General features: G+C 45.4%; 1 protein-coding gene across 6 annotated transcripts; it reads right to left on the reverse strand.

Moving 5' to 3' along the window:
* Positions 1-244: 244 nt before the first annotated feature.
* LOC144687227 (uncharacterized) lies at positions 245-84,660 on the reverse strand. Of its 6 annotated transcripts, none has more exons than XM_078553037.1 (8): positions 84,500-84,660; positions 77,615-77,700; positions 48,771-48,865; positions 42,203-42,283; positions 26,994-27,197; positions 16,073-16,188; positions 12,337-12,458; positions 245-377 (listed from the first exon to the last, which is right to left on the reverse strand). In XM_078553037.1, exons 1-8 carry the CDS (start codon positions 84,553-84,555, stop codon positions 295-297), a joined length of 843 nt encoding a protein of 280 aa, XP_078409163.1. In that variant the 5' UTR covers positions 84,556-84,660; the 3' UTR covers positions 245-294. The 6 variants fall into 6 exon arrangements, with proteins under 6 accessions (XP_078409163.1, XP_078409160.1, XP_078409161.1 ...); XM_078553034.1 differs by lacking the exon at positions 245-377 and adding an exon at positions 4,297-5,609; XM_078553035.1 differs by lacking the exons at positions 245-377; positions 42,203-42,283 and adding an exon at positions 4,297-5,609.
* Between the last annotated feature and the right edge of the window lie 59,519 nt (positions 84,661-144,179).

Below are 144,179 nucleotides of genomic sequence, written 5' to 3' on the forward strand. Positions count from 1 at the left end.
TCTTTGGCCTTACCTGGGCTTCCTCCCCCACAATGATCCTCTCAACATACTTTTTCAAAGTTGAGCCCACGTTTGCGTAGCTGTTGGGATCTAGCAACCTCTCAGGCTCTGCAGTAGCCGATTGCTTCAGCTTAAACTAACTAATGCAGCTGGGCTAAGCTGAAGAAAGGGGACTTTCAAACAGCCCAGCTGTCGTTTCCAAGTTCGACAACTTCTCAATGAACCAGACAGGAACAAGCAAAAATGCTGCAAATGGTCCCTTTATTACCTCCTTGTCAAAGTGTACACTACAATTTAGGATGATCCACGGCATGCGTCCAGACCCTGACTAATGGAAATCACGCCAGCGTCTTCCAGGGTGCATTCCTTGGATTTCCCTGTAAACCAACAATTCAAAAGGCACAATTCAGAATTTTGTACAGATGGTGTCAATTTATTTGATTAACTGAAAATAATTTGTTTGCCACTTTTTTCCAAATGATTCAGATAACATTTGAGTGCAGATGGAAGTAATCGGAACATTAGCCTTTCATAAATTTCACCCTAACATTTCTTGGGAGGGCAGTGAAAGTGCAGAGACATTGTATTGGTTCCAAAAGAGTAATTAGGCACATCCCAGGACCCAAGGCACATTACGCAGCAACTACAGTTTGTCCAAGGGACTTCAAAAAAAGTTCAAAGCCCTTTGAGAAATGTTGATGTGAAATGCATTAAATAATTATGTGTATTATATTTTGCTTGTAGTTGACCAAGTTATTGTAAAGTATTTTAATTTGCGCATGTAAAGGACAGAACTGCAGACTAACAAATTATGAAAAGAGTCCTACAACACTTACTGAATTTACTACCCCTTCCCCATCCCAACATCACCGTCCTACAGAAGTTGCAAATATGATATGGGGAATCATTCTAAATATCTCTAAAAGTCACTTAAAAATGCATTATGCACAGACAGGAGAGTCTCACTCCCAAGCCAAAAATCTTCATTGGTGAATTCATTATTATAATGACTGGTAATTTTAACTCAGCATCATTTTGTAAATGCTCTCTCCTACCTTACCCATGAATACACATTGCACTTTTACTGAGCAGAGCAAGTTTTTGAAAATGCCACTCTTCGTTTGTCTATTAGGAGGGGTGCAAGAGTGGGATAGCCTCACTTATAAATCTTGGAGCAAAGACAAGCACAGCAGACAAGAGCAAATTTCACCATCCATCTTTATTCTTATCTTTCTCTGAAAAGAGAGTGTACAAACATTTGATGCATTCAAACGCCATTCTGTCACGTGCTACTTTAACATGGTTGCTTTAAACAGATTCATTTCAGGGTCTCTATATTTCTGATTTTCTATATTTCTCTCCTTTTTTCTGTTCTTAGTGCTTTTTATTGGACTTTTTCGCTTAATTTCCTTTTTGCCCAGCTCTCTTGAAGGCACGGCCTCACCCAAGGTTACTGTACCACACAAGCTGACAGCCAATCCTGTCCAGTGGGGAGGGAAGGTAGATCAATTCAATTTAGAAATGCACTCCATTCAATTTGTATTACTGTTAGAAACAGATATTAATTAAGAGCTCTACGTCAGGAGGAGTAAGCAGGTTGTTCAGGAAACTTTGGACTTCTCCTGCATTGACTAAAGTCATTGTGAAAATGGTACAGAAGTTGTTCTGTATCAGCCAGATGACATGTCCCACCTTCAGAATGACTTCAGGAAGCTCAAGTCCACACAGTTCAGAACAGAGAATTGTAGAGGTGTAAAGAAAAAGCCGAATATTAGAAATCTGAAATTAAAAATGGAAAATATTGGAAATACACTGTAGACTGAAACACCTGCAAATGGATGTGACAGGTTGAAGTTTTGGGTCAGAAGTGACAAAGGAAAGTTTATCACGATCTATGTACATCCATGTAGTAAGGGTATAACATGTACAGGGGTTAGCAGCTAGCTGTGCCAAAACTCTTCTACCGGTATACTAACTTGCACAGAGACCAGTACAGGCCTGTTGAGCTAATTGGCCTTCTTTGCTGTAAAAGCTTTGTAAAGTCCCATTCACCTATCGCCCCTGTGCTCACTGACCCACATTGACTCCTGGTCTGGCAACAAACTCAAATTTCAAGTAGCCATCCTTGCTTTCAAATACCTCAATGGTTTCACCCCTCTCTATCGCTCTAAACCCCTCCAAGGTTGCTGAACTCCTCCATTTTTGGCCTCTTGTATATCTCGGACTGCTCCAACAATGGTGGCCATGCCTTCAGCTTCCTAGGGCCTCAGCTGTCGAATTCCCTCCCTAAACTTCCCTGCCTCAGTTTCTTGCTTTAAGACACTCCTTAAAACCCACCTCTTTGACCACATTTGGTCATCTGTCCTAACACATTTCCTTTTGCAGTTGTGTCAAATTTATATTTGGTAACACCCCTGTTTAGTATCTAGGGACGTTTTACAATGTTAAATGCAAGTTGTTATTGTTGTAAAGGAAAGAAGGCAGATTATTTTTTATTCATTCATGGGATGTAGGTATTGCTGGCTGGGCCAGCATTTATTGCCCATCCCTAATTGCCCTTGAGAACTAAGTGGCTTGCTAGGCTATTTAAGAGGGCATTTAAGAGTCAACCACATTGCTGTGGTCTGGAGTCACAGGTAGGCCAGACCAGGTAAGGATGGCAGATTTCCTTCCCTAAAGGACATTAGTGAACCAGATGGGTTTGTTATGACAATTGGCAATGGTTTCATGGTCATCATTTTAATTCCAGATTTTTTACTGAATTCAAATTTCACCATCTGCCGTGGTGGGATTTGAATGCGGGCCCCCAGAGAATTGCCCTGGGTATCTGGGGTACCAGTCCAGTGACAATACCACTATACCATCACCTCTGAGTAGTCACAGAGTCGGAGGAAATGATTAAGTGGATGCCCCAGCAATCTGTACTGGAACCTTCAGCGTACATTGTACCTTCATGGTCTGAAATTACAGTTTCAATCCAAACTAGTTAAATTAATAAATGATACCCAGCTAGGAAGACCATGGGTTCCAAAGAGGCAGCTGTGATCTTGTGAAAGGTTTGCTGGAGTTTTCACCTGGGCTGTTTGGTGGTAAACAAAGGTACAAGGTAAACATTGAGAGCAAGCTTATTCCATGGGTGAAACCAGACATGTCAAGGGGGAAATTGGAAGAAATAGCAGGTGCAAGTTGACTGGCCACGTACCATGTAAGGAACATGATGATGGGTTACATTGCCAGATCAATGAATCCAAAACCACATATCTCACAGTGACCCTGTCAGCTCTTGGGGCACCATGTACAGTGCTGGATGCTGAAACGTGAAAGAGCCCATTCGGACCTTGAGTCTGTTCAATGGAAAGCAAAAAGGTTGAATCCTGCTGTCCAAGGGAATAGTTATGGTAATTAACTTAAGCTATGAGGAATATACTAAAAATTAGAGCCAGGCCCTACAGGAATTTAGGAAATGCTTCTACACACAAAAGATGATAGAAGTTTGGAACCCCCTTCAGCAAACGACAGTTAATGCTGGATCAATTGTTAATTTTAATTCTGAGATTGATAAATTTTGTTAGGCTAAGGGATATGGGTGAATATATGGTGTTAAGCTATTCAATGATCTCATTGAATGGCAGCACAGGCTTGAGGAGCTAAATAGCCTACTCCTGCTCTTAAGTTCCTAGAGCTCTTCAGCTTTGAAATAAATTGCTTCAGAAGGGCAGCGTTTTATAAATGAATATGAAGTATTTAACAGGATAAAGGGGAGTAAATTAATAACAATGCTGCCAGATAAGCCTGGCAAACAGGACAAGACGGGGTGGAGTTCATGGTTGTGAAGGTCAAACTTGGGCCAGGGTGTGTCTTTATACAGAGGGAGACCAACAACTAGAACTGGGTTTCAGGAGGTACAGATGTGGCCAGAACACAGGACTCATTTAAGGAGTAACTAAATACCATACAGCAAGATGGTAGATTTGGTGCTTTAGATTAAATCAAATGGACTAAAAGCCCTCTTCATTCAACTCTCTACAAGTGTAAGAATGCTTATTGCTTCGACAAAGAGCCAGCCAATGTTTTTACTCATTTTGCAAGCAGAGGTTTTAACAGTTAATGGGTTGTTGAACCCATCAGCTGTCTCTGTACACTTGCCCTTTACCTGCTATTCTCCCCACTTTGTTCCGGTCAGTTCGGTAGAAGGGTCCTACCTTTCTCAACTTTCATTAAGGATCACCGAGCAAGACACCATCCTATATTTTTTTCTTTACAAGCTCTATAATGTATTTCCAAGGAATTGTCCACTTTTATTTCAGGATTCCCAAAGTTTACTGCATTGAGAACAACGACCCAAACAGCATTATAAGCCAGTCACACGATAAACTTACTCAATTATATACAGTAAGTGTGAATATTTGACCTCAAAACATAGCTAGTGCAGTTTAATAGGCAATAGAATTCTGCAGTCAGACAATACAAATATTTAGATACTGTAGTTAACGTACAACTTTTGGTACTTTAATAAAAAATTCAAATGTTACAAATACTCCAATGTACATGAGAAATATGCATACATCACATATACATGAAATTGTACATTCACATAACATGGTACATCCACATTAATGGTACATATACATAAATGGCACATATATATAAAATGGGTGTTTGTGTGGTTGCATGAGGAGAACATTTAATCACTAGGCATGAACCATGAACGGCGGATTATAATCATGTTTACTACCTTGAAACACAGTTCGATCCTGTGTAATTTTTTTACAATAGGCTTAGGTCAATGCAATAATGTCTTTCTTTTTTTGCGAAGTTTGTGCTTCCCAAAGTGGGAGAGGCTAGTGTTGGCGAATTGAATATTTTGCTATTTCAAGCAGCCACTGCCAGGATACAGTGCTCCCAGGTTTGCTGTAGGTAGCACTATTGGTTGGATAGCAAAGCTCCCTCTGATCTACCTCAACCTTTTGCCTTTTGCTCCACCCAGTGCACCAGTGGGGGTGGTTCCATCTTCTTGCAATGTGATCCTTGTTGCCCTTTTGAGCACGACTTCCAGACTTAATTGCGATTGGGTATTAATCAGGGACAATTCTGTGTCTTGGACCAACCAGGAACTGGGTTGGGACCTGCTGGAATTGCTTTCGCAAAGGACTTTTACAACCAGCAGAGGTGAGGGGTCGTTCCGTCAGTCTAGACTGGAGTCAGATCATAGAGGTGACTGACATGCTGCTAACTAACTGCACAAAGTCGTCCAGGCCTCAATTTCTTACCATTTCAAACATGCAATGACTGCAGTAGCAATTAAGTCCACAAATATCCAGATGCAAAGCAATGTTTCAAATAGACAGAATGGGACGTAGCTGAATCACACTGACAGTGTGTTATGGTGAAGTACACTAACCAACACTTCTTTCCCTCCTCTGGTTTACTAGTTAAAATCGGGTTGATCCCAGCTAACACTTCACTGAGAGGTCTGACCATGTGCAAAATTCCCTTGCCTGAAGTTGTGTATTCACATTTTCTGAAATCAAGGCCTTGCAGGGGCTCCCACAACATGGCTTGCAAATTTGTCTCTCTCTCTGGCAATTCAGGAGTCCACGCTTTCAAAACTGAAACAGAACGAAACAAGAATCAGGACAAGAGATATAAGTTACGAATGCACACACATAAATGGGCACCGCACACAATTATCATTGATCTCTCATCCATAATACAACAAACCATTAAACATTCCAGCTAAGAAAACATTTACCCTTCCATTGTGCTCCAGCTCCAGGAGGTCTGATTCTCTGAAACAGCCATTCTTTTAAACAAAAATCTCAGCTCACCCATGCCCTTAAGCCGATGAATCATCAGACATTACTGAGTACAACTGTAATCTTGGAACTGACTTCGCTATTCGAATTTTAATAAAATTTCTTTTGATAAACAAATGATACATAAGTTTATAAAATCATCTTCTGGTCCGTCTGTCTTTTTTTTTGTGTTTCCTATTCCCACACTTCATATTTTCTCAACCTTACTTTGTGTTTAAAGATTAAATGTTCTTATTATCCTGTCTTCCTGCATCTCTTCAGCCTGGCAACACTGGACTGTAATCTGCCTGGTAGATGCGATCACACTTCTCCCGTTATATTTGGACTTGAACCTAGTTCAACAACTTGCCATGTATTCGAGCAGAGAGGCTTCCTGAACTGAGTTATCTTGTTGGAAGAATCAAATGTAAGCATCTGAATTTGAAATATTTAGATTGTTGAGAAGAGGGTATTTTTTTTATTTCCCAGATCACAGGCTTGCTTGTTGCCTGTTGAATTATTATTGGAATCACTGAAGGCTGGTGAAGGAGATGTGCCATTCCATAAGAATTCAGGGGTAGCCATTGAAAGTTACAGCCTAACTATGTTGCTATAAGGCATTCGAACACTGCACAGCCAATAAGCCAGCATCCACCATGGAAGCAAATTTCTCCACCATGGTCCTACTTTTGGTGGGTGTTTGCTTAATTATAAAGTCTATTCCAAAATGACAACTTATGAGAATCATCAATATAATTGGGTTGTTACTGTCCTAAATGTCCAAAAAGACTCCAAAGTAGGTTGACCATCAGATGTATATGAAAAAATATTGCTCAATAAAAAAAGTCACAATGCAAATGATTAATATAGTGTAAGACGAAATCCTAATAGGCAGCAATGTCCAACCTCATGCAGCATGAACTCAGCACTTGCTCTGATCAGTGAATGCCAATTTGTTTCATCCAACATGTGTTCTGTAATCTCATCGGATATTGTACACAGTGTACGATATATATTCTGATAATATATGTATGCAAGATATTGGAAAGGTATGTAAATGTGATCAGTCCATGGATAATAGCTTTTGCATAACTTCAACCATCATCTACTGAAGCTCAAAATTCTTTCAAAGTCTTGCTTAAGGTGGAGTCCTCCAGTTTATGCATTGCCCAGTCTCGGCAGAGTAAACTTCTTGTCCTCAGATCTCTATAGATATTCTTTCACATCCATATAAGGAGAAAGAACCTGCCCGACACCAGAAAGTGATGGGCCAAGGTCCATGAAGATCAAAGTGATGCTACAAGGCACGCCTTGTACGCGGGTGATCCTGATGTATGCAAGTGTTCTTCTACATTGAGAGATCCTAGGGATCAATCATAGGACTGATAATAAGATAAATATGTCACAGATTGCATGTGTTCTGTTACTTAATTGCATTCCCCTCCGCCAACCTCTCTACTGTAGTTCCAAGTGTATATTAGGGAAGGCTTAACCTCATATGTGGGAAGAGTTGGGAAGATTGTGCAAAGTGGATCCAGCCATTGTCATGGGGAGATACAGTTTTGATGCATAGTGGGACTCATTAGTTGCAGAATTTTGCCTTGCTGTCAATGTAATGCGCAGGGCCCTTGAGACGTCACCCCAGTTTATCTTCAACAAGACAGCATGCTGCCATTCAAACTTCCATAGACTCAGTGAAGACCATGTTGATAGCAGTATCAGGGCATCATCCATGAGCATTAATGTAGAGGCCCATTCCATCCCAAGTTTGACTCTCTAGAAGGGACGTCCCCTCTGAATTCTTTTCAAAAGCTTTCACACAGGGGATGTGTGAAATCTGTAAAGAAAAATTGTCATCGCAGTTCAACTTTCATGATTTATTAACCTCACAGTTAATAATTAAAGTGACATATTTGCAGTATCGTTGATGCATGGGTTCACATATCTTGTAGTTATAGTTAAATGTGATGGCATTCGAGTATTTCTTGAGGATATGCATATATGTTTTGAGGTTAAAAACCATCTCCCTGGTGGCTGGAGCAAGTTTATCCTATTGGTAACTGAGCCATATATACCAGAAGGGTGCCGGGCTCTATTCCCAGCTTGTCAGCTGATTGGGCTAGAGACATGTTAGGGGTAGTGTTGCATTCACGGTAGTTGACTTCAATTGCCCAGGCTGAGGGGGGGAAACATCAAAGAGTTCCAGGGAACCATCCAGCGAACCTTGATAGAAGTGTGTGGGTGTCGGAAAAGAACAGGATCAGATTTAGTTTTGATTCTCCTCCTTCCATGGAGGAACACTTGCCAGATTCACATCCACAGCTCTCACATGAGGAATGATTGCTTCAGTGAAATATTGGTGGGCATCTGGTGCTTGTGGGAGCCAATTTCAGCCAGCAGTGAATGGAGATGTTTCATGAGACAATAAAAAAAAAGTGATACATATTGCAGACATTAGCTTAGGCAATTATTTTTATTTACTTACCAATAATCATTATTTGTAGTTTCCAGTAGACATGGACTTGATGGGCTGAATGGCATTCTTCTGTACCGTAATAACTCTTAGCAGTCCATGAATCTTCTATGGATCAATAAGTGTCGAGTTCTTCCTCACTGTTCTAAGCTATTTGTGTCAGTGTAACCGAGCAGAAAAAAGGCAGAGATCCGTTACACCAGATTTCGGCTTGTTTAGCACGACATCCACTGTTAAGATTGGGTTTTGTACCAGCTATGGAAGAGCCCGCCAGTTTACAATTAATTGCATTAATGGCGTATTTGAATATCTGTACAATTTTGTGCCATTAACATCAGTATAGTTTCCTGTTGTCCGCCCACTCATGTATAATAGGTGTCCGTGGCTAAAAAGGTTTGCGGCTTCCCTAAGAAAGAACCGGGTATTAAGAGTTGTAGCAGCATTTTGAGGCTCTTCCTGAACTTACTATCTTGGGTATTTCTTTTTAAGTTCTTTCTTCATTCTATCCTGTTGGTCCTGAAGCTTTCTGTCATGTGTGTTGGCCACTTGTTATTGGCATGCCCACAACATTAGGACAATGAGTTTCCCCTGTAGGTATCCCCTTTCACTTAGGTTGTTTTGGAAGAGGAGCACGGGAAATGCCAGGAAGCTCCGACTGCGCTCAGTGGATGGTATCTTCCCACCCGCATTTACAGGCAGAGGTACTTATCTAGCAACAATTGTGCAGAATCGGCAGACCATTGACAGATGCAGAGTTGTACTATCTACTGTAGAATTGCCTGAGCTGATGTACACCTGCATGGCTGACACTGTCAATGGCAGTAACCACCACAAATCCTCTACTGCTATCCTTCTCTAGGCATGTGGCAGGCCGCAGGGTGCGCTCTAGAGTAGCATTATTCTATGGCTAGAATTTTCGGCTCCCACCCCCGCTCGCCGATGCGTAAAATGATGCGGGGTGATGTCAGGCGTGCGGTCCTGACGTCACCGCGCGTCATTTAGCTTTTCAGTTCGGCAGGCGCGCAGCCAAGTCGGCTGCTCACCTGCCGAACTGTCAAAGGCCTGTTAAGGCCATTTAAAAACTAATTAAACTAATAAATGGAGCTGTCCATCCAACCTTAAGGTTGGTGGGGGGCGGGGGGGGTGGCGGGGGCAGGCGAAGAGCCCAGGCGGCCTTCGCATTTTTCATGGAACCTCATCCACAGGCGGGATGAGGTTTCATGAAGTGTTTATAAATTGAATTTAAAAAATTTTTAAAATTCATTGGCATGTCCCAGCTCAGTGACACTGTCACATGAGGGGACATGTCTTAAAATTTTTTTTTCCCTTTATTTAAATTTTTAAAACTTAAACTAATCTCCCCGAGGCAGCTCGCCGGCCCCCACCGGCCCCCTCACCAACCCCCCTCCGACAGGGGGAACATTCTCTCCTATATTATCTCTGCTTTGCCAACCATCAAACAGGGCTGGCTGTTCCATCATTTGTCCACTGATTCAGAATCTCACCTACACATTTACTGCACCAACCTGTTTTGTCAGGCAATTGTGTACTCAAACATCTTCTGCAAGTGTCAAAATGTACATTACAAACACTATCAGCTTTCAGAAAACCCATCAACGCTTTCCTTCCGATTTTTTTTTCCTATTCTTTCATGGGGTGTGGGCGCCGCTGGCAAAACCAGCATTTGTTGCCCATCCTATTTGCCCTTGAACTGAGTGGCTTGCCATGTCACTACAGAGGGCAGTTAAGATTCAACCACATTGCTGTGGGTCTGGAGTCATGTGTAGGCCAGACCTGGTAAGGAGGGCAGATTTCCTTCCCAAAAGGACATTGATGAACCAGATGGATTTTTACAATTGATTATAGTTTCATGATCACCATGACTGAGACTAGCTTAATATTCCAGTAATATTCCAATAACTGATTTCTTCTCCGCCGATGCTGCCAGACCTGCTGAGTTTTTCCAGGTAATTCTGTTTTTGTAATATTCCAGATTTATTGATTGAATTTAAATTCCACCAGCTGCCCTGGTGGGAATTGACCCCATACCCCGCCCCTGCCCCAGAGCATTAGCCTGGGCCTTTGGATTACTAGTCCAGTGGCACTGCCACTACGCTATCGTTTGCAGCTATCCTCTTTTAAATTTATGCCATCAACCAATTACGGGGCTGCTTACAAAAAATTTCCTCCACCCCAAACCTTCTGATGTACTCTCAACGTGAGGCCCCAATGTAGATCATCCATACAATGCAAACTGAACTTGCAAAATCAAGTGGAGTTAGTGTTCTAACAGAATTATTACACTAGTGATCAGATAGATGTTAATGCAATTGCTGTCCAACTAATGTCCAATTGCAGATATAATTGGAATATCTAACCTGTTGGGCCAAAAAAATAAGCAGCCACCCTGTTCAATTTTGATTCAATTGCCTCACTTTTGTTAAACCACCCCAAGTCTATATTGGTTTGAATCCCTCTTTAGTGCATTACTGCCTTCATAACTCATGAAACAATATTTTACTATTTTGCCCTCAAGATGCTTGGGGTCTATAATATGTCCCTATTGTTAATCCCAACCCAAACTAGCTTGTAAAATTGAGCCTGACAATGTAACTTAAGCACTAATTCAGTGTTTATGCCCTCTAAGTGTGTGTGGGTTTGAGGGTTGATATTACTGTATTGTGGCCCTACCTCCGACTCTCAGTCCCCTTGAGCACTAGAAGTGAAGGATTGCTAAAGTTATCACTTGTGTCTTCCTCTGGAGAAGAAAATTATTTCCTATATGGAGTGAGTTGCTTCATTTCACTTATTTGTCCAGAGAGGATTAATGCTTGAGAATGTGACTGCACATGTGCACTGTATAGTGACTTATTTTCATTTAAAATCTATTTCTCATCCACCTGAAGTCATTTGCTCTTGTGATTTTCTCCTAAATTACAGCACCATCAACATTCATTAACAATATTAGTTTGCATTACGGTCTTACTGCTCAGAACTCAAAAGGGAATGGGATTGCTACCTGAAAAGAGAGAATGTGCAAGTTACGGAGATAAGGCAGGGGAGCGGGGCCAGGTGGAATGCTCATTCAGAGAGCCAGTGGTGACTCAATGGGCTGAATGGCCTCCTTCTGCACTGTAAAGATACTGAGATACGGTGAATGAAAATGGGAAAATTATCACTCATTCATTCGTGACTCATGGAGTCCGAACATTATCATGGGCCAAAATTTTTCGGTCAGCGTCTGGGCACGTGCTCGACATGGTCGAGCATAAAATGACACGCGATGACGTCGGGCGAGCGTCCCGACATCATGTGCACCCGCGCAATATTTTGGTTGGCGGACATGCTCGGGAGTCGGCAGCGTGCCGGCCGATAATTAAACGGCCTATTAAGGCCCTTATTCAATTAATTGAGTACAATTTTTCGCTGCCCGTCCAACTGTTTGGTTGGCGGGTGGACAAAAAGGACAAGCGGCCTTTGCATTTTTGACGAAACCTCATCCACGGGCGGGATGAGGTTTCGACCAGTGATTTTTAAAAAAAACTTTTTGCCCTCCTTTTATTTAACATGTCCCTGCTCATGTGACAGAGTCACATGGGGGGGTGGTGGGGGTGTGGGGGGTCATGTTTTCATTATTTTTTATTTCTTTATTTTGAGTGCCGAAAATCTTCAGCTCCCTGAGCCAGCTCTGTGCCTCGGGGAGCTTTTACTGCGCACACCCCCCACCCCGCGCATACGCGAACTTCAGCGCTCGCGCTCCTCCCGCCCCCCCCCACCGCCCCCACCCCGCTGAGCGCTGCGGTGTGCGTTTTACGCTGGCTGACGGTGAATTGCCAGCCAGCGTGAAATCACGGGCGGCCGTTGCCCTCCTGACCGTTCCCGGGTCCGCCCACAGGGCCCACCAGGCGAGGGCAAAATTCTGCCCATGGCACTAAATCATTGGTGAGACCCTGAGTGTTGTTGGCGCTGAATATGAAAATAATATCATTCCCATCTAATGCTGTGAATTTGCAATATTTTCCACTCTAATACTTTAAGATAATTTTTGGGGTTTTTTTTTGCCATTACTTGGTTTGATTGGTAGCGCTTTGGGACTCAGTGGGTAGGTTGGCTTCACAGCTTTCTTGAAATTCTTCTTTTTCAACAAATTGGAAGTTGACTCTTCCTTTGAAACCTTAATCGTCAGAGCTCTGAAATTTAAAAAGAAATTGATCATAGAGGCTGACAGCTCTCTAACTAAAGGAGCATCGCTGATGTCATCCAATTCAGAGAGACTGACATTTTGAAAGGCTTCTGTGTTATGGCGGCAATTCTGAGGTACCAGCTCATGTCAAAGGATAACTTTAAAACAGCCTTATTTTGAAAAGCAACACTCTTATTGCATTCAGTAAATGTATCAAAACATCAAAATACAATGTGACCTCAACTGTTTGCACTTGTATTATGAGCTTCTTCCATTATCTACTCCCCCATTATAGATTGACTCCCTAACCTAATCTCCCATTATCAATTTATCCCATTATCTGTTCGATATAACAGGAGTTTTGGATGCACTTCATTTCCTTTTCTGCCAGCCCCACCTTATTTTTATCTATAACCAGCAGTTTTTAGTTAACCTACGTGGTGATTCATGAGATAACATCATTCATGATCCTGAGAACTGTTCTGTGTAACCCTGCTGCCTTTTTATGTTACAGACCCGTTGGCGGGAAAGGCAACTTGGGCACTGAGTTTAAAGTTAGCTTTTGGTCCGATTTCTAATGGATGTTTTTAAAATCAGTTCAAAGGAACACCTTCGGTCTGTCCGCAAGCATGACCCAGACCTTCCTGTCGCTTGCCATTTCAACACTCCACCCTGCTCTCATGCCCACATGTCCGTCTTTGGCCTGCTGCATTGTTCCAGTGAAGCTCAACGCAAACTGGAGGAACAGCACCTCATCTTCTGACTAGGCACTTTACAGCCTTCCGGACTGAATATTGAGTTCAACAATTTTAGATCATAAACTCTCTCCTCCATCTCCACCCCCTTTCCGATCCCCCTTTTTTCCAATAATTTATATAGATTTTTCTTTTCCCACCTATTTCCATTACTTTTAAATGTATTTCCATCCATTGTTTTATCTCTACCTTTTAACCTATTTCGATCCCTTCTCCCCACCCCACCCCCACTAGGGCTATCTGTACCTTGCTCGTCCTGCTTTCTACCCTTAATTAGCACATTCCTTAGATAATATCACCACTTTCAACACCTCTTTGACCTTTTGTCTATGACATCTTTTGGCTATCTCCACCTATCACTGGCCCTCTATCCAGCTCTACCTGTCCCAGTCCCTCTTAAACCAACTTATATTTCACCTCTTTTCTATTTTTCCTTAGTTCTGTTGAAGAGTCATACGGACTCAAAGCGTTGACTGTGTTCCTCTCCGCAGATGCTGTCAGACCTGCTGAGTTTTTCCAGGTATTTTTATTTTTGTTTTTAAAATTAATGTCCAGCTAGTTATAAAATCCTAATTCTTAGAGCATTATCATTGATTTACTTAAGGCAAGGCAATTGTGGACTGGTGGGTTGCTATTTGTGTTGCTACGAAGCTGAAACTGTGGATATTGGATTCAATCCAGGTAAAACTTGGACAGGGTAATTCTCAAAGTAGAAACCACAATTCCTTTGTCTGAAGCTTCCCTGGTTTTAACAGTTTGCTTTCTACCTAAATGAGCTCTCAGAGCCCCAACCTGCCTTAATTTAACCACAGGAAAAAAGCCATTAGGGCCACCAAACCTTATTATTTATTTAAAAGCAAAACACTGCGGATGCTGGAAATCCAAAACAGAAACAAAAATACCTGGAAAAACTCAGCAGGTCTGGCAGCATCTGCGGAGAGGAGCACAGTTAACGTTTCGAGTCCGAATGACCCTTCAACAGAACTAAGTAAAAATAGAAGAGAGGTGAAATATAAACTGGTTTAAAGGGGGGTGGGACAGGTAGAGCTGGATAGAGGGCCAGTGATAGGTGGAGATAACCAAAAGATGTCACAGACAAAAGGACAAAAAGAGGTGTTGAAGGTGGTGATATTATCTAAGGAATGTGCTAATTAAGGGTAGAAAGCAGGACAAGCAAGGTACAGATAGCCCTAGCGGGGATGGGGTGGGGTGAAGGAATCAAAAAAGGCTAAAAGGTAGAGATAAAACAATGGATGGAAATACATTTAAAAATAATGGAAGTAGGTGGGAAAAGAAAAATCTATAAAATTATTGGAAAAAAATTATTATTTTTTTAATTATATATATTTTTAAATATATTTTTCTTTTCCCACCAATATCTATTATTATTTTAAAAATTTATTTCCATTCATTGTTTTATACCCACCTTTTAGCCTCTTTCGATCCCCTCCCCCCACCCCACCCCCACAAGGGCCACTGTCACTTGCTCATCCTGCTTTCTACCCTTAATGTCACCATTAGCACATCCTCTAGCTAATATCACCACCGTCAACACCCCTTTGACCTTTTGTTTATGACATCTTTGGCAATCTCTCCCTTGCCTCCACCTATCCAGCCCCCCTTAAACAGCTTATATTTCACCACATTTCTATTTCTCGTTAGTTCTGATGAAGAGTCATACGGACTTGAAACATTAACTCTGTCTTTCTCGCCACAGAGACGCTGTCAGACCTGCTGAGTTTTCCCAGCAATTTTTGTTTTGGTCTCAGATTTCCAGCATCTGCAGTATTTTGCTTTTATAAAAGTAAGGATGTTATGCTTCAGTTATACAGGGCATTGGTGAGACCACATCGTGAATACTGTGTGCAGTTTTGGTCTCCTTATTTAAGGATGTAAACGCATTGGAGGCAGTTCAGAGGAGGTTTACTAGATTAATACCTGGAATAAGCGGGTTGTCTTATGAGGAAAGATTAGACAGACTGAGCTTATTTCCACTGGAGTATGGAAGAGTGAGGGGTGACTGATTGAAGTATATAAGATCCTGAACAGCATTGACAAGGTGGACGTGGAAAGGTTGCTTCCTCTGGTGAGTGAGTCCAGGACTAGGGAGCACTGTTTTAAAATTAAGGGCCGCCCTTTTAGGACAGAGGCGAGGGGAAATATCTTTTCTCAGAGGGTTGTGCGACTTTAGAGCTCTCTGCCTCAGAAGGCGGTGGAAGTGGGGTCTTTGGATATTTTTAAGGTGGCGGTAGATACATTTTTGTTAGGCAAGGGATCAAAGGTTATCGGGAGGATAGGTGGGAATGTGGAATTCGAAACATAAACAGATTAGCTGTGATCTTAATGAACGGTGGAGCCAATCGAGGGGCCAGATGGCCTACTTCTGCTCCTATCTCTTTTGTTTGTATGTATGTTCAAATGTAGCTTTAGATATTTTTCTTCTGTAAGTGTTTTTATATAATTCATCTTGAATGGTTTGTTTGATTTGGCTGCAAGGGGCACTTACATTGTTCTTCACAGGGGATGAATAGTCTCAGTGTTGCAGGCAAGGGTACAAGGTGATAAGAGGCTATTCTCAGTGGAGACAGTTTGTTCCTTCAGGTTTATCACAAGATGAGGATTGATGTGTACTAGGAAGGCTATTCAGCCTTTCTTCATGAGACAAGCTTTAGATGGGGAGAATTTTTAAAAAGGTGACGTGTTGCTTTATTTTAAAGTAAGTTTACAATGCAAAATGATATTTTCTTCCTTTTTCTCCAGACCTGAGAATTCACCTGGTTATTCACTTACAGAGGAACAGTCAGACTTGGAAATGTCCTGGCTTCAACTCTCACTATGTTGATTGCACAATAATGCATGTACTAACTTTTCATGAGAGGGTCCCTGCTCTTCCTGCTTCAAGCTTGTTGAACTTCCAGCTGATTGCTGTCGGGGATGTTTCAGGGGAGGTAAGGTTCTTTGTTTCCTCCCAGGACATTTTAGCTGTGGTGACAAAGAAAGTTCTGTTTCAATAACTGGTGCACAATTACACCTTGTACTGCATAAAATAAGTTGAATCATGTACAGAACTAAAGTGGCACCGCCACGAGTCTCAACCTTTCTCACAGGAGCTAAAACCAGGGGAGTTATGTTGAATGTGTGGGGTGTGTTTTCATCTAAGTCGCTACTGTTAGTGAAAAACACATGCTGTGGAGCTGATGAGGGGAAATCAGGATCTTCAATGCTAAAGTTAGCAAAAGGATGAAAATATACTTAAGACATTTTCAGCCTTAAGAAGCAACAAAATTATTATAGGGTAAATAATTTTGCATTTATCCTGTGTCTTTCACAACCTCAGGACACCCAAAAGTGCCTTACAGCCAATGAAGTGCTCTTGAAGTACAGTCATGGTTGCAATGTAGGAAACACAGCAGCCAATTTGCACATGACAAACTCCCACAATGTGATAATGGTGGATTATTTGTTTAGTGATGTTGGCTGAGGGATAATTATTGACCGGAACACTGGGGAGAACCCCTCTGCTCTCCTTTGAAGTAGTGCCATGGAATCATTAACGTTCACCTGAGAGGGCAGATGGGGCCCTCGGTTTAACGTCTCATCCAAAATTTAGCATCTCTGTCAGTGCAACACCCCTTCGCTAATGCACTGAGATTAACAGTCTGGATTACGTGCTCAGCCCTCTGGAGTGGGGCTTGACCTTACAACCTTCTGACTCAGAGGTGAGTGTGCTACCAAACTGGACCACAGCTGCTATCTAGCAAGAGTGGGTCCCTCTTGGCAGAGCTCATGCTAAACTGGATCATAGGCTTTCCTAACTACAGGAAGAAACATTGGACACATTTTACTATTCTGTGGCTCTGTGTTTAATCTATGCTAAAATCCCACCAGAAGCTGAGGGTCAGCCACTCAAAGTTTGTGTGGTGACACAGCAGTTACCAGTTTCAGACTGATAGTGGACGTTCAGTTCCCAGCCAGGCATTTGGCTTCACAGTGGCATCTTAACAGTGAGTGAGTGATGTGGGTCAAAACAAACCAAACCTGGCCTTTTCAAGTAAGTGAAAGCATGTTAATGGCTGAACTCCAGTATGGGAGCACTCAGCACATCACTCAACTGCAAGGTGATATGGGCTTTGCAAACTTAAGCAGAGAAACTTAGTCGCAAAGAACTTATATGCCCAGGAACCTTTGATTTTGTGAGACTGGCAAACTCAGGACTGCGAGTTCATCAGTAGCATATGCATGTCAATGCCTGCAGTAAGAAAGGCTGGCCAAATTGAAGGAGGAAAGGCTTTTAATACATTTCCTGTGAATGGAAGATGTGTGTACTGGAGTATTCTTGGTAAGTAGGATGGGCTGGCAGCTCTTAAAAGGCAGCTATTTGCCACCTTGCGTGTGCCTGATACAATACATAGATAAAGTTGCCTTGCCTTTAGCGGCCCAAGCTACTGGCTGGTCAACTTGCAAGCCACAGGATGCATTATCTCCCTTGGAGCTCCAAATTTAATGGGCAGCTTAGGGCCAAAGATGTGGAAAATCTCAGTTTAGGCAGGCTCCAGCTTCGGCCTCAACTCTCCCTGTGAGTGGCCTTGTTTACGACAGAGAGGGGCTCCAACTTCCACCACCATCACACCCACACCCTCCACCCTCAACACCTCATAAAAGTCCACGGGAAACGTCCACATTAGTCTGGGGCTGGTCTCTTCCAGATCCTGGAGGAGTTTGTCTACTCCCCAGCTCCTTGGCTGGGCCTTGCACTAGTGGATCCCGGTGGACCTCCTGGAGTGCAGCTGGAGAACTGAGAGGCTGGCTGTTGCACTGCTGGTCACTGACATCGGGGCTTTTGTTTAGTTGTGGTGGGGTGAAGTAGGGGTGGGGGAGGATGAGAAGGGAATCTTCCTAGTGAAGAACTAAACTTGCCTCCTCTGTCTAGGTTTTCCACTAGGGCCTCTCACATAGTCTCTGGTCCAAATGCAAGGGACTGGTGGATCCACCCAATGAAAATTACTTCTGGATACTGTGCATTTCTTAGCTTATGATAATACAAATTACTGTAAGTGCAATGGAAATGGATAAAAACACATTTTAAAAATGTCCACAGACATTCATTTACACCGTGGGAGTTCTTCACAAAGCGTGTCATCTCAAGGACCAAGCAATTGTAACATTGGCTTGGAACAGCTATAGAGGATAAAAACTGCTAACAAAGCTTAAAGATGTAACAGAAAATGAATATAGAATATATAGAATAAACCTCAGGACTTACATTCCATGAATTTATCCTAACTGATGTTATCTATATATTACACAAAATAAAACAACAATCTCAAACGTGGAGATAAACAACTGAAATACAGTACAGAATGAAAAGCCATATTTAGATAGTGTGAATGATTATCAAAGGCCTCCTTGAACTAAAACCCCTCAGGCAAATATTTTTTTTCTTCTTGAGCAACCAAGGTGAAAGAACAAGGCACAAAATGGCAGCACAGATGAAAGCTAATGAAACCGAGACTCGTGGAATAGGCTTAAGGACAGGAAACAGTCAGTCATGGTAAATGATTGTTTTTTCAGATGGGAGGATACAGAACCTGGAGGCATGACAGATAATGAGGGCGATACCAATCGATTGCAACATGTAGTAATCTGACGTGAATAAACAGCATGTGCTTCATTCTGAAATGGTCTCCTCGTCTACATAATCTTGATTACCAACTCACTTATCAGTGCAACTGTGTTTGCTGAACAAAGCGACCCAATGGAAGGCACGTAACAACTGGCGACGAGGCAAAATGCAATCCAGTTGATGACACCAAGGAAACCCGCAGAAATTAAATAGAAGTAAATCAGCCGTACCTTGCAGGTGATTGTAAGTACAGCCTTCATCATAGTCGTCAGAGCTATCTCCTTCCAGCATGCCACAGCTTGGCCTGTTTGATCAGACCACCGATGACTAGTCACAGTACATTAAACGCCTTGCATTCTCCTTTTTGGCCAACGACATATCGGGGGAGGAGAAGAGGTGGGCAATCCTCTTACCGACATGTGGCAGTAAAACATGCAGCCTAATTCGTAGTCTAACGGCACCCAACACCTCAGCTTCCTAGGGCTTTAATGAGTTGTGAAAAGCCGCTTTCAGCCGAAACCCTCGGTAACAACGCAGCGATTTAAATTTAATTCGCGGTGTCGCGCCCCTGGAGAGACAGTCGCTTGCTATGCAGCAGCCGTGAAACAACTGACAGAGCACCATGAGACCGGGACGTCGATTAATGACATGTTAAGAGACCGATTAGTATGTGCGATTAATGAAGGTGCCATTCAAAAAAAGGTTGTCGTTAGAAATGAATTTAGACCTCAGCAAGGTGCTGGAGTTGGCGTTCACAATGAAGAGCGCAGTCAGGGATTCAGAAGTAATCAAAGGAGCACAAAATGGTACCGTCCTTCATGTTGGGAGGGAGGCACCGGTTAGAAAAGGTGCAAAAGCACAGGACTCCATGGAAAGGCGGGAAACAGCCAACTTTAACAGACCAGCAAAAGGCAATGGTTTAACAGACAAAACTTACAATAATAATGACAGAAATGGAACCAGGCAGCCTGCAAACGAGCGACAATTTAAAAGAATTGAATGTTTCTTCTGCCATCGAGATAGACACATTATGCGACATTGTAAAGACAGACTCAGACACAACTTTAAGCAAAAATGTAGAAATCATGGAATCAACATAACAGAGGAACCAGAAGAAACAGAGTCAGATATTTACTCGTAATACAACTTAAAAATGGGTAAAACAGAGCCAATCTACGTGACAGTGAAAGTCAACGAGAAACCCATCCAAATGGAGGTGGATACAGGGGCATCCATGAGTTATGGGGGAAACATACATTCAAATATCTAAATGGAGGAGACCACCCATTAAATCTGGAAAATACAGACACTAAATTAAAGACGTATACCGGTGAAGACATATGAGTAAGAGGTATAAGCAAGGGTCCAGTGCAGTATGGAAATCAGTCTATTGATCTACCCCTAACAGAGATAGCAGACAGAGGACCGAGTCTCCTCGGAAGAAACGGTTTAAGAGAGATTAATCTTGAGAGACTACTGAGATCTCAATTGGAAGCAGGAAATGTTACTGTTTGGAAAAAGGAATATGTAAAGGCTCAACAAAAGGAACTCGTAGAGGTAATGCTTCAGGACAGAGTTCGAGTTGAAGTCAGTAACCTCCAAAAAGAAAAAGAAAACCTGCTGAAGGACTTTTATATAATGCAAGATTCCCTCAGATCCCAATTTGTACCACTAAAAAGGTATGAGGAAGAACAGGAAGAATCCAGCATTTCTCTGGATGGGATGAAGAATAAATTAGCCAAGAAAACACAACAATGCTTAATTCTCCAGGAAACAACTAACAAGTATAAGTGAAGAATCAGCTACGTGGAAGCCAAGAAGCTTTAAAAATAGAAACCCCTGAGTTTTCAAAGGAGCTGACAGATGAGGAAATGCTGGAAGACTCAAACCACTGAGTTCACTCAAACTGAGATCATACCTGAGCCTAATCTGGCCAATAGGGAAATTGAAAAGAAAGCTGAGAATAAAGTCAGCGCTGTCAAGGAGAAAACCCATCAAAAGAAGACACATAGGAAGATAAAACAGAATTACTAACAAGGCCCTGGAATTTTTTTTTACAAAACAGATCATACCGTTTTGAATTTAGCCTTGCCCAACATCCTGATCTTGAGAATCTTCCAGAGAGTTGACCTTCATATTGTTGAACTTGGAGGGGAGGGGCAGTAGGAGTGCATGTGATTGGGCCCGAAAGAGGGTGCAAACATTCCCATTGGAGTCTACAACACATGTGGAAGGAGCTCCCCTTGGTTTGGAAGTACCTGTAGGATTTGCTGAGCCTGAGAGGGTCAAAGAAACAAACTTACAGGCTCTCACTGGAGATCCTAGTGGACAGGTGACTCCTGAGAGGGAGGCCTCAGATAAACCATCTGAAGTCGTAGAACTACGGCGTTCAACACGTTTGAAGAAGCCTCCAGAGAGACTGAATTTGTAAATACTATATTTATGTAAATAGTTAATATATTCTAAAGATTGAAATTTGTATCTTCAAGTAAAGGGGGAGGGATGTGATAATCTGAGCTGCAATACACCTTTAAGAGAATGTGAGCAAATTGACCATGTGATTGTATTACCCAATTGCTGTGTAGCGCAGGCCACATTGTTAATCAGTATTGTTTAGAATAGATTTTGGTTTGAGAAGCACATGTGTTAGTGCTCCATTATTTATGTGAATAAACAGCATGTGCTTCATTTTACAATGGTCTTCTCATCTACATCATCTTGATTACCAACTCACTCATCAATAGATTGGCATGCAACCGTGTTCGCTGTGCAAAGTGACCCGATGGAAGGAACATAACACAACAGGACAGAGATAGGCTGGTAGAATGGGCAGACAAAGTGGCAGATGGAATTTAATACAGAGAAGTGTGAGGTAATGCATTTTGGTAGAAGGGATGGGATGACAATATAGACTTAATGACATAGTTCTAAAGAATGTGCAGGGATGGAAGCACCTGATGGTTCATGTGCATAGATCTTTGAAGGTGGCAGACATAATGAGAAAGTTGTTCTGGACCTTTAAAAAGCTCTGGTTAGGCCACAACCAGAGAACTGTGTCCATTTCTGGTCACCACACTGTAGGAAGGATGTGAGGGTCTGTTAGAAGGTGCAGAGAAGATTTACCAGAATAGTTCCAAGGATGAGAAGTTTTAGCCACAAGGGTAGGCTCGAAAAGCCATAGCTGTTTTCCTTGGAGCAAAGGAGATTGAGGGGAGATTTGAACAAGGTGTACAACATTATGACAGGTTTATATAAGGTAGGCAAAGAAAAGTTGTTCCAATTATTGTAGCTGATGTTATAAGAACTAGGGAGCACAGATTTAACGCTTTGGGCAAGAGATACAGGGGAAGATGTGAGGAAGAGCTTTTTTTACACAGTAAGTGGTATTAACCTGGAACTCACTGCCTATGAGGATGGCAGAGGTGGGAACAATCAATGATTTCAAAAAGAAAATGGATGGGTACTTGAGGGAAATAAGCATACGAGGCTTGTGATCCCTTTCGCCCCAAGAGCTATATCTGACTCCTTCTTGAAAACATACAATGTTTTGGCCTCAACTACTTTCTGTGGTAGCGAATTCCACAGGCTCACCACTCTCTGGGTGAAGAAATTTCTCCTCATCTCAGTCCTAAATGGTCTACCCCATATCCTCAGACTGTGACCCCTAGTTCTGGACTCCCCCACCATTGGGAACATCCTTCCTGCATCTACCCTGTCTAGTCCTGTTAGAATTGTATAGGTTTCTATGAGATCCCCCCTCATTCTCCTGAACTCCAGCGAATATAATCCTAACCGACTCAATCTCTCCTCACATGTCAGACCCGCCAACCCAGGAATCAGTCTGGTAAACCTTCGCTGCACTCCCTCTATAGCAAGAACATCCTTCCTCAGATAAGGAGACCAGTACTGCACACAATATTCCAGGTGTGGTCTCACCAAGGCGCTGTATAATTGCAGCAAGACATCCCTGCTCCTGTACTCGAATCCTCTCGCTATGAAGGCCAACATACCATTTGCCTTCTTTACCACCTGCATGCTTACCTTCAGCGACTGGTGTACGAGGGCACCCAGGTCTCATTGCACATTCCCCTCTCTCAATTTATAGCCATTCAGATAATAATCTGCCTTCCTATTTTTGCTACCAAAGTGAATAACCTCAGGTTTATCCACATTATACTGTATCTGCCATGCATTTGCCCACTCATTCAGCTTGTCCAAATCACACTGAAGCACCTCTGCATCCTCCTCACAGCTCAACCCTCCCACCCAGTTTTGTGTCATCTGCAAATTTGGAGATATTACATTTGGTTCCCTCATCTAAATCATTCATATGTATTGTGAATAGCTGGGGTCCCAGCACCGATCCCTGCGGTACCCCACTAGTCACTGCCTGCCATTCAGAAAAAGACATGTCTATTCCTACTCTTTGTTTCCTGTCTGACAACCAGCTTTCTATCCACCTCAATACACTACCCGCAATCCCATGTGCTTTAATTTTACACGCTAATCTCTTATGTAGGACTTTGTCAAAACCTTTCTGAAAGTCCAATTAAACCATATCCACTGGCTCCCCCTCATCAACTCTACTAATTACATCCTTGAAAAATTCCAGGAGATTTTTCAAGCGTGATTTCCCATACATAAATCCATGCTGACTTTGTCCGATTCTGCCACTGTTTTCCAAGTGCTCATCTATTAAATCTTTTATAATGGACTCTAGAATTTTCCCCTCTACCGACATCAGGCTGACTGGTCTATAATTCCCTGTTTTCGCTCTACTCCCTTTTTAAATAGTGGGGTTACATTAGCTACCCTCCAATCTGTAGGAACTGTTCCAGAGTCTATATAATCTCGGAAGATGACCAGCAATGCATCCACTATTTCTAGGGCCACTTCCTTAAGTACTCTGGGATGTAGATTATCAGGCCCTGGGGATTTATTGGCCTTCAATCCCATCCATTTCGCCAACACCATTTCCCTACTAATTCTGATTTCTTTCAGTTCCTCCCTCTCACTAAACCCTGTGTTCCCCAACATTTCTGGTATGTTATTAGTGTCCTCCTTTGTGAAGACAGAACCAACATATGTATTTAGTTGGTCAGCCATTTCTTTGTTCCCCATTATAAATTCCCCTGTTTCTGACTATAAGGGATCTACATTTGTCTTCACCAATCTTTTTCTCTTCACATACCTATAGAAACTTTTACAGTCAATTTTTATGTTCCCCGCAAGCTTACTCTTGTACTCTATTTCCCCCTTCTTAATCAATCCTTTGGTGCTCCTTTGCTGAATTCCAAAATGCTCGCAATCCTCAGGTCTGTTGTTTTTTCTGCCCAATTTGTATGCCTCTTCCTTGGATCTAATACTATCTCTAATTTCCCTTGTAAGCCATGGTTTGGCCACCTTTCCTATTTTACTTTTGCGCCAGACAGGAATAAACAATTGTTGCAGTTCACCCATGCGCTCTTTGAACATTTGCCGTTGCCTATCCACCGTCATCCCTTTGAGTAACGTTTCCCAATCCATCATAGCCAACACGTGCCTCATACCATCGTATTTTCCTTTATTAAGATTCAGGACCCTAGTCTTAGAATCAACTATGTCACTCTCCATCTTGATGAAGAATTCTATCATATTATGGTCGCTCATCCCCAATTATTCCTTTCTCATTACACAATACCCAGTCTAGGATGGCCTGTTCTCTAGTTGGTTCCTCAACGTAGTGGTCCAGAAAACCATCCCGTATACACTCCAGGAATTCCTCCTCTACGGTATTGTTACTAATTTGATTTGCCCAATCTATATGCAGATTAAAGTCACCCATAATTACAAATGTTCCTTTATTGCATGCATCTCTAATTTCCTGTTTAATGCCATTCCCATCTTCACCACTACAGTTTGGGGGTCTATATACAACCCCCACTAACGTTTTTTACCCCTTAGTGTTTCTCAGCTCTACCCATACAGATTCCACATCGTCGGAGTCAATATCTTTCCTCACTATTGCGTTAATTTCCTCTTTAACCAACAATGCAACTCCACCGCCTTTTCCTTTTTGTCTGTCCTTCCTAAATACTGAATACCCTTGGATGTTCAGTTCCATTCCTGGTCACCCTGCAGCCATGTCTCCATAATCCCGACTATATCATACCTGTTTACATCTATTTGCGCGGTTAATTGATCCACTTTATTGCGAATGCTCCTTGCGTTAAGGCCCAAAGCCTTAAGGCTTGTCTTTTTATCATTACTGATCCCGTTCCCACTATTTTTCACTGAGGCCCTGTTTGATTCTTGCCCTTGATTTCTCTGCCTATCATTTTCTTATTCTTCCCCTTTCTGTCTTCTGTTCTTGTCCTTGATTCCCCCATCCTCTGACTCCTTGCATAGGTTCCCATCCCCCTGCCATTTTAGTTCAAACCCTCCCCAACCACTCTAGCAAATATTTCCCCTAGGACATCAGTCCCGGTCCTGCCAGGTGTAACCTGTCCAGTTTATACTGGTCCCACCTCCCTCAGAACTGGTCCCAATGTCCCAGGAATCTGAAACCCTCCCCCTCACACCATCTCTTCAGCCACGTATTCATCCGATGTATCCTGCTATTTCTACTCTGACTAGCACGTGGCACTGGTAGTAATCCTGAGATCACTACCTTTGAGGTCCTACTTTTCAACTTACTTCCTAACTCCCTATATTCTGCTTTTAGGACCTCATCCCTTTTCTTACCTATGTCGTTTGTACCAATGTGTACCACGACCACTGGCTATTCACCCTCCCCCTTCAGAATGTCCTGTAGCTGCTCTGAGATACCAGGGAGGCAACATACCATCCTGGAGTCTCATTTGCAGCCACAGAAATGTCTATCTATTCCCCTTACAATTGAATCCCCTATAACTACTGCATTCCCACACTTTTTACTCCTCCCCTGTGCAGCAGAACAAACGTGGTGCAATGAATTTGGCTGTTGCTGCTTTCCCCTGAGAGGCCATTCCCCCCAACCGTATCCAAAGTGGTATATCTGTTTTGCAGGGGAATAGCCACAGGAGATTCCTGCACTGCCTGCCTAGTCCTCTTGCTCTGCCTGGTGATCACCCATTCCCTTCCTGCCTGTGGACTCTTAGCCTGCGGTGTGATCACCTCTCTCTACGTGCTACCCACGATGGTCTCCGCCTCGTGGATACTCCACAGTGTCCCCAGCCGCCGCTCCAGCTCCGAAACCCGGGCTGGAGACACTTTCCACACACATGCTGGCCCCGGGCACTGGAAATGTTCCCGGCTTCCCACATAGAGCAGGAGGAGCACACCACAGCTTTGAGCTCTCCTGCCATGACTTACCCCTGTAATTTAAATTAAACCTTTTGGAAGATACTTAACATCAAATAATATCTATTACTCTGGGGCCCTTCTTCCCTGCTCCTCGATGTTACAGAATATAGCCTTTACAAATGATGAGTCACAAAATAAGACCTTAAAAACTATAAGCGATAAAAGTAGTAAATACTTACTCATGGTACTCAAAGGATCACCTCGTTCCCTCTTCACCGAACTCCCTCAGTCACCAAACTCCAACTTAAGCACTCTACTGCAGCCCAAAGCAGCACTCCAGTGCAGACAAAGTCAGCACTGTGAGATGACCTGTTTTTACACTCTCTGAATTTCACCTCTGAAAACCTGTTTAAGCCAGTTATCTAATTAACTAGTTGTAGCAGCAAGCAGAGCCAGTATAAACCCTGTTTTAAAACTGGCCTAAAACTCACCTTCTTCCAATCCAAACAGCAACTTATAATTAATTACTACATTAAAGAAAGACTAGACTTTAGACAGAAATTAACCCTTAAATTCCCTCAGTCACCAAATTCCAACTTAAGCACTCTACTGCAGCCCAAAGCAGCACTCCAGTGCAGACCCCATGGGCTGCTCCTGTATCTGAAGAGTCGCGAATAGTGCTGAACATCGTGCAATCATCAGCGAACGTCCCCACTTCTGAACTTATGAGGAAAGGAAGGATAAGATAAGGAAGGAAGGATAGGTAAGAATGCAGATTACAAATCATTTGAAATGAGCCTTAAATAAACAGAAACAAGATAATCAGTAAAAATTTCAGTAACTTTCTGATGAACTATAGTATTTCCTTTGTATAAAATTCCTCAAATTTCAGAGGGGGTACCTTGGATGGAGTGTTGCTTAGGAAGCGCATTGGGGTGTCTTTTCCATCCAGGTCATTGAGATCAGGAATTGGATTGTTGGCAATGATAGCAGAAGCTCTGTCCTGGTTGGACTCAGAGGCCCGGTTCATTAGACCCAGGCTGTTCCTCATGTGGCTGACACATTTCTGAAACTGGGCTTGGTGCAGCTTCTGAAAATCTTGCTCCTGTCGAAAACGAAAAGAAGGAATGCGGTTATTATTCGTGATCAGCCTCTGGGATTTGTGCACACAGAGCTGGCACTGATGTAAGTTAGTAAGAAAGTAGGAATAGGTAGAGGTCATTCAGCCTCTCGAGCCCATTCTGCCATTCAGGTAAATCCTGGCTGGTCCGAATCTCAACTCCACTTGGCTGTCTCTCTTCCATATGCGTAATTAACAAAATTCTATCAGTATCAGGGCTGAAGTTTTCAATTTCAAAAGCCTCAACAGCTTTTTGGTGGATAAATTTGTGTAAAGAAGTGCCTCCTGACTTAACCCTTGGCCGAGCTCTAATTTTGAGGTTATGACCAATTATTCTGAACTCTCCAACCAAAGGAAAGTTTCTCTTTACTAACCAATCAAATACTTTAATAACTTTAAATACTTCAATTAGATCACTGTTTAAATTTCTCGACTCGAGGGGTTTCCAGTCTAGGGAGCCTGTTGCCATAACTTCACCCCTTTTGCCCTGGTACCATTCTGGTGAATCAGCACTGCATCCCCTGAGCAGTAGGCTCAGTCAGCTGGGCTAGACGGGGAGGCGCTGCAACAAACAATCGGTATTTTAGACTAAGATCAAAGGACTCCTGTCTGATCAGCTCCATCCAGTGACCACCCCTGGTTGGATAGTGGGTGACTGAACAACAATGACTTCAGCTGCTGAATGACGTGTTGACACTCCAGCCTGAAGTGGGATCACTTGTCTGAGGCACATGTGGCCAATGGCTGGCTCACCCACTGCTTGTGTGCAAGTGCTACACACAAATCGAGTACAACCATATCCCACGCAGGAGAGAAGAGAGAAAAATAATACTCCTCGGGATTTGGCATTCTCTTTGAGATGTTTATTTTAGTTTTGCTGCCGATTCTTAGAATCATAGAATGATACAGTGCAGGAGGAGGCCATTTGACCCATCATGCATGTGCTGGCTCTTTGGTAGAGCTCGCCAAGTAGTCCCACTTCCTTGTTCTTTCCCTATTGCGTTGCAAAGCTATCTATCCCTTTCCAGTATTTATCCAATTCTCTTTTGAATCTGTTTCAACCAGCATCTCAGGTAGTGTTTGGAAGCATGCTTAGAAAGTAGGTTATTTTTGTGCCCAAAGTAATTGTGAACAATTCTGGGATGAGTGAGCGCATTCAACTCATGATTGAAAATCTCATTGTATCTGCATAACAAAGTGCAGCTAACAAGGTGCATGGTTCTCCTGCTGTCAACTGCATTGTCAACGGTATTATAAACCCATCAATTCATAACAACAAAAAACTACTGCGGATGCTGGAAATCCAAAACAAAAACAAAATTACCTGGAAAAACTCAGCAGGTCTGGCAGCATCGGCGGAGAAGAAAAGAGTTGACGTTTCGAGTCCTCACGACAGTTCTGCCGAAGGGTCATGAGGACTCGAAACGTCAACTCTTTTCTTCTCCGCCGATGCTGCCAGACCTGCTGAGTTTTTCCAGGTAATTTTGTTTTTGTTTTCCATTAATTTATAACTCTGTTATCAAACTGAACTGCCTGTTCAAACAAGGAGCAGGGCTTGCTGCCAGGATTAGCTTTGTTCAGAAGCTAGGTCTCAGCAGAGCCCAACATTCACAGAGACAGGCAACTGATGACAAATGTAAAAAAGAGGTTGCTCCATAGTTTCCAGACAGCTCACTTCTGCTCCCTGTGCATTCCATGCATGTAGGGTCTCGTAAAATGGTAATTCTGAATCTAGCTGTACTTTTCGCATAAAATATAGCAAAGTATCTCTTCTGCACATGTGCAGGATGTATGGCTATGCAGAATAGGTGGATGTCAATGTGGGGCAGAGCTGGAAACGCTGCTTTAGGAGATACTGGGGGCTAGTCCCTGAAAACATTGGCATTCCCACTCAATGTAATGCAGGCAGCACACCAACTTCATGGTGCCTGCTCTTTTGAATGATTGCTGCACGTGGCCAGTGCTAACTGCTCTGTTCATTGGCTGCGTACATCAGCAGGGAGTCCAAAGTTGCAGCTTCCTAGTGCCACTTAAAGTTAGTCTACACTGCTTAAAGCGGAGGTGCTTTATGGCTGGAGCAGGTATTGGCAATCATAAAGGGATTGAATCTGACCTTGGAAACAATGGCACAACATGGCAGAGAACCTACTCCAAGTTTTCTAGATGCTGCACTGGGGGCTTTGGTGGAGGAGGTGAAAGGTAGGAGAGATGTGCTATATCTACAGGAGGCCTGGAGGCCTCTGGACACACGTTCAAAAGGAAGTGAGAGCAGAAAGCTATGGGTCAATGACAGGAGTCAAGCCCCAAGGACCTGGATGCAGTGCCACAAGTAGTTCAATGACGTCATGCAGGTTAAGATCAGTGAGTGCATCTTCATATCCCACCAAGGGCACCATGAGCCTCACACACTGCTCAGTGCACCACACACCTATTACTCACCTACCAACAATCTCTCTCAACCAGGGCTCATATGCTTCACCTCACCCTTACAAAATTACACAAGGGGGAGATGGTGGCGTAGTGGTAATGTCACTGGCCATTCAAGAGGTCAGGCTAATTCTTTGGGGACGTGGATTTAAATCCCACCAATTTAAATTTACTTTATAAAGCTAGTCTCAGTTACACCAAAAACTATCACCGATTGTTGTAAAAACCCATCTGGTTCACTACTGTCCTTCAGGGAAGGAAATCTGCCATCATTGCCTGGTCTGGCCTACATGTGACTCCAGACCCACAGCAATGTGGTTGACTCTTAACTGCCCGCTGAAATGTCCTAGCAACTCACTCAGTTGAAGGGCAATTAAGGATGGACAACAAATGCTGGTCTTGCCAAATCCCTTGAAAGAATAAAGAAAAAAAGCCTCACACCCACATCTCTCAACCAAGACAGCTTCACCACCCAAACACATTACAACACACTCACTGAAATATTTTCAACTCTGTTGCAGGGCGGTGATGCACAACCAGAGGCAGCAGGAGCTAACTGGCATGTGACACTGGCGCCTACATGCCCTAAACCCCATGGAGGAGATGGTGCTGGCCATCATTGGGGTGCCAATTGGTGAGGTCCATGGCATGCAGTGGAGCTGAAACCAAAGATAATGCTATCCTCATACCCAATCCTCCTTTACACATGTCACTTCCCTCTTTCCACACTCTCTTCTGATTTACAAGCTGCAGACAGTGTAAGCATGTACTTCTTACTTTCCATACCATCCTCCCATCTAGCTGGCATAACAACCCTACTCTTGTGCCGTTCAGGTGCCCATGAGGTCCCACATGACCAGACAGTGCAGGAGCACCAACAAGGAACACGTGGTGAGACCGGGCGCGAGTGGGTCACAGCCAGGGCAAGGGGCAAGGATTACAGGTGGGCAGGTAGCTGCAGGGCGAGGTCACACATGGGCTCTGCTGCAGAGGATTCAGATAAGCACTTCAATGGGGCCAGCAACAGAGGAACGCTGGTGCATATGCACAATTAAATGCATAGCACATTGGGAAGGCCGACAGAAAGCCTGTGGTCAATGTCAAGGAGCACAGAGGAGTGCAGCACAGACTTGGCACAGGGTGTTGTGCAGAGCTTAAAGCACATCCTCTCCATATGGAAAGGGGGCCAACTCTGTATGCACATGTAATCTCAACCATGGTGCAGTATCTCACAGCTGATGTCTCAGCTTCTACTGCAACACAAGCAGCAGCCACCCAAAGTTTGAATGCTGTAGTGGAAGCTCAGGTTTCTGCCATGCAAGCTAAGACTACTGCCAACAAAGCTGTGACCACCAGTGTTCAAAGAGACCTGAAAGGGCAGGCGGGATCTCAGTTTAATGTCTCATTGCAAAAATGCCACCTCCGACAATTCATCACTTCCATTATAAGCTTCAGCAATCACAAGCATGCTTATACTGAAAAATGCTTACCCAGGGGGTCGATAGAAACTTTTGTAAATACCAAAGCAGATTTTTATCTTACAATTATTGCATTAAGCTGCGCTGAAATCAGTCTGACTAGGGGCAATGCAGATGTAGGGCGGAATCATTTTGGACCAGTGCAGGCAACTTTGGAGGCACAAAAGTTTACTGATTGTAATGTGCTTTAGGAAAGCTAGTCTCTATGGAGATGTTTATGATTTAATAGGATCTAACTGATGTCCAATGAAAAATAATTTCTCAGATTTTAAAAAATTTGTTCTTTCACAGGATGGGGGCATCGCTGGCTGGGCCAGCATTTATTGCCCATCCCTAACTGCCTTTGAGAAGTGGTGAGCTGCCTTCTTGAACTACTGCAGTCCATGTAGTGCAGGTCCACCCATAGTGTTGCTAGGGAGGGAGTTCCAGGATTTTGACCCAACAACAGTGAAGGAACGGCGATATATTTCCAAGTCGGGATGGTATGTAGCTTGGAGGTGGTGGTGTTCCCTTGCATCTGCTGCCCTTGTTCAGCGAGGTGGAAGAGGTCGTGGGTTTGGAAGGTGCTGTCAAAAGAGCCTTGGTGAATTGCTGCAGTGCATCTTGTAGATGGGACACACTGCTGCTACTGTGCGTCATTGATGGGGGGAGTGAATGTCTGTGGTGGTGAATGGGGTGCCAGTCAAGCGGGCTGCTTTGTCCTGGATGGCGTCAAGCTTCTTGAGGGTTGTGGGAGCTGCACTCATCCGGGCAAGTGGAGAGTATTCCATCACACTCCTGACTTGAGCTTTGTAGATGATGGACAGGCTTTGGGGAGTCAGGAGATGAGTTTTCTCTTTTGTTTCAAAGGTTTTACTACATAGTGCAGTCCATTTCAGTGCATTGTAACTGTGCTGAAATGCATTTGCAGGCACTCCTTAGCAGTACCAGGCAAGCAAGAGTAACAATAAGAACAAATATGGCACCAGCTGGGGCAAGCTCAGGCTAACAAAGGTCTCACAAAGACACTTTCTTATTTGAAAAGGAAGAACAGGCAGGGCTGTGGCACTAGGTGAACTGCTCCTTTGGAGAGGCTGAACGACTGGCTGAATGGCCTCCTCCTGTGCTGTGATTCTGTGAATATAGGCCGGAGTGGCTGGGCTGGGGGATCGGGGGGGTGTGGTGTTGGGATAGGTTGGAATGGGATGGCTGGAGTTGGAATGGGCTGGCGTGGGTTGGACTGGTGTCAACAGACACTGAGTATAACCTCCTGGGAGCTCAAAATTATCCATTTGGGAAAATTAAACTTAATTAAAAATCATCCAGAAGCACAATTTTTTTTAAAGAAGCATTTAAATGGATTCGAAATCTAACCTCATTTCGACAATGGAAGAGAAATGGTTGGGTTAGTCGCATTTACTAATCTCCTTATTCTTCAAAATGCTGGAAGATAGCCTCCCAGAAAGGGCCAGAAAATCCAAACATCCTGGGTGGGATATGTCCACAGACTGAGTAAAAAATAAACTTTCTACCATGAAGCTCACTTCTCCCTTCAGAAATTTCTAAATTCATCACTGGTACAGTGTGCAGAAGACTCCCCTCTCTGACCCCTTTCCACTACAAAGTACAACAGATGGACTATTACCGATTGTCCTTTGGGACTTCCATGCAGTGCACCTGATGCTGCCTGAGTTTTTTCCTGTTGTCAGTGTATGTGAGGTCTGCACCCGAGCAACCGATGAACAGCCACTCTTTAAACAGTCTGAGATGCGCTGTCACAACACACAGCTTTTGGCCCATTTATATTCCCACTCGCTCTAAATGGATCATTCCTCCAATTCACAAGTCTGGAGATATTCAAGACGCAGAACACTCTTCATGTTAATGTTTATAAAGGCTAATGACATCGCTTAAAAAAAATCCTGTTGAATTATCCTCCTAAGGGTTGTTTATTACTCTGGGAATGCTTTTTAAGACAAGTGGGCTGTCAGTTCACAGGGATAATCAAGGGCTTCTTCCTTTACATGTCAAGCTGCAAGCCGTCGTGTGGAAATCGAGGGGCATGTGCTCTACCTTCTCCTCCATATATCCTAGGAATAGATGGGTGCATGAGGAATTGTTATTTTTCATTCATATCTTCAATGTGAAACTAATTTTCAACAGCCAGCTGTAGGGTCAATGGGCAGAATTTAGCCCTTCATGGCCGGGCGGGCCCCACTGGCTTGGTGGCGGTCAGGCAGCCGAACTCTGCCGCCGAAACGGGCCCCGCCGCCATTTTGAGTGGGCGGCTTGCCCGATAGCGCTTCCTGTGCGGAGGGGGGGTGGGGGGGGAGGGAGAGGAGGGAATCCCCAACTGTCAAAGTGCGATCTTTCACGCATGCGCACGAAAGAGCGCACTGCTCCCTGAGACGAAGTGCTGCCTCAGGGAGAGCGCTGGCAGTTTGATAAACTTAAAAAAATAGAAAAATAAAAAAATTATTAACATGTCCCCCTCATGTGACAATGTCACACGAGATGGGACATGTTCATAAATATGACTAAAGCTTTATTAAACTTTTAAAAAACTGACATGGAACCTCATCCTGCCAGTGGATGAGGTTTCATGTTTTTTCAGAAGCCCGCTGGGGCTCCTGGCCTGCCCGCCAGCCTTAAGGTTGGACGGGCAGGTCCTTTAAGTGTCTTAATTATCTTGTCAATGGCCTCAATTGGCCATTGACAGGTCGGCGGGTGGACAGCTGATTGCTTTATTAGTTTATTTAGTTGGCCAATTGTGCTGACCTTGAGATCCACCCAATCAAGTAGACCCTCCTCCCACCTCAATGTTGGACATGGTGGGCATTGCCTTGCTGATGCAGACAGGGTGCACGTCTCTTTCCAGACCTGCTCCACCACCTTTTGCCCTCCACGTCACCGACCTACTCCCCCCCATCACCTTTGACCACCCCCCTCCCCGCCCCAGAATGTAACCTTTACTCTCCCTCTTTTACCCTGGACCCCATCACCATCCACCTCCAGATGCCACCCTGCCCACTCCCATTGTCCGTGCCACCTTTCTTGTCCCCCTCATGACCCTCCAAATGAGAACTACACCTGCCAAACACACCCTGATTCCTCTCACCCTTCCGCATCCCCTTCCCCCTCTCACTGTAACCGTTCCCTCCTACCACCAGTACCCTCAGTTCTCCCCCCAAGGACTCCACAATCAACTCAACAGACTCCACCTTATAAACACTCTGCCCCCTTGCCTGGACACCATACCCCACTTCCAGCATTACAACCCCCTTGGTGTCCTCCACTCCCCCTCCACTTCATGCCTTCAATCCCTCCTTGAAGACTTCCACCCCCCCTTCATGCCCTGAATCCCCCTTCCCATGCGTTGCATCTCCTATTTGTACAGCGTTGCGTTCCCAGTAAGTCCTGGAAGTCTGCTTCACCAGGTGCGTGACGTGTATGTTGGGTTGTGGAACCGAACGGTCTGAATTCCCATCAGCGGGGCGGAAATTTGAAGGGAACAAGATTCAACAAGGTTGGGGCTTGAATGAGCATTCATGAGGTGCAAAAGGGGTTCCCGACGCACATCAGCACGAAAGTCAGCCCACCATTAACTTGCCGTGAAAGTCGGGCGAACAAGGTTCTGACCACATTTCCCAACGTCGGGAAACCAAATTTTCTCAATCTCCCCACATCTTCCACCCCAGTCCGTCAGCACTCTCGATGCTGGCAGGAGGGGACAATTCCACCCATATCTGCATAGATCCGTGATATAAAACACACACAACCAGCTTCACTGAATCCTGACCACCCCCCGCCCCCCACCCCCCTCCCCCCCACCCCCCCAAAAAAAGAAGAAAAACAGTTTCCTTTCCTTCTATTCACTCCTATATGTGGTCGGGTGCGTTGGTTATTGTTTGAAAGGTTTGAACAGACCTCCCCGAGGCTCGTCCAAAGGGCCACCTTTGTGCGTGGGATCAGAACTGCCGGCAGGTTATCCAAGCAAAGGTAGCACCGTGGCCAACCTGATCCCATACCAAAAACAAAAATAAAAATACCTGGAAAAACTCAGCAGGTCTGACAGCATCTGCGGAGAGGGACACAGTGAACGTTTCGAGTCTGTATGACTCTTCATCAGAACTAAGGAAAAATAGAAATGAGGTGAAATAAAAGCTGGTTTAAGTGAGGGGGGGCGGTGGGTGGTGGGACAGGTAGAGCTGGATAGAGGGCCAGTGATAGGAGGAGATTGCCAAAAGATGTCATAGACAAAAGAACAAAGAGGTGTTGACGGTGGTGATATTAGCTAAGAAATGTGCTAATAGGTGACTTGTCCCACCCGCCCCACCCGCCTTAAACCAACTTATATTTCACCTCTCTTTTATTTTTCCTTAGTTCTGTTGAAGAGTCATACGGACTCGAAACGTTAACTGTGTTCCTCTCCGCAGATGCTGCCAGACCTGCTGAGTTTTTCCAAGTATTTTTATTTTTGTTTTTGTTTTGGATTTCCAGCATCCGCAGTTTTTTTGCTTTTATGCTCTGATCCCATACCCTCTCCCTGCCAAATATAGCTTACTCCTCAATGGGTTCTTTCCAACAGGGGTCACTGGGATGAAGAATTCAGATGGAACGGAGAAGCTAACCATAAAGTATCTGATCTCCAAAGTTCCTCGGAAGATTTGAAGAGCAGTGGCAGGCTGGGAGGCCAGAGGGGGAGAGGGATTGGAAAATAACAGGAGACACATGAGGGTGACTCCCTGACGCATTCCCACCGCAGGGGAGGTTACCCACCAGCGGCCGGGGGGGTGGATCGGCTGCCCACTGGACAGGGGGGTGGGCAGCCAATAAGCATATTTAAGGTCCCAATTAGAGGCCATTTAGAGGGCCCACCAGCATTCTCTCAGTGGTGGACTGGCTGCCGCTGAGTGACCAAGGTTGCTAGCTTCATGCAGGTGGCTTCGCTGCAGCATTAGACCATAAAACATAGGAGCAGAAATTAGGCCATTCGGCCCATAGAGTCTGCTCTGCCATTCAATCATGGCTGATACCCTGGACCCTCTCCAGGGCCAGAACATCCTTCCTGAGGTACGGGGCCCAAAATTGCTCACAATATTCTAAATGTGGTCTGACCAGGGCTTTATAAAGCCTCAGCAGCACATCCCTGCTTTTATATTCTAGTCCTCTCGAAATAAATGCCAACATTGCATTTACCTTCCAACTACTGATTCAACCTGCAAGTTAACCTTAAGAGAATCCTGGACTAGGACTAGCAGCAGTTCGAAGGCTTCCCTTCCAACCAGAGGGCCGCCTGCTTAACCCCTCGAAATACTTATTTTTTAACTTACCTTACATGAGGGCACGTCCATGTGTGGCCTCTTGATCCCCGACCTGCCTCAGCTGTGCCCACGTCTGCCGGCGAGGTGGGCTGGCTCCCGTGGCTTTGGAGCTGCCGGACCTCCGATTGATGCCGGCATCATCGGGAGCCCACCCGCTGTCCTTAATTGGACGGTGAGCTTGGGGGCAGCCAACCAGGAGGCCGCCTCTGGGAAAATAGCGCCCCCCCCCCACCACCCCACCCCCAAGTCTGTTCCCAGTAAATGCAGGCTCAAGATCCCCATTTGGTTCCAATGTCAGGGTATTGAAGGTTGTGGAAAAATCCAGCTTTTGATAGGAATCGCAGGTCATGCCATTGGATTATACATAATTTTCACACAGGAGCTAATTCCAACATTAGGTGAACCGCTTAACAATGAGGTGATTTTGTTTCGGAGTACGGGGAGCTGCTAAATGGAGAATAGGCTGAACATTTCAAGTATTGCTTGGCATACTTACATTCTAGGGTCCAGCCAACAGTGTCCTGTTGACTGTATTCTAAAATATGAATGACCACCCCCACAATAACCGACCGCACTACAGATTCCTAAAACCGTGCAGCCACAAAATGCCATTTTGCATGCAATCTAATTGCAGGGGAATGAACCCACAAGGTTGCAAGCGTGTATCATCGGGTTGCTCTATAATATCGCAAAGCTCGTCAGACTGAATAGTCCATTTCAGACTGACATGCAATGTCAAACCGATACTAGGAAGGTTGCACACGGGAGTCATTTTTGGAAGTTTAGAAAAACAAGGCGAAATATTCAGCTGACTGTACAAGATACTGACAGACCTTAAGGAAGTTAAACATTTGTTCTTGCCAATTCTACCAGAACAATGGTTGATTATTACTGCTTGTGGAACTTCTAAGTACAAGGTGTTTTTCACTTCTAATTCTCAGAAAAAATGTCTGATTCAATGGGCTATGACTGTTGTGTGTGGCACAAGGGGCAGTGGGTTATATTAGGGTTATACCATGTTGGCACAAGGGGCAGTGGGATATATTGGGGCTATACCACGTGTGGCACAAGGGGCAGTGGGATATATTAGGGTTATACCACATGTGGCACATAGAAACATATAGAAACATATAGAAACATAACAGAAACTAGGAGCAGTATTAGGCCATTCGGCCCTTCGAGCCTGCTCCGCCATTCATCATGATCATGGCTGATCATCCAATTCAATAGCCTGCTCCCGCTTTCTCCCCATGTCCTTTGATCCCTTTCGCCCCAAGAGCTATATCTAACTCCTTCTTGAAAACATACAATGTTTTGGCCTCAACTACTTTCTGTGGTAGCGAATTCCACAGGCTCACCACTCTCTGGGTGAAGAAATTTCTCCTCATCTCAGTCCTAAATGGTCTACCCTGTATCCTCAGACTGTGACCCCTGGTTCTGGACTCCCCCACCATCGGGAACATCCTTCCTGCATCTACCCTGTCTAGTCCTGTTAGAATTGTATAGGTTTCTATGAGATCCCCCCTCATTCTTCTGAACTCCAGCGAATGTAATCCTAACCGACTCAATCTCTCCTCATATGTCAGTCCCGCCATCCCAGGCATCAGCCTAGTAAGCCTTCGCTGCATTCCCTCTATAGCAAGAACATCCTTCCTCAGATAAGGAGACCAGAACTGCACACAATATTCCAGGTGCGTTCTCACCAAGGCCCTGTATAATTGTAGCAAGACATCCCTGCTCCTGTACTCAAATCCTCTCGCTATGAAGGCCAACATAACATTTGCCTTCTTTACCGCCTGCTGCACCTGCATGCTTACCTTCAGTGACTGGTGTACGAGGACACCCAGGTCTCGTTGCATATTCCCCTCTCTCAATTTATAGCCATTCAGATAATAATCTGCCTTCCTGTTTTTGCTACCAAAGTGGATAACCTCTCATTTATCCACATTATACCGCATCTGCCATGCATTTGCCCACTCACTCAGCTTGTCCAAATCACACTGAAACATCTCTGCATCCTCCTCACAGCTCTCCGTCCCACCCAGCTTTGTGTCATCTGCAAATTTGGAGATATTACATTTAGTTTCCTCATCTAAATCATTCATATATATTGTGAATAGCTGGGGTCCCAGCACCGATCCCTGCGGTACCCTACTAGTCACTGCCTGCCATTCGGAAAAAGACATGTCTATTTCTACTCTCTGTTTCCTGCCTGCCAACCAGTTCTCTACCCATCTCAACACACTACCCGCAATCCCATGCGCTTTAATTTTACACGCTAATCTTTTATGTGGGACTTTGTCGAAAGCCTTCTTAAAGTCCAAATAAACCACATCCACTGGCTCCCCTTCAACAACTCTACTAGTTACATCCTCGAAAAATGCCAGTAGATTTGTCAAGCATGATTTCCCTTTCATAAATCTATGCTGACTCTGTCCGATTCTGCACAAGGGATAGTGGTTTATATTAGGGTTATACCACATGTGGCACAAGGGGCTGTGGGTTATATTAGGGTTATACCATGTGCAGCACAAAAGCAGAGTGCTATTGCCAACCATTCTACAACCTGGAAATAATGTTGATGATGTCACATGACCTCAAGTCACACTAGATCATAAACCCATCACCAGCAATGCCATTGCCAATGTAAGAGTCTTCAACCAGCTGATTTCATTCGTAAAACAAAGCACTCTTACCCTAATGGCTTTCGCTAAGTGAGTTCTAGTTTTGTGCATGTGTTAGTGGAATCTAGCAGCTATGAACCACAATGCTTAACTTTGTTCAAAATGACACAATGTTCCTATGAATAGTCACTTGTTCTTTTTTGTTCCTTCCTTTGTACCATTTTCAGAGTTGGACCTTTTTTATTATTTGGAGCAGCTAAAGCAGTGTCGATCAATGTCCAATTTTCCAAGTCGGTCAACAGTACTTCCCTCTCAATAGGGATTTCAATGTGCACCAAGAATCCCAAGCTTTCTATGGATCTGCATGGTTGTTACTTCCATGAGCCTTACCAGGAGTTGCAAAACCACCAAGGTGCCCAAGCTTCTCAGAGAAGTAATACTAAACACCCCTTCCTTAATGCAACTTCAATAAGCACATCTACTGCCCGAGCGTTATTTACCCCCATTTCCCCACAACATCCCTCAACGCACAAGCCCATTTAGTGTTAATCTCTCCAAGAAATTTTGTATCAAAGGATTCACGCCCACCAGGAACTAGGTGAAGAATGAACAACTGTCAACACAAAAGACTCAAGTGCTGACTGAATGGAAACTCTGTCCCTCTTGGCCTGGAGCTGACCCCAGCTGCCAAAGGAGAAAGAAAAGTTCCCAACAAACTCTCACTCAAGGTGGTCATTTCTTAACTTACTTAACTTGGTTCATACTAGCTATTAATGTACCAACAAATCTGTATTCCTAGATCATATTCATTTTTATTTTGGGAATTCATTTGCCTTTTACTTCTTTTCTCTTCATGAAATCTTCCTGCACTAAGGACTTCCCCTGATTCAGTGGAAAGGTTAGATATGTGTTCTTAGAGTATTGCCAGTGTTACTATGGATCAACAGACTCTGTCCGGGAACAGTGCTCTCATGAGTAACTGGCCCCTCTGATTTCCTTTCCCGACCTTAAGGGAATACCAGGCTTCTATTGGTGCCTTCATCTCTGCCATTATCAGCATTCCAGTGAAAGGTGGATGCAAACCTCATAGTCCACCAATCAATGGTGCAAAACATTGAGTGTGGAATCGTCCCATTTTTGCACTAAGTGCGGTAGCGGGCGTGAAAAAAGACATCTTCCCTGGCGGCCACAATGGCGGGTTTTTGTGTCGTATTGTCCGCTTCCCGCCTCATTAATTATGCAGCCACAGGAAAAACGCCATCTCGCTGGCGGGCGGCCTCTGATTTGCCTGCCACACCGTTACCTCGCCACTTCCTCACGTTGGGCACCATATTTAAACTGCAGCTGTGCGCACACTTCTCAATGCTTGCAGCCCAGGGCTGCTCTGGTGAAGACATGGACCCAAAAGCTAGGGAGAGTGCAGCCCCCCCGATTCAGTAATGCATCCCTGGGAAGCCTTCTGGACACTGCTGGAGCCCACTGCGATGTCCTCTACCACCACTCTGGTCACAGGAGGGCCATCAGTCTCACCACTCCGGCTTGGGAGAGGGTGACAGAGGTGGTCAGTGCCAATGCTGGACACAAGAGGTCGGCCATCCAGTGCAGAAAACAGATGAATGATCTCAACCGTGCCATCAGGGTAAGGCAACCATCTCATCACTCTAAACTCACACACTCACAAGGTCATCGCACATTCACTGACATCTCACTCACTGCCAGCTCAAGGGACATCACCACTCACTCTCTAACACACAGCCTCACATCTCCATCTGGCCTCATCTCCTCTGGAGACAGCCTCCTCAGCTCACCATCTTGAGGCCATTTGTACAAATCAAAATGTGTCCCCACATACACCCTGGGATACCCCCTTCCCCAGTACAGCCCTCGCCCTGCAGCCTCTTCCCTTGCCGGAGGCCACTTCTCCCCCTTCCCCAAGTGAGCCCTAGCCCTGCAGCCATTGAAAAGCCACCCCAGCCGCACGGCTGGTCTAGTAGGTAGAGACTTGCACGTGAGCCCCCCCTAAAAGTGATGTGGCGCTGCCTGTGAAACCTGGCGCTGATGGCTACGAGTGCTGCCCGAAGCAAGGTAGGCAAACAAACTTTGAAGTCCCGAGTGAAGTGCAGCTCACCACATGCACATCACTTATGTACAGTTGTGAAACACGTCGGTGTGATTGTGCCCAGATAATCCAGCATGGAGGTGGGGGGGGATGATTCCAGCAAGCAGGGATTATAATGAGATGCTAAAGTATTGAAATTGTGCTCCCGATATGCAGCGGCAGGAAACACGGCCTGCCATTGACGGGCGGAGCGGACCATCGCAAACTGGTTTCAAGAAGGCGTGAAACTGATTTTTGGCCTTCTTGCCATATTGTCCGCTCAGGCCCGGCATGATGCCCCCCGCCAATGGGACCGGACGATGCCGCCCTACACCTTCACTGTGCCACCCTCTTAAACTATTGGGCTATCGAAAATTTGGTGTCGCAGCAGAATCACAACTGTATACAATGCTGAGATTTATATAACAGGAAGGCTATAACTCCTTAGCAGGTCATATGTCAGGAGACTGTAAGTTATCGGTTCTATATGCTCGTCAGTATTTTCCTTCTCTCTCTCTCTTTCCATTAACACATGCTGGGGCGGGCTTCCAAAGATGCTGGCATCTCTATATGTAAATCTTTAGAGTGACTGTTAGAAAGCTTTCCAATGTTGGAGGACCAGGTTAGCTGAGCCTGTTGCTGGTGTCAGCAAATTTCCACCGATGTGCACTTTCTGACAATGACTACTGGATTGTGGTCAGAAGTGGAAATACTGCCGAGCCCATAGGCATTGGGGTCAACTATAGCGCCATACTGTTGCCCCACTGAGAATAACTCATTCAATTCAGAAGAGCAATTAAACCTTTTGCCTTACTGGTTTATACAGTTCAGTACCACTGGGTGTGGATGGGAGAACTTGCCTGCATGTTTTCTTAAAGAGATTGAGAGAGGAGGAAATGGAATGTGAAGTTCTGTCCAAATTCCCACAATCTTACCCTTAGGAAACCAAAAACATCTAAGGAAAACAACCCAAAGCTTCCTAAAAGCAATAGGTTATTTACACAGAATAATGATTCATGAGGAAAGCAATGCAAATTAATAAAGAATTTTTGATACAAACCCAATCATCACTTAAGCAGTTGGGGTTTGGTTGCGAATTCTGTTTTATCCGAAGGTCTCTGGTGTAGATACTAAAAACAGACTAGTAAATAAAATAAATATGTTAATAACTTCAACACAAATACATTGCTGAAAATCTTCTATAAACTACTCGGTTAACATATTACTGTTAGACCATAAGACCATAAGACATAGGAGCAGAAATTAGGCCATTTGGCCCATCGAATCTGCTCCGCCATTCAATCATGGCTGATAACTTTCTCAACCCCATTCTCCCGCCTTCTCCCCGTAACCTTTGATCCCCTTACCAATCAAGAACCTATCTATCTCCGTCTTAAATACACTCAATGACCTGGCCTCCACAGCTTTCTGTGGCAATGAATTCCATAGATTCACCACTCTCTGGCTAAAGAAGTTTCTCCTCATCTCTGTTCTAAAAGGTCTTCCCTTTACTCTGAGGCTGTGCCCTCGGGTCCTAGTCTCTCCTACTAATGGAAACATCTTCCCCACGTCCGCTCTATCCAGGCCTTTTAGTATTCTGTAAGTTTCAATCAGATCCACCCCATCTTTCTAAAGTCCATCGAGTATAGACCCAGAGTCCTCAAATGTTCCTCATATATTAAGCCTTTCATTCCTGGGATCGTTGTCTTTAATGTTGTCTTTAATGTACAATGAATTTGTTTTCATTTTCCATTTTTTTTAAAGGAACATCTTTCCTTTTTTCCCTCAACAAGTGGGCTCCTTGTGATACTTGTCAAGTTAACGCTCACTGTGTTGATTTACATATGAAGAATGGAACTTAAACAAGGTTTTCAGAGGCTCCCACGCTCCACCATCATAAGGACTGCAGTGGCTCAAGGAGACCCACCATTTCCATTTCATGGCAACAATGGTGGTGTAATAAGTGTGACCTTGCCAACAATGCCCCATATTCTTTCTACAAATTTTAAACTGTCTTCAAAGAAAGAGACACAAAGCAAAGAACAAAGTAAGTTTAATGGATTCACAAAGTATAAATGTGCCAACTCCATTCCTGCTTATTTTAACAGGACACTTCAATCTTCGAAGTGTATGAAATATAGAAATAGGAGCAGGAGTAGGTCATTCGGCCCTTCGAGCCTGCTCTGCCATTCTATATGATCATGGCTGATCTTCTATCTCAATGCTGTACTCTTGCACTCCCCCATACCCCTTGATGCTTTTGAGTCCAGAAATCTATCAATTTTCTTCTTCAACATATTCAATGACTTGGCCTTCATAGCCCTCTGTGGTAGAGAATTCCATAGGCTCACCACCCTCTGAGTGAACACGTTTCTCCTCATCTCAGCCCTAAGTGGCCTACCCTGTATCCTGAGATTGTGACCCCTTGTTCTAGACCCCTCAGCCAGAGGAAATATCATCCCTGCATCCAGCCTGTCCAGCCCTGTCAGAATTTTACATGTTCCAATGAGATATGAATGAGATATATGTGCCCATATTTATAGGATTGCCACTTTTGGCTACAGTGGATTCCTGTAAATTCATATAGCCTCTTTTTGTTCCAACCCTTTTTGTAATAAATGGGAAATACATTTTGGAAGAAGCAGTGTGTCAAAGGCATTCTGATAATTAGATTTTCTTCAACCATTTTGCAACCACAAGGGCTGCTGGGACAGCTTGGTCCCTCTGAGTCAGATCAGAGCTTCCTCCCGGTAAGTGAATTTAGTATTGCGTGGTTTTGCTTGGTTTACTGGTATGTGACATAACATATGAACTGTTTCAAAATATCCTACTCCAATTGCAGCAGTGCAAAGTTTTCATGGTGAAGATCTTGTTGTGCAATGGATAGCATCCCTGAGTCCCAACCCAGGACTTGATGGCCAAAGAAGATGTGTTCATAACGTGGTCAAATAGGTTGAGTGTCAACCTGCAAATCCTTCCAATACACACCAATGCCAGGTGGTAAGAGCGGGAAAGATTCCTGGTCAGCTACATGGCGGAAAAAATCTTTGGAGCCTCTACCATCACTATCCATAGCTCCAGGCTACAACATGCATTTTGCCATAGCAACTCAGACTTCCTGAGTGAACTGTGACACACCACCAAAGTTTCCATCAATACTTGTGCATAAAGCCACATTACTTCACCCCATGTTGCACATGTCTGTATGCAACAAGTTCCCACTCATAATAGCTCAAAGAATGGGTTTGGGGGTGGTGTTTTCCCCAGAGACTGACAAGTGGTGGGGGCTGGCAGATTCCTGCCAGGGGACAGTGTGTCAGTTGCCTGCCGGGATTTTTCCAGGGACAGTGACAGCAACCTGTCCGACAGTGATGGGAAGCTGATTGCGGCATGACTCATTAGCTCACAGGAGCCAAGTGCATAGTGGGAGGATCTAACGGTTTGAGATTTACGTGACATCTGACATTTGTTTGATGAAAATGGCATAGACCTACCATAGCAGCAGTCTCTCACAGAGACTGCTGTCACAGGGAGTGCTTGGGTTTAAGAGAAGCCTTCTGGCACCTTCATCCTCGTCTCTGTTCCATTCTGTTGCTTCCTCTCACGTCCAAGTCACTGAAGTCAAAGTAAAGGTTGCAGGAATCTCTCACATTCCGGCTCCTGATTCCCCCTCCTGCCTCCTGACCCCACCTCCTGACAACTGGAGCTATTGAGACAGATTTTTGTTGACTGAGGGTATCAAGTGACATGGAGTAAAGGCTGATAAATGAGGTCAAGCTACAAATCAGCCGTGATCTAATTGAATTGTGGAGCAAGTTCAAGAGGCCAAATGACCTCCGCCTGGGCCTATATTTACCATAGATCGTAGTTTATAAGTCAATCCGATGTATAAGATGACCTAATATTTTCGGCCCCAAAAATCATGTTTTTGCATATGGGTTTAAGAGAAGCCTTCTGGCACCCCTGATTGTAAGGTGACCGTGGAGGTGGTCCACGAATTGGCTGCCCTCCCCTAGAATTAAGACAAGAAGCCAGGCTACGGCAGCGAGCAGGGTCTGGGCCCAGAAATAGCCCCACCTCCTGAATATTTTCAAAGTTAGTGAAATTCAGCCCTGTTATTAACATTCAAATCTCCAAGTTAGTCATTTCCAGTTCTGGGAATCACAAATGGAAGCCAAACAAGTCAGTGGTGAGAGCATGAGTAACCAGAGGACTCAGATCAAAGGCGATTGGCAAAAGAACCAGGGAGGACATTAATAAAATAAACATTCTGCAGCGAGTTGTTGTATTCTGGAATACACTGGAAGGGTGCGGGAAGCAGATTCAATCATAATTTTCAGAAGGGAATTAGATAAAGGAAGGAAAAACAAAACCTACAGGGGAAAGAACAGGAAAGTGGGGCTAAATGGATAGCCCTTTGCTGGCACAGATAAGTTGGGCCTGTGTGTCAGTCTATGATCCATATACTAGAGAACGTCTGATCTTTGCAATGGGGAAAACCAGTGATAATATCAGCAACATTCCAGGAACCATTGAGATTCTGGAGCAAAATATGCTTCAAGCATGCACTACTTTTCTTGTGTGTGTGCGTAGAGACGAGGGGCAGCATTTTATGGGAGGGTGGATGGCACGCCACCCATCTCGCCACAACCCCCGGAAGCAAAGACAGCATGGAGCCAACTTGTTCCATGCTGGCCCACCCCACGGCCATAACAGTTTTACAGAGCAGGCGGCTAGGACAAAAGGGGTTTACACTACCTTAGGTCTGCCCCCTGATGGGCAAAGGGCACCCCCCCACCTCCCCCCAAAGATACTATCTCCACTTCCTTCCTGCCTTTTTAAAAAGCTTTTTAAAATAAAAAACGGCCTGACCGGTCCTGCCCAACTGCTCACACCAACGCTTTTATGGCGTGGGCAGCATATTATCGGGGTCAATTGGCTTGTTAACAAGCTCAACCGACGGCTGATCGTTGAGGCAAATATAACAGGCCTTTTCTTGTGTGTGTGCCTGCCCACTCCTCTACCCGCCCCGTGTTATGGGGGGGTGGGGGGGTGAACCTGGGTTTGGGCGGCAAGATCGTATTTTATGTGGCCCCCCCAGCACCCCCGCCGAAAACACACCCAGCGGGAGCACGTAAAATCCAGCCCCAGATATGGAAGTACAAGAGAAAGGGTGCCACGCACAGAAAAAAAGACAATCATGTTATGAGAGCATTGGGTCTTGGATGGAGTTCATGCCGTCTTGTGAATGTTTCTCCTTAGGTTCCCCACTGCCACGAACATAATTGTAGCCTTATGATGGCACGAATGCAAACTTGTCCTTTGTTGTAGAACACAGATGGGTTTAATATTGCTGACAGGGAGACATGTTGCCAAAACTTTTCATTTTGCACCCATCGGGACAAATGCAAGAATGCCAAATTTCAAACAATCACAACAATTTCTAGTACAAGAGAAGAGATTGGTTGGCAAGTCGACTCCTATAGGTTGAGGCATTGCCATGGTGAAACCAACTGGGCATTATAAGCTCCCCAATCTGCCAGGTAATTCAAAAAAGGTGCAACGCTTGAATATATTCCTCTTGCTTGCAGAGAACGGGCCCCTGTGTATGAATGTATGGTGGTTCTAGAGTGTAAATGAGCCACATTACGAGTGCAACTGATTACCTTAAATACATTAAAATATCTTTATATATAAGTTAACACATTAATACATAATTATACATATATATAGTATTAATACATAATTATAGATGCTTTGTTGGCTGGCCAACTGTGAAGAGTAAGGAGGCTACAAAGTGACATAAATGGGTTAAGTGAGTGGGCAAAGATCTGGGCAAAAGGAGTATAATGTGGACGATTGTGAAATCGTTCATTTTGGCAGGAAGAATAAAAAAGAAGCTTATTATCTTAATGGTGAAAGATTGCAGAGCTCCAATATTCAGAGGGATCTGGGTTCCCAAGCGCATGAATCACAAAAGGTTAGTATGCAGGTACAGCAAGTAATTCGGAAAGCTAATAGAATGTTATCATTTATTGTGAGGGGAATTGATTACAAAAGAAGGGAGGGTATGCTTCAGTTGTACAGGGCACTGGTGAGACCACATCTGGAGTACTGTATACAATATTGGTCTCCTTATTTAAGGGAGGATGTAAATGCATTAGAAGCAGTTCAGAGAAGGTTTACTAGACCAATACCAGGAATGGGTGGGTTGTTTTATGAGGAAATAGCCTTTCCAGGTCAGGCTTGTATCTGCTGGAATTTTGAAGAGTAAGAGATGACTTAATTGAAACCTTTAAGATCCTGAGGGGTCTTGACAGGGTGGATGTGGAGAGGATGTTTCTTCTTATGGGAGAATCTAGAACTAGGGATGACTGTTTAAAAATAAGTGGTCGCTCATTTAAGACAGATGAGGAGAACTTTTTTCCCTTGGAGGGTTTTGAGTCTTTGGAACTCTCTTCCTCAAAAGGCGGTGGAAGCAGAGTCTTTGAATATTTTTAAGGCAGAGCTGGATAGATTCTTGATTAACAATGTGGTGAAAGGTTATCGGGGGGTAGGCAGGGGTGTGGGGTTGGGGTTACAATCAAATCAGCCTTGACCTTATTGAATGGCGGAGCAGACTCGAGTGGCCTATTCCTGCTCCTAATTCGTATGTTCGCATGCTGTACCTAAACTTCCAAAAGGCATTGACAAAATCCTGCATGAAAGATTAAATTCCAATCAATGGAGATCCCGGCTAAATCTTGTAAAGAAATAGCAAGTTGCCTTGAAGGGTAGAATGCAGTAGGTACTAATTAGAGGAGTTATGCTGGGTAGTGCAGATTTGAGGCTGTGGTTTGCTAAGTGGGGCACCTCAAGCATCAACATTGTGAATTCCACTGTTCTTAATTCATATCAATAATTGGATTCAGCAGCGTGGTGCAAATTAGTCAAAACGTGTAGATGCCCAGCAGGAAAAAAACAGGTCGGCCCAGTACTCTCATTCCCAGTTTTTACTGGTGTTCCATTTTAAGATATACAAGACCAGTTTGGAGCAGTATTCGTATTTCCCAGTTTTTACTAGTTTTTCCTTCTGGGCGATACTAAACTAGCAGGGTCAACTGAATCTCAGGTGACAGCTCAGGAGCTACGAGGTTAGTTGGACAAAGCATGTGAGTGGACAGAAACTTTCATATGGACAATTGCACCGAGGAAGCAAAAATGGGTCACGTGAGTGCTTTGTGGATGGTCTAATCAGAGAGGATGAAGGTGAAAAAGATTTCAGCTATCTTTTGTGTGACAAAGTGTTTCCTGTCATCAGCCCTGAATGGCCATAACCTTAATTTTAGGGTTATGAGGTATATTGATCTCATACAATCTCACACTTTCTTTGATCCTGTGTGTAAAAGCACTGTAGTGTGAACTTTTGTAGGCAGCTTCTGCCACCTCAGTGCTGGGTCAGAGGTGATTCCCATGATCTTTTAGTTTGTATATTTCTAACACCAAAGCCTCACTAGTGACACATCTGAGCACCTAAAAAGTCATGTCAATGGCATCCAACGATGCACAAGTACACTGCATTAGTATCAAAAATCCTCAGGAAATCAACTGCAAGTGCAACCTGAAGTGACGATTGTGGACATACATACTTTGAAATCCTTGGACATTTGTGCATCCAGCAGAGCGACCTTGGCATCTGAACTTTCCCTGAGCAGATTCCACAATTCTGCTGAGCCAGGGTGACCTGTGAGGAACAACCCATGGGTTAAGTAGTGAATAAAGAATCATAGAATCAAGAGAGGCAGATATCTAGGGTCAGTTCTGATAATAAATGCATAACTGATTTATGGCCGTAGCATAATCTCAGTAAACCTGTGCACTGAAACTGGGTTTGTCAGCACCATCTTGTGCTACAGGTACCGCCCATTCTGTAAATGTGAGCCCCTAGAAAGAAAAACAGTTAAAAACTGGGAAATAAGCATACTGGTCTGGACTGGTCTTCTATACCTTAAAATGGAACACCAGTAAAAAATGGGAAGAGTACTGGTCTGAACTGTACTTTCCTTCTGGGCCTAGCTGTGATGGGGCTTTCAGCCACAGTTTGAGTAAATGCATCAACCTAGAAAACCAACAGCAGACCCAGAAGCATCAAAAGAGTGGACAACTCAGAATTCACCCTGGTTATAATCATGTGACACGTGGCTATGATAGGTACAAATTTATATAGTGGAGGGATGTGGCAAAATTGGGGATCTTTGCTCATTTCTCCTACATATAACATGACTCTGTTTTCAGCAGTCTTGCCTCTGTGCCAGAAGGTTGTAGATTTAAGTCCCGCTCCAGGACTTGAGCTCAAAAATCAAGCTGCCACTTAGATAGCACTGCTGGAGGTGCTGTCTTTTAGAGGCCGTGTCTGTTCTCTCTCAGGTGGATGTAAAAGATCCCATGGCACAACTTCGAACAAAGGCAGGGGAGTTATCCTTGGTGTCCAGGCCGATATTTATCCCTCAATCAACATCAGATTATCTAGTCATTATCACATTGCTGTCTGTGGGAGCTTGCTGTATGTAAATTGGCTGTCATGTTTTTCACATTACAACAGCAATTACACTTCAAAAGTACTTCAAAAGGCTCTAAAGAACTTTGGGATGTCCTGTGGTCATGAAAGGTGTTATATAAATGCATGCCTTTTTGAAATTGGAACAGGAATAGGCAGGATCTGGAACCTGTTCTGTCATTCAATTAGATCACGGCTGATCTCCACCTGAACTTCATTTTCCCACCACTACTCCATATCTCTTCAAATCCTTATTGAACAAAAATCTCAGTCTTGAAAGCTTACTTGTCCCCCCCATCAGCAGCCTCTGACTTTAGGGGAGAGAATTCCAGGTTTCTACTACCTCTGGCAGCAGTATCAGGGCTGCCCACTGGGTCGAAATCTGAAACACTCTCTGCGTTAGTTTGTGAGAGGGAAGTAGTTAATTCACCCACGCCATTGCTTAGCGCTGTCCCCGTTCTTACTGTTGTAGCTTACAGGTCAGTAATGTCCCGTGATCAATGTTCCATGGTCAGTTGCCCTAGTTTCCGTGGAAGGCCAGTTTCTGGTGATTCAATGCTTTCAGACACCCGTGGCCGTTGCTCTGTGCTTTTATAAAACCGACACTTCTAGATCCTCCTAGGATTGGTGTAAACCTCCTGTGACTGATGGCCTCCCAGGTTGCCACTTTGAGCTCCCAGTGACCATTGCTCCAGATTTCCCTGGTGAACAGGATTTTCAAACAGAGTCCCTCCACTCCAAGGGGCCACCAGCTTTGATGCCGACTGTTTTTTATTTTGTTGCCGATTAGCTTAAGTTTTGTAAGCCCCAGCTATGTTATATCCAAATTACCTCATCATGCATGATTATGATTCAGCTTTGGCTGTCATCTGATACACCATACACCATACATCATCACTGCATAAACGCTGGATCCTTAAATGGGACACAAGTTACTAGTGTGTTAGTCACATAATAAATCTCTGCTGCTGCAGGGTCCAGATCCTGCAATTCACTTGAAACAAAGGCCACTATTCAGTTTTGATGAACACTGCACTACCTTTCAGAACAATATAAATTTCTTTGTGGGCATGGAGGAAGTCTATGAAACTAACCCGATAGTTACAGTCATAAGCACAGCCCATTTGCAGGAATCAATTTGCATTGATTCTCAATTGCATTGATTCTGATTGGTTGTAGCTCTGTAGTCCAGGAGCCAGTCAGGTGCGGGGTTCTTGCAGGAGGGAGAAGTGGAGGAAGGGGTGGCGGGGAGATAGGGAGAGGGGAAAAGGGGTCGTGATGGCAAGGCCAGGCAGGGAGGGAGCACCCAGGAGGTGGGGTGGGGAGTGCCTGATGTGGAAAGGGGGCCAACGATGGAAGAGTCCCCCGCCTTGCACAGCTGAGGCTCGAGCAGGGAAACCTGCTGGGCTTTCCCATGCCTGAGCTCCGTCTGCCACCCTCAAAACTGCAGCCTATGGCCTTACCCACCACCCCTGGTAAAATTACGGACTGCTCAGGAGCGGGTTGATAGGTAGCAGCAGGCCACCAGGGAATTATCCATTCCTGTGCCCCCCGCCCCACCCCACAGAACCCTCTGCCTTTAGGGCAGAGGTTGACAGGCTTAGACTGTGAGCTTGAGACTTTGAGGCAGTGCAGATTGAAGTTCAGAAGCAAACACCAAAAACCAAAACAGAAACAGAAAATGCTGGAAATACTCAGCAGGTCTGGCATTATCTGTAGAGACAGGAACAGAGTTAACATTTCAGTTTCAGGTCAATGATCATTTGATGATGTTGTAACAATGGCTTAGTTGAGCAATTATATACTTAAGGCTTGCAATCTACCTAGAATAATCAGTTACCCCAGATAGTAAGAAAAAGTACATAATACCTCTTTCAGAAATATTACAGCAGTTGAACCTTGAACTTATTGTTCATTGTGTTGGACTGCATTAAGCAAACTCACTGATGCAGTTTCAAGGGGTAACACCACACAGCCCATTTGTCGCAGGGAGGAACACAAAGTAGCTGATTGGTTGGGTATAGAGCTACAACGGGTAGGACACTTGAAATAAGAAAAGTATTGAAAACAAGTGGGAACATGATTGGGCAACACAGGATCATTACTGTGTGATGATATCGCACTTGGCTCACTCTCTTAGGGATTAAGTGTGATCTTTGCTAACTCCATCATTTTGCTTTACTCCTGAATTACTCATGAAAATTGCAAGTTCAGTTCTGATCTCAGTGAGTGTTCAGAATGCTAGGGGAAGTGAGGTGGGTGAGAAGTCAAAAAGGCAGTTATACAGTTTGGACATCCAGTTCCACCCTTGTCATTGAGCTGTAAAATGAAACTTGACTGGACAGTCAGATCAGCGTACCAACAAATTGACGTACAACAACAAAAAGCAGCCATAGAGAGGGGAATAGGAGGGTATAGATGTCGGGGGACAGGTAAGAATGTAGGATCACAATTTGTATTTCTATATGTACATATGAACATACAAATTAGGAGCTGGAGTAGGCCACTTGGCTCCTCAAGCCTGCTCCACCATTCAATAAGATCATGTCTGATCTGATTGTAACCTCAACGCCACATTCCTGCCTACCCCCGATGACCTTTCACCTCCTTGTTAATTGTTAGGGAGAAGAAAGTAAATGAGAATTTATGGTAAGGGAGGATTCATTGTAAGAGAATGATACTGTTGGAATATCCAAGCAGCCAATGCCTGTAAGTACATAAAAAGTGAAAAAGCACCAGGTGAACCCTATACACTCTTGAATTTTGTACACCCTCAGGGTGTGCAATCACCAGCAAGAAATCCATGGGAGTCAGGTTGTAAAAAAAAACTAAGATTGAGCCTGTTTACAGCAGATAAGGAAAGAACAGATCATCCTTGTTTAGGTAGGAGGGAAGGTCTCTGCCTGGGTGAAAATAGGGGCATACAATGCATGCACCTGTTACCAGAGATGTCTGTTTAATGTAAACCTATATGTTGACGAGATCAGAATCTGGAAACTGTTCTTGTACGTGACCAATAATGTATAAATATGTTGAACACCTGTAATTTAGCAGAGTGCTGTCTCAAGCTGTATTGAGATGGTGCTCTCCTTGCAATTGCTCAAATAAACGATCGTGACCTGTACCCGAGACTGCTGTGGTCCATTTGTCGAAGTGACCACAATATTAATCAAGAATCTATCTAGCTCGGCCTTAAAAATATTTAAAGACTCTGCTTCCACCGCCTTTGAGGAAGAGAGTTCCAAAGACCCACGACCCTCTGAGAGAATAAAATTCCCCTCATCTCTGTCTTAAATGGGCGACCCCTTAGTTTTAAGAAGTGACCCCACAGTTCTAGATTCTCCAACAAGAGGAAACATCCTCTCCACATCCACTCTGTCAAAACCCCTCAGGATCTTATATGTTGCAATCAAGTCACCTCTTACTCTTCTAAACTCCATCAGATTCAAGCCTAGTCTGTCCAACCTTTCCTCATAAGACAACCTGCCCATTCCAGGTATTAGTCTAATAAACCTTCTCCGAACTGCTTCCAATGCATTTACATCCTTCCTTAAATAAGGAGGCCAATACTGTACACAGTACTCCAGATGTGGTCTCATCGTTGCCCTGTACAACAGAAGCATAACCTCCCTACTTTCAATTCAATTCCCCTCACAATAAACAATAACATTTCATCAGCTTTCCTAATTACTTGCTGCACCTGAATACTAACCTTTTGCAATTCGTGCGCTAGGACACCCAGATCCCTCTGCATCTCAGAGCTCTGCTATCTCTCTCCATTTAGAAAATAGGTTTCTATTCTTCCTGCCAAAATGGACCATTTCACATTTCCCCACTATATACTGCATTTGCCAGATTTTTTCCCACTCACTTAACCTATCTATATCCCTTTGTAGTCTCCTATGTCCTTTTCACAACTTACTTTCCTACCTATCTTTGCATCGTCAGCAAATTTAGCAACCGTTCCTTCGGTCCCTTGGTCCAAGTCATTTATATAAACTGTAAAAAGATGAGGCCCCAGCACTGATCCCCATGGCACACCACTCGTTACATCTTGTCAACTAGAAAATGATCCATTTATTCCTATACTCTGTTTCCTGTTAGTAGCTAATCTTCTATCCATGCCAACATGCTATCCCCGGCACCATGGGGGAGCATTTTCCCCTCATCGGGCCAAATGGCAGCCAGGCCCGGGAGCAGCTGTGATCAGGCTCCGACCATGACTTCACACTGGCTGGCCAATTAACAGCCAGCCAGCATGAAATGAGCACTGACAGGCTCAGCACTGCTGGGGTAGGGAAGGAGGTGCGGAAGGGGTGCGAGCATTGGAAATTTGCGCAGGGGGGGTGCACTCAGTGAAAGCTCCCTGAAGGCACAGAGCTGCCTCAGGGAGCCGAAGGTTCTTAAAATGAAAAATAAAGATTTGAAAAATAAGGGAAACATGTCCCCACGTGTGACTCTGTCACATGAACAGGGGCATGTTAAAGGTGAGTTTAAAAACTTTTTATTGCTTTTTTTTAATTCACTGCTGGAAACCTCATCCCGCCCTTGGATGAGGTTTTGCAAAAAACGCAAAGGCCGCTTGGCCTATTCGCCCACCCACCAACCATAAGGTTGGACGGGCAGCGAAAAATTCAAATGAATTAATTGATTCATGGGTTTAATAGGCCTCTTAATTGTCGGCAGGCGCACTGTCGACTCTCGCGCGTGCCCACCGACCGAAATGTCGCGTGAGTGCACGATGACGTCAGGAGGCTCGCCCCAACGTCATCGCGCGCTATTTCACACTCGGGCATGTCAGGCACGCGCCTGCACGCTGAGCTGAAAATCCTGCCCCATGAGCTTTTATTTTCTGCAATATCCTTTGATGTGGCACCTTACCAAATGCCTTTTGGAAATCTAAGTACATTCGCCAGTTTCCCTTTATCCGTAGCACATGTTACTTTTTCAAAGAACTCCATTAAATTGGTTAAACATGATTTCCCTCTCACAAAAACCATGTTGACTCTGCCTGATTAACTTGAATTTATCTAAGTCCCCTGCTATAACGCCTTTAATCATAGCTTCTAACATTTTCCCTATGGCAGATGTTAGGCTAACTGGCCTATAGTTTCCTGCTTTCTGCCTCCCTCCCTTTTTGAAGAAAGGAGTTATATTAGTTATTTTCTAATCTAATCTAGGAAATTTTGTAAAATTAAAACTAACACATCAACCATCTCACTAGCCAGTTCTTTTAAGACTCTAGGGTGAAGTCCATCAGGACCTGGGGACTTGTCAGCCCGCGGATCCAACAATTTCCTCAGTACCACTTGCCTGGTGATTGTAATTTTCTTGAGTTCCTCCCTCCCTTCCATTTCCTGATTTACAGCTTTTTCTGGGATGTTACTTGTATTCTCTATATAGCCCCTTTAATGTAATGAAATGTCCTAAGATGCTTCGTTGGAGCATTAAATTTTTTAAAATGGCATCAAACCACATAAGGAAATATTAAAAGAGGTGTGTTTTAAGGAGTGTCTTAAAGGGGGAAAGTGAGGTTGACAGGCACAGAGGTGTAGGGAGGGTATTCCAGAGCTTGGGGCCCAGGCAACTGAAGGCACAGCCTCCAATGTTGGAGCAATTAAAATCAGAGATACTCAGAGGCCAGAATTAGAGGGGAGCAAAGATTTGCCTGGAGGATTATGGGGCTGGAGTAGATTATGGAGACAGGGAGGGATGAGGCCATGGAGGGTCTTGGAAATAGGGATGAGATTTTAAAAACAAGACATTGCTTGGCCAGGAGCCAATGTAGGTCATTGAACACAAGGGGAACAGGGCTTGGTGTGAGTTAAAACATGGGCAGCAAAGTTTTGGATGATCTCGACTTTACTGAGGATGAAATGTGGGAGACCAGTCAGGAGTGCATTAGAATAGTCAAGACTTGAGGTAACAAACGCATGAATGAGGGTTTCAGCAGCACATGAGCTGAGATTGGGGCGAAGCTGGACGATGTTATGGATGTGGAAATAGGCGGCCTTAGTGATGGCACGGATATGTGATCTTCTTGGGATCAAATATGACGCCAACAGACTGGTGTAATCTCAGATTGTTGCCTGGGAGAGGGTTGGAGTCAGTAGCTAGAGAACGAAGTTCGGAGCAGGGACTGAAAACAATGGCTTCAGTCTTCCCAATATTTATTTGGAGGAAATTTCTGCTCATTCAGTACTGAATATAGGATAACATCCCTGGGCAAGAATTCTCTATCAGGTTTAATCCTTACCCTGTTTGTTCTTGTTGTAATTTATTATAATACTTTGTCTAGTATTCTCAATGTATAATAATTTAACTATGCAAATGAGTGTATTGCTTTACCATGCTGTGAGCCTAAGGAACAAAGAAACCTTACACTTAGCAGAAGATTTATGTAAGAAATGCGCCATTGCAGACTCATCTGCAAAATAAACCTTTCTGTTGAATGTTGTTATCGTCACCAGTTCTTGAAGTGCCCTTGATGATACTATGTAGTGAGACCCACTGTCACCATTTATTGCTGCCTGTTTATGGGATGGAGGCCTGGGAAGCATGCATGAGTTAGCAGATGGCTGCTTGACTAAGGACACATTGGAATTAATTGACATGTTGGCGCAAAGCAGATCCAAGATCTTGTAATAACTATTGTTGGACTGAACACAGGGATGCTGGAAAGTTCTTAGGATGAAATTGGTAACAAGCCCGTTCAAGTTTGATCGTCTTAATGTTAAAGCTTTAATAAAGTTGCATCTGAATATCTTAGTTAATGTGTTTTGGCTGCACCCTTTGTATTTTAGCATCATTACTACTTACATTGCAACTTCTAATAAAACCTATATCTACTCTGGAACAAAGCTCCCTCCCGTCTCAGAGTACCAAAGACCGAATCTAATATAAATTACTTACAGGGTCTTAACTTAACATCTCACCCGAATGATGGCATCCCTGACAGTGCAGCACTCCTACAGTACTGTACAGGAGTTATCAGCCTAGATCAATGAAGTCTCTGGAATGGACCATGAACCCAGAACTTTCTGACTTGGAGCCAAAAGCGAGCCAAGGCTGACATTTGTGATGCACATTAAAAGTCTAATTGTTGGACTATGCATCACTGCTGTTTAAGGGACCTGTCCATCTCACGTGACATATATTATGATGCAACTGTGATGGTCATGTAATTGTGCCTGCCAAATAGGCTGTCTTAGTGATGGCATGGATATGTGATTGGGTGCTCATCTCCAGATCAAATATGGCACCAACAGACTGGTGTAATCTCAGATTGTTGCCTGGGAGAGGGTTGGAGTCAGTAGCTAGAGAACGAAGTTCAGAGCAGGGACTGAAAACAATGGCTTCAGCCTTCCCAATATTTAATTGGAGGAAATTTCTGCTCATTCAGTACTGAATATAGGATAACATCCCTGGGCTAGAATTCTCTATCAGGTTTAATCCTTACCCTGTTTGTTCTTGTTGTAATTTATTATAGTGCTTTGTGTAGTATTCTTAATGTATAATAATCTAAATATGCAAATGAGTGTATTGCTTTACCATGCTGTGAGCCTAAGGAACAAAGAAACCTTACACTTAGCAGAAGATTTATGTAAGAAATGCGCCATTGCAGACTCATCTGCAAAATAAACCTTTCTGTTGAATGTTGTTACCGTCATCAGTTCTTGAAGTGCCCTTGATGATACTATGTAGTGAGACCCACTGTCACCATTTATTGCTGCCTGTTTATAGGATGTAAAGTGCAGATCCTCCCAAATGACACTAACTGTTGTAAAGTGTGTGAAAGTGTGTATTCATGATCGTTGGTATTAAAGATTTAGACTACAACAATTCCAGTTTAAAGGTTACACGTGTTACACCCACTTGACACTGTTTGGAATGTGATGGATCGTATTCTTATCTTGTTATTTTTCTCTTCGTTCTTCTGCCACTGTATCTCCTCCCTCCTCCTCCTGGGGAGTGCGACTCCTGGGGCGGGATTTTCCGGCCTCACCTGCGGCCAGGATCATCCAGTCCCGCCGAAAGTCAACGGATATTTGGCTAGGCCGCCGCATCCCTTGCCGGGGTTGGGTGGGTTGGTGGGGGGGGGGGGGGTCCTGTCATGGCGGGGCCTGAAAATCCCAGCCCTGGAATATGGTTCCAGAAAAACCAATCACCCTTTAATACCTCCCCAAAGCAGCCATGCGTAAGCCTTGATGGCGAGTATCAATTGGTAATTGGAATACTGAAGGCACCACAGTTGCCTGGGCCCTGTACTCATCCTACTCCTGGAGGAGTGATGAGGGAGCTCTTTGACCATTCTTTCCCTTCCATAGTCATGGGATGTTTAGGTCAATTGTTGCTCCTTGGCTAAACTCAGCACAGGCTGCTGACTGAATCCAGGATCATCATTTGTAAGGCGCAGTCAGAGCCAGTTGAACTATCGGGGGAAATCAGAAGCAGTGTTTTCCTAAAATCTTTTAACCTCCCTCTGTTCATTTCACCATTGGCATGTTATGGCACAACCGTTGGTAAACGCTGAGCTGCTCAAATCCCAAAGGGAAACTTGAAACAGCTGCCACAACTTGTTTTGCAATTTGTATAAATTTCGAGATGGGTGCCTTGAATTCAGTAGTAATAAGGCCACTGAGGCTTATAGGTTTTGTACAATACTAAATTAAACCTTCTTACTGGAAGAAATGATTTTAAGCACACACATAGATCTATGAATTTCTACTATGATAACTTCTAAATCCCCTAGTTAATCTAACTCCCAGTTACAGTTTCATTAAGGCAACAGTAAGACACACAGATTTTAAAAGACCCAGGCAAAGAAACCCAAAATACCCTGAACAATCCAATTCAAAGTGAGTTTTCTTAACTTCTGTTCTTTGTAGACAGCAGCTTGAGGCTTAGATGCTGAAGGCTTTTCACACTTGTTAGATCTTAGAATGCTTCTCCTTACACACAGCCTTCGCTCCTTTAACCATATTTTCCCCTTTGAATGCAAATTCCCATTGTTTCACTATGTCTTTGGACTTTATCTCTCTAATAATAAAAATCTCTCACAGTGCCAATTTTACCAGTCATCTTTGGGAAAAAATAAACACACTGTTTCTTAACTTCTCCTGGCTAGGTGAAACATTTCACCCCTCCTTTGAAATCAATCCAATATGGTTTATTTAAAAATGCAAACGTTCCCTTTACACCTATGTTTACCTACCTAACAATTCAAACCCAGCTTATCTTCTGTTACATCAAAGCCTTCAGACCAGCTGCCTGCCACGCACGCATGCACATGCACACACAAAACTATTACTCAACTTTACAATAAATCCCAATAACATTCTGAAAATTATTATATCTTCCTGACATGGCACCTGTGACTTCTTCTGCCTGGCAATGCATGCTCAGGAACGGGAGTCTGCAACCTATGGCTCCAGAGCAATGAGGCAATTTGACATCTAATTTGCGGCTCCCAACCTTTACCTGTCAGATCACATTAACAGGAAAGAAACCAAATAAAGAGCAAGAAAACAAAGAGCCAGGATCTTGTCAGGGTCAAAGGTTAATTATTACACTGAGCTTTATGGTTTCAAATGATTATTTTAGCAAGAAATTGTATTAATATAGCATCCTTAACGTAAGGAAACATCCCAAGGTGCTTCATAAGAACATTATAAAACAGAGTATGATTTAATTAAGACATGCACGCGCACACACACCCCACTATTACTCTACAATAAGTTCCAATAACATTATGAAAATTATTATATCTTCCTGACACTGGGCAACTGAAGGTACAGTCACAAATGGTTGCAGTGATTAAAATTGGAGATGCACGAGAGGCCAGAATTAGAGAGGGGCAGATATCTAAGAGGTTTGTGGGGCTAGGGGAGATTACAGGGGCACGGACAGGCGATGGACAGATTTGAAAACAAGGATGAGAATTTTAAAATCAAGACGTTGCTGGACTGGGTGCCAGTGTAGGTCAGCGGACACGGGGGTGATAGGGAAACAGGACTTGGTACGAGTTCAGACACAAGCAGCAGACTTTCGGGTGACAAGTTTACAGGGGGTAGACTGTGAGAGACCAGCCAGAAATGCTTTGGAATAGGTGAGTCCGGAGGTAAGGAAGGCATGAATAACGGTTTCAGCAGCAGATGAACTAAGAATGGCAAAGTCGGGCGATGTTACGGAGGTGGAAATAGGCAGTCTAATGTTGGCACGGATATGAGGTTAGAAGTTCATCTTGGGATCAAATGTGACACCAAAGTTGTGAGCAGACTGACTTAATCTCAGACCGTTGCCAGGTAGAGGGATGGAGTTGGTAGCTAGGAAACGGAGTTCGAAGCAGGGACAGAAAACAATGGCTTCCATCTAATTGCGCTGTAAATAAATCTGTTTAAGTGGTACAGCCATACCACGGTTGTAGAAAATGGGCAGAATTTTCCGACTGACGTCGCGTGAGCGTGCCGACGTCAGCGCGTGGCATCGCGATATTTCGGTGGGCGGGCGCGCTCAGTTCGCCCGCCATTAATTGAAGGGCTCGTTAAGGCCCTTAACTTGCCAATTGCGCAGGATTTTAAGGAGCCCGTGCAAACTTCGGGTCAGCGCACGGGCCCAACGGGCAGGCGGATAGGAGATTATTTAAGAAAACTTTTGCGATGTCAGGATATGTGGACTCAGAGGGGTTGTTCATGTTTTACATGAAGTTATAATTGATGAAAGTGTTTAAAACTTGCCTGTGTGATTGTTATTAGTTCTCATCGATGTCCAAGAGCTTTTTGTGTAACTTGAAACCAGTCTGCAGAGAGCATTCTTTCTCGGGCCTGCAGCTTTCCGGAGGCCTCCATTTCGCCTGGGGATATGGGTTCTGACATCTCCACTGGAGGCAGCTCCTCTGAGGAGGAAGGGAGGGATAGAATAAAGAGGAGGCCAGGACTGGACAATCAGCCTCCAGGGGAGCCACCTTTGGGTGTCCAGGCACAGGCACAAGGGGCGCAGGGCCAAGAGGTTGTCCAAGGCGGAAGGGGCTGCAGAAGACGTCACTATCCTGCTGCCAGGGTTTACAGGCGGCGAAGCAGCTACCTCAATATGTCTGAGGTGCAGTGCCGAAGGAGGCTCCGCCTCTCAAGGAGACAGTCATCTGTATCTGTCAGATGATTGGCCCTGAGATCTCCGCGAACTGTGTGGGTGGACACCCCATGCCAGTGGCTCTGAAGCTCACAGTTGCCCTCAACTTCTATGCCTCCGGCTCCTTCCAGGGCTCGGTGGGTGATCTTTGCGGTGTCTCCCAATGAGCTGTCCATACTTGTGTCAAGCAGGTTACAGACGCTCTGTTCAGATGGGTATCCAGCTTCATCCACTTCTGCTGGGACCAGGCAAGCCAGGCACAGCGAGCCAGAGGCTTCACAGACATTGCTGGCTTCCCCCGCGTCCAGGGTGCTATAGACTGTACACATGTGGCCATCAAGGTGCCAGCGGGTGAGCCCGGTGCCTTCTTCAACAGGAAGGGCTTCCACTCCATGAACATGCAGATAGTGTGTGATCACAGGATGCTGATTCTACAATTCTGTGCAAGGTACCCAGGCAGCTCCCACGACGCCGACATCCTCAGACACTCCCAGGTGCCGGGGCTCTTCAGTGCTCCAGCCCGGCTGGATGGTTGGCTGCTGGATGACAAAGGCTATCCCCTGCGAAGGTGGCTCATGACGCCACTACACCATCCAAGAAGCTGAGCAGTGGTACAATAGGAGCCAGGGCACCACAAGGGCTGTGGTGGAGAGAGCCATCGGTCTTCTCAAGACGCGCTTCCGTTGCCTTGACCGCTCAGGGGGCGCACTCCAGTACCCCCCAGATCGTGTCTCTCTGATAGTGGTAGCATGCTGCGCTCTGCACAATCTTGCGCTGGAAAGGGGGGATGCAGTTGACGATGAAGACCTTGACGCCCTGGATGAGGCTGCACATGATGAATCCAGCAGTGGCTCAGAGGATGAGGAAGCACAGGGCGATGATGAGGGCCACAACGACAACCCGCATTTACACTAAGGAGGCAGGGACACCCGCGACAATTTAATCCAAAGGACCTTCAGCTAGCTCCACACACATGGATCAGCAGGAGCAGCATTGCCTGGAATTTCCACACGTGGCACTTAGGTGCTACATCTTCTACCTTTTCAGCTGCAAATAAGGCTTTAGTACAGAAACATCAATGTCCACTCAAACACTCATGATAATTATGTGAAAAAGAAAAAAGCACTACAATGAAAAGACCCTCAGCCATGGTAACAAAGGTGGACTTTATTGTATCCAAAATTAAAGCACACATGATTATTTCACAATGACAGAAAAATGGGTCCCTATTCTAAGGCCAACACAAAATCACCAGTGACATACCCGTGGAGTGCCTAAGGTGCCTTATGCTTATGTTTGTGGGTGCTACGTCTAGGTGCCACCTCATCGCTCAGAGTGGCTTGAGAGACAGCCTGCTGACTCTGCTGTCCTATTGGCCTCGATGATCTTGGCGTGTGTCCTCTGGCCCGTGGAGCCTGCGATGGCCCCGCCTGGGATGGAGTGGCCAGTTCCTGAACTGGCACCTCCCCAGTTGTCACAGTCTCAATGGAAGCAACATTGACTGGCAGAGGGGCAGAGGAGCTGCTGCCCTCATCCGGAGCGCCCTGAGAGGAGCTAACAGCGACGGCAGGCAGCTGCTGCACCGACGTGAGGTTCAAATCTACCTCCCTGCTCACCGCAAATGCATGGGCACCGAGTGCCGGTGCTTGGTGTCCACAACATCTCCCACAATGGAAAACACCACCTGTGGCCAGAACCGCTGAGAGGGGTTGCAGGTCAGAGCGTAACCCAATCCTATTTTGATCCATTTGGTGGAAGCCCCTCTCTATGAGAGTCGCCAATCTCTCATTGAAGGAATCCTGATGCTCTGCCCTGAGGGTGGATTCTTCGCATGCACTCTGCCTGGACTCCTCCATCGCAGACAGCAACTGAACCACTCCCTCATGCAACCCTGCCAGATGCAAACGCACTTCCAGCCGCCTGTCCTGCAGCTGCTGCAATGGGGACAACTCCAGAGGCACGTCATCGGTGCCGGACTCAGCATGTGCCTCGTCCCCTGCAGCCCTCCGGCTGCTGGAGCCATCGGCACTCTCTGTCCCGACCATCTCCTCCAGCGATTGTGATGTGCCCTCTCCACTGTGACCCGGGACACTAGTCGACGGTAAAGTCCCCACCAAGGTGTGTGTGTCTGCACTGGTGCCTGGTTGGCTGAAATGATGTGCCGCAAATTGGCCCTCAGGTGTGGAGGGGGGGCTGCAGGGTCGAGGTGTGGGTGGCTCTGGTGGTGATGCTGAAATTAACAACAAGGACAGTGCATCAGTTAGCGTTCATTCACCTCAACCTTTCATCCCTTTCCCCCCCAGCCTCATAAGTCACTCACCCTTCAAGACCCTGAGGAGAAGAACATTGGTGAGGTGGAAATGAGTCAAGACAAGCCTCAAACATTAAACGCACATGCAGACAGGCTGGTCAGATGGCCTCAGGAATGCCACATGGCATGTTATGAACCATAGGAGTGGGGAGAGTGCAGGGGTACATGATGTGGATGCATTGTTGCCTGGATAGTTGCGGGGCTGAGGAAACATCTCAAACGGTTGTGACATTTTCCACCGATCACAGGAGATTGAGAGATCATACTATTGCCCTTCATTCCGTAAGGAGGGGCATAGACCGGGTGGGCAGAAGGCAACATTTCCCCTTGGCGCAGGGATGAGTAACGTGGTGGCATTCATCTAAGTTAAGTGCCATGAGGTTCACAGCTGAGGTGCTGAGGACCTTTTGGACTGAGTAATGTGGGTCGCACTGGCTGAAACGGTGCAGGAGGTCCCAAGCCCCCTAGAATGGAATAAATCTTTGGCTGTGCAGCAGTGATCCAATGGCATGTTAGACCATGGGGATAGTGGTCACAAATGTGATAAGGTGACTTTGGAAGGTGGTGGAGACGCGATTCCTCAAGGGGACGAGGGTCCCCCCTGTATGACCCACATGTCAGAGTGTCTCAGTCTGTGAATGAGCAGTGTTGCAGCATTAACGATTGCAGCAACCATCAGTGGTTTGGGTGGTGGGCAGACAGAGTGGATGGGACTGTGGACCTCAAATACCTGGCCATTGGACCCCAGCTGCCCTGCCCTCCTGCCCAGCTCCATGGCCTGCTCCTTGAAGGGTGTGAGGCACTGGAGGAGGGTGTGCCCACCTCCAGTCCAGTGGCGCTCCCGTGCATTGTGGTTACTTTTTGCCTGTAGAACAGAGAAGAGGATTTATTGGGGCTGATTGCTCATGTACTCTGCACGCGCACACCGCACCCCAACCACAGCGGCCCATCTGAGGCCTCCAGCGGCTCCTGTCCACACTACTGGTGATCAGTCCCCAGAAGATAGTACGGCTGGTCCCAACCCCCTCCCCCAATGGTCCTCTTGGACACATTCGGCGTCCATCACTTTGAATAGCACACGGGTCCTAGCGCCCATGGCAAGGAGGAACAAATTGGTGCGGCACCGATGCCAGCAGATGGGACTTGGCCAAAAGACCATGAGGCTCCCCTTGGACCATGTCATTACCATCAATAAGACACGTGTTGGAGTTCTGAGTATGTGTCTAGCGGCCTCCCCTGCAGGTTGCCCCCAAACCACTCAAATGCCACAGAAACCAACATATGCTGCGGGGAGAACCCTTCTTCTCAACCACGAAGGCTGGTGTAAGCATGGTCAGTACCCATTTGCCCACCCAGCATGCGACAGATGGCTACCTTCTGGGTCAAATGGCCAAGGCCGACATGGTACTCACCCTTCCAGAGCACAGCAAATCATTGAATTATTTCCTGCACTGGGTGCCAGTGCGTCGCACATCATCATGGGTGCTTACAGCCTCACCCACCTCCTCCCACACCTGGCTGGTGACATGGGGGGTCCCTCCTCCTCCCATCCTCCGGATACAGAATCTTACACCGGTTTCCCACCTCTTGCAGGAGGGCAGCAAGGCATGCGTCCGAAAATCTGGGGGGGGGGGGGCACAGTGCCCCCCCGCCCACCCCCATTGGCCTCTCCTGCAGCCTGTCCGCCTCCCCCCCCCCCCCTCCTCCACCTCCTCCTCCTCTGCCCTCCATGCAACATTTCTTGATCTCTGAGTGGCCATGGTGAACTGCCTCAACGAGGCTGCCTGGCCACTCTTTGTACAGGCTGCCGGCTCCCCATTGGAACCGGCGGTCTGAGCACACCCGCCCCCGTGACTATTTTCCCGTTCTCCACGGGTGTCGCTAACCCGCTGGGCCGGCCTTAATTGGCCAGCCCGCAGAAAATGGCGGCGCGGCCCGTTTCGCCAGCGGCAATCGGCTGCCCGCCTGACCGACGAACATAAAGTTCTGGCCAATGAATTTGGTTCGAGGAACAGGTTTTATGGCAGCGACCATTATTGTACCTAATGCAGCTGAGATGATAAATTTTTCAGGTTGTGCTATTAGAAACTTTAATTAAAATCACAAGAATCAACAGCCTAAAAAATAGTCTTAATTCTGCACAACTTAATTTAAAGTTTGTTTTAAAGGTGACTTTACTGACAAAATTATAGTAAAGTCAAGAAGCTCAACAATTCAGAGTTACAACTGTTTTAATTTTGATTTATTTTACTGATACAGTTGTGAACATCTAGTTCATGGTTCATGTAATTTAATATATTAACTTTTAGTTTTAATTAAAATAAGCTTGGCGTCTATTACATTTAAAAAAGGTTGGGGCCATGTTGAATTAAGAGGTTAAAAGTTGGAAAGGTAAGGTTGTAAAACAGCAGGGGAATGGCCTGAACAGCTTGGATGACCTTTTGGTTGGTCTTTTTGATGGAGACGAGGCGTCTATAATCATTCCAGTAGGGGCAGTCTAGAGAGCCAATTTTGTTTTGGACGTGAGTGTTCTAGTTCCAGGGGCCAAATAGCCTACTCCTGATCCTAATTTGTATGTTCATATGTAGAATCTCAGTGGCAGACAGTGGTGTAGTTGTAATGTCACTGGACAAGCAAATCCAGAGGCCCAGGCTAATGCTCTGGGGGACATGGCTTCAAGTGGCAGCCAAATTCAATTAATAAATCTGGAATTACCAGCTAGTCTCCGTGATGGTGTGAAACCATCATCCGTTGTCAGAAAATCCCACGTGGTTCACTAATGCCCTTTAGGGAAGAAAGTCTGCCACCCTTACCCAGTCTGGCCTACCTGTGACTCCAGACTCACAGCAATGTGGTTGACTCTTAACTGCCCTCTGAAGTGGCCTAGCAAGCCACTCGGTTCAAGGGGCAATTAGGAATGAGCAACAAATGCTGGCCTAGTCATTGACGCCCACATCCATAAAAGAATAGAAAAAAATTCTTGGGGAAGTTTGATGTAAAAACCTACATAGTTATAAACCATGTTGTTAAGTTAATTGTGCTTGTTTCGTTGAAGTCTTTTATGTACAATAAAGTTCATTTTTGAAACCCTGTGGCATAGTTAAAACCAGGCATTTGGATTTCTCTTTAAATAATGGTTCCTAATCAAATTATAATTATAAATTCAGTTGATGTACTTTATTTATTATAAATACAACTTTTGCATTCTACCAGGGACACTTGGCAATATGCCAAGTATTAGGTTTAGAAATGTCAAATTTTCATCTTGCAGCTCTCGACAGTTTTTATTTTAGGCAATGTTTTAAAAAAGCTCCTTCTGCTCTGGAATGTTCTCCCTAAAGTCCTCCACCTCATTTTCTCTTTCAGCCCTCCTTAAATCCCTCTCTTTGAGCAAGCATCTGGCCACCTCTTCCGATATCTCCTGGGTTGGCATCCACTTCTGTGTGGTTACACCTCAATGAAGCACCTTGGGACATCTTTCTCTGTTAAAGGCTCTATATAAACGCAAGTTGTCATTGTCGTGGTCAATATACTGCGGCAAAAACATTTCTTGTAATTGAAGTCGAAGACTGTGTTATTCATACCTCACTAAAATAAATGTGCTTTAAACAGAGTAAAGGCTTAAAGACTGCCTTGGAAATTTGATTTCCACATGGGATGCATCATGCTGTAAAAACTTCCATTTATTCGATGTAGGAATTGTGGTTTTCCCAATGAACCACCAACACTCGACTCAGTTTTCTAAGTATTACTTGGCAACTGGGTAAAGGCCAGATGGAGACATACAGTCCCCTGTCCCTCCCTGTCCTCTTAATCTTAGCAAACAAGTCAAGTCTCAGTCACTTTGTTATTTGAATGTATTTGAAAATACAGACCCTGTCGACTCATCCACTCTTCACCATCATACTGCCAAAAGTATAAAATGTAACCAAGGCTGTAAAATACTGTCAAAACTTACTTTTCAGGATGGCTTTTCAGGTCGATGTCGAGGTTTCAACTCAGTGTCGTCTCAGGGCCATCAAGCACCATCGTTCCACGTGTTTTACTGACAGGAGTTTGCTTTGTGACCAACTTTTGTCAATTTTATAACCAAATGATACGACTTTTGGTGATGACATGATTGTTGCATAGTTTTCTGGAGCAATGCACATAAGATGTGCATAGCAATTGCCGAAGTGATCTCAGCATTTCAACATTCAATGCAGTTAGTACATGTAATACATGTCACACTGTCATGGTTTAGTTCACATGTGCTGTTACATGTCCTGCTCCCTTGTCCCATTCACCTGTCCCTCAGTCTCCCCTGTACCTGTCCTATTGTGACATCACTTTAAGGGGATATGCAAATGAACAAGTAGCCAGGATGTGGAGCAGAATGTGACCAGCAGCTAGTAAAACGCGTGTAGTGTGGTGTGGAACTGCAGTTGTGAGTAATAGTTGCTGAATCCACAAAGTAGATCTGTCCGCCGAGCTATCCTGTGCTGTAACTTCAAACAAACCGAATCTACATATGGTTTACCAGTCCTGGTGTGAAATTGGTGAGCTCGTGTAAAGCAAACATCAAAATGCAACATCTCCCCTGTCCCTCTCCCCCTCTTCCCTGTTCAGGTACGTGGCTGTGGGAAGCTCGGGGGCCGGGGACAGTAATGGCAGGGCCAGGGGGCAGCCTGGCCGAGGGCTGAGGGTGACCATTGAAGGGCCGAGGGCGGCCACGGAATGATCGGGTCAAGGCGGCCATGAAAGCACCAGGGGAGACCGTGGACGAGTCGGGCAGCCATGGAAAGGTCAGGGGCGGCAATAGAAAGGCTGGGGTTGGCCATGGAAAGCTTTTGTTGTCGGTCTTTGGGGTGGGCAACACGTACTGGCAGGAACTGGGTTGAAACCCTTATTTAACTCATGAGTTAAGAGTTGTTTCCTCTGCCTCTGGGTGTTTCCACTGACACCAACAAACAGTCCTCTCTTCACACAAGCTCAATGAGAAAGGGAGAGAATAGGGAATCTGGCACTTAGGCCGCCTCTGATCGTCAAGCTGCTCGGCCAATAGTTGCTTGTGGATCTGGCAGTCCGGTCTCCAAAGCAACCGGTGGTGGCAATGGGTGGAATCAGGCAGGAGAAGGACAAAAAAACCTGTGCTAGATTCCATACATCGTGGTTGGTGCTGAAACGTTGATTGGCTGTACCACGCTAGGATTAAAATCAAACCTTTTTTTAAAAAAACTGAGGAATGTCGCCAAGTCAATTTTCTCCAAGTCAAGTCATAAGCCAGGAAAAAAGACTCACACTGGACTCCAGTCCAAGTCACTGACTTGGATCAACAACTCTGGCTGCACTGAATAGAATCTTAGTGAAAATGTTTCCCCGATGAATCTGTCTGTGTGCAGTGAAGGCAGGGGGAGGTGGGGTGGGTGGCGGGGACGGGGATGGGTGGGGAGGGAGGTGAGAAATGTCTCTATTTCCTGCGTCTTCAATAAAAAACGTAGGATTCCTGTTACTGTCCCTGGTCCGCCCTCCACTGATACATGGCTGCGGTTTTGTCGGTGGGTGCTGTGCATCATGATTTTCTCTTATAAAAGCAAAAAACTGCAGATGCTGGAAATCCAAAACAAAAACAGAAACAGAAATACCTGGAAAAACTCAGCAGGTCTGGCAGCATCGGCGGAGAAGAGCACAGTTGACGTTTCGAGTCCTCATGACCCTTCAACAGAACTAAGTAAAAATAGGAAGGGGGTGAAATATAAGCTGGTTTAAGGTGGGTGGGGGGAGAGAGAAGTTGTTGGGACAAGCAGCCAGTAATAGGTGGAGATAACCAAAAGAAGTCACAGACAAAGGGACAAAGAGGTGTTGAAGGTGGTGATATTATCTAAGGAATGTGCTAATTAAGAGTGGAAGGCAGGACAGATAAGGTACAGATAGCCCTAGTGGGGGTGGGGGAATACTAAAAGTGCTAAAAGGTAGAGATAAACAATGGGTGGAAATACATTTAAAAATAATGGAAATAGGTGGGAAAAGAAAAATCTATATAAATTATTGGAAAAAACAAAAAGGAGGAGGAAGAAACGGAAAGCGGGTGGGGATGGAGGAGAGAGTTCAAGATCTAAAATTGTTGAACTCAATATTCAGCCCGGAAGGCTGTAAAGTGCCTAGTCGGAAGATGAGGTGCTGCTCCTCCAGCTTACGTTGAGCATCACTGGAGCAATGCAGCAAGCCAAGGACAGACATGTGGGCATGAGAGCAGGGTGGATTGTTGAAATGGCAAGCGACAGGGAGGTCTGGGTAATGCTTGCGGACAGACCGAAGGTGTTCTGCAAAGCGATCACCCAGTCTGCGTTTGGTCTCTCCAATGTAGAGGAAACTGCATTGGCAGCAACGAATGCAGTACACTAGGTTGGGGGAAGTGCAAGTGAAATGCTGCTTCACTTGAAAGGAGTGTTTGGGCCCTTGGATGGTGAGGAGAGAGGAAGTGAAGGGGCAGGTGTTGCAACTTCTGCGGTCGCATGGGAAGGTGCCGTGGGAGGGGGTTGAGGAGTAGGGGGTGATGGAGGAGTGGACCAGGGTGTCACGGAGGGAACGATCCCTGCGGAATACCGCCGGGGGGGTGAAGGGAAGATGTGTTTGGTGGTGGCATCATGCTGGAGTTGGCGGAAATGGCGGAGGATGATCCTTTGAATGCGGAGGCTGGTGGGGTGATAAGTGAGGAAAGGGGGGACCCTATCATGTTTCTGGGAGGGAGGAGAAGGCGTGAGGGTGGATGCGCGGGAGATGGGCCGGACACGGTTGAGTGCCCTGTCAACCACCATGGGTGGAAAACCTCGGTTAAGGAAGAAGGAGGACATGTCAGAGGAACTGTTTTTGAAAGTGGCATCATCAGAACAGATGCGACGGAGGCAAAGGAACTGAGAGAATGGGATGGAGTCCTTACAGGAAGTGGGGTGTGAGGAGCTGTAGTCGAGGTAGCTGTGGGAGTCGGTTGGCTTGTAATGGATATTCGTGGACAGTCTATCACCAGAAATTGAGACAGAGAGGTCAAGGAAGGGAAAGGAAGTGTCAGAGATGGACCATGTGAAAATGATGGAGGGGTGGAGATTGGACGCAAAATTAATACATTTTTCCAGGTCCCGACGAGAGCATGAAGCAGCACCGAAGTAATCATCGATGTACCGGAGAAAGAGTTGTGGGAGAGGGCCAGAGTAGGACTGGAACAAGGAATGTTCCACATACCCCATAAAGAGACAGACATAGCTGGGACCCATGCGAGTACCCATAGCCACACCTTTTATTTGGAGGAAGTGAGAGGAGTTAAATGAGAAATTGTTCAGTGTGAAAACAAGTTCAGCCAGACGGAGGAGAGTAGTGGCGGATGGGGATTGTTCGGGCCTCTGTTCAAGGAAGAAGCGGAGAGCCACCAGACCATCCCGGTGGGGGATGGAGGTGTAGAGGGATTGGACGTCCATGGTGAAGAGGAGGCGGTTGGGGCCAGGGAACTGGAAATTGTTGATGTGACGTAAGGTGTCAGAGGAATCACGGATGTAGGTGGGAAGGGACTGGACAAGGGGAGAGAGAAGGGAGTCAAGATAGCGAGAAATGAGTTCCGTGGGGCAGGAACAGGCTGACACGATCGATCTGCCGGGACAGTCCTGTTTGTGGATTTTGGGTAGGAGGTAGAAGCGGGCCGTCCGAGGTTGGGCGACTATCAGGTTGGAAGCTGTGGAATGAAGATCTCCAGAGGAGATGAGGTCAGTGACAGTCCTGGAAACAATGGCTTGATGTTCAGTGGTGGGATCATGCTCCAGGGGGAGGTAGGAGGAAGTGTCTGTGAGTTGACGCTCAGCCTTTGCGAGGTAGAGGTCAGTGCGCCAGACAACAACAGCACCACCCTTGTCAGCGGGTTTGATGAAAATGTTAGGGTTGGACCTGAGATAACGGAGTGCAGTAAGTTCAGAGAGAGACAGGTTAGAGTGGGTGAGAGGAGCAGAGAAATTGAGACGGCTAATGTCACGCCGACAGTTCTCAATGAAAAGATCAAGAGAAGGTAAGAATCCAGAGGGAGGGGTCCAGGTGGAGGGAGAATATTGGAGGTGGGTAAAAGGATCCGTTGAACGGGGAGAGGAGTCCTGCCCAAAGAAGTGAGCATGCCCACATGTTTGTCCTTGGCTTGCTGCATTGCTCCAGTGAAGCTCAACATAAACTGGAGGAACAGCACCTCATCTTCCGACTAGGCACTTTACAGCCTTCCAGACTGAATATTGAGTTCAACAATTTTAGATCTTGAACTCTCTCCTCCATCCCCACCCCCTTTCCGTTTCTTCCCCCTCCTTTTTGTTTTTTCCAATAATTTATATAGATTTTTCTTTTCCCACCTATTTCCATTATTTTTAAATGTATTTCCACCCATTGTTTATCTCTACCTTTTAGCACTTTTAGTATTCCCCCACCCCCAGTAGGGCTATCTGTACCTTATCTGTCCTGCTTTCCACTCTTAATTAGCACATTCCTTTAGATAATATCACCACCTTCAACACCTCTTTGTTCTTTTGTCTGTGACTTCTTTTGGTTATCTCCACCTATTACTGGCTGCTTGTCCCAACAACTTCTCCCCCCACCCACCGCCCCTTAAACCAGCTTATATTTCACCCCTTTCCTATTTTTACTTAGTTCTGTTGAAGGGTCATGAGGACTCGAAACGTCAACTGTGCTCTCTGCCGATGCTGCCAGACCGGCTGAGTTTTTCCAGGTATTTTTGTTTATGATTTTCTCTTACTTTTTTGATTCCTATTTCATTCTGCTGGGATGGTGTGGTGCTACCACTATTGTACTCTCATGAGAAATCTCTAGGGGAATTTCTTATTGATGCAGGAAGACATCTGAGAAGAAGAAAACAAGAACTAAATGTTTTCAAGGAAGCCATGACCTAACAGAATAAAACCAACACCTGAACCCAAACAAAGTGCCGCCTAACAGGGTCATTTGGTACGCCCCATCATTGGCTCCTCAGTCTGCTTCTCATAGGGCAGGTAACAGTAATCACGGCTTACCCATTGAGCATCGTATTACCAAATTCAAAGGGAACCATAAAAAAGTTATGGCACAGAAAGAAGCCATTCAGCCAATCATGTCTGCGCTGGCTAAGAGAGAGAATTTTTAACCTCACTTTCCAGCACCTGGCCAGTAGCCTTGCAGGTTACAGCACTTCAGATGCAGATCCACGTACCTTTTAAATGTGTTGAGCGTTTCAGCCTCAACCACCAATTCAGATAGTAAATTCCAGACACCCACCACCCTCTGGGTGAAAAAGTTTTTCCTCATGTCCCCTCTAATCCTTCTACAAATCACCTTAAATCTAAGCTCCCTGGTAACTGACCCGTCAGATAGAGGAAACAGGTCTTTTATGTCTATCCTATCTAGGCCCCTCATAATTTTGTACACCTCAATTAGGTCACCCCTCAGCCTCCTCTGTTCTAAGGAAAACAACCCTAACCTATCCAATCTTTCCTCATAGCTGCAATTTTCAAGCCCTGGCAACATTCTTGTCAATCTCCTCTGTACTCTCCAGAGCAATTATGTCCTTCCTGTAATGTGGTGACTAGAACTGTACACAAAATTCCTGCTGTGGCCTAACCAGCATTTTATACAGTTGCATCATTACATCCCTGCTTTTGTATTCAATACCTTGTCCAAAAAAGGAAAGCATTTCATAAGCTTTCTTGACCACCTTTATCCACCTGTCCTGCCACCTTTAGGGACCTGTGGACATGCACTCCAAGATCTCCCACTTCCTCAACCCCTCTCAATATCCTCTCATTTACTGAGTATCCCCTTGCCCTCCCCAAATGCATTACCTCACAGTTTTCCAGGTTGAATTCCATTTGCCACTTTTCTGCCCACTTAACCAAATCATTGATGTCATTCTGGAGACAACAGCTATCCTCTTCACTATCAACCACACAGCCAATTTTTTTTTCTTGTCATTCCAATCATGCCCAATATCCCAATCATGCCTTCCGCATTTAAGTCCAAATCATTAATATATGCGAAAAACAGCAAGGGCCCCAACACTGAGCCTTGTGGAACCGATATCCATTTGCAGAAACAACCATCAACCATTGCCCTTTGGTCATATGTGAACTTCACTGATTGTAGATTCTTTCTCTCATACTACATTTCTTTACATACTACATGTTTAGGTAGACATTAGACTGATTATTAGAAATGGGCAGTTTGCAGTTTCTAGCCCTAGTTACTGATTAGTCAGGGTCGTTTCCACCAGGAGTTTTAGCTAGCCCACCAAAATCAGGTCCAGCGATGTCTCGATTTTAAAACTTTCATCTTCTTGTTCAAATCCCCCATGACCTTGTCCCTCCCATCCCATAACTTCGCTGCCCCCACCCCTCACCTTTGCAACCTCCTGCAGCCTACAGACCTCCAAGGTCTCTGTGCTTTTCCAATTTTGACCTCGTGTGCATCCCAAATGCCTTTGTTCCACCATCAGCAGCCGTGCCTTCAGTTGCCTGGGGCCCTCAGCTCTGGAATCCCTTCCCTAAACTTCTCCGTCTCTCTCTCTCTCCGACTTTAAGATGCTCCTTAAAACATGGCTCTTTTGGACATTTATTCTATTATCTGGCTTGGTGTTGATCAATGTTAAATGTTCCTGTGAAGCGCCTTGGGGTGTTTTGCCACACGAAAAGCACTATATAAATTAATTTTTAAATATATCCCTGGAGTTGGTGGGTTCCTTTCAAAAACCCCATGTTCAAAACCACAAGAGATAAGTTTAACTCGGTGTCTAAAATAACAGTGCTCCCTTTTTTTAAATAGGATGCGATTATGGGCAATACTGCCTCCATTCATCTGTAGCTGTACACATGGTACAGGGAAGCAGACACCAGTCACCCGTCATTCTGCTCGGCATACAATTTGATCGAGTCAGCGGTACACAGGCTGAGGGCAGACAATATGGTTTTTAACGCTAGCTACTAAGATCACTCCCTGCGTTTCTCACAACACACAGCACCAACATTACAGTTCACACAATACACAGGGTGGAGTTTTACCAGTGACATGCCATACCCGACGGCAGAACAGGAAGTGTGCACCACTTCTGCTCTCTTGCTTTTTCCCATTTCCCATGTGGTTACTGGCATGCCTCATGGTTGGCACGCATTAATGGTCACAGGGGATTTACAGGCATTCCTTTATTGTGGGAGAAACAATGTTGTGGTTTTCTTTTTGTTCACTCTTTATTGAATGTTCATGTTAGTGTCCAGTGTTGTACTCGTCACTGTGAAAGGCTGAACATGCAGCCTCAGCTGGCCCTCCCTCCTATGCATCGTAAAGGACATTGTCCAAGATCACTCTCAGTGGAGGTAACTGAAATGTTGAAGGTGAACTCAAAGCCCTGTAAGGACCCTGCTGACCAACACCACGAGATGGACACATATTTGGACAGTACTGACACTGCCCTTTATGCCTCTCATTTTCTTACCTTGATTGACTGTCCCCACCGCCTCCCCACCACACCCAGGACACCAGGCCCTTCTCACTCCATTCATTCATGCCCCCCGACCCCAACCTCTGTCCTCCCCTTGATCCCTCTTACATGCCTCTGTGACCCCTGCTGCACTGCACACACATTCCCCCACCACTACCCTGACCTTGCCAATCCCGAGCCTCTAGTACAAGCTGCCAATCTCCTGCTCCCTTCCCGGGTACCGCAGAGCTCAGCAAGGAAAACAGCTGACTTCAGACACAGCTGCACAAAGCCGGCTTGTGCACACCAACCACAAAGCGGGTGTCACGAGATTCTTGTGCGGCGCTGACTTTATCTGGAAGGTAGGAGTTTATTTTAAGAAGTGTGATGCGAATGAGTATTCATGGCATGCAAAGGTACCACAAATGGGAACCCACCAAAGGCTGGCGTGATGCTCAACACGCCACAAACATGCCACTGAATTAATCTCTGCGTCCAAACCCACTGCCGGGAAACCGAAATTTCGCATCCCGCCTATTTCAGTCATCTCACACCATGGCCTGAATTTTTCGGATGGTGGGGGCTCGCTTCCCACGCTCCGATGAGTTAACGGGAAACTCTGCTGACTCTGACTGCCCGCAGCCAATTTACGCTCCAATGAGCCGTTGATTGGCTGCAGGCGGGACCTCCGCCCCCTCACCCGGGTAGCAGTCCCGCCTTAATGAGTTGCCGGCCAATCTGATTGGCTGGCAGCACTCCAGCCCCTGCAGTGACAGCGCTGCAGTGGACAGAAGAGGAACTACACCAACCTGCCTGAGCCTGAGTGCTGGAGCCGGAGGACAAGGTAAATGTAAGGGGTCAACGGGTGGGGAGGGGAGAGAAGGCCCAGGGTAGGGGGGGTGGGGGGGGGGTCGCCAGGGGGATAATCGAGATCTCGAGGGAGAGGCCGGGCAGGAAGTGGGAGAGGCTGGGGAGGGTGGGGGGGCAGAGGGAGGGTGGGAGAGGCTGGAGGGGGTAGGGGGCAGAAGTTAGGTGGGAGAGGCCAGAGGGGTGGGGGAGAGGGAGGTCCAGTGGTCACCAGGCCTTAAGGAGAGGGTCCTCCCAGTCATAAAGTGGCTTCTGATGGAGACGCCCCCCACTTCTTTGATTCTATCTGGCCTTCCCCCACAGAGGTTCAATGTTCCCACCAACCTAAATACTGAGGCTGGGCGGGAAATGGCCCTTAAGTGGCAATTAATTGGCCACATTAATTGCCCACTTAAGGGTCTCAATTTGGGCAAAAGCGGGCTTCCCATCTGAGGCCTTGACCACCCAGGCGTAAAATTGCTGTTGGATCGGGGCAGGTAGGAACCTGAAGGGAACCTCGTCCCTGTAATTTCAACCCCCCCCACTGAAAAACCTGCTGGCGGGGTTGCTTAAAATTCAGGCCCATGTTTCTCGCTCTTGCGGGTTCTTTAAAATCCTGCCCAGAGCTTTAACACTCCCAACAGCTCACACAACACACAGCATTAAGGCTACAGTTCACACAATGCACACGCTAACACTACCTACAGTTCACACAATGCACACGCTAACACTACAGTTCACACAATGCACACGCTAACACTACAGTTCACACAATGCACACGCTAACACTACAGTTCACACAATGCACACGCTAACACTACAGTTCACACAATGCACACACTAACACTATCGTTCACACAATGCACATGCTAACACTACAGTTCACACAATGCACATGCTAACACTACCGTTCACACAATGCACACGCTAACACTACCGTTCACACAATGCACACGCTAACACTACAGTTCACACAATGCACATGCTAACACTACAGTTCACACAATGCACATGCTAACACTACAGTTCACACAATGCACACGCTAACACTACAGTTCACACAATGCACACGCTAACACTATCGGTCACACAATGCATATGCTAACACTCCCTACAGTTCACACAATGCATATGCTAACACTACAGTTCACACAATGCACATGCTAATGCTCCCTACAGTTCAAACAATGCATATGCTAACCCTACAGTTCACACAATGCACACGCTAACACTACAGTTCACACAATGCACATGCTAATGCTCCCTACAGTTCAAACAATGCACATGCTAACACTACAGTTCAAACAATGCACATGCTAACACTACAGTTCACACAATGCACATGCTAACACTACAGTTCACACAATGCACACGCTAACACTACAGTTCACAGAATGCACACGCTAACACTACAGTTCACACAATGCACATGCTAATGCTCCCTACAGTTCACACAATGCACATGCTAACACTACAGTTCACAGAATGCACACGCTAACACTACAGTTCACAGAATGCACATGCTAATGCTCGCTACAGTTCACATAATACACATGCTAACACTACCTACAGTTCACACAATGCACATGCTAACACTCCCTATGGTTCACACAATGCACACACTAACACTACCTACAGTTCACACAATGCACACACTAACACTACCTACAGTTCACAAAATGCACACGCTAACACTACAGTTCACACAATGCACATGCTAACACTACCTACAGTTTACACAATGCACATGCTAACACTACCTACAGTTTACACAATGCACATGCTAACGCTACAGTTCACTCAATGCACATGCTAACACACCCTACAGTTCACGCAATGCACATGCTAATGCTTCCTACAGTTCACACAATGCACACGCTAACACTCCCTATGGTTCAGACTCCCACTACCCTAGCTAAGCTGATCCAGTACAGCTATGTCAATGCCATCTTTGAGGATGACTTTCCAGGACAACAGGAAAATAAGCCAGCCAAGTGCGACCCTGACAATCTCCTTCCAATCAGTAGAGTGATGGTAGGAATCAGCAATCCTTGTTCCACTGGACTTAGTGCCGCACCATATGATGCATTAACCCACTGAACCACCGCGGCACCTTTATCAACAATCCTTTAAATGCTTTCGTTCTTCCTATCACAGTTTAGGCAATAGATGGTCAGCAGTTCCTTACCTCCACACCTCCGCATGACCTGACTGGCACATTGGGCAGCTCGGATGCTCGCTTCCTCCTTGGAGAGGATCCCTGTCCCTGAACCTCTGCTGAAAATCACATTTCAATTCATAAAACGCCATTTCTGAATGATGGATGAAGTTAGTTGTTTTAAAACTACAACTGCTGCCATAAGACCATAAGACCATAGGAGCAGAAATTAGGCCATTCGGCCCATCGAGTCTGCTCTGCCATTCAATCATGGCTGATAACTTTCTCAACCCCCATTCTCCCACCTTCTCCCCGTAACCTTTGATCCCCTTACCAATCAAGAACCTTTATATCTCGGTCTTAAATACACTCAATGACCTGGCCTCCACAGCCTCCTGTGGCAATGAATTCCATAGATTCACCACTCTCTGGCTAAAGAAGTTTATCTTCATCTCTGTTCTAAAAGGTCTTCCCTTTACTCTGAGGCTGTGCCCTCGGGTCCTAGTCTCTCCTACTAATGGAAACATCTTCCCCACGTCCACTCTATCCAGGCCTTTCAGTATTCTGTAAGTTTCAATCAGATCCCCCCTCATCCTTCTAAACTCCATCGAGTATAGACCCAGAGTTCTCAAACGTTCCTCATATGTTAAGCCTTTCATTCCTGGGATCGTTCTCGTGAACCTCCTCTGGACCTGCTCCAGGGCCAGCACATCCTTCCTGAGATACGGGGCCCAAAATTACTCACAATATTCTAAATGTGGTCTGACCAGAGCCTTATAAAGCCTCAGCAGCACATCCCTGCTTTTATATTCTAGTCCTCTCGAAATAAATGCCAACATTGCATTTGCCTTCCTAACTACGTTACCTGCAAGTTAACCTTAAGAGAATCCTGGACTAGGACTCCCAAGTCCCTTTGCACTCCAGATTTCTGAATTCTCTCCCCATTTAGAAAATTGTCTATGCCTCTATTTTTCCTACCAAAGTGCATGACCTCACACTTCCCCACGTTATATTCCATCTGCCACTTCTTTGGCTATTCTCCTAACCTGTCCAAATCCTTCTGCAGCCTCCCTGCTTCCTCAATACTACCTGTCCCTCCACCTATCTTTGTATCATCTGCAAACTTAGCCAGGATGCCCTCAGTTCCTTCATCTAGATCACTAATGTATAAAGTGGAAAGTTGTGGTCCCAACACTGACCCCTGCGGAAATCCACTAGTCACCGGCCGCCATCCTGAGAAGGACCCCCTTATCCCCACTCTCTGCCTCCTGCCAGACAGCCAATCTTCTATCCATGCTATTACCTTGCCTCTAACACCATGGGCTCTTATCTTACTGAGCAGCCTCCTGTGCGGCACCTTGTCAAAGGCCTTCTGGAAGTCCAAGTAGATAACATCCATTGGCTCTCCTTTGTCTAACCTACTCTTTACCTCCTCAAAGAATTCTAACAGATTTGTCAGGCATGACCTCCCCTTGATGAAACCATGCTGACTTTGCCCTATTTTATCATGCACTTCCAAGTATTCTGAAATCTCATCCTTAATAATGGACTCTAAAATCTTACCAACGACTGAGGTCAGGCTAATCGGCCTGTAATTTCCCGTCTTTTGCCTCACTCCCTTCTTAAACAGGGGGGTTACATTATCGATTTTCCAGCCCTCTGGGACCCTCCCTGACTCCAGTGATTCCTGAAAGATCACCACTAACGCCTCCACTATCTCTTCAGCTATCTCCTTCAGAATTCTGGGGCATAATCCATCTGGCCCAGGTGATTTATCCACCTTCAGACCTTTCAGTTTTCCTAGCACCTTCTTCTTGGTAATGGCCACCATACTCACATCTGCCCCCCGACTCTCTTGAACTTTGGGGATGTTATTTGTGTCTTCCACCGTGAAGACTGACGCAAAGTACCTATTCAGTTCCTCCGCCATTTCTTTGTTCCCCACTACTACTTCTCCAGCATCATTTTCCAGCGGCCCAATGTCCACTTTTGCCTCTCTCTTACCCTTTATATATCTAAAAAAACTCTTGCAATCTTCTTTTATATTACCGGCTAGTTTACCCTCATATTTAATCTCCTCACTCCTTATTTCTTTTTCAGTTGTCCGCTGTTGGTCTTTGTAGGCTTCCCAATCCCCTGGTTTCCCACTGCTCTTCGCCGCATTGTATGCTTTCTCTTTAGCTTTTATGCTGTCCCTGACTTCCCTTGTCAGCCATGGTTGCCTCATCCTCCCTTTAGTATGCTTCTTCTTCCTAGGGATGAATTTTTGCTGTGTCTCCCAAATTACTCCCAGAAACTCCTGCCATTGCTGTTCCACTGTCTTTCCTGCTAGGTTCATCTCCCAGTCAATTCTGGACAGCTCCTCCCTCATGCCTCTGTAGTTGCCTTTATTCAACTGTAATACCGTTACATCTGATTCCAGCTTTTTCCTCTCAAATTGCAGTGTAAATTCTATCATATTATGGTCACTTCCTCCTAAAGGTTCCTTCACCTTAAGCTCCCTTATCAAATCTGCCTCATTACACATCAGTAAATCTAGAATTGCCTGTTCCCTAGTGGGCTCCACTACAAGCTGCTCCAAAAAGCCATCTCGTAGACATTCTACAAATTCCTTTTCTTGGGATCCACTACCAACCTGATTTTCCCAGTCTACCTACATATTGAAATCCCCCATGATCACTGTAACCTTGCCTTTCTTACACGCCTTTTCTATCTCCTGGTGTATCTTGTGCCCCACATCCTGACTACTGTTCGGAGGCCTGTACATAACTCCCATTTTGGTTTTTTCACCTTTGCTTGGTGGTTAAGTACCTCCACTCTACCCACACAGATTCTACATCATCTGACCCTACGTCGTTTCTTGCTATCGATTTAATTTTATTTCTTACTAACATAGCAACCCCACCCCCTCTGCCAACCTGCCTATCTTTTCGATAGGATGTATATCCTTGGATATTTAGCTCCCAGTCCTGATCCCCTTGCAGCCATGTCTCCGTGATGCCCACCACATCATACCTGCCAATTTCAATCTGCGCCACAAGCTCATTTACCTTATTTTGTATACTGCGTGCATTCAGATACAACACCTTCAGTCCTGTATTTCCCGTCCCCTTTCTCATTGTCGTCCCTTTATCTGATGTACTTGAAGTTAGATTCCTGGCCCTTTCCAAATACTCTTGTCCTATTTTGTGTTCTGGAGAATTTAATAGCCTCTCCTGGGCTCTCCTTTCTTTTCAGTTTTTTCATAATTTTCCATGAAGTTGAATCCACCCCCCTATACGCTAAACTGCTGCTTTGTTTCCCATTAGTCATACTTCTTGGAGTTTACCCTTCCCTCCCCCCGCACTTTCTAATTTAAAGTCCTGTTGACCACCCTATTTACCCTTTTCACTAGAACATTGGTCGCAGATCGGTTCAGGTGGAGACCATCTCAACGGTACAGATCCCTCCTGTTCCAATACTGATGCCAGTGCCCCACGAAATGGAACCCCTCTTTCCCGCACCACTCCTTTAGCCACGTGTTTACTTCCCTTATTCTCACGTCCCTGTGCCAATTTGCACGTGGCTCGGGTAGTAATTCGGAGATTATATCCCTTGAGGACCTGTTATTTAATTTAGTTCCTAGTTCCTGATAATCCCCAAACAGGTCCTCTTTCCTGGTCTTACCTATGTTATTTGTCCTGATGTGGACCACAACAACTGGATCCTCCCCCTCCCTCTCCAATATCCTTTCAAGCTGATCAGAGATGTCCCTCACCTTGGCACCGGGCAGGCAACATACCATGCGGGACTCTCGATCCTGCTTACAAAGGATGCTATCAATTCCCCTAATTATAGAATCCCTACAACTACCACTTGTCTTTTTGCTCCCCCCTCTTGAATGGCCTCCTGTGCCACGGTGCCGTGGTCAGCTGGCTCATCCTCCCTACAGCCCTCTTCCTCATTCACACAGGGAGCAAGTACCTTGTTCCTGTTGGACAAGGTCAAGAGCTGAGGCTCCTCTGTTCCTGAACAGGATCCCTCTACCTGCCTCACTTGCAGTCACACCCTGCTGACCCTGACCACTGACCGAACTTGAGGTACTTAATCTACCGGGTGTGACCGCCTCCTGAAACAAAGCGTCCAGGTAACTCTCCCCCTCCTGGATGTGCCGCAACGTCCGGAGCTAGGACTCCAGCTCATCAATTCTGAGCCGGAGTTCCTCCAGCAACCAACACTTGCTGCAGATGTGGCCACTGCGGCTCGCAATGGGATCTGCCAGCTCCCACATAATACAGCTACAGCACATCACATGCCCAGCCATCTTGACTTAGGTAATTAATTTATTAATTAGCTTTGCAGTGTTTTGTTTTTCAAATTTGGTGCAGATTTCCTACCAACCAATCAGGTCACAGCTTTCCTGTGATGTCACTTTTTCAGTTTTGGCTTCAGTTACTCTGTGCCCCAAGGTCACCGCTCCGGTGCTCCTCCCTCCGAGTCTGCTCCCTGGATTTACTCACCAATCAGCTGCTCCTCAATTCCCTCCTGAGTCGCAGTGACTTCTCCCAGAATGCTTCAGTCACTTCTCACCAGCGCCCTCTATTGGATGCTCTTCCTCCTGTTGAGTGCAAGAGTCCTTTTCCTCGATTCCCTCCTGAGTCGGAGTGGCTGCGGTGACTTCTCCCAGATTGCTTCAGTCACTTCTCACCAGCGCCCTCTGTTGGATGCTCTTCCTCCTGTTGAGTGCAAGAGTCCTTCTCCTCGATTACCTCCTGAGTCACAGTGGCTGCGGTGACTTCTCCCAGAATGCTTCAGTCACTTCTCACCAGCGCCCTCTGTTGCCAAGAAGTGTCATAACTGAATGAAGGTGATATCCTTGCCCGTAACACAGACAGTAGTGCCACTCACAGCACAGTTTGGTAAGTTCAAAAAGGCAAGTGTTTAAATTAATCACTGCACTGGTTTCAGAGACTGTGAAAGTTAATAGCTTTTAACGAGCTTTAATGGCAGAGTTGCCTCCACACAAGCAGTGCAAAGTTCAAGATGAAGAAAGCCCTTTGGACAATTTGATCTTGCCATCCTTTTGCTACATCTAGTTGCTTCTTATGCAAGCCCAGTGACCTGCTGTCCTGTTCTTAAATGCCCTCCTCGCAACCAATGCCATCTGCTGATCACTTACTGCATGAAGAAATACTTGCTCGTATTTTTCCTAAAATTGCCTTCCCAACTCCAAGCATATTCCTTTTCACTCTGCCATCTTATCACGTTTGTTCTAGATTTATTTTAAATCAACAGAGAGCTGGTATAGGCTTGATGGACCAAATGGCCTCCTTCTGTGTCATAATGACTCTATAGCTAAATATCTTATATAGATCTCAGTTATGGTTTCCTGGCACACCTTTTTTGAGGCATAAGAGTCTTAAATGATCTGTAGTCATTGCTTGAACCCCATCCCTCCAAAGATTTCTTGCCCTTCTCTGCACCATCTCCATGCATCCTCAAGTCATCGCTGTGACCAGAAGGATACTCAATACTCAGTACAGTGGAGGGATACAGTGGCATACTGGTCATGACAGGGCAAATACTGAGAGGTTGTTCCACCTGGCTGGGAAACCTAGAACAAGGGGGCATAGTCTCAGGATAAGGGGCCAAGCATTTAGGATTGAGATGAGGAGAAATTTCTTCACTCAGAGGGTTGTGATTCTTTGGAATTCTCTACCCCAGAGGGTTGTGGTTGCTCCAAAACTGAGTATATTTAAGGCTGAGATAGACAGACTGTTGGTCTCTCAGGGAATCGAGAGTTTTGGGGGATGGGGCAGGAGAGGGATTTGAAGACCAAGATCAGTCATGATCATACTGAATGGCGGCGGAGGCTCCACAGACTGTATGGTTTACGCCTGTTCCTATTTCTTAACTTCTTACGTCACTGGCAGAACCCAAACTGAGCATCAGTGAGCAGGATTATTGCTAAGCAAGTGTTGCTCGATAGCACTGTTGATGACCCCTTCCATCACTTTTTACTGATGATTGAGAGTAGACTGATTGGGCAGTAATTGGCTGGGTTGGATTTGTCCTGATTTTTGTGTGAGAACATACCTGGGCAATTCTCCACATTGCCGGGTAGATGCCAGTGTTGTAGCTGTACTGGAGCAACTTGGCCAGAGGCACGGCAAGTTCTGGAGCACAAGTCTTCAGTACTACTGCGGGAATATTATCAGGGCCCATAGCCTTTTCAGTATCCAGTGCCTTCAGCTGTTTCTTGATATCACGTGGAGTGAATCGAATTGGCTGAGGACTGGCATCTATGATGCTGGGGAGCTCCACAGGAGGCCAAGATGGATCATCCACTTGGCACTTCTAGCTGAGGATTATTGCAAATGTTTCAGCTTTATCTTTTGCACTGATGTGCTGGGCTCCCCATCATTAAGGATGGGGATATTTGTGGAGCCTCCTCCTCGAATGAGTTGTTTAATTGTCTACCACATTCGCAACTGGATGTGGCATGAATACAGGACATAGATCTGATCTGTTGGTTGTGGGATCACTTAGCTCTATCACTTGTTGCTAATGTCTAGGTTTAAATTTAACCAGGGGAAACCAATAGCCTATTCAACTGTGGCAGCCATCCATCCCAGCTGAGCCCAGACCTACCTTTAACAGAATGTCACATATACAGCTGCACTTCCAGCAAGGGGGTCAGCGGATACCAGTCACGATAAGGAACCGGAGCAACATTCAACCCTTACCCTTCAGCTGCAGAGGTCAATTCCAGCACTGACCTACACGGCTCAACTACACCCTGACCTACTCAGGGGCTACCCTACCTTAAATATGTTTCATGTTACTTTTGAGAGCATTCATGAAATACATTAAACTAGTTTACATAAAACTTACGACCATGCAATCTCTTACAATAGCCTAAATTCTTAAACTTACTTTGATTTAATACAGGAGTTCCACAGGTCTCTGAAGTACACTTTCGGCCCCAACATTCTGACCAGGAATCTTTTTTTTTTACAAAGTTATCAGGAAGAGTGCGCAGTGGCAACTTGAATGGGTCTTGCTTCTTGCTGATGTTCTTTCACCCACACTGGGTGTTTTATTGGCATGCAGTTCTTAGTCAGGCGTGTTGCTGAGATCTCATGATGGTCTAATGACCAGCCTCTGTTATCGCAACAATGATACATAATGATGGAACACAGCGTGCATTCCGAAATGTACCAACATTCCAGCACTGGGCGGAGATTTCACCCCCCACTCACATCTCACTGAACCGTACAGGATGGTGTGGCTGGTTTGCCATGCCTTGCTCTTTGAAGAAGCTATCCGACGTGCCCCATCCCCCTGCTCTTTGCCCATTGCCCCCATTTCACACCATCATCTTTCTTAAGGAGGGTAAACCGGCCTTTTGCACGTCATCCAACGTATTGTACAAATTCTTGAACCCAGCATCTTACTTTTTTGCGATGAAGTTATCCGCACACTTGCCCTGTACCTAATGTTTCTCCCCTCCCTCTTCGTTTTGCCCACGCTAAGAAGATGCTCTTCGGTCTGACATGTTTCAGGATTGGTGACGGACCCTGTCCTAAACATTAACATTTAACCACGGTTTTTAAACCCACCCCAGCCCACCCATTTTCACCCACCCGTAAAAGGGGCAACACCCGAATACATAAACCCAATGACATAAGCCCTGTCACTTCTTATGATACCAAATAACATACACTCCATGGATTATTCCTACAAAGGAAAAAAGAGAGCTATCCAAATACAATTTTATGAAATACAGCATCTTTTAAAAGGGGCTGTAGTGGCAATAGTTTTTTTTGGATATAGGAGCAGTGGAAGCCTGTGGTCTGGGAATGCCAATTGAACAATGGGACTTTTGCCCATTCCAGAGATGAAGCCCCCCGACCCACCCCCACTTCAGCTGTATGCCCTTGACTTGGGTAACTGACATCTGGGAGGTCACCTCCTCCTGGAATCATACATTAAGTGTTTATTGATGACACATAACTATGCACACATCTATAGGGTATAACCCAAGTGATGAGCTAACTCCATGCTTGCTTTGACACAGGTCTCTGTCCAGTCCACAACTGACCCTCATCTCAGGTCATGTTTCCCTTTACATCGTACTATGGGCAGTACTGTTTCCCAGTCCCCTATTAACCCTTGCTTTGCCAGATACTCTTATACTACATCCCCCCTCCCCTCCCCCACAAGTGTTTACCCAAAATATTTCCATTACAATCATGCTACCCCTTCCCCCTCCCCTCAAGACTCTGACTTTATAAATTCAGATGGTCTGGAAGCTTTACGCTTCTTTGTTAGGGTCACCATTGGAGGAGTGGTTGATTTGGGCAACCCTTTGTTGATTTGGAGTTTGAGTTGTGGTTTGCATTTCTGGCAGCTGATTGTCTTCTTCTAATTCACTCAAGTGCATAGAGGGAGGTTCACCTCGAGGGATGAGGAGGAGGGTTCCTCCTGATCACACCTGCCGGCGTATGGATGAGGTATGACATTGGCTGGTCATCGTCTCTCCAGACAGTGACGCCCTCCCTTCCAAGGTCCCTGATCCACACCCTGTCCCTTTGTGTAACTGGGACAGTTTCTAGTGTGGTACCTTCCATTGCAGGCCGAAGCCTGCTACTGCCTGTAGGACTGTTCTTGGTCCTGAGTGTTTTAGTTTCTGACTGCCAGCCCTGGGATCAGTTTCTTTGGCAGCATTGGGAAGTTGGGTGCAGAGTTTTCTGCCCATCAGGAGCTCTGTTGGGCAATTCCACATTGCAGCAGGGTGGATCTACGTTAAAAGCGCCATTGGGAAGTCGTCATTCTTTCTCAGGAGAACTTTAATGGTGTGGACACCCTTTTCCGCCTCACTGTTCGATTATGCCTATGACCCGAAAGTCGGATTTCTCTCGCGCCCTAGAGTGGTGTCTCTGTCATTTGTAGCCAGAGGTCTTTCAGCCACAGCTCCTATCGGAGAGAACTGTAACACTGGCCCCTGTGCCCAATTTGAAGTTGGTGAGGTGACCGTTTACTGAGGTGTCCGCATTCCCAAAAGAGAATCCAGGATCCTTTACCTTACCCAAGAAGCACGGTTGGGTCACTTCCTGGTGTGGCACCCCAATCTCATGGATTGTCTAGGGATCTCCACCCCTCTGGGTGTCTTAGCTTTGCATAGCTTTTTGAAGTGTCCCAGCTGGTTGCAGTTGAAACACTGCACTGAAATTACTGGACATTACTCTCGCCCACTGCTCCACACTGTTGACATGGTCGCCCACCTCCTTGTGGTCAGTTTGGGTAATGCCTTCCTTGGCCTGGAGTCTCTCTGCCCCTTTCTTGCTTTACTAGTTGGACAGTTGCACCATGGAGTGCTTTCGCCACATCAAATGGATCGGTGCTGTTGGCGGACTTCAGACTACTTGGATGACCTTTTCTAGAGTCAGATCTTGCCTAGCCTGTAGTATACCTGAAAGGGCATTGTCAGCCACTTCGACAACAATTCCGTCCCTTATGAATTCTGACTTAAGGTCAGTGTAGTCACAGGCTTCAGCCAATCTGTATAATTCACTTATAAAAGAGTAAACCTGTTCCCCAGGGTATTGGAAATTCTTGCTGAATTTCGCTCATTAAAATTTTGTTGCTTCTTAGACCAAAATATGTATCAAATGGGTTTAGAACTTCATCAAATTTATCCGAGGATTTGTTTATTCCTTGCCTTGCAATAATATCAGCTATCGGACCTACTGAATAAAGTAGTGTATTCACTTGTTCAACTTCTGTCTTTTTATCTAATCCTGAAGCTATCGTGTATCTTAAGAATCTTTTCCGCCAAAGTCCCCAATTTTGTGTTTGGCCTGGCACTTGGATCAGTCCAGATTGGTCTGGTCATGTTGGTTTGTTTGTCTTTAAAGTTACTTTAAAGTTCAGATGAGCACGGCTTTAAAAGTTGTGAACATCGTAAAGGTGTCACCGCAATAACCATCTCATCAAAGATTCTTCCTGCGCTTGTCGCATTTTGGCAGGCTCCCGCGGCGAAGACGGTCCTGACCTCTTTGGGGTTTCGTTCTTTGCAGTGATTCATTAAATCAATGGTTTGGGGCCCTCCCTATGATATCTGAGGATTTTGGGGTGAGGTTTTTAAACCCCTTCCACTTCTCTTTTTTTCTCTTTGTCCACCACATGCTATGCGGCCAATTCTGAGCCCTGGCTGGCTGCGATGCTTTTTGGAAATGAGCTGCTCTGAATTTTTGACAGCTCTGAAGATTTTTAAACTAGCCCTTGCTTAGGACAGAGTGTTGTGCTCACCCCTGCTAAGTCCTTTGACTCTGCACTCTGTGGGTATTCACAATGGGCCTCCACGAGGTCTTGTGCAGCCCTCAGCTCCGTAGTGGAGCTTTTCCTTCTGCCTTTCTGCTTCCAATTCTGCACTGGAGCTTCTTTCAGACGATTTCCCTCTACGCCTTCCCTTCGGGTACTTTCAGTCCGGTCAGAATGCTGCTCCTTTAATTTTCCAGCTTTTGGATTTCTAATCCAGCTTCTCTGAGGTTCTGGGTTTTTCCATTAGCTGCCACCATGTTGCGTTGTGCGTTCAGTAGGTCTCACAAAGAGATTCTGAGTCTTGTATGGTTGAACATTAACTATGTGATACATTACAGGGTATAGCCCAAGCTACAAGCTAATTCCATGCTTGCTTCTACAGAGGTCTCTGTCCAGTTCACAACTGACCCTAGTCTCAGGTCATGTCTTTCTTTACATCACAACTGTGGGCCATCCTGTTTCCTAGTCCCCTATTAACTCTTGCTATGCCAGATACCCTTACACTACATGTACTGATTGACTCTTAAGGATAAGGATACCCTGTGCTTGCCTTTTTGGGAATTTACCTGGCCAGAGTTGAAAGGGATGGGAGTTTAACATGGGAGGGGGGGGGAAGACATAAACACTACGGGTAAAACAGAACATAAACTACAGAAAAGGCAGTGAAAGGAATTAATTAAACAGTTGGAGAATGAATATGTTGGAAGTGTACATACAATATTGGGCAGATACAGAAGGGGACTCCTCATGGTCTATATTATCACAAAATAATCCATCACAGTTGTTCCTGCATGTTTTGAATACTCAGGGAAAATAGGTGTCAGCTTCTAAAAGATACAACGGCATATTTCATTGCATCGGATGCTCTTTGAGCGTCACTTGCACATCAACTTAATTCAAGAATTGTTTGAGAGCTCGAGTGTAAAGCTTTCTTGCAGCCAAGTCATCAATTTGTGGAATAGACTGCCACCTACTGGATTAAACTCTGAAACACAGGAACATGAGGAGGCCATTCAGCCCCTCAAACCTATTCCACCGTTCAGTGAGATTGTGGCTAATCTGTGACTTAATCCACATATCCACGTTTACTCCGTATTCCTCAAAATTTAAAATTAACTATTGATCCAGCATTGATTGGTGTTGGTGGAAGAGAGTTCCAAACTTCTATTCCTTTGTGTCTAAAAGCGTTTCTGAATTTCACTCCTGAAAGGTCTGCCTCTATTTTTAAACAATGTCCCATAGTCGTCGGGCAGAATTTTACATTCGGCCTGTGGCGGTGGGCCCGACACACCGGAACGCAGAATGACCCACGATGACGTCGGGCATGCGTCTCGACATCACCGCGCACCCGTGTGGTATTTCGGTAGGCGGGCGCGCTATGAGGACAGAGGCGCGCCCACCATTAGTTAACAGGCCAGTCAAGGCCCTTGAGGAACCAAGTGTCTGTGATTTTACGCAGCCCGTGCGATTTTCAGGGCGTCGCACGGGCACAGTGGGCAGGTGGGCAGGCCACATTTTCAAAAACCTCACCCACGGGTGGGATAAGAGGGGTGAGTGGGCTCGCTAATGCAAGTAGTTAGTACTTTAGCTTATAACTCGCTGCTGCTTGCTTGTGTAAACAGGACATCTTCATTTCGCTTCAGAGCTGCTTTGACAGAAATAACAGGCTTCAGTTCAGGACTCCGGAGGAGATTGCGCTCTCCGCTGGAGGCACCTCCTCTGAGGAGGAAGAGAGGGCCAGAAAGGGGAGGAAGCCAAGTGTTCCTATTCAGCCTCCAGGGGAGCGACCTGTGGGAGGAGAGGTGCAGGCACAAGGGGTGCACGGCCAACAGGAAGTCCAAGGCGGAAGGGGCCGCAGAAGATGCCACTATCCTGCTGCCAGGGTTTACAGGCGGTGATGCAGCTACCTCAATATGTCTGAGGTGCAATGCTGAAGGAGGCTCCGCCTCTCAAGGGAGACAGTGACCTCCATCTGTCAGATGATTGGCTCTGAGATCAGCTCAAACTGTGTGGATGGACACCCCATTCCAGTGGCGCTGAAAGTCACAGTGGCCCTCAACTTCTATGCCTCCGGCTCTTTCCAGGGGTCAGTGGGTGATCTTTGTGGAGTCTCCCAGTCAGCTGTCCACAGTTGTGTCAAGCCAGTGACAGACGCTCTGTTCAGGTGGGTATTGACTTTCATTCACTACCACACAGACAAGGCCAGCCAGGCTGAGCGAACCAGAGGCTCTGCCGCGATTGCTGGCTTCCCCCGCATCCAGGGTGCTATAGACTGTTCACATGTGGCCATCAAGGCGCCAGCGGGTGAGCCCAGTGCCTTCGTCAACAGGAAGGGATTCCACTCCATGAAAGTGCAGATAGTGTGTGACCATAGGATGCTGATTCTACAAGTCTGTGCAAGGTACCCTGGCAGCTCCCACGATGTCTACATCCTCAGACACTGCCAGGTGCCGGGGCTCTTCAGTGCTCCAGTCTGACTGGATGGATGGCTGCTGGGGTGATAAGGGCTATCCCCTCAAAAGGTGGCTCATGATGCCTCTCCACCATCCAAGAACAGAAGCTGAGCAGCGGTACAATAGGAGCCACGGCTCCACAAGGGCTGTGATGGAGAGAGCCATCGGTCTTCTCAAAATGCGCTTCCGATGCCTGGACCGCTCAGGGAACACACTCCAGTACCCCCCAGATCGTGTGTCACTGATAGTGGTTGCATGTTGCACTCTCCACAACCTGGCGCTGGAAAAGGGGGGACACAGTGGAGGAAGATGATGTTGACGCAGCTGCTCTGGCTGCAGAGGATGAGTCTAGTAGTGAGTCCGAGGACGAGCACAGTCAGGAGAACACTGAGGGGATAGACACCGACCTGGGCAACCTCCAGGGAGGCAGGGACACCCGGGAGGCTTTGATCCAACGCTCCTTCATCTAGCCCACCAAAGATAAACCATCACATGCCAGGGCTGCAGTCTCCATACTCGATACCTGAGGGCAACATCTGCCTGGTCAGGAACATTAACTATGTGCCACTTCAATAAAGTTCAATAATAAACAAGTCACTCATAACATCGTGGGTTCCCATACACCTGCAGAACTAATGAAGACCCAGAGGCTTGTTGAACACAAACACATTTAATGGTGTGGTGCCTGGAATACATAATACAAATTAAATGGAAAGGTGTTCTCAATCACACCTACTCATAACTAACTTAAAAGTGGGGGACAAAAATATCACCAGTGATAAGCCCATGTTGTGCTTAAGGTGATTAAAGTTTGCGTTTGTGGGTGCTATGTCTGGGTGTCCCGCGCCCACTGGCACTGGCATTGGAGCCAGCCTGCTCACTCTGCTGTCCTGTTGGCCTTGATGACCTTGGCGGGCGTCCTCTGGCCCGTGGAGCCTGTGCTGGCCCCGCCTGGGAGGGAGCGGCCATTGGCACGGCTGGCATCTCCCCAGTCACCGCAGCCTCCGCAGCCTCATCGGATCCCACAGTCACTGGCAGAGGGGCGGGGGAGTTGCTGCCCTCATCTGGAGCGCCCTGAGAGGAGCCCGCAGAGACAACAAGCAGCTCGTGCGCCAATGTCAGGTCGCTTTGGACCTCCCTGCTCGCCATTGATGGACGGACACCTAGCTGGGATACTTGGTGCCCAATCCACCTCCCACACCGACAGTGACCACCTGAGGACACTGCCGCTGTGAGGATTTGCAGGTCCGAGTGCATCCCCGGGAAGCCCTGATTGTTCTCCTAGAGGATTCTCTCCATGACAGTCACCACTCCCTCCATGGAGGAGGCCGTGTGCTCGGCCATGAGGGTCAATGCATTGCTCATGCTCCTCATGGACTCCTCCACAACGGAGACCATGGCACACATTCCCTCGTGCTTCTCCGCCAGATCCTCCCGCACACCCTGCTGGACTCCCAGCAACTGCTGCCTCAGGGACAACTCCAGAGGGTCATCATCAGCCAATGACTGAGCTTGTTCTTGGTCCCCAACAGTCCTCCGACAGCCGGTGCCCTGGGCACCCTCTGCCTCTGCCTGCAAGCGAGTGTGAAGTGCCCTCACCGCTGTGCACCGAGATACTAGCTGCCGATCTAATGCCCACCAAGGTGCTGGTATCTGCACTGGTGCCTGCCTGGCTGAGAGGGTGTGACGCGGGTGCGTTGTGATGGGTGCTGTCCTCTGAGGTCAGTGGTGGGCCTTCAGTCTCCTGACCGCGACGGGCTGCTGGTGAGCCTGAAAGGAAGAACAAGGACATGTCATTAGTTGAAGTAGTTACACTGATACTGCGCATGTCTGGCACCCGGATCAGGGGGCCCTCTCTTTCCATTATCAATGGGGATTCCATGTTCGAGTCTCACATCAATATAGAGACGACAGTGGAATGGTGGCTATGACAGACATTCTGACCTCAGTGCCCTGCACTCTTACCTCCCTGTGGCACCCCAGCCACACCACGGCTGGCTGACCTAGGCGCATGGCGCCTCTCCAGCTCCAGTCCTTCCTGCTTGTATCTGGACAAGGTTAGTAGGTGGGCCGGTCCTCCGCCAGTCCTCGACCTCTCAGCATTGTTATGGGATGTTTCCTCCTGTAAGGAGAGAGGAGCATTGATTAATCCACCCTGTACCTGCAGCGCCATTGCAGCCTGGCCACCCCCACCTGAGGAACACCTCGCAGGGCTCAGCCGATTCGTGACTCTGGAGCCGCAAGACACTCATTCCGATCTGCCAGGGCTCACCCCCTTGGCCAGATGCTGCCTCATTGACATTTGCCACTCACTCACACTCTAAGAACTCTGAGGTCCAAGGCAGTGGGGGGTGGGGGGGGCTCCTAATTGCTGTGCTAAGCGACCCATGCCAGCACAGCACTCACCCTTCCCGATCGCAGGAGATCATTGAACCGCCCATGGGCGCCTCACCCCATCATGGCAGCTGACCCTGGATGCCACCTCCTCCGGTTGCCCCGCCGACTTGCCCTCCCGCCTGCCCTATTCTCCAACAACGTTCTGCATCCGTACGGCGCCACAAACTCGAAGGCAGCCTTCGCACGGCTGCCTGCGCCATTTTTGAATCAGCCGTCGGGTCACCATTGGACCTGGTAGACACCGAGCCCCCTCCCCTTCCCGCTGAAGCCGGAGTCGTAGATTACGCTGGGCGGGCCTTCATTGGCCCACCCGTGTAAAATGGCGGCGCGGAGCTGATCGCGGGTGGCAGTCAGCTTCCTGACCGCTCACGCCCGCTCCCGTCCAGCCCGCCCAACCAATGTAAAAATTCTGGCCCTAGGCTTCAGCAGAAATAGTTTCTCTCTATCAACCCTATCTTATTCCCTTGTTAAAATAATGCAAGTAATTTAGTTTAAGCTAATTTGAACTCCCGCTTCTTTCTTCACCCTTCAATTTATTTCAATCCCGTTCTCTTGCTTGTTTCCCTTCCCACTTATTAAGTCTAATCTCCCTCTCTGGCTTGTGCCCCCTGCCCTTCTAATGTTTCTATTTTTCAAGTTCCTACTTTTCATTTCGATGGTTTCAGCAGTGGGTGATGACAGACTTTCCAAGTGTGCTGTATACAAGAAGCACTCACAGAGCGGACCGAGGAAGCCTTTTAAGACAGACTGCAGCACAACCTGCCACTGTGCTGGAGATGCTTGTTGTGGACAGACCAGCGCGTGAATGAAGTGGCAAACGTGGACAATGCAACAATGCCAGCAGAAAGGTTTGCCTTTTATATAGCGCCTTTCACAATCTCAGGATGTCACAAAGCACTTTGCAATGAAGTACTTTTTGAAGTGTAGTTTGTGTTGTAAGAAGCTATTATTAAAAACGTTATAACAGGACACTGAGATAAATTGAAGGTAATCAGGCAGAGTCAACATGGCTTTGTGAAAGGGAAATCACGTTTAGCCAATTTATAGGAGTTCTTTGAAGAAGTAACAGGTGCCGTGGATAAAGGGGAACCGGTGGATGTACTGTACTTAGATTTTCAGGGGGCATTTCATAAGGTGCCCCGTCAAAAGTTGTTGCGGAAAATAAAAGCTCATGGTGTAGGGGTTAACATATTGTCATGGATAGAAGATTGGCTAGCTAACAGGAAACAGAGTAGGCATAAATGGTGCATTTTCTGGTAGGCAGGATGTGACGAGTGGTGTGTCACAGGGATCAGTGCTGGGACCTCAACTCTTTACAATTTATATAAATGATATGGATGAAGGGACTAATGGTATGGTGGTAAATTTGCTGATGACACAAACGTAGGTAGGAAAGTAAGTTGTGAAGAGGATGTAAGGAGGCTACAAAATGATATGGAGGTGTTAGGTGAATGGGCAAAAATCTGGCAAATGGAGTATAATGTAGGGAAATGTGAGGTTGTCTATTTTGGCAGGACAAATCAATAAGAGGCATATTATCTAAATGTTGAGAGATTGCAGAGTCCTGAGATGCAGAGGGATCTGGGTGTCCTAGTGCATGAATCACAAAAGGTGCAGCAAGTAATCAGCAAAGCTAATAGATTGTTATCATTTATTGTGAGGGGAATTGAATACAAGAGTAGGGAGGTTATGTTTCAGTTATACAGGGCATTGGTGAGACCACATCTGAAGTACTGTGTACAGTATTGGCCTCCTTATTTAAGGAAATATGTAAATGCATTAGAAGCAGTTCAGAGAAGGTTTACCAGATTAATACCTGGAATGGGCGGGCTGTTTTATGAGGAAAGGCTGGACAGGTTAGGCTTGTATCTGCTGGAGCTTAGAAGAGGCAACTTGATTGAAACATATAAGATCCTGAGGGGACTTGACAGGGTGAATGTGGAAAGGACATTTCCTCCTATGGGAGAATCTAGAACTTGGGGTCACTGTTTCAAAATAAGGGGTTGCCCACTTAGGACAGGGATGAGGAAATTTTTTTTTCTCTGAGAGTTGTGAGACTTTGGAATTCTCTTCCTCAAAAGGTGGTTGAGGCAGCGTCCTTGAATATCTTTTAGGCAGAGGTAGATAAATTCTTGATAAGCAAGGGGGTGAAAGGTTATCGGGGGTAGGCGTGAATATGAGGTTAAAATCAGATCAGCCATGATCTTGTTGAATGGGGGAGCAGGCTTGAGGGGCCGAGTGGCCCTAATTTCTATGTTCATATGTAATGCAGAAAACACGGCAGCCAATTTGCACACAGCAAAGTCCCACAAACAGCAATGACCATGAGCATGACCAGATAATCTGTTTTAGTGATGTTGATTAAGGTTCAATATTGGCCAGGACACCAGGTAGAACTTCCCTGTTATTCTTCGAAATAGTGCTATGAGGTCCAAGTCCACCTGTGAAGGCAAACTGGGTCTTGGTTTAATATCTTGTCTGAAAGATGGCACCTCTGATACTGTAGCACTCCCTCAGTACTGCACAGGAGTGTCAGCCTAAGATGTTAGGCTCAAGTCTCGAGAATGGGGCTCGAACCAAAAACCCTCTGATTCAGAGGTGAGATGTTAGCTCTCTCTCTCTCTTCTTCAAATCTGCTGGGATCACTTGGCTTTTCAAAAAAAAAAAATCAACTCTTGGTCCTTCTGACTTTGCCCCATCTCTAGCTTCCCTTTCCTCGCCAACATCCTTGAATGTATTGTCTCCTCCCAAATCTGTGTGCATCTTTCCTGGAACTCCATGTTGGAACTCTTCCAATTAGGTCCTTATCAAAGTCACAAATGACATCCTATATGGCTATGAAAAGATAAACGATCCCTCTTCATCCTTCCTGACATATCTATAGCCTTTGACATGTTTGAGTGCATCATCCTCCTCCAAAACTCTCCAATGTCATTCACCTGGGTGCAACTGCTCTCAACTGGTTCCATTGTTATCCATCTAATTGTAGCCAGAGAATCACTTGCATTGGCTTACCCTTAAGTTACCTCTGGTGTCTTAGTGATCTATCTATGACCCCTTCTTATTTCTCATCTGCATGCTACCCTCAATGATATCATCCAAAAGTAAGACATCAGTTTCCAAATGTAGGTTGGATGACACCCATCTTCACCTCATCAATACCTCTGTCAACCCCTCAGCTGTCTCTAAATTTGGGAGACCGCTTGTCTCCCTGATATCCGGTTTTAGCAGAAATTTCCTCCAACGAAATATTGGCAAGACCAAAGTCAATGTCTCCCTGTATTAAACATTAAACGTTAGGAAGTCTGAAGTCATTGCCTTTGGTCCCACCACAAATTCCATCCCCTAAGTAATGACTTCATCTCTCTCTCTGGCAGCTATCTGATGCTGAACCTGACTGTTTGCAGCCACAAAGTGATATTTGACCCTGAGCTGGGCATCCGACCATACAGTAACACCAACGTTAACATCACCTCATTTCACCTCTGTTCGGTTACCTGACTCCACCCTTGCCTCAGCTCATCTACAGCTGAAATTTGATCTATGTCTTTGATACCTCGACACATGACTACACCAATGCATTCCTGGCTGGTCTCCCACATTCTATCCTCCAGAAACTTGAGCTCATGGAACATTCTGCTGCCCGTGTCCTAACCCACACCAAGTTTCGTTCACCCATCACCCCTGTGCTCACTGACCTACATTACCTCCTGGCTAAGAAACAGCTTGATTTTAATATTCTCATCCTGTTTCAAATGTCTCCATGGCATCGCCCCCTTATCTCTGTAATCACCTCCAGCTCCACAACCCTTTGAGATCTCCATGTTCCTCTAATTCTGGCCTCTTGAGCATCCTGGATTTTAATTGCTCCTCCATTGGTGGCTGTGCCTTCAGCTGCCTAGACCCTATAAGCTCTAGAATTCCATCTCTATACCTCTTTTACTCCCCTTTAAGATGTTCCTTGAAACCGATCTCTGTGATCAAGCTTTTGGTCAGCTGCCCTAAAATCTCATGTGACTTGGTGTCATATTTAGTTTCATAACGCTCCTGTGAAGTGCCTTGGGATGTTTTATTACATTAAAGGTGCCATATAAATACAAGTTGCTGTTGTTGTTGAGAGTGCTACCCACTAGGCCACAGCTGACACAGCAACAAGAATGGTGGTTGCTGTGGAAACGGTCAATAGCAATGCTGCAAAAACCAAGTGAAGTGATTGTAACAGGGAATTTTTAATTGCGCACTTCAGGAGGCACAAGTGTGTGCACAGAAAAGTCACCTTTGTGATCAAAAGGCGACAGAGCATTCAGGCACCTAGAAGACATTTGACGATTTGGGCAAGGCCACTCACTGACTCCCACTTCAGTGTTGGTGATGATGTCTTTTTCACCGTTTGCAAATAAAATCCATGACTGCTTTAAAATCCAGCCCCCTCCCCCACCCCTGAAAAAAACATCTTTTATTTTCTAATTAGAGAGCAAAACAGTTTTCTAATGGAATTCAAACTTGGAATGTCAAGTTGTTAGCTTGCCAACATTCTAGGGGTTTGCAACACTGCAACGGCCAGATGGTATCGACAGATTGCTAGTGTCTTCCAAACATGTTAAAAAGTTTTTTTCTTTAACAATGGCTGATAAGTCATGATGGCGATGTATCTGGGAGATGATCTGAGGCTTTTGCTATAGTTGTAAAGATGGGTATGGAATTCTCCCCAGCAAAACAAAATAAAATCACACGCATTCATTTTGACTAGCAACATCCTGCCATCTCACCCGAATCGACTTCTCCGGTTATTTTGTTAAACTGAAAGTGCAGTCGGTAGGATAATGATTTAGAGATCTCACACATAAACTGATGCTACTCATGAAGCAGGGGTGAAGCCAATCACTTATTTGGGAAGTCAATGAAGTATATCAGTAATGTTTAATGTTCATTTTTGAATTGCAAAAACAGGCAAGAATTAATTGATTAAAGGGATTGATTGGTTGATTAAAGGATTTTTAAGGGTAAATGAGAGAAACAGAAAACACAGCATTCGCATCTGAAGTAATTATTGACCTGGACTATTTATCGTAAAAGGAATTTATGTAAATATATTTTAAAGCAAGTCTCTGTGATTTAGGAGGTTCTGTACATCATTGTTAGTGTGTGTGGGAGTAATTGTAGCAATGTGGTTTCAAAACAATCCATGATATTTACAGCCATTTTCCGTTTGATTAACCCTAACAGTTTACAGGATCCCGAGTTGATTTTGTAATATTGAACGAATTGATTTATTTCCATGCTTGTATTGGATATACTGGATAACCTGGGCAATAATTTTTGGGAGCTAGTCTCAAAAAAAAGAAAAGGACAACTGGAACAAGGGGATGAAGTGAGAATACAGTGATAATCCAAGGAAAAGCTGATGTATCATTTCAGATCCCACTAATGCCCAATGGAATGAATAGTTAAAGAGTGTTGCATTCCTTCTACAATAGGAAAAACAAGTCTGTTGTTTGTTAGTCACTGTCACTGGGTAGATGTAGTAATTTATTTTAAACTATGGACCTATCTACGCAAAACCCAATTGTTTGGGCACTTTTCAACATCACTTTGTGTCGAAAATACAGTCTGTTGATTCTAAATATTTACAGTAGCCTCTGATACAAGTTCCACTATAAATAGCTGAGCATAAGATTTCATTTCCATATCTCTCAGCCTACTCTGGGCATTTTCTCATTTCACAGCATCATACAACACAGGAGGGCGGCATTTGGCCCACTGTGCTTTTACCGACTCTTTGGTAGTGCTGTCCAATTAGCCCCCACTTTTTCCCCATTCCCATGGAAATGTTTCCTTTTCATGTATATATCCACTTTCCTTTAGACAGTTACTATTGAATTCTCATCCACCATCAATAATGTATAAATATACCACAGAAAAATGTAGAATTCTAAAACAGTTTACATGAAGAAGGTATAATGAGCACTTCAATCTAACAACCAAATTGCACATACTGGGTTAAAATTTGCTGTGACTAGGCATCCAATAGCATCGGCCTTTAGTTAGACTCAAGTGTTTAGGTTTTAAAAACATTTTGTGTGTCAAGTTACTGAAAGCTGATAACGTTGAGAGGGAAACATGGCCTCAGAGACCTGAGGAAACAAGGCAAACAACGGTGTAGCTTCTTAATCAATCAAATTGAAAGATGGTGAAATATTAGCACAAGGAAGTGTAAATTACAGTGATGCATTCAATATCAAGTCAGACACAGAAAGAGTAATAAAGGGAGGGAAGGAAAGATTGGATTCAGAGAAAGAAAAAAGAAACAAAGGAAAGTTACAAATCTACATGTAAAATGTTGCATTTTTTAACATTTCCAACCTTAATTAAAACCTGAAGGGAATGACACTCCACACAGGTAATAGTTCATTTTCACTGCCAGAGTGGTTGACTGGCAGTAATTAAGATTTACTATGTGGTTAAAGCTTCTCTTAGGCTGGAATGGCCAAGATTGAACTCTCTCTGACAGCATCTGCGGAGAGGAATTCCTATTCCTCTCCGCAGATGCTGTCAGGCCTGCTGAGTTTTCCCAGCTATTTTTGTTTTTGTTTCAGATTTCCAGCATCCGCAGTATTTTGCTTTTATATTGTATTGAACTCTCTCTGTTGAGTTTGGTTCATATTAAATGAGCAAAATCTCAGTGGTGAGACAGGCAGCGAGATGATGGTTTCCTGAAGCAAGTCAGAGAGCAACTTTTGGATATTTCTGTTTAGCCATGCATCTGCCCTTTGCCTGAAGTTGCTGTACCATTTGCAAATAAAGAAAGTTGCGCCCCATTAACTTCACCATTATTTTGACAGCCAATTATGGCCTTATATGATGATGGTACTCCCGGCAAAGAAATTGCTCAGGGAGACTACCTGGCTCACACGACCCGATATCTTTAGACCTTTCCCCCAAAAGAGAGAAAATTCAAGCACATTGGGACAGTTGTCAAAAACAGATAAACACAATCAGGAATCATCGGTGCATAAGCTTTCCTGGTGCACTGAGTTCATTAAAATGCTTTTCAGCGTAAGAAAGTGGTTGGTGGATCCATTCCGGGGCCCCTGATTGGCTCAGGACTTCGGGTTATTGTTCAGGTTGCCCTGATGCCACCCCTGGCTACCATTTGGCATCTTTTCTATATAACCAAGAAAAAAAAGACAATGTGTTGAAAGTGAGGCAAAACTTTTATCTTACTAAGTCTCTGAATACATGGCTAAAACCTACAGCAAACCAAGTCTCCTGAGCACAGCAGGGTTACTTCTCAAGCAGAATACAGTGAGTGAAGATAATGTAAATGCATGAAATTAAGCCTAGTCCCTTACAGCAGTGTCGTCCAAACGTGATTGACAGGGTAATCATCCAATCATCTCCATTCTGACTGGGACTTACGGTGTCACTATAAGCAACCAGAAATAATTCATTCTGGTCTCATCCTGCTTGAAAGTTGTTTTTTTTGCACTTGTTCTCCAGTTCCTTGTTCACAGTCCAAGTTAATAATCTACTTGCAAATGTGCCCGTCACCAAGAATTTATAAAAGTACGGTATGACTCGTGTCTAGTTACAGTTCAAATGCCCTTGTGATGCTTCTCAGTGAATAATTAGCCTCATTAATAGAGCTTCACATTGCCGCACACCAAAAATGAATCGTCAATAACTGTACCTCTGTGGTTTCATTTTTGACCTCAGTTTTTAAAGAACCATAGAATTATTAATCTTTGTGTTTGGATAGTCCAGGGGTAGGAGGAAAATCCCTTTCCACCCAGACACTGGATACATTCACAACATAAAATATCCTCTGGGAAAGATGTTTTCACCAATGCACATTAATCGGTTAATTCAGTTCTGCTGAAGGGTCATGAGGACTCGAAACGTCAACTCTTTTCTTCTCCGCCGATGCTGCCAGACCTGCTGAGTTTTTCCAGGTAATTCTGTTTTTGTTTCACATTAATCGGTGTCTGCTGGGATTGAGGTCAGGGCCGGAGATTGCCAAGAGTGGCAAAATTTGTGGGGCGGCAAAATCTGGATGAACTTTTCATAAAACTACATAAATAAATGAAGAGGCTTCAGCAGTGGGACTGATGTACATCCACTTATACTGACACACATATACACTTCCATGTATTTACATTGCAGTCTTTCTCAAAATTTTATAATATATTCCTCATTCTGTTGATGAGAAAGTTTTACAAACTTGGACATCGACAGCACTATTCCAAAGCTAGTCATCTAATAGATCCATGCATATGAATATCTGAGCTTTTAGCAGGCGTAAGTGAGCTACATTGCAAGCCTAGCTGATAATCTTAAATTGGGTGTTAGTCTAATTCTTAGCACACTCAAGATTGCTCAGCGAGTGCTGTCCAATTGTGGAATCACATCTCATGTTAGACATTATGTCCTGAGTTTTGTAAGCACCGGTTGTTGGAGTACAGCCAGTTCTCTGCCTATTGCGAACAGCCGAAGGGACGTGCTGTTTGATACGATTCATCAGTCATTGGGACATACGGCCTATTACCTGGCATTGCACCAGCACTGAAATTCATATACCACATTATTCAATTGTGGTATTTTGGCTTGACAGCAGCATCCTGTTAGCGGGAAACACCACTTATGTTGCCACTGCATAGTTGCAGTGTGGAACAGCTGGTTTCACCTGTTGCTCAAATCTTCCAGGGTAATTTGAGGTAGACTGGGCACTTTTCAGGCCTGAGAGTGGCAGCCTTAGGCTCATTCATGAGTAGTCATAATACACAGTGAGCAATGACCTGATTGGGGTAGCCATTATCCTGCAGGATAGTTTTGATGAACTCTATTTCAGCGCCAAGTTGCATGAGTGAGCAAAGGGCTTGGGTCCTATTTACATGATGTCTCTTTTTTGCAGTAACACTCCGGTTCTGTACTACCGAGCAACTATTTGTATACCTGATACAGAGGCACAACAAAGACCAAATGCAGGATATCAACAATAGTTCAACTCACAGGCAAGTTAAGAACAGGTAAATCCAAAAGTGGATTTGACCCAAGTGTTCAGTTCCAAGCGTATCGATAATGCCAAAGTGAGACCCATAATCGAGCGAGCGTTCATGCAGGATCAGATTGAATAAATTGGTTAAAGGATGACTAATTTCTGCCATGCTCAACTCTGCACTTGATCTGAGGTCCGCAAGTTTCTCTCATTTTTCGATATGATCCATTTGTGCTGCTTTATAGTCTCAATAGACGACCGCACCATAAGCAATACCTGCTTGAAACATGCCCACACCATAAACTCACTCAAGTGGAAGCGTCTCATCAGCACAATTAATGACATGGCCTAACACATACTGTATCTGTCTGATCACGGATTTTTCTAAAGTACTTGCTGAATAATCCTGAGCGCGCTAAGAATGACACTAACAACTAATTTAAGGTTACCAACTGGGCTTGCAATGTAGCTCACATATTCATATGTACGGACCTGTCTTCTGCAGGCAAAAGGAATATGTCCAGACATTGCACCTTTTTGAATAAAAGCAAACATGGGAGCAAGAGCTCCCTGGTGCATTCGCCATGGCAACATCTCAGCGAATCAGAGCCGACTTTTCAACCAATCAGCACCCCTTTTCTCATGCAGGGTAAATTGTTGCTCCCTTGGAAATTTGGCGTTCTTGCATCTGTCCTGATGAATGCAAGACAACAAGCTCCCAGCATGTCTCCTTTTTCAGCAATATTCCAAAATTGCAAACCGGTAAATAACATTGAAGAATGTAATTTAATCTAGCTCACTCTATTGTAATAATTCTTGATTCTGTAAATTGCACGTAAAATCATCCCGTAACTGTTGCAGGAACACATAGTATTGCATCATGTGAGCCATACTGCACATTATAATGTGCATTTTGTCTAATATATACCCTGTGAAAAGTGTAGGACAATGAGAAGGTGCAATCATCATCACAATATTCTCCTTTTCATGTAAAATAAATCTATATTGATAAATGCAGAATTTTTAATCATGCTAATGCACAACATTCATTTCGAGAAAGTTAATTGTTGGGGGTTGGTGTTCAGGTGCAAAGCTGAAGGTTCACCCAGGGCGCCTAATACTCTTGCAGTTGGTGGGTAACCTAGCCCATGCCCCCACCCCACCCCTCTCCTCTCCTCACAGCAACTGTTTCAGTTTTTGGTGGATCTGTTGTTTTCTGCAGTCACTGGCTTAATTTCTGGAAATCTTGTGTGTGATTTAATTGTGTGTATTTATTATCATGTGTTTAATAGTGGATTAATGCCTTTACTGAATCTCTCAGCTGTAGGTTGTTCTATATATATATATATATATATATATAATTTATCTTAATTCTTGATAATTATCTGACTTCAAATTAACCCAATAAAATCCAATGAATGTTTTGGTTCAAACAAGACATAACCATAAAGCAAGATGGACACTCAAATAGCAAATTAAAAAAGAAAATTTATTTTAAAAAGTAAGAACCATATTTAACAACACAAAACAGACTTTACAGCTTCAAGTGAGTAATCAGGTTGTTGAAGAGTAAGGTGTCATTCAGCTCCTTTGTTGATCTCAGTTCTTTCAAATTCTGCCTTGGGAGCATCCAGTACGTGACTAGCTAGCTAAGCTGTTGTTCTAAATCTTTACTTTTATCCCCTAAATTGTCAACGCCTCATCTCAGACCATGTTTGCATAATTTCGTAATTGGTTAATTTCATTATTGGTTTGTTGTAATTGGAGTTTGACTTTCTAAGTACGTTGTTCTTTCCGAGGGACAATGTTTCTTTCGCAGTGTCTTTTGTTTTGTGACTTTGCACAATTGTCTATTGTCCATTTTCTCCAGGGCTAATGCTGAACTTAGCCCAAAATATCCGATTTGATGCTCATCTAAAGCAGAATCTAACTGCAGCTTTTTAGTAGTATAAGCTTTAAATTCAGCCTTAACATAACTACTTGATTAATTACTATTTCTTTAATTACAAATTAATTGAGGTACACTGTTAGGTAAACCATCGGTTTCTGGCTGGTTCCTAATTACGTAATAACCCTTAATTAATATGTGAGTGATTATAAAGCGGAGAACACAAATTGGTTTCTAAGCACCGTAGCACAAAATGGCATTTTGACCTTGTGAGCCTATTGCAATGAATATAACATTCCTTAAAGAGTATATAGGGTTTTAAAGAAACTTTTCTATCTTAAGTGTAGAAATTTTTTTTTAAAAAGGTGAAATAACACTTATAAACTTAAAAATGTGAATGTTCAGTATCAGCTCTGCTGATTAAGGTTAATTCTTCGGCTTGCCGCCAAGGTACAAGATATAAATCTTGAAGGCATCAGAGCTGTGTGTGTGTGTGCTCTGCTCAAAGCAAAAGTGAAACTAAGGCTGGATCACATGACACATTTCCCTTCTAGTGACGTCATGCTGATATCCCTTAAAGGCACATTACAGCATATTTCAGCACAAACCAAAATGATTCTCACTATCTCTCCGTAGCCTGGAACTTCCTCTGCTTTAAATATTTATCCAATTTGCCATCTTAGAAGTTGTAATCTATAAAGAAATGATGATCCATCAAGACCAAACATTGCACACAAAGTCATAGGGTAAAATTTTTTAGCTTGGCGGGTGGGTGCGCACCTGACCCAACCGAGTGTAAAATGACAAGCGATGAAGTCGGGCGAGTGTCCCGACGTCACCGCACACTCGCATGGTATTTCATTTGGCAGCGCGCCCGCTGACAATCAAAAGGCCTATTAAGGCCATTAAAAAGTGAATTAAAATAATTTTCTCGCTGCCCGTCCAACCTTACAGTAGGCGGGGCAGGCGAAAAGGCCAAGCGGCCTTTGCACTTTTTGGGAAAACCTCATCCATGGGGCAGGATGAGGTTTCCAAAAGCAGATGAAAATAAAATAAAAACTTGATTTTTTTTCATTAATAGCATGTCCCTGCTCGTGTGACAGAGACACGTGAGGGGACATGTTTTATAACATTTATAAAATCTTTATTTTTTTTTTTTTTGGAAATCTGTTCATCTTCCCCTGAGGTAGCTCTGTGCCTCAGAGAGATGGCCCGCCCAGCGTGAAATTGCCTTCCGACCCCGATTGCCGGTTTCTCGATCACCCAGCCCGCCCGACATGGGTGAAATTCTGTCCATAAAATCTCACAACACAAAAGGAGGCCTATTTGGTCCTTTGTGCTCACTTCTCCCCTTTGAAAGAACTATCCAATTTGTTCCACTGCCCTGTTCTTTTACCATAGCCCTGCAAATTTTTCTTTACATCCAAGTATATATAATATATCACATCATGCATAATCTATCTCATCATAGGCTCTACCTAACCCATTTAATTTCTCAAGGGCAGAATCTACATCAATAAACCTGAAACCCGAAAACGTTATAAAATTCCATAGCATTCGTCCAACTTCACACCTTCACCCTCTAAAACCGACGGCTGAATTTTCGCTCCCGAGTTGGGTTATGCAGGGTCGGGAAATTTCCAGAAGCTTCCCAACCCTGCAAATCTGACTCGGGAGAAACTTCCCCGAACCGGCGGATTTACGCTCTGTGAGGGGCGGGTGCTAACTGGGGTTGGGCTCGACCACCCCAGAATCAGTGTGGAGGCAGCCACTGCCGGGTGTGGGCTGTGTGAAAGGCCAGCCTCGGTGCTCTGAGGGATCAACTCAGTTGTGATAAAAACAGTAAAAGCAAACAAAACCAGTCTTCCACCCCCTCACCCCTTGTGCCTTCTCACGCTCCTCATGCTCCAGCCATGCCAACCCATGCCACCTTATTCCCCCACCAACCCCCATGGCCCCTCATAACCTCCGAGACAACCTTTGACCCTCTACCCACTGCCATGGCCCTTTATAGCCCAATGCCAACTCATGCCAACCCATGCCCCCCCACCCACTATCCTTTGCCCTCCCACCCTCCATGCCATCTCACCAACTATCCACCATGGGCAGATCTCAGTAACCATGCAGAGTGAAATGAAATGAAGCTCTAAATATCTATTACAGACTTCACTATATTAAAAAAGCACTCTGACAAAATAATTGAGCTGTTTAAACTGTTCAATCTCATTGTGTTAAATTCTTCTTAGAGAATTAAAACGTCAACGTATTAAAATTTCCTCTCCCCTTAATCCAACCTCTATTTTTCTCTCTTTATTTCGCTTTCTGTACTCGAGTTGACTCTAATTCACCCTCTTACACTGCGATGTTCTCCTGTTTCTCCTTCAATCCTTAAATCTCATTAAGGAGATAGACTGGTGGTCCTATGGTTCATGATGGGTCCCAGATTTCCCGTTGCCCTGAATTAGCGCTCACTTCCAGCTGAATGGTCACAGGAAAATGTCTAAATTAGTGGCATTTGCAGTGAGATGCCCCACCCTGGCCAGATTTGGAAAAACGTATTTCCCTTTTAAAATACAAAATAAGTGGTTCCGAATTCCGGCAGGAGTTGCACGTCTCCGTGCCCTCATTAGTGAAAATACCATGGGCTAGTCACTGGGGGTAATGTGTTGAAAAGACCCACTTTCAGTCTCCCATACTTTTTGCTCTGTTGGGTTTGATTATGAACAGCCATTTGCAGGAAGGCTCATTATCACAGCCCTCCAGAGCTCACAAGAACAGTTCCAACTCTCACAATGAGTAATCTCCATGATAATGGCAGGCAAATTTCTTTAATCCTCAGGCACAGAATGCCTGTTCGTCTCAGTTTAATGAACTGTGGCGCAGGGAAGAGGAAGGGGGCAGCGGCCCAGCCTGATCCCTGGTGCAAGTTTGTTTCTGGAACCTGAATGTCAGTCGGACAAGACCTGCCAGTGTGCTTCTGAATGCCAGTAGTTACAGATAGCAGTCACCAGGAGATGTGCCAACTCCTGCTTAAGTGGGATTTACTGTGTTTCACTCCAACTGCCAGCCTCTGATTAATAAACAAGTGGCAGTGAAGGTGTGGGAGGGGGGAATGAAATCATTGGAGGTTATCACTGAACATGGACAGCAGCTCAGAGCCACTGAGACTCATTGCTCACTCTGTGGCCCCCCTTTGAAGGGTTAGTGAAGGCTGTTTAAATACAAGGCAATGTCCACACCGGTGACATATGCATCGAACAGAACTAAGGTGGGTAGATGGAGTTAAGATATAGATCCACTTTGATTTAACTGAAAGTGGAACAGGGTCAAGGGACTGAATGGCCTCCTTATGTGCCTATATTCCTAAAGTGACACTGAATAGCAACAACTCAATGTTTACAGCACAGAAGGAGGCTATTCAGCCTGTCAAGCCCACGCTGTCTCCTTGCATGAGCCACACAGCTAGTCCCATTTCCCACTATCTCCCCGTAGCCCTGCAAATGAGGTGCTTATCCGATTCCCTTTTGAAAGTCATGGGGCAGCATATTATTGGGCACGGGAGTTGGGGGGGGGGGGGGGTGGGGGGAAGTGAGTGCAGAAGGATGGACCCCCTCTCCCCCCATCGGAAACAAAGTCAGCATGGAGATGAGCCTCTCCACCCCACCCCACCCCACAGCCATAACACGCTGCTGGTGGGCTAAACAGGGGCAGAGCGGGACTTCCACTCCCTCAGTGGGGGAGGAAGTCCTGCCCTCGGGAGCTGCCAGCCAATCCGATCGGTGAGCAGCTCCATTAGTCCCGGCAGAGCCAAGAGCACCTTAACGGGCACTGCCGGGACTGCCCGCAGGCCCAAGGCAGCAGCCCATTGATCCCGGAGCAAGGCAAGACCCGGGGTTTCAGGAGGTTGGCAGTGGTGTGTTTCACAGAGCAGGCAGGAAGGAAGGGGGGTTATCTTAGAGGGGCTGCCCCCCCAATGTGCAAAGGGCACCCGCTGACGTTAGTAACCCCCCTTTCTTTCCCACCCTTTGAAAAAGTCTTTTTAAAAAGCGGCTTGTCCCCTCATGCCCGACTGCACATGCCAACCGTATCATGGCATGGGCAGCATATTATCGGGGGGCGATTGACTTGCTAACAAGCTCACTTGACACTTGATTATTTATTTGCTGCCGATTTCAATGACCCCCAACCCCCATATTCTGGGGGGTGAGCTCCAGGGTGGGCAGGAAGGTGGTGAGGTGGACACTCATCCTATTTTACCTGCCCCCACCCCGCCCCCTATCGCTGAAAACACACCGGGCGGGGGCATGTAAAATACAGCCCATGATTGAATCTGCCTCCCCTTCTCTTTTAAGGCAGTGCATCCCAGAACACAACCGCTCACTGTTTAAAAAGATATTCCTCGTGTCATCTGCGTTTTATTAATGTCGTTCACCTTAAGTCGGTGGCCTCTGATGCCACCAATGGGAACCAATTCTCCCTATCAACACCCCCTCATGCTTTGGAGCAGCTCTATCTAATCTCCCTTTGAGCTTCTCTTCTCTAAGGAGGACAAACACCAGCTTCTCCAGCCTCTCCACAAAACTGAAGTCCCTCGCCACTGGGGCCATTCTCATCAACCTTTTCCGCGCCCTCTGCAAAGGCTTTAGTGAAATTCCATTTGCCCTCGGGGGGGGTGGGGTGACGCTAACACTGCTGCATTTACGGCTCATTCTGAGTTGCCCTGAGGTGGTGCTGGCCTCCCTCTTTCGTGTCATCGTTTGCACAGCTGAGTGGCTTGTTTCAGAGGCCGTCAAGACCACAGGTCGAAGCAGCTTGAGGTTAAAACACAGGAGGTTTCCCAACAATTCGCCATCCTGTACGTCCGCTGGATCGAAGCCACAGATGGCCAGATTTCTTCGATTCGGTCTCGCAAATTGTTCATAGGTGGCCTTTTGAACTCAAGACCTCCAAAGACCTGCTAGTTCAGTCCCAGAACCGCTTTCATTACAGCAACCACCTTGTTTAGCACAAAATTCACATCCCCCCCAAAAATGGACAAATTACTTGTTTTGTGCTCGATGGTTTCATTCTGTCAGTGCTTCAGGCTTCTCTGACCAAACCAGTTGTTTTACAGAATAATGAGTGTGACTAATCATCAAACCGTCTCTTCACATGCAACAAGTTTTTCTTTATATAAACAGAGGACTATCGGAGATTTCTTATGACAGTAGCTACAATGCTATAAATATTACAGCCATGGCAATTTCTCTCTCTTGATAGCCAACACTGTTTAAGTGCAAAGTTTATTTTCAACTGCAGGCCTGGAAATAACCTTTAATCTCTGCCAAACTTCACTTATGACTGCTGATTGCTGCACTCTGCTGACACTCTCCCCCCCCTCCCCTATTAAAAGCAGAGTCTCAGTGTGGATGATGGCAACCTTTAAGTGACATAAGCAATTTGTCAAGGCAGCCTTCAAAATAAAACCACAGAATGGTACCAGGTTGAACAGTTCTGCTTACTGAGCAGGGAAGCAAATTGGGAAGGATCTCAAAGAAAGAACGGGTTGCGATCACTCTGGGTTACAGCTGAGGGGAAGTGTTATGAGACTGCAGTTTGTTCAAGCTGAGCTATTCAAAAATCCCAGAGAGGAAATTTTAAGCAACTGTCATAACCTATGATTTTAAGTGGTATGTTTGAGATGCGACTCTAAATTCAGGGATCAGACCACCAGTCCTCGAGAGGTTTTATATTAAGCTAAATGAAACATTTTATTAAGTTACAAGACATTAAACACATATACATGGCTACAAATTACTACTATCATAACTATTAACAAATTCCTAAACTAATGTCCATGAAGGCAACAGCAACCCATAGATTTTTAAGCAGACACCAGGCAGTGCAGTTTCACCTTACAAATTCAAAATGAGGTTCCTTTCACTTTGGTTCCTGTGGAGTCAGTTGGAGGTTTACAGCTACTTTGATCTTACATTGTCTCTGCTCTGCACACATGAAAACTGCTGAAGTTATACCTAGCACAGCTCATTGAATGTAAATTCTGATTGTATCACCAGCTTCTTCTAACAATAAAACCCCTTTCATAGTACCAATTTTATTAGTAATATAAACATATTGCTTGGTCTCTGCTCGCTAGGTGCCAGATTTCACCCCACTTCTTGAATGCTCTATTCAAAAAATGCAAATGCACTCTACCTCTCTTACACCTCAAAACTAGTACACATCAAAGCACCCAGACTAGCTGGCTTTAATCCAATTAAGACACATCCACAGACTAAACCTCTATTTTAAAAGAAAAATATTTTCCAATAATATTATATACATTCATAGCTTCATGACAGGAAGCCAGAGGAATATCAGAGATTCATTATTAATTATCTCTACAACAGTCGCTACAATGCTATAAATATTGCAGCCATGGCAGTTTCTCTCTCTCATAGACTTGGCCTGTTCATACCGGAAGCGGCTCCACAACATTTTCAGGCTGCTCCTTTCTAGGCCAGAGGAGGACACTCAGCCCCTCGAACCTGTTCTGTCATTCAATTAGATCGTGGCCGATCTACACCTTAACTCCATTTGCTGATCTCGGTTCCATATCCTTTAGCAGCTTTCTCCAACATGATGGCCCATCTCCCCATAAACAGGGCTATTAGTCTGACAGCACGATTGCTGAACATCTCAAATATCTAGATGAGGGAAGGCAGCAGCTCATCATCACTCAGACTTGTGCGATGAAATTCACGAATACAATGTTAATTCGCAAATCACATATCTATCCAAGATTATATAAAGCATCTCTTTTTCTTTATTCTTTCATTGGGGATCTGGGTGTCACCAGCAGGGCCAACGTTTCCTGCCCACCCTTAATTGCCTTTGAACTGAGTGGCTTGCTAGGCCATTTCAGAGGGCAGTTAAGAGCCAACCACATTCCTGTGGGTCTGGAGTCACATGTAGGCCAGACCTGGTAAAGGGCAGCAGGTCCTTCCCTAAAGGACATTATCGAACCAGATGTGTTTTTTTATGACAACCAATGATGGTTTTATAGTCACCATTACTGAGGATAGCTTTTAATTCTGGATTTATTAATTGAATTTAACTTCCAGTAGCTACCATGGTGGGATTTGAACCCATGTCCCTAAAGCATTAGCCTGGGATTCTTGTTTACCAGTCCAACGACATTACCACAAAGCCAACGTCTCCCCACATCCTTACTCAGTAAAGCTGATAACATTAATCTTGCAAATGTGCACACTTCTATGCAACTCACTTTTAACGGACTAAAACATCCCAAGGTTCCTCACAGTTGGTATCAGATCCACATATTAGTACGAGAGGGACTAGGAGAGGTACTGAAGACAGACAAGAGATAGGTTTGTCTGAGAACGCTTTAACGGTGGGGATGGAGTTTGATGGTGGCATTAGGGGTGAAGTTTCAATATGCAGGGGTGAGGTGGTTTAAGACTCTACTACTTGTGATACAGGGAGGATAAAACACAGTGCAAAGGTCAGAACATGCAGGGTTCCAGGTTGACATAAAAAGGGACCAGAGAGGGCAAATGAGGGATGAAGTTGTGGAGGAATTTGGAGACTTGGACAAGAATTTTGAAGTCAATGGGCAATAGACAAGGAGCCAGTGGGGACGAGTAAGCATCAAGATGCATGAGACTCTGTGCCGGATTGGTCTGGTCTGTGTTCATGTACAGTGGGGCATATAACACCAGCGAGGTCATTGGTAGAATTTGGAGCCTACAAGGATGTGGGTGAATGTTTCAGCCTGAGTAGGAATGAAAGTGGACGGTGTAAGAATGGAGGTGTGTGATGTTTCAGAGGTAGAAGGAGGCAGTGGTAATGCTTGGACTAGATGTGCGGTCTGGAACTCAAGTCAGAGTCAGGTCACCGAAGCTGCACACAGCTGGGGCCTGTTTGAACCAGTATCCAGAAAGTGATATGGGATCAGCGGTGAAAGTGCAATCTCTCTCGTTGGGGCGGAATAGCACGGTTTTTATAATCTTGCTGCTGCTGAGCTGCAGGAGGTTGTGATTTTTACAGGACGTGGGCCTGAATTCTCACAAAACGGGCTGGGATTGTTTCCAGGTAAGGAACTTACCTCCTGTGGGAAATGAATTGGTTAAGATTTTCAGGTGGATGAGCGGTTAACTGGCATGGAGACAGGTTCCCTGTCCGATTAAAGGCAGCAGGGCAGGGTCTAGGAGCTGGACAAGTCAATCAGAGGCCTTCCAGATGCAGTGGAGCATGCCGCTACAGCACAAGGTGAGCAACTGGGAGGGCGCCTCAACAAGAAGGTGCCCTCTCAGCCACTTCTTAAATACTTTAATAAAAGAACAGAAACAGAAGCCAGCTAGGCCACCACTCTTGAGGGTAGGGAGAGACCCTACACGGGGCATCCTTTGGCTCAGGCAGACAGGGAGGGCCTGACGGCCTGTCTGGAGTGCTAGCGCTGGGCTGTCTCTGGATGCCCACATCCAGGCAGCTGAGGTGCACCCGTCGCATCGGGAAACTGGGCCAACTGGAAAATCCCAGTTGGCCGCCTAAACGTACCACTGACAAGGCTTTTAATCAGCCGATTTGCTTCTCCATGTTGTGGGGACAGGTGACCTTCCTGGGGCCCCGAATTCACTTCTCCCCAAAAATGGCCAGCACTGGGAATAACATTCTGAGACTGACTTGCTGGCCGGCCGGCCCCTGCCTCGGTTCCTGACTTTGGGGGAGGGTGGGCTGATAATGAAGGCCACCTTGTCAGGCAGGCTGCAGTGTTCTGCACTCCACCAGTACAGCAACTCATTTATCGCCACTGGTGATCCCTTTGTTCCCGTGGAGTATTTTTGCACTTACATCCCAGAATACATTGCGGAATTGTTACCATGGTGCTTCTGACGTTGCCAACTGCCACTTGGTCATCCAGTTAACTCAAGATGACAACAATCAACCGGTTAATTATTCTAATCAAGAGCTAATCTGGCACTTGAGCTCTGACCAGTTAAGTGCTGGCGAATGAATATAGGACTGTTGCTGAGGCATTGAGCCGACAGAATAAACAAGACTGTGACCATTAGGTCCTGACAGCAAGAGCTGACACAGAATATGTGCCAGGCTGATGGAATGTTTTAAGCAGGTTAATTTGCTCCATTTATTTTCCCTGTTGCGAGGAGGCAGTGGCTTTTGGTAGCAGTTTGGAACACTCTACACTGTTACCAGTAGCAACTATGAACATGGCACATTGTTTGATTAATACTGTCTTCAATCTGTTACAGCGAAGTTTCCATAATTCCGCTCCCCCATGTGTTGTTCTGATTATCTGCCGGCCAATCTTAGCAGAACAAAACCTTGCTTGTGGTGCCCAAGTGCATGGCATAATGGTTGTTAACTCCGTGCATTGACTATTGCCACACTCTACATTTATCATCGAAAATTGGGATTCTTTATTGGTGATTCCGCGTTGAATTCAATTAATGACTGTCGGTCCTTCCAGGGTGGTAAGTGTGTCATGACCAACGTTACACTTGAAGTTCACTGCAGGTGAAGCCATGAGAAACATGACAAGGTACTGCATAAATCAAAGTTTTCTTTTTAAAGGGAGGTGCATCATCTGATGAGTTTAATCACTTGATTCTGCTGGGTAAACCGGTCCAAATCTGGTACCATTGAGAAGGCTGAATGGCCCCCTTCTGTTCTGTAACAATTCTGTGATCCGCCTGAATTTGCTGCCTTGTATTTTTAAATCAAACCTATTTTGTTTACAGTTGCTATTTTCTGTTCTTCCTTATACATAGATCTCCATACGTGTAAAGTTACTATCCTCTCTTCCTTCTCTTTCAGGTACTATGTCCTAAGAGGACATTGGCGACCATGGACTGCCATGATTATGCTTGGCAAAGTACTGCAATCTGGCTGACCAGGCTGTCAAAGTCACTTGGCTGAACACCTCATCACCAGAACTTTCAACCAAGATGTAGCTTGTGGTGAGAAAGACCCTCCCTGTCAGATATTTCCTACACGCCTGGAGTCTCACCCCCCTGCGCATGTTCCCTCGAGGTGGCTGTGGTGAGGAAGAGACCGTTATTCACCTCCTTGTGGATTGTGCCTTTGCAAAGAAGGTCTGGACAGAGATGCAGTGGTTTCTGTCGAGGTTTATCCTGAGCAGTTCTGTGACACAGGACTCTGTGCTCTACGGGCTGTTCCCAGGGACACACACCGAGACAAACATCAACTGCAGCTGGAGGGCCATCAACTCGGTGAAAGACGGTCTTTAGTCTGCCCAAAACTTGTTGGTCTCCCAGTGCAAAGAGTTGTCCTCGACGATGTGTTGCAGACTGGCTCATTGGAAAGTGCAGGACTATATACTGAGGGAAGCACTAAAGCTTGGGGCAGCCACGGCCACTGCAGAGACACAATGGGGAAAGGTCACAGTCTAAGACCTTTCAGCCATAGTGCACCGAGGGACTAGGAATGGTATAGACCCCTCAAGGCTGTATGACTCACACTGAATGTATGCAGTGAATATTACATGTATCACAATTATATTGAAGCACCTCAGAGTTCAGCATGATCAATGCAGACAAATAACATTGCGCTTTCTGTAACGAGCATTTTGAAATGTCTGTAATGTTCATCGATTGTATTGAAGCACCTCAGGGTGCGAGATGATCGATGTAGAACACTTGAATATTATTGCACATTCTGTGGTGGCCATTTTGAAACGATTTGTAATGCTCTTTCAGATATTTTTATGAATGAAGTATATTTTCGCCAAAAAAAAAAGGACCCGGAAACTCTCCCACTCTGACCTCCTGCCACTCAGTGTAAGGATTAATAGGCTGATAATCAGCCTGTTTGGCCACATTATGAATGCACCTTCTGTGGCCATCAAGTCCTGAATAGGGACATACGAGCATACGAATTAGGAGCAGGAGTACTTGGCCCTTCGAGCCTGCTCAATGAAATCATGGCCGGTCTGATTGTAACCTCAACTCCACATTCCCACCTACCCCTGATAACCTTTCACCCCCGCCCCCCCTTGCTTATCAAGAATCTATCCAGCTCTGCCTTTAAAATATTCAAAGACTCTGCTTCCATCGCCTTTTGAGGAAGAGCGTTCCAAACGCTCACGGGCCTCCTGAGGAAAAAAAATTCTCCTCATCTGCCTTAAATGGGCGACTCCTTATTTTTAAACGGTGACCCCTAGTTCTAGGTTCTCCCACAAGAGGGGACATCCTCTCCACATCCACCAGGCCCGTAGGATCTCATGTGTTTCGGTCAAGGACTTGAACCGGGAGCTTCTTGCCCAGAGGTAAGGACACTATCACTGAGCCATAAGGCCTCTACTACTATCCTCTACCAAAAACCAAACCAACAAGGCCAGGGTATGGAGCAGTCGCTGAGAACCCAGGAGGAAAAAACAGTCCGACCAGCACTCTTATTTTCCAGTTTTAACTGGTGTTCCATTTTAAGACATACAAGACCAGTTCGGACCAGTATTCTTATTTCCCAGTTTTTAACGTTTTTTTCATTCTGGGAACATGCAAGTTCCTTCTCTTCTTTTTCACATTTCTTTTTCAGTCGTTTTTGTTCCTTTAACTTTTATTTTACATTCCTCCTGTTTATTCTGACCTAATTATTTCCTACGCCTTATTCCTTGAAAAACTACCAAGGTGGCAATGAACTGCCAATTTTCTTTTTTTTAAGAAAACTTGACAGAAGAGTTCGATGTGATGAGGGGAGAAAAGTGAGTTGTTCCGATCTGAAACGTGCTACCTGAGAAAGGGTGATGGAGGCAGATTCAATCGTAGCTTTCCAAAGGAAATTGGGGACGTGCTTGGAGGGGAAAGATTAGCAAGGCTTATGGGGAAAGAGTGCGGGGCGGGGGGAGTGGGAGAAACTGGATGGCCTACAAAGAGATAGCACAGGCATGATGGGCTGAATGGCCTCCTACTGTGCTGTACCATTCTACGATTGCTAACATTCACAGTTTACTTCCAAGTCTCAAAACATGTGTTGTTCTTGTTATGAGTCCATGGAAAATTTAAGAATTGTTTTCTACACGTTTACATTTCCAACATTAATTGCAAGCATTTTTTAAAAACTCTGGAAAACATGCAACTTGAACATGAATTGCAAGCACTGGTCAACTTGCTAATGCCAGAAATCCTTTTCTTACAAGTTATGCAGCTCTTACCACCCTTTTTTGGTCTTTTTCAGCTCCAAAGACGCTTGCTGATGAACCAGATCACCTGATTGACGTGACCAAGTCCCTAAAGACACGTCTTTAAATGTCAATGCAGGAAGATGTTGCTGATGGACTAATAAACTCACCAGAGGCCCAGAGAAGACCAGAACAGTGAACGGCAGGATAAGCAAACTCGTCGATACCAAAGTCAGAGTCGGTCCCCTTTTAAAAAAAAACACGGGCAAAATTGACGGGCCAGGATTTTACAATTGGTGGGGCAGGCTCGGCGAGAGAGAGTCGCGGAGTCAACCGCTGCCCGCGATCGGCTCCGCACCGCGATTTCACGCGGGCAGGCAAATGAAGGCCCGCCCAGCGTGGATCGCGAGCAGTAGCGCTGAGCGCTGCCTGTGCGGGCGGGGGGCGGTAGGAGGGAGAGCCGGGCCTAGCGCTCAGTTAGCGCATGCGCGCGAAAGAGCGGCTCCAATCTCCCTGAGGCACAGAGCTGCCCCAGGGCGATTGAAGCGCTTTTCTAAAATAAATAAATAAATAAATAAAGACATGAAACATGTAATGAAACATGTCCCCTCGTGTGACTGTGTCGCATGAGATGGGGACGTGTTTTTATTTCGAAAATAACGGTTTTATTTTAAGCAGTATTAGCTTCGGGAAACCTCATCCCACCCGTGGATGAGGCTTCCTTAAAAAACGCTAAAGGCCGCTCGGCCTTTTTACCTGCCCCCCGCCGATCGTAAGGTTGGACGGGCAGTGTAAAAATGCAACTCAATTACCTGGTTAATGGCCTCAATAGGCCTTTCAATTATTGGCAGGCGCACAGCTGACTCTGACCCGCGCCCGCCGAGTGAAATATCACGCAAGTTCACATAGACGTCGGGACGCACGTCCGATGTCATCGCGCGTCATTTTACCTTCCGGCGTGACAGGCACGTGCACCCCCCACGCCGAATGTAAAATTCTGCCCATGATCCTGATAATCTCTTCTTAAGTTGCAGAGCCAACGTGACATGGACCTTTCAAAGCAGCTAACATACTGAGCATGCTAACACTGGCGGAGCTACTGAATCCCGAGTCCACACTATCAAAGCTTAACGTCCCCAATGCTTTTCAAACCAGCCTCTCAAGCGCCACCCTCCATAGGTACGTACCCTGCATCAAATCACCAATATAAACAACAATCCTACTTCAACCAGCCGTACACCAACTCCAACCCGGGCTCAGATACAAAGGCCTTCATGCTATGTTAAAGTAAGCATCATCTAGGCCTATTTATCAACAATGGGCATTTGAATTTGATAGCTAGTTAGACCATAAGACATAGGAGCCGAAATTAGGCCATTCGGCCCATCGAGTCTGCTCCGCCATTCAATCATGGCTGATAAGTTTCTCAACCCCGTTCTCCCGCCTTCTCCCTGTAACATTTGATCCCCTTACCAATCAAGAACCTATCTATCTCGGTTTTAAATACACTCAATGACCTGGCCTCCACAGCCTTCTGGGGCAATGAATTCTATAGATTCACCACTCTCTGACTAAAGAAGTTTCTCTTCATCTAGTTAACAAGTATGCCCTCTACTGTATTTTGAGGTTATACTCTCAGAATGATCTCACTTTTACTGATGGCCATAGGTAGTGAGAGAGTTGGGTTGCCTACCATTAATAGGACAAGTAACAATCCAGATCAAGCGTACAATCTACAATGGATTTGAACCTCCTCATTACTTTGGACTTCTTGTATTTAGGGCGATTCCCACTTTACCTGAATAAGGATTCTGAATCCATGTTATTATTTGTATTCTAATTATTCTAAGAGTTGCTGTTGGCTCAGAGCTCAGTGAAGTTGGAAATATCCTCAATGAAAAAATGAATCGAATTTCGGAATCAAGACCAATTTTGACATCCTTATATATTTGTTAAAAAAGAAAGTGAAAAAAATTCACAAACATATTCAAAGAGGGACAAATCATATCCACAGGGAGACAAGTCTGAAGTCAAAATCTGGCAAAAGAGCCAGTAAGCCAACAGGAACTGTCTGGGTCAACTTCCTGAAAGACGTCTATATTGAGTCTCATTTGAATGAAATCTGTTGTTTGCACAGTGTGAAATATTTATGAGCTCAGTTAAACTCTGATCCAGCACTCCCACAAAAGCCAGAGCTGAGTGCAAAGTGCTGTGCCTCTCTCGCTGGTAAACACACGATCAAAAAAAACACTGATCCCGATGTCGGACTCTTCTCAGCCTCTTTACAGGGGAGGGCTGGACCGAGTCGGGGAGGGGTGGGGTCAGGGGACACCAGCAGGTCAGGTTTTCTGATATGGCAACTGACAATGCCAGAATTGATTGCAGAAGCACAACGCCCTCCAAAGTGCTAGGATAAAACGCGTGAAGTAAAATGACATGTTAGCAGGTCTAGGGTGGTCACGGTAGAGTCATAGAGTTATACAGCACAGAAACAGGCCCTTCGGCCCATTGTGTCCGTGCTGGCCTTCAAGTGCCTATCTATTTTAGAGCACTTAGCTGGTGGCCCTGTAATATAGAAGGGAGGCATAGAGGGAACCAAGGTGCAGCCAAAGGCAGGAATGTGGCTTTCACCTGGGCACGGATGTGATAAGAAGCTCAAGCCATGAAAAAGTGGGTGTTAATGAGTTAAAACTTGACAGTTTGAGTGAAGCAAATCCAGGGAGCTGGTCCTACGTTGGCACTGGGGTTCTCTCCCACAGCCCCCATTTCACAGCCCAAAGATGGAGGGCACTCTCCTGAAACAGGATCCCTGAACAAGATGTGACAGTGGAAATGTGGGATGCCTCTCTTTAATGGTGCTTTGTTAGGTCAGATTCTTGGAGACTGACGTCTGGCTTCCATCAGTCAGCTGCTGTTCTCAGTATTAAATACAGTTCTCTCGCCTTAGCGGCAACATCAGAGATCCAGTTTTCTGTGAATCGATGGTTCTGCCAACTAGCTAAGGCAGCTGGTTCCCCAGGATTCAAACTAAAACTGCAAGAATTTCAAGTATAATTAAAAACAGAAAATGCTGGAAAAACTCAGCAGGTCTGACAGCATCTGTGGAGAGAGAAACAGAGTTAATGTCAGGCCCATCCCGCACGCCTCCGCCCTCACACCTTCCTCTCCCTCCCAGAACCATGATAGGGTCCCCCTTGTCCTCACTTATCACCCCACCAGCCTCCACAGTCAAAGGATCATCCTCCGCCATTTCCGCCAACTCCAGCATGATGCCACCACCAAACACATCTTCCCCTCATCCCTCCTGTCAGCATTCCATTGGGACCATTCCCTCTAGGACACCCTGGGCCACTCCTCCATCATCTCCAACACCTTATCCCCTTCCCATGGCACCTTCTCATGCAATCGCAGAAGGTGCAACACCTGCTCCTTTACCTCCTCCCTCTGTCCAAGGGCCCAAACACTCCTTTCAGGTGAAGCGGTCTCCTCTACCTTGGGGAGGCCAAATGCAGACTGGGTGACCGCTTTGCGGAACACCTTCGGTCTGTCCGCAAGCATGACCCAGACCTCCCTGTCACTTGCCATTAGAACACACCACCCTGCTCTCATGTCCACATGTCCGTCCTTGGCCTGCTGCAATGTTCCAGTGAAGCTCAACGCAAAACAGAAGAACAGCACCTCATCTTCCGACTAGGCACTTTACAGCCTTCCGGACAACTTCAGACCATGAACTCTCTCCTCTATCTTCACCCCTTTTTTTGATCCCTTTTTTCAAATGTATTTTTATTTACTTATTTATTGCCCATTCCTAATTGCTCTTGAGAAGGTGGTGATGAGCTGCCTTCTTGAACCGCTGCAGTCCATGTGGTGTAGGTACACCCACAGTGCTGTTAGGGAGGAAGTTCCAGGATTTTGACCCGGCGACAGTGAAGGAAAGGTGATATATTTCCAAGTCAGGATGGTGAGTGGCTTGGAGGGGAACTTGCAGCCGGTGGTTTTCCCTTTTGTCTGCTGCCCTTGTCCTGCTCAATGGTAGCGGTCGTGGGTTTGGAAGGTGCTGCCTAAGGAGCCATGGTGAGTTTCTGCAGTGCATCTTGTAGATGGTACACACTGCTACCACTGTGTGTCAGTGGTGGAGGGACTGAATGTTTGTGGATGTGGTGCCAATCAAGTGGGCTGCTTTGTCCTGGAAGGTGTCAAGCTTCTTGAGTGTTGTGGGAGCTGCACTCATCCAGGCAAGAGGAGAGTATTTCATCACACTCCTGACTTGTGCCTTGTAGATGGTGGACAGGCTTTGGGAAATCAGGTGGTGAGTTACTTGCCTCAGGATTCCTAGCCTCTTAAACACTGTGGCTACAAGACCAGTTATCTGGCTAGTCCAGTTCAGTTTCTGGTCAATGGTAACCTCCAGGATGTTGATAGCGGGGGATTCAGTGATGGTAATGCCATTGAATATCAAAGAGTGATGGTTGGATTCTCTCTTGCTGGAGATGGTCATTGCCTGGCACTTGTGCTGGGCGAATGTTACTTGCCACTTGTCAGCACAAGCCTGGATATTGTCCAGGTCTTGCTGCATTTGTACATGGACTGCTTCAGTGTCTGAGGAGTCACGAATGTGCTGAACATTGTGCAATCAGCAGCGAACATACCCACTTCTGACCTTATGGTGGAAAGAAGGTTTAAATCCCACTCCAGGGACTTGAGGACACAAATCTAAGTTGAAACTCGAGTGCTGTGCTGTCAGTGTTTCTGTCTTTTGGATGAGGCACTAAAGTGAGCCCTTGTCTACCTTCCCTTGGCACTGTTTAAAAGAAGAGCGGTGTTCTCCCTGGTCCAGGTATCCTGGACAATATTTATCCCTTAAATATATTATCTGGTCATTATCACATTGCTGCTTGTGGGTCCTTGCTGTGTGCAAATTGGTTGTTACATTTCCTCCATAGCAACATACGCTTCAAAAAAGTTCTTCATTGCCATTCAAACACTTATGGACTTGCTAAGATCGTGAAAGGCGCTATATAAATGCAAGTCATTCTTTCCTTCCTTCATACTCAACAGCACAGGATCACTTGTTGGGAGGGTTTCTAATACCTTTGGAAACATACCGGACTAATGTCTTCGAGACAGTAGAAGAACAAACAAATGTAGCTTTCTTTCTGATGTAAAGTTGGAGACAAAAAGCCCAGTGATTAATGTTTTCGACACACCAATTTCTGACCATCAATTCAATGACTCATTGCTGGCTTGCCAGCAAATCCAAGTTTTTTTTAAAAAAAGAGTCTTTCAACTAATTCCCAGGTGTAGCTCGATTAACTAAAAACACAGTCTGCGACTGCATCAGTGAGGGAGGTATCAAACCACAACTCATCAGACAGGAAGCTTAGTTCTCTCAGAAATTTCAGGGCTATTAGTGACCACTTTATCAAAAAAAACCACAGAAAATAGGCAAGGTTTTTCACCCACTAGAGGGCAGCAGCAGCCTAAGCATTGCAGCAGCGAGGAATCTTGCATCAGTTTCTTATCTGCGACACAGCCGGGAACGCTTACAAATATGTCTCAAGATTGGCCGATTAAAAGGTTCACAGTGACCGGTGACTTCAGCGAAGGGATGGAGGGCCATCAGGGACAGTCCAGAATCAAGTCCCTAAACCCTGAGCTTACAGGTTAGAATGACAGCTACAACCACCCCACCTCCAACCCCAACCCGGCTCAGTGAGTAGCACTCAAACCTCGGAGGCACAGGATTCTGGGTTCAAGACTCACTGCAGGACTTGAGCGCAAAGATCAAGGCTGACTCTCCAGTGCTGTATTGAGGGAGTGCTGCACTGTCGGAGCCGCTGGCTTGGGGGTGGGATGTTAAAACTGAGGCCCCAGCTGCCCTGTCGGGTAGATGTAATAGGTCCCGTGACACTATCTCAAAGAAGAGTACAGGGGTTCTCCCTGGTGTCCTCACTGAGTATTTATCCCTCAATCAATATCACAGAAGCAAACTCTCTGGTCATTATCACATTGCTCTTTGAGGGAGCTTGCTGTGCGCTAATTGGCTGCCACGTTTCCTACAGTATAAAAATACATCAGGGGCTGTAAAGCATTTTGAGGTGTCCAGTGGTCATAAAGAGCGCCAAATAAATGCGAGTCTTTCTTTGTGCTCAACGCCTGTAATACCAGGAAAGTAGCTCAGCCAGAAAGCAGAGTCTGCCTTTGTATTTCAACGTGCATTCACTTCCTCCATCACTGGTGCACCATCGACTCGATACGCTGCAGCAAACACACCAAGGCTTCTTCAACTGCCCCTTCCAAACCCACAATCCCTACCACCTCGGCCAGGCTTCTCCAAATTCTCCAAACATGGAGGGGCCACATTTCGATTGTTTTTTCTCATTCACGGGGGCCGATAAGCAAATTTTGGCAAGATAAGGTTTGGCACAATGTCAAACGTGGATTTAAAAGAAAATCAATGTCAAAGCAATAAATTGATTTTTTTTAAAAATCAAAGTAATTAATAAAAATGATCATTAAAAAGTGTCGAGCAGCAGAGTTGAATAAAACCTTTCTTGCCTTTTTGCTGTGATAGGCTCATCAGTGAGCCTATCAGCAGCAAACACAGGAGAGAGCTGGCCTCTGATTGGAGGAGCAGCTCCTTTCAGGATTTTTAATTGAACTTATCCGTAGTTTGAACACTGGCTGGATACGGAGGATTAATATGGCCCCTGGGCCATGGATTGGACAAACTGAGCCTAGACGGACAAAGGCAGCAGGTGCATGAAAACACCATTCCCCTCCAAGTCACACACACCTTTCCTCATTCGGATTATATAATCAAAGTTCCTTCACTGTCGCTGGATTAAAATCCTGGAACTCCCTCCCTTCCTGTGGGCGTACCTACAGCATATGGGCTGCAGCGGTTCAAGGTGGTGATTCACCACTCAAGGGCAATAAATGCTGGCATTGTCAGCAACACTCGCATGTCTCTGAAAATACAAATATTAACACATTTATACCGTTGTTAAAGAGCAGAGTTGTTTTAACTTGACGTTAGTGACATTGCCAACAATTTGATTCCTTCAGGATGGCTGTTTGCACAGGTGGTCTTTAGAGCATTTTTGTATTTTGCGTGACTTCTGGGTCCTGTTTGTGGAGAGTGCCACAGTGACTAATTTTCTTTCTGACAGGTGAGACACAGCAGTATATACCTAACTGAGCTGCCATGGCAACGGGTATGTGCAATGCTTTTATTTTCTTGTCCAACGCTACCTCTCATTATTCAAAGCTAGGGCAAACAACAAAGCAAGAGGGAAGACAGTAAACAGGTGGGAGGGGAGGAAACGCCCAATGATCACAGTGGCAAAGTCAGCTGCTTTTATTGTAAGCTGTCTTTTCGGATGGGCCCTCCTCCTGTTCTCTCAGCTCAGCCCAGGCCAGGCCTCACTTCCACAGTAGCCCTTCTTGTGAAGTTCCATCACCATGATGAGGCGCATTCACAATCAGGAGTATCGGCCCAGGGCTCAGCGCCACCCTGCTCACTCAGGGCTAGAGTCCCTGTCGACAGCCATGCCCGGCCTTCCTCACCTCGTAATCCGTCTCTGGGTGAATGGCCTTCAACCCCTTGCTCCATCCCGCCCGTCTCCGCTCCTCCTGCTACAGGCCAAGCCCCACCCCCCACCCATGCGCGCCCTTTTCACACACCATTCCTCACTCACACCTTTCATGCTCTGTGCCTCATTCAAATGGTCTCCATCTTGGTGATAAGGAAATCCCTTCCATTTCTCTGGCTGCGATTAGCTCTCTCGTGGGCTGGAAACATTCGCTCCGTCTCTTTCTCTCCCTCCTCAGATGCTGCCTGTCCTGCTGTGTATTTCTAGGATTTTCCGTTTTTATTTCAGATTGCCAGTGTCTGCAGTATTTTGCTTCTGTTTCTAAAAATAGGTTTCATTGTTCACAAAAGGAGGGAGGAATGAATATTGCGTCTCACGATGAAAGAGAAGTTCTAGATAATTTGTCACCAACTGACTGTGTTCTGTTAGTTCTAAAGGTCATACCCATTAAGGGAGCAAAACGCAGTTCCTAGATGTGTTGAATCACAAAATGTAAGCCCTACAAATCACAATTCAGCCAGGACAATAACCATTTCAAACCTGTGACTTTCCAGAAAACAGTCTCAGATTAACCCCTTTCCCTCCCCTCTCAGCCCACACTGCTCACTCTTACTGTTGTGGGTAGAAAAATAAGTTGGGCAGTCAGTAGTTTAGCGGGAATGTGTCGTAGGGATGTGCAAGGCCAAATACACTAGCATCATTCTTGTATTTCATGGGTGAATCTAAGCTGGGAGTACCGGGGGGATTCTTTAACTGAACAGAAGATCAGGCAGCCAACCTTGAGTGTATTTGTGCACCTGGACAGTGATGGATGGACCCTGGTTGGCTTTCTATAGACCCCAAAACAGTCAGGGAGATACACAGGGCAGGTACGTAGGCAAATCTCATAGAAGTGTAAAAATAATAATAATAGGGGATTTCAACTTCCCCAATATTAACTGGGATAGACAGTGTGAAAGGATTAGAGGGGGCAGAATTCTTAAAATGTATCCAGGGAGCTTTTTAAGGCAGCACATGGAAAGTCCTACAAGAGAGGGGGTCGTGCTGGACCTAGTTTTAGGGAATGAAGCCGGGCAAGTGGTAGAAGTGTCAGTGGGGGAGCATTTTGGTGATTGTGACCACAACTAAGATTTAAGGTAGTTATGGAAAAGGACAAAGATGGACCAGAAATAAAGGTTCTGAATTGGGAGAAGGCCAATTTTAATATGATAAGACAGGATCTGGCCAAAATGGACTGGGATCCAGCTACTTGTAGGAAAATCTACATCAGACCAGTGGGAATCATTCAAAAAGGAAATAGTGAGAGTGCTGGGTCAACATATTCCTGTAAAGGTGAAGGGTGGGACCAACAAGTCCAGAGAACCCTGGATGTTGAGGACTGTACAGGATTGGATAAGGAAAAAAAAGGGAAGCTTATGATAGATACCAAAGGCTTAAAACAGCGGAAGCCCTAGAGGAGTATAGAAACTGCAGGGGGTTACTTAAAAACATTAGGAGAGCGAAGAGGGGGCATGATAAAACACTGGCGGGTAAAATAAAGGAAAATCCAAAGGCATTTTATATTAGGGGCAAGGGGATATCCAGGGAAAGAGTAGGGACCATTAGGGACCAAAGTGGTAATCTGTGCAAGGAGCCAGAAGACATAGGTGAGGTTTTAAATGAGTACTTTGCATCTGTATTCACTATAGAGAAGGACAATGTAGCTATAGAAATCAGGCAGGGGGACTGTGATATACTTGAACAAATTAGCATTGAAAAGGAGGAGGCATTAGCGGGCTTAAAAATGGATAAACCCCCAGGCCCAGATGAGATGTATCCCAGGCTGCTGTGGGAGGCAAGGGAGGAGATTGCAGCCTATCAAGCGTAATGGAAGAACCATGGCAGCCAGTTTGCACACAGCAGGCTCCCACAAACAGCAATATGATCATTGTCAGAGAATCAGTTTCAGTGACTTTGGTCATGGGATAAATATTGGCCAAGACACTCAGCAGATCTCACTCGCACTTCTTCGAAATAGCGTCATGGGACCTTTTAGGTCCACATGACAGGGCAGATGGCTTCATCTGCAAGATAGCAGCTCCGATCACACAGCACTAGCTCAGCACTGCACTGAATAAAATGGAATTACAGAAGTAGCAACATTCAGACATCTTGTGGAGTGATCATCACTCCATGAAAAAGCAGAATAAAACAGCGTGAGCACAGTGAACTCCCCTCTCACCAATAGATTAAATGACTTTGACATTTTATAAATGGTCATAAACACCAGTAGCATAAAGGTAATGAGTCTGTGTTGTTACTTCCAAAATACTTTAATAAATGATCTTGGATGTTGTACATAGCTCTAGTTTCATGTCCCTCTTCAAACGTTTGTATAAAAGAATCATTTTTAAGGATGTATTTCTGTGATCAAAGAAACAATGCATTCAAGTGAACAGGCATCACCATTCACTCCCATTTGCCCCATTCTTGATTGGATGTTATTGTCGATACAACATTCTATGGTTATTCTGGCACCGGTCTGCTTGCCTTTTGAATCACCTGAAATATTGACCCAGAGTTTTGCTGAAGTGAGGCATCAAGCGGTGAGCGTCACGAGGGAGATTTTTTCCCCCTTTGCCCTTCAGCTCCAAATATTTTTGTGCTGAAAACTGCTGCATGTGAACGGACAATGGGTGGACGACAAGATTTAAAAAAAATATATTCATTTATAGGATGTCATCGTCAGTGGCAGGGCCAACTTTTATTGCCCATCCCTATTTGCCCTCGAGAAGGCGGTGGTGAGCCATCTTCTTGAACCGTTGCAGTCCCTGTGGTGTAGGTGCACCCACTGTGCTGTTAGGGAGAGCGTTCCAGGATTTTGGCCCAGTGACAGTGAGGAAACGGCGATTATATTTCCAAGTCAGGATGGTGAGTGACTTGGAGGGGAACTTGGTGTTCCCATGCATCTGCTGCCCTTTTCCATCCAGATGGTAGTGTTCGTGGGTTTGGAAGGATTAACTGCCTACCCCCTCAACCAGATGAAATGTGACGATCTGAATGGTTAGCAAAAGCTCTGAAGTGATAGTTTGCACACGACAAAACAAAATTTCACACTGAATTACACATGGAAAAACGTTAAAATCTAAGCTTTTTGGGTTATGGAACATGACAAACATGTGACTAACACCTGCTTATGGTTCATTTTATTGTTTACATAACTCGTGTAACTTCCAGTCAGAATCCACCCTAAATCAATTTGATCGTTTAAAACTAACATCCTGGTTGCAGTCTTACTGTGGCGTGTGCAGAACCATTGTCATTTAATTACTAACTGGTTTCAAGGTGATTATGAATATAAATGACCCAGTTAACAGGGTCTTTACGCAGTTAAATGTCAGCCCTAACTTTACGGTGAGCATAGTCTGTATTTACGGCCTAAGGCAGCAATTTCCTGACCCTCACACGGAGGTGGAGGCCGAGCTCCTGTTTTTGAGAGGCTGACATCGGAACGGTACAAATCATTCAGCAATTCGCAGCCCGTGGCTCCTGGCAACAAATCGCCAAATTTATCTTTCTTTCCCACATCAGTAACGATGGCTGTATGAAGATCACCTGTTATTTTCCCCAGCACGTTCTGGCCTGTAATCCACGTGACTTTAAACAGACTGACAACCCTGATTGATGACAATCTGCCCAGGTTAGAACGGTATCATAAATAAAAACAGCTGGAAAAACTCAGCAGGCCTGACAGCATCCGCGGAGAGGGACACGGTTAACGTTTCGAGTCCGTACGACTCTTCAACAGGAGAATGGTATCATCTTGCACAACACGGAATGCTGTGACCTAACAACGCAATAAGAGCACGTGTATCACCACCACCTTCTCAAGGGCAATTAGGGATGAGAAATAAATGCTGGCCCAGCCAGCGAGGCCCTCATCCCATGAACAAATACACTTTTTAAAAAAATCCTCTGCCACATCAAGCCAGTGTGCAGGGTAGCAGACAGCAAATGTCCTAAAACGGCGGTCTCCGCAAAACAGCGTGTCAGCTCGAGTCTCAGACTCATGGCGGTTCAGTAGAAAAGCAACGCTGCTTTGACCTGCTGGGTGTTTCAGTTTTTTTATTCGACTAAGTGGAGTGTCATCCAGCAGTTGGAAGTATTAAAGGAACTCTGAGCGGTGGTGAGAAATCTGCTACCCGTTGGAACGGTCCTACGAAGCATTTTTATATCTTCCAGTTTCCCATCTCTTACTGCTTGAAGAAAGCAGCCTCAATGTGCCTCTGTCTCTCTTTTACTGTCAAGTCTGCTGCTGACCTCGCAGGGTGCTCCTGTGCGTCTGGGAGCACGATTGCTTCAATCAGTGCGGGCATGAGCAGCCAGCTCAGTCCATGTGCCTGTCAGTGTGGCACAAGTGCAAACTCACACGCTTGTAGAATGCGAGTACCAACAGAGGAGGGGCAGCATCTCTAATGATTTAACACTAAAGTCAATATCTCTGCAACTGTGGTCATGACCATGAACAGGAACACATCACAATATCAATGGTGCTTAAATATTTATTTAAAAAGGTACATACGCCTCAACATAAAAATGATCAGTACGTCAGTCACGATGAGCCCAGTTATGCATCAGAGCTAGGGGATGGACCAACGATACACTGCATCAGATTGTACAGTCCTGCTCTTTGTTCAAAAGAAGGTGCAATGTCTGGTTTATATTTCAATAGAACCCAGCCCTGCGTTCCTGGTCACAAACCTGCCCCTGACGCGAGGTGCTCACTGAAAACTGGCCAGAATATCTCCCCCCCAGTTTTCTGTACATTTCTAGGTTCTGAAATGGTGGATTCGGTTGTGCCAACTCCGTGATTGCAGCAGAGCCAAAGCAGCATTACGGCAACAGCAGCTTGCATTGATGTAGCACCCTTAAATGTAGTGAAACAACCCACCTCACTTCACAGCAGCATTACCAAACAAAATCTGACCCTGAGCCAACACCGTGGGGAGATACGAGGAGAGGTGAGCAAAAAGAGGCAGGTTTAAAGGAGCGACTGAAAAGGAGGAAGGAACAGGGGTAGTGTGAGATTATCACTGACACTGGGATATTAAGTGCCAGAATTACAAGACTGTTTGGCATTGCAACTCATTCTTTATCTCTAACTTGGGTGGGGATGTACTCGGGGGGGAAAGAAATACGTCAGTTCAATAATATTTACATTGTTAGGCAGAGCAAACAGACACAGGCTGTTCTGCTGAGATGGAGAAATCACAAATCCAACATAAAAACAGAACTTGCGGGAATTACTCAGTGGGTCTGGCAGGATCTGTGGAGGTTGGTTTTCAGGTCCGTGACCTTTCAGCAGAATGTTTGGCCAGTTTCTCCTTTCAGGCTTCTTCTTTTTCTAAGTGTTGGGTTTGTGTTGGTGTAGGGGTCTGTTCGGCCTTCTGCTACCTCCCAGGAGTTACTCACCCTTCAGTCGTGAGGCAAGAGAGTTGCAGCGGATGTTGGGTTGTGTAAGGATTACAAATCTAACCAGCTTGTCTTGTCAGGTAGCGTTTTCTACGTCTAGTCGGACGGTGACAGGTTCACGCCCCGCTCCAGGACCTGCTCACAAAGCCCAGGCTAACACATCCTTGACTTTAGGCCGACTGCTTCACTGAGGTGCCAGACTTCAAAAGAAGCATTCAACCAAGGCCTCACCACTGCCGCAGTGAGCATTAACCCCATGGCACTATTCTAGAGGAGCAGGGAGCCTCTCCGATGTCCAGGAAAACATTTCCCCCCCCCCCCTCCATCAACTGACACCGCCAAAAACAGATTAACTAACTTTAATTTATTTCAATGCTGTTTACAGGCCATTAGCCACTGAATATGCCTACATAATAGTAAAATTGAATCATTTTATCAGACGCACTTGAGACATGATTAGACGCTACACAAAGCCTTTGCTAAATCTGAGGTTATTTATAATTACAGAACAAATAATCAGCATTTAATAGTTAATCATGAAAGATTAGAGAACTGTTTTCTTAATTTAACACTTACGCACATCCATGTGTACTTTTGATAAACACGCCCAGCTATTATTTGAGCATCACTCCATCCAGAAGCATGTAGGTCAAGACATTTTAAAATTGATCCCAGCAGCGTTCTTGACGGCTAGAGGTATGGGTAGATTGCATCAATATACAGATGCAATGCACCCGTCAGTCTAGAAGAGCATTCTCATTGAAATCCCTCACACAATTCTATCATCACCGTCACTGCATCGTAACTGGTTAGGGATGGACTGTTGGGCACGACTCTCATGACTATGTAAAATCAAATCCGGAGGGGTGGCATGCTTCAAGACACCAATACCCGACTGCAGAGCAGCACATCAATAGCTTTGCTGGGCAATGCCCACAGAAGCAGAATGGGTAAAACACCAGCTGGCACACAACGCTACAGGTCAGACGTTCAGATTCGATCCAAGCAGCACAAACTCTGCCACAGCAGAAGCTGGATCGCTGCAAAACAGACACTGCGCTCCAGGCCAAGGAGGCGGCTTTGGAAAAGAAAGGCCAAGATGTCACCTGCCAGATCACTACCCAAGGTCTCTGGCTGGTGGGCCTATGGTTGTGAGCGGGTTTAGGCTCGCTGGGAAGTCCCACACCAAGTCGGCTTGAATGGGCTTGTGGACACACACACACTGTCAACAGCAGCCATTTGACCCACCGAAGGCTTATTATTTCTCCTGGAACTATAATCTACATGTTCAGAAGAAGGGGAAGAGTGTTAGTTGGAGGACAGGGGCAGGAAAGGGGAATTAAGATTCGTCAAACACGATTTCAAAAATAGTCGAGAATGAAGGAGCTGGTGAAGTGCAGCAAACGCTTCTCATCCGTCTGTTAACTAAATATCCCAGGATGAAAGCTACAGCCTTTTAAAATGGGGGGCCTGGATGAGGGGAATGTGGTGTTGAAAAAAGTTCCAAGAAAAGGACATGTAGGACAATTCAATATTAAGTTACTACACTGAATATATGTTTAAGCACTGATTTGTTCAGATAATGTAGTTTTGGTAATTGTATTTAGATGTGTGGTTTGTGTATGTACCAGCGAGGTCTCCTGTGGTGTCTCTTGGAGCAATGTTTTCTCTCCTTTTGATCTAAACACATAATCCCTTTAAATTTGTGTGTGTCTCCCCCCCCCCACCGCACATGTGTGAAAACTTAAAGGTGCCAACTTGTGTGTGACCCAAGAGGGAGTTCTAGGTTACAGCGAGTTCTAGGTTACAGCGAGACTGTGCAGCTTAAAAGGAAACATTGCTCAGGAGTAGTTCAGGGTCAGCACCATGACTCTCTACATTTAGTTGCTAACCTGGCCTTGTTCCAACTATTTCCTGTAGTAATCCAAAGTAATTTTTTTTTTTTCTCATTATTCATTCACAGGATGTGGGCTTCGCTGGCTGGGCCAGCATTTATTGCCCATCCCTAGCTGCCCTTGAGGTGGCGGTGGTGAGCTGCCTTCTTGAATCGCTGCAGTCCGTGTGGTGTAGGTACACCCACAGTGCTGTTAGGGAGGGAGTTACCTCCCAGTTATTATTTGAGCATCACTCCAGCCAGAAGCATGCAGGTCAAGACATTTTAAAATTGGTCCCAGCAGTGTTCTTGAAGGCTAGGGGGATGGGCAGATTGCATCAGTATACAATTGTGACTATTAGTCATTTTAATTGCCAAGATGAAGTAGAGTTTGGTCAACATTTTTCATGAATCGGAGATGAATGATTGTTTTGCACATATAACATTTTCAGGAGCGATGTTGGTCCTTCATTCATATTCAATGGGGAAAAACTAATAATATTTCTAAAGTCCACACCGTTTTGGAGTTCAATGCTGTGGCCTTCCATTTTGTATTTTCTTGCAGTTGTCTGCCAATTCCTTCATGAGGTGTTCACCGTTTGTTTGGCCGTTGATCGCTCTTTCTCTTTGGCCCAGCATCTGGCTTCTACTTACACGGCTGCGATTGGGACCGTGCCATACGGTCATCATCGTACCAGTAACTTCTTCACAAATTAACATTCTCCTTTTGGCCCCCTCTTCAAGGGAAAGTGAGGAGAGCTGCCTTGCTACACTCTGATGCAAAACTGACCTCAGAGTGAAGACTTGCAGTGTTAGCTACTAGAATATCAGCGACATTTGATCTTCAGAACAGGCCACCTTTCAATCACTTTTATTCAAACCATCTAATACTCATGCCTAGTAAATAGGTAATTCAGTCGACGCATTGTGTTGCTGTTAACATAAATGCAAGTTGTTGTCGCCAGAGCAAGATAGAAATTGTGTTTGTTCCTGCAGTTCCTCAAGTCCTGGTCACAGCTGCCACTGTTCCAGAGGGAGTGAGAAAACCCGGTCTTGGCACCCCTGGAATACCTCCCAGTCGCCAATTAAAGAGCAGCACCACAGAAGCTGGGAGATTATCTCTTATTATTTTCCCTTTCGGTTGAGCAACCATATAAAGTACATGCCGTCCTGAAAACTAAGCTATGCTGTTCTAGGCCCCATATAGCATTCCCCATTTAAACAGCATCACACACCTAAAGGATTTGATGGTCGAGTTAATCCATTTCTCACAGGAACTCAGTTTGTCAAAAGATAGTGCTCAACAGAAACAGGTGGTGCGGTCTAGCCAGACCGACCGGTTCTGGTCTGTCCGATTTTGTCCCTTTCACCTCCTCAGCCTCACGTAGGGTGCAACAGAGCCCAGAACGGACATAAGGCAAGGACTGGTACTATGGACAGGAATTCACTGACAACCTTAAAAAAGGTGAGATGTTGCATTTACTCGTTGCCATTTCTATTCTCATGATGTTTCCAAGAGCTCTTATGACCACCTAGTCTTATAGTAAAACTACAATGATTTGTAAGCAAAAGTGATATTAAACTTGCGCACAGCATGGCCTCTCAAAAACAATGACGCAAACCATCATCAAGCATTTTTCTTGGTGATGCGGTTTGAATTCCCTAGCTCATTTTCATAGTGTCTTGTTACATGCAGCAAAGCAGCACTCCCTCAGTTCTGCACTCGAGTGTCAGCAATGTGCTTAAAGATTGGAGTAGAGTTTGAATCCATGACCTTCTCACTCAAGAGATAAGAGTGCTGCTCGCAGAGTCCAGCAACACACACCCTCAAACCCACAGTCCTGTAATACCATTATAACAGTATTGTGTATGTTAAGCCATCGTCAACATGAGCAGCACAAGCAAAAGATAATTGTTATTTGAGCTTCAGGTGGTCAGACAAGTGAAAGGCAGAACCAGAAAAATTAGCTTTCATCATGGTATACGTAACTCGTTTGCACCTTCATCACTGAATAGTTACAATGCAGGAAGAGACCATTCGTCCCGTCCTGTCAGCTGTTGTTCCCCAATCATTATAACCGATTTCAAATGGTGCTAGATAAATATATAGACTCTAAACACCAAGAGAAATCAGTCATCCTCTAAGGGGGAGGCAGAGGTAACATGTCCAGATGGAAGAATGTGTGAGACAGTCAACTTCCAGTCCTTCAAGGAAAAAGTTATTTCAAGCAGCAATAATCATACAAGTAAAAATCCATGAACATTAGTAATAATTATCACCCAAACTCATCGACCGTGAGCCATGAAGTTATTTGATTAAGGGCAACTGCACTTTAATTGTTAGAATGTCAACAGAGGCCTTTCATACCTACAAATATCTGGGAGATTTCACAATAACTGGATTTATTGACGAGTATATGGAGAAGGTTTTTCACCCTTTAACCATCGGACGTTGCTCAGGAACGTTGGCCGAGGTAATGAATTGAAACCCTTACTCGCTGGATGAAGGAAGCACAGCTGCAAGGGTGTGCAACTGGCTTGCGAATCTCCCTCTGTCCATTGCCGTGGGCCCTCTGCACAGCAAATGCCTGCATGTGCGGGTAAGATGGTGCCGCTTGGGATCTGTTGAATTAAGAGGGTCAACTAGTTAAACTACAGGCCCAGAGAAATGATAGGCCTCTCCTCTGTAACTTACACAAGTGTTAAAATCAGGCTCTACCACTACTGGGTGTAGTGCATTTTATAATTCAATCATTGGGATGCATCACTGCATATACTGCCCACCCCTAATTGCCCTTGTTCAGAGGGCTCTTTTTTTTTTAAGAAGAGTCAACCACATTGCTGTGGGTCTGGAGTCATGTGTAGGCCAGACCAGGTAAGGGCAGATTTCCTTCATGGGTTTTTACAACAATCAACAACGGTTTCGTGGTCATCATTAGACTTTTAAATTCAGATTTTTATTGAATTCAAATTCCACCATCTGCCATGGCGGGATTCGAACCCGGGTCAAAACCAGCGCATTACCCTGGATTACTAGTCCAGCAGCAATACCACTAACACCATCGCTTCCCCATATCTCCACAATGCTGCCCTTAGAACAAGTAAACACACCTCTTGCTACTAAACAGTGGGCAGCCTTTATACTGACGTATGAAATCGAATTATCCCAACCACATGTGTGCCCAGGGAAGGGATCTCCCTGAAACTGCCAACAACATATGTGGGAATTTGTCCAAACACTCGGGGCAGGAATGACGGGAGTGGAAGAAAGACGATAGGCGGGTGTTTCATGAGCGAATGAAAAGAACAAAAAGATTCCCTGAGGGGTTCTTCAGTACATGAGCCAACAAATATAGGTCAAGTTCTTTACTGCACAAGAAGAGAAAAAATGCTCTTCCATTACCAGGAATCAAAATCCAGAGATGAGAATTCAAACAAAAATTTCACAAGTAAGATCAGCTGTTGAAATGCACGCTGAATAAAAATTCACAATTACAAGTCCATAGTTAGTGAGGAAAAATAGGGGGGAAAAAAAGCAGAGCCGTACATCATCGCACACAAACCTTTACATTCCAAGGCACACAGATGGCTCAATAGGCAGCCGAAAACAATCAGTTCCATCTGTCGACACTGTGGTTCAGTCTTGTACCACAGCAGGGGAGCCATTCAAACATCACATCAATGCACTGGGTGTGACACTCTGGGGACTCGTGTCTCAGCTTATAAATCAATCAGGGATATAGGCCATAAATATGCAGGGACATCTGACCAAAATCAGGGACACTGGTTTTTGATGTGTCTGCTACTCCAACCTGTCTCGCGTTTGAATTTACAGACATTTTGCCTGCTGCACGCTGTTATAATTGAGCACTTCCATTGCACAGTGAATGCGGAGGTAACCCCTGCCTTCAAACTGCATTCACTTCATGGTTTTTGCTCTCAGTAGAAGGCAAGAGAAAGAATGTGGGGAGGGGGAGGGGGAGAGAGGGAGAGGGCACATGCCCGTGAGAGCAAGCAAAGAGAGCAAGTCAGGTCTGAGCTTGAAAACCAGGAACTGGAGGCACAGTTCATACAAACATGGCTAACAGCTTATTTGTCACTAGGTCCTGGTGATCCCAGGAATACCAGAACATTGACAGAACCAAAACAGCATCCGTCATTGTGAAGTCAGTGACATGCAGGAGAGATGTGGTGGGGAGGTCTCTGAATTTTGGAAAAAAGCAAACTTAAACTTTCAGAGCAAATTCACCAGCGTTTACTTTGCCTCCCAATTTGGCAAATTTCAGCAGCTTTGACCCTGAACACAAAAATCACCAAAAATCACACGGTTAATAATAAAAATTGTTTAATTCTGTGAACTCTTGTTGATTTTGATCTTCAGCCTGAACGAGGGTGATGCAAGCCTTTCTCCAAGAACACTGATTTCAAATGGTGCTAGACACAGCTGAGTTAAATCTAAACCACCATATGGAACCAGCTTCCTGGAGAAGTTCCACTGTCTTCTTCAAGCACCAACCAAGATTAAACGTTTCCTTTCCATCTAGCAAAAGTGAAGTCCACGTCCAACTACAGAACACTGGGAACACTGCGCAACAGCGGGGACAAGATTACAACGATGGTAAAAGGCCAAGACAAACGACAAACCTCTCCTCTGTTAAGTGAAAATAGAAGTGAACTTGCTTCAATGAAAAACACACAAGTGCAATTTGGAACACATCCCAGCGGACTGAACATATTATTGATATCTCACCTTCCATATACATAACTAGAAAAGTAAAGCACGTTTTATTCGAGGGGCTAGGGCTCAACCTGCTCTTGTCCTAAACCCAAATTCACAAGGTCTACTTAAAGCAAGGGCTCCTGGATCAGATCCGAAACTTTACTGAGCGACACACCAGACAGAAGACCCCATTTCCAGGTCGTCTTGTGCCGCAGTGGGTAGCGTCTCCATCTCTGAGCTAGAAGCTCCTGGTTCGAGTCTGACCGCAGGACTTGGTGGCCATGGAAGGTGCATTCAGAATGTGGCCAAAAAAGTTGCTTATCTACCTGTAAATCCTTCCAATATGCCTGCGGCAGACAGGAAGAGTGGGAGTGTCTTCTGGTCAGCCAGAACCTTGTGGTAGCTGCAGCACAACAGCCTACCCACTTAGAAGACTCCACATGCAAGCTCTTGCCACGGGCACTGTGGCACGTGTCCTCCTTATTTTCAAGGGACTGCTAGAGCGAGAGAGATAGGATAAATCTGAGGAAGTCCACGGAGCTTTAAAAAAAGACAAATAGGTTTAAAAGTGGAAAATTCAAGTCAGCACCACTCTCTTCTGTAAAGCGTTCACTCTCTCATACAGCATTCTTAGCCTTCTTAAAAAATATCTCTTCCTGAAGGACTCTGTCTAACATTTGGTTTCACTCTCTCTATATTGATTCCTTTCCACTCTGTAAATCTTGTATTCTTTCTTTTTGCCATCTCTTTTGTAACCAGGGTGGAGTGGGGGTGGGGAGGCAGTGTGTGTAGGGCTATAAAATTCAGAAAGCTGCAGAAAAGATAATTTTGAGGGAAGGGTTTTTTTTTTAAATGGAATGTGGGCTTCGCTGGCTAGGCCAACATTTATTGCCCATCCCTAGTTGCCCTTGAGGCGGTGGTGGTGAGCTGCCGTCTTCCCACCCACAGGAGGTGGCAGGGAGGGAGTTCCAGGATTTTCACCCAGCGACAGTGAAGGAATGGCGATATAGTTCCAAGTCAGGATGGTGAGTGGCTTGGAAGGGAACTTCCAGGTGGTGGTGTCCCATGTATCTGCTGCCCTTGTTCTTCTAGATGGTAGCAGTCATGGGTTTGGAAGGTGCTGTCGAAGGAGCCTTGGGGAGTTGCTGCAGTGCATCTTGTAGATGGTACACACACTGCTGCCACTGTGCATTGGTGGTGGAGGGAGTGAATGTTTGTTGATGGGGTGCCAATCAAGTGGTCTGCTTTGCCCTGGATGGTGTCAAACTTCTTCAGTGTTGCTGAAGCTGCATTTGTCCAGGCAAGTGGAGAGTATTCCATCACACTCCTGCCTTGTGCCTTGTAGATAGGTGTGGACCAGCTTTGGGGAGTAAGGAGGTGAGGTAATCGCTGCAGGATTCCTAACCTCTCACCTGCTCTTGTAGCCCTACTTATATGGCTGATCCAGTTCAGTTTCTGGTCAATGGTAGCCCCAGGATGTTGATAGTGGGGGATTCAGCAATGGTAACGCCATTGAATGTCAAGGGGTGATGACTGGATTCTCTCTTGCTGGAGATGGTCATTGCCTGACACTTTGGTGGCGGGAATGTTACTTGTCACTTGTCAGCCCAAGCCTGGATATTGTCCAGGTCTTGCTGCATTTGTACATGGACTGCTTCAGTATCTGAGGAGTCGCGAATGATGCGGAACATTGTGCAATCATCAGTGAACATCCCCCACTTCTGACATGATGATGGAAGGAAGGTGATTGATAAAGCAGCTGAAGATAGTTGGGCCTAGGCTGGAGCCACTTCGCTTGCTGCCTTCATGTGAGGGAAGGATGGAAATGGGACTCTGGGGTTTTGCGGAAGTGGAAATTAAAGATCTTGGCTACAATGCCATAGTCTGGCAGGTTTGTACGGCTCCTTAAGCAGTGAGCACGGAACAAGTTTAATTTGTGGGGCACAAAACAGTAGTATATTCATTATCCAACACATAAATATGAGTTACATTCCATTAGAAGTTACAACAAAACCTGTCCAATAATTTTAATATTTAGATTGTTTTGAATGAGTTTATCTAATCAAATTACACAGTGGCAAAAAATCCAAGCGGGCTTCTATTTTAACAGCACTCGTCAAATATATATCCAATATTTACTCTTCACCAACCTTCAAAGTCACCAGGACCAGGAAGAACATGGGCTTGGTCAGGTTTTACTGTACTCCTGCTCAGGGCTGGTTGGGGAGGCTCTCTCTGGCTGTAGTTCTGAGGGATGAGCTGTGTCAGATGGGGGATGGAACTCGCCCTTGCCTTCAGGCCACAGCCAGCAGAAGGGGTCTGCTGCACTAGCCAACACCAGGCACAAGAATGCAGCAGGCGCACAGGAGCATACATAGCCAAGTGGCAAAATACCCACTCGATGAAGGGTCGCCAACCTGAAATGTTAACCCTGTTTCTTACCACAGATGCTGCCGGTTCTGCTGAGTATTTCAAGCTTTTACTGTTTTCAGTTCAGATTTCCAGCTTCCACATTATTTGTGGCTGCTTAAAAGGGGCATTATCACACTGGATAAGAACAGGTTGATTGTTCTCTGGCATTCAAGTGACGGGTTTGGTGCATGATGTTACCTCATGAGCATCACATCACCACCACCAATGTCAGCTACTCACTAATGTGTGCTATTATAGCATTTAATACATATTTATAGATTAAAACTAGAGGGCAACCTCACTACGTTTATGCCATTTGTAGTTTTTTACACCACATGTTAACAATGGCTGTGCAGTTAGGACTATCTGCTCCAAACCAGCCAGTACTGACGAAAAGTTCCACTTAGAGCCACATAATTGGTCTTTTCTCTTCCAGATGCAGAATGGTGTAGTAACTGTAGCTTTAAGGAATGTAGTGACTATAGCTTTAAGACTTATTGTACGTGACAATGTGAACGAAATCAGACCTAAGCGCGGGGAACCTGAGGGGTGGAGTTTGTGTCTAGCTGTGATTCTTGACAGAAGCATGTAACTGCTGCTGAAGCCCTGTAAATAAAGTTCACCGTTTCTTATGAGAAACCTGTCCGGAAGATCAAGTCCATAACAACTGGCGACTAGGATAAATTGGTCCTGGTGCTGCCCCTTACCCAGTGAATGTGAGTATCTTGTTTTAAACAGAAGGGAAAATATACTTACCAGGTAAAATATACTCACTTTTTAGCAGGATCGACCCCTTTGACTCATCCACAGAGGATTGGAGTCAATATATAAAATGCCTCGATTTCTTTTTCCAAGCAAAAAAGGAAAGCAATTCTCCTAAGCGTCTGTAGGAGTAAAACGTATAATTTAATCCGTAGTTTGACAGCCCTGAATGCTTCCGATTCGAAGATCTTCAGTGAATTGGAAGACTTCAAAGGGTCGTTTTCAACCCAAACTCTCCGTAATCATGCAGAGGTTCAAATTTAATTCGAGAGTAAGAGCCCTGGGGAGACCACAGCAACATGCGTAGCGAGGTTAAAATAGCTAACTGAACATTGTGACTTCGGGGAGACCCCAAGCTATTTGTCAAGGGATCGTTTGGTCTGCAGTGTGCACGATGATGCCATTCAATGGTGGTTATTAGCTGAAGTAAGTATCAATTTTGAAAGAGCATTGGGAATAGCGCTTGCGATGGATTCGCAGGCCTTACAGGGTGTACAAAATGGCACCGTTTCCCATTTGAGGTGGGAACAGACTGCCAGGAATGGGACAAAAACCCAGAGTCAGCCGCAAAGCGGGAGACAGTCCCTGCTACTGGAAAATTTAAAAAATATACAGGAGACAGCTCAGCAGCAAACCTGAAAATGAATTGTTACCGATGTGGAAGTAACCATATCCCTGAAACTTGCCGTTTTAAAGAAATGAAGTGCCATTATTGACATAAAAGAGGGCACATACTGAAGCAATGTAATGCGAGGCTGAGGCAGACTCCCAGGCAGCAAACTAAGCTGATCGAAGTACATAATGTGGAAAAAACCAGAAACCACTAATTCCAATGTTTATTCTCTATTTAACGTGAAAGTAGGGAAAACAGAGCCAATCGCTGTTACTCTGCAGGTCAATGTAAAACCTTTGATTATGGAAGTGGAAACTGGTACATCAACCACTCTAGTAGGGGAGCACACATTCAAATATTTAAACAAGAGTACTCAACAACCAAATATGGAGCAGACTTCAGCCAAACTGAAAACGTATACTGGGGAAGCCATACAAGTGAAAGGTACCTGCTTATTACGAGCAGCAAACAGCACAGCTCCCTCTGATTGTAGTGGAAAGTGAAGGACCAAGTCTTCTAGGTTGTAATTGGTTGAGGGAAGTTAACCTTGATTGGCCAGTGAGATTTCAAAAGGAAGCAGGAAGAGTTCCTGAGTGGAAAACGGAACAAGGTAAGGTAATTCAGAAAGAGCCTGGAGAGTTCGAGGACCGCAACAGGATGAAAAAAAGAGTGCGTAAACATTCAGCAACCTGAAGAAATGAAGAGTGTCTTAAACAGCAACATGGAAGAACAGCAGAAGAAACTCAAGGAGACTCTGCTGAATGACAGGATTCAAGGTGAAGCGAGTGAGCTTCGCAAAGAAAAGGAAAACCTGTTGAAAGACCTTCACACACGACAAGGATCCCTCAGGTCAAAGTTTGTACCTCTGGAAAATTACGAAGAGAAGCAGAATGAATTTAACATCACTCTGAACAAACTGAAGAACAAGTCGGCAGAGAAGATGCAGCAATGTTCAAGGTTCCAGGAGGAAGCCAACAGATACAAGGAGGAGTCAGGAGAGCGGAAGAAAACAGAAGAGACATTAGAAGGACAAGTCGTGGAACTTTCCAAAATGCAAGTGGGTGATGAAGCCATGGGTAGCTCAACCCCGGAACTGAACCAAGTTGAGATTTTGCCCGAGAGAAGTCTAGCCGACCATGAAGTCAAAACGAAGGATGAGACTAAACTCTATGGTAGACAGAAGATGACAAGATGGAAGATGGTTCAGGAAAGACAATGAATGACCTCCCACACTACTACAGGTTCAACACCTTCAGAATTACTTACAAAGTGCTGCCTTCATACGAGATTAAGCCTGGTACTTCCCAATTTGAAGGAGAAGGTGGAGAACAGTGAAGAGAATCAAAAAGTGGCACATGATTTGCAAAGCCAAGAGCGAGAATTTACTGTCGGTGAAACAGTATTTGTACAAAACTTTGGTGGTGGATCAAGTTGGTTACTTGGTGTAATAGTTTCTTGTGGCCAGACTGTTTTCGTACAGTGTAGAAGTGGAGGACCAGATCACCCGAAAACATGTGGATCATTTAAGAAGAAGGGAGATGCCCCAACAAACCGATGTTCTGCCTGTAACTATTGATCAATCACAATGGGGACAACAGGTTCTACAACCAAGGGTAGACATACCGGATGTCTCTGTCGGAGTGGATAACACTGAACTGCCCGTGCCGAAGGAGGTACCTGATGTTGCTGTGATTCCAGAAAATGGAAGATTCAGTAAGCGATTCTAAAGTCATGGAGCTACGATGTTCCACTCGGATCAGGAAACCAGCTGAGACACTGAGCTTGTAATTTCATAACCTGTCTATATATTTGTAATGTCATGAATGTAGTTGTTCTTGTAAAGACAAACTGTAAAAAAAATTAAAGGGAGAGGAATGTGGTGACTGTAGCTTTAAGACATTGTACTGTGTAGTATCACATGATGGTGTAAACAAATCAGCCCTAAGCGTGGGGAACCTTAGGGGTGGAGTTTGTGTCTGGTGTGGGTTCTTGATGGCAGCACATAACTGCTGCTGAAGCCCTGTAAGTAAAGTTCACCGTTTCTTATGAGAAACCTGTCTGGAAAATCAAGTCCGTAACAAGTGGCTTGCTGTGTGTTTCCAGAATATTGTCACACGGTGCAAGCCTCCACCAACGCCTTCACAGAGGGAACTCCTGGCCCTGGTAAAGAACGAACATTTGTGGACAATCAAGATTTCCAAAGTTGGATCTTGTACGTGTCTACGTACAGGGGCGCAGGCAGACAACAAAGAAACAAAACTAAACATGGTAATTATAATGTGCACCATTTGCAAATGAATGCTTAACATACATTTAGGTCAGAGGTCAGGAATCCTGCAGCAGAAAAGAACAGAAGGATATGCTGAGGAGGCAGTAAAGCAGCAAATGTAATTGGGAGGAGCCTCATGCAAAGGATTAACACCAACATAGGGCCCAAAGGCCCGTTTCTGTGTAAATCTCTTGAAACAGGAGAAACAGGGCAATGAAAAGTAACCAGCTCCCTCTGGCATTTCCCACATTTTGGCTGCCAAGGTACAGTTAATTCCAGGATATATTGCGGAACTCTTAGGCAGCATGGATGGTTTCTCCTCCTCCATCTTGGAATTTGGGACAAGCTGCAACAATCCCTCTGCCTCACACGCCCAGTCCTGTGGTTTCAAACACAAAAAAAAACCCATCCTGTTAAAAATGTGAGAACGGCCACAGATGTGGGCGATGTTATCTACAATTTACAGGTCTGGCTGCAGAATGAAATGCATGTGCAGCCAAGTACTTGCACTTACAACACCCGAATTTTGGGAAAACCCCCATGGGCGAAATATTTTAGCTCTGAGCAAACACACAATGAGAGAATGCAAGGTGTGGCTATAGATCGAGATTGTCCTTATTTGGATTCGGGCGCCTGCGCAACCAGGTTTTTTTTTTAAAAGAGGGATCGTTGCATTTAATGCCTCCATAGCCTGGATCACTGGATAATGAGATGTGCAAAAAAAGTTCTCTGTTCTCATATTTCCAAGACCAACTCCTTTATCCCCTCCCCTGTGTGAAGCACAGATTCATTCACTTTGCAACGATGGGGACATGGCAGACAAACGTCACCTGCTCACAACCCAAACGGCTGAAGCACCAAACATTAGGAGGACCTCTATTAGGAAGTTAAGCCTTCGCTGTCCCCCTGGCGGGAATTTCACAGGAAAAGCTGATGCCACCTGCCCGTGAAATGTGCCCGGGCGCACACACTTGCTCGCATATCTTAAACAAATACTAATGGCCCTTAGATCAAAGTGCAAGTGCGAAATAATTACATACTTTACTTTTTCTTTTAAATATAAAAATAAAATCCGTTTTAATGCCAAGTACTGTATCTGATTAAAAGGCGTACCTTAAGGAGGAAACGACTGGTGCACTGTCATCTTCATTGCTGAGATTCCACGGGCCACCTTCTGCGCAGTTACCTTATATGGCAAAAAAAAAACTCAGCTCAGTATTCCCAAGCCAGTGATTTGTGAATTTGTTACCATAAAATACCTAAAGGTCTCCTGAGATTTTCACGTAAGCCAACCAAATAACAGTTAGGAAGAGGAAAAACACATGGCACGGATAGGCTGCTTTATGTCGTGTCAGTAATTCTTTGTCCCCCTCAGAGTTAATTGCAAGCCTGGTGTGTGCTTAACTGGGATGGATACCTGTGTAAAGATATGCAGAAAAACACCATTCCATGCCCACGCTTTGCAGAGGCAGGCACCTAATACAAGCTCTGGCAAGAGAAACTTAAAAATGCCATTCTGCCAACAGGAAGTAAGCTCCTGATAATATAATTGTTATTTACATAATAGTTCGGCGCTGAAAATTAAAGTGGAAACAGCCTTCTGCATTGACCTTCATAAATTAAGTTTGCAGTATTTGGAATACAGCTAATTAGAACCCTCTGCCTCATCTTCAGCAGTGCTGTCATGTGTGTACACAAAACAGCATAACCCGAAAGTGCTGGAAATGTTCAGCAGGTCAGGCAGTATCTGTGGAGTCAGAAACAGTGTTAACGTGTCATGCTAACAACCTTTTGTTAGAACTGGAAAAGATTAGAGACGCAGCAGGTTTTATGCTGGTGCAGAGGTATGGGAGGGGTGTGGGGAAGGAGGGGAGGAAAGGCTTAAGACCTGTAACATCTGGAGCTTTCGCCAGCTCTGAGCTTGCCAAGTCCAGAAAGTGTGGGGGTGGGGGGGGGTAAAATGTGAACTGCTTTCACGCAGTTCATGACGGGTGGAACTAGGGAGGACGAGGAGGGGAAATGTTAGATTGAATTGAGCAGGTGGCCAGGGAAGGTGCAACTAAGGGTCACAGCGGTCAGGGGCTTGTCACAGAGTGGAGGAGGGTGATGTAGCAGATTTGGAACGAGGCAACCTTCACGTTGGGTAGGATGTGGGGTTTGAAGATGATAACGTCAAAACAGGACCCCAAAAACGTTCAGAGGTTGAGTTCAGCCCGAGTGAGATATCAGAACAGGAGATGGAATCAAGGCGTTGGGGGAGGGCAGAACTTTTGTTGGGAAGCTGGAAGTGTTGTCTCCAGCACTGCTGGCATTTTGTTTGAGAAAATTCTCCTTCAGGGATGACCCGTCAGATAAGCAGACAGACAGCACAGCGTGGTCATAATGACTGGTCAAGCACAGGGTGCCAGAAATGCCATTTTAAGCTGTCAGCAGATACAGGCAGGCAACAGAATGTTGACGCTGCTGGTGTTCTGGTTTCCGTCAGTTTCTGGGTACATTTGGAATATGGAGCCAGTTGCTGACTGGATACACGAGCAAGAAGTGGTCTGTCCTTTCTATACGAGTCAGTGAGAATGTTGTAATTTTTCAATCACTTTCACTGCATTGAGCAGGTTTGCTCCAGGATAAAGCAATTTCTTTTGCACTAAATCAGCGTGGGCCCTTGTTTTCACAGACATGATGCAGCGGTCGACACTCCGAGT

This window comes from Cetorhinus maximus, chromosome 12 (genome assembly GCF_964194155.1).
Source record: "Cetorhinus maximus chromosome 12, sCetMax3.hap1.1, whole genome shotgun sequence".
In the NCBI taxonomy this organism is placed as follows: Eukaryota; Metazoa; Chordata; class Chondrichthyes; order Lamniformes; family Cetorhinidae; genus Cetorhinus; species Cetorhinus maximus.

Coding starts and splice junctions, on each gene's coding strand:
- LOC144687227 (XM_078553034.1), bottom strand. CDS start 84,555: ATGTTGGGGCCGAAAGTGTACTTCAGAGACCTGTGGAACTCCTGTATT. Junction 12,459..16,072: donor CAGGGACCCTCTCATGAAAA/GTTAGTACATGC, acceptor TTTAAATTTCAG/AGCTCTGACGATTAAGGTTT. Junction 5,610..12,336: donor AGCGCTACCAATCAAACCAA/GTAATGGCAAAA, acceptor GTTCTGTTTCAG/TTTTGAAAGCGTGGACTCCT.